The sequence below is a fragment of the Pezoporus wallicus genome, unplaced genomic scaffold (genome assembly GCF_028554395.1).
Source record: "Pezoporus wallicus isolate ANWC-B61680 ecotype Strahan unplaced genomic scaffold, APGP_CSIRO_Pwel_v1 contig_6966, whole genome shotgun sequence".
Lineage (NCBI taxonomy): Eukaryota > Metazoa > Chordata > Aves > Psittaciformes > Psittacidae > Pezoporus > Pezoporus wallicus.
Window position 1 is genome coordinate 514,786 of NW_026639746.1, and position 116,170 is coordinate 630,955.

Genomic DNA, 116,170 nt, shown 5'->3' on the forward strand with positions numbered 1-116,170 from the left:
AAGCAAAGAACAGGGTAGAATATTTCAGTCCTTTAAAACAAGACAGACAAGCAACAGTCCAGCTCCCTTCCACCAGACACTAAGGCATGGATTTGGTTAACAAAAGGAACTCCCATGCTGCATGTTTGTATCTCTGATGAATAAAAATCACAGAGCTCCATTCAGTTGTTATGGAGGCTGTAAACACAGAACAGACATGGCATAATCAGAGATTAGACAAAACCAACATCCATCTCTTTCTGCTGTTTGTAGTAAGCTTGTCAGTTTTATTACTTTAGCTTTTGTTCAAATTCTGCAACTTTGCAACTTTTCACTATTATCAAATCTCTCATTTGAAGTATGTGAGAAGAAACAGATATTTTGAGTCACAACAAATATATATCTCCTCATGTGATACATTTTGACACGTTCACATTACCACCCTTCTGTTAAATCACAGTTTTGAAGAAAACATCAGGTGGGACACCAGACATCATAAAAAGGAAAATATAATTGTACCTATGGAGAATAACTGAATATGGGTAGCTGGAGTCCATCTATTCTTTAATGTCCCTGAATATGCCAGGTGACAAAATCAAAAATGTTGAAAGTGACTTCTAACACTGAAGACAGAAGCATTTAATCTGTTCTAGTGTTAATTACTACTGTAATACAAAATGTTTCTTTCAATGTGAACCATCAAGATACTTAAAGAATTATTTAATGCAGCACTGCTGCACATAGACCAGTGTTTCCACTGAAAAGAACATAAAGAAATAAATACAGTGACCTCCTGAAATATGGCTACTAACTTGTACCTCGTATTTTATGTTGTGGCCCAGAGAGACACACAGGACACAGAAAATTCCACACTACATGAAAATGGTGGCCCTTCTGCCTGCTGCTGCAAAGAGAAATGCATATGGAATCCTGCTGAGGACCACACCTGACAATTCCTCAATGAAATTAATAGGAGAATTAGGGCAGAATTATTGTTTGTGCGCGTGAAAAGTAACCTGCAAATGTCAGGATTTTAAACTGTTACCAGAAAACAACTTAGGTGGGATTTACTCCTTTGGAAAAATTCAATCTTCAATAGAAGTTATTTAGACATGTGTATCTAGGGCAGCAACAGCATACACCTATTTTACCTTTCAAGCACGGGCTAAATTTCTCCAGACTGAAATCAATAAGGTTAATGCTAAGGCTGTGCACATCAACAGTTACAGCTTTCTGGGGCCAACAGACTTTATTCATGCAAACTGACTTTTATTTTTTTTATGATTTTACCACAGAATATAGCCTGATGCTTGCTGGGACTCGTTTTCATCTACCAGAGCAACAGGGATTCCTTGGGAATTCCTGTATGCACATATTAATCATCTGCTGGCCCATATGCTTGCTGCAGCCATGTGCTGAAATTCACTTAGAAATTTCTATTGATTAAAAAAAGTCACAGCTGTTTCTCAGGAATCTACTTTTCTGGGAAGTCAAACTTGGTCTGCTTCACTTGGTTTAACAGAGCCTCCGCATTTACAAGGACACTGAACCCTACCTGTGCAGAAGCCAACAGAGCAAAATCTCTTTAAAAAACAATCTTTTCTGTTTTAGTGGGTTTAGAATAGGCTTGGAAAGAGACATTTCTATACCAGAATACAAGACTTAAAGACACAAAGGGGTCTTATGTATCCACACCTGCTATGAAGGAAAGTATTTTCAGTCTGTCTCGTGTCACGTTGAAAATTCAGCATAGACGTTTTTGTACCTACATTCTCTACGTGTGCAAGCAGATAATCTCAGTGGAAATACAAAGATAATATTAAACAGATGCCACGAAATGGGCCTTGCCATTATAACACACAGGTCTACCACATTATGGGAACTCTGCTTGACAATATATAGCCATATATATTATATATATAGACATTTCTATAACTCATTTGCTGGGTTTTTTTGGGGGGAACAAGATTCTGGGCTGCTCTTGATTGCTGTAAGCCACAGAGGAAAGAAGTTAAAGCTGTTATTTTCCGTCATCCTTTTCAGGTCAATAATATGAGTAAGCTGAGCAGAGTCCTAAGGCAAGTGAATTCTGTCTTAGCAATGGTATCAGCTGCGTTCCACAGAATTAACCAGCACAGGAGGTATTGTTCTGCTCCCAGAGACCCTGTTTCTGATGAAGGGACCAGCTGAAGGATGCGGACCTGCTACAGCACCTGTGAAAGACTGCATGAAAGAGCAAGGTGTGATTACGGCAAGACGTGTGCTGCTGCCAGACAAACAGGGCTGAGATGGAGGGACTCACTCTCCCTGCATCGGTGCTGCTGCAGAAGAGAGGTTTTGTCTGTGCTCTGTGCATGATGGATGCAGGTGCATGTTGTACACTGTTCCCAAACAGCGGCAACTTTGCCTCCAGAAAGGAGGCAAAACCACAGCATAATGTGATATCATCAAAATCTGCTGCTTTTGCCACAAACAGCGCAAGTTCTGTCCTCAGCACTTTGCATTTGCTTCTCCACAAAAAGAAAATTAATTTCAAAGCCCAAGTAAAGCACCTTTGAAAGGTGGGTAGTGATTTAGTGCAGAAAGAACACAGTTCCATCTTATCTTCATGTTTTCAACAAACATTTTCAGAGGTCTCTGAGAAGAGCTGACCATCTGTCATGAATAAGGAGAAATCCCTCCAGATCTTGTTTTGGACACGAGGCTGAGTTAACCACCTGTCTGTACATATGTCTATAGGGACATCAGGGACCAGCTCAGTATAACCTCTGTGTTCTTTTAGATTTATTTTAACAGGCAATATGTTATGTTAAAACAAAACTGTCCCTGTGGCATCATCCATCAAAGAGAATATCTGCAGCATAAAGAGCAGGCCTTCCGAGGGGAAAACACACGATTCTGTTCAAAGTTGTCAATATTTGTGAGTTTTATGCAAATAATAGTTGGAATTTTCTCTTGTTAAAAGTTGGGTAGAGTTAGAATGTCCATTAAAGGGATTAAAATGAGATCTGGATGTGAAGTTAGATCAAGACTGACACAGGAAGAAAACCTCAAATGACTACATTGCTTTCATTCCTGGTACCAGAGGAACCTACTAGTTTTAAGATATGGATGTTAAGATATAAGAAACTCACTATGAAGAAAATGGTTTGATAAGGTTTTGGTGACATCCAAACTAGATATGTAGGACATTTTGGCTCTCCTTTCTGTAAGCCTCCAAGATGCTTCTGGGCATATTTTTTATCATATTGATAGTAAACATTACAGTATCAAGTTAGAATGACAAGATTTACACCTCAACCACATACAGCTTTCCTGTTCAGAGCACTTTTGTGAGAGTTCAGATGATAGAAAACCAATAATGAAATAATTTTCTATTAAAATGATAATAAAGTGCACTACACAATGTCATTGCAGAACAATGATGTTCTGAAACTTTCAACTACTCTATTAATTTCAATATTGTTAACTCTAACACTGATAATGTTATTTTAAATGTCAGTGCTGTTAAGTATTTCACAATTAAAAGACTAAAAATGAGACTCATTGTAAATCCTTATATTGATATTATAAATATGGATAGCATCAGGCACAGGCAATAATTGTTCAAATTAAAACACATTTGTGAAACGTCTCGAGCATGAATTAGTGCAGTTTCAACAGACTAATTTAGCTTTGCTGTTCTCATTTTTTTAATACACAAAAGAACCCTAGCAAAAATAAGAAAATTACTTGAGTAATTCTCCCCAGATTACTGAAATCATCCATAAAATTATTTGTCTTTTGGTTTACAACAAAAATATTTGTGAACCCCTATAGATTGAAATTTCAGCCAGAAAATGTAAAACCTTTTGAACCATTTTTAACCTGTGCCGTTTCAGTTTTCCACTTGAAAGCATTTTACTTCAGAAACTGACAATGTTTATTTTTAACTCCCTGAAAGTGGGGAAAAAGTAAAAATTGTTTGCATGGGGTGTAAAAGTTTGAATCGCAATGAAATTTGCAGGAAAAGGGACTGAAATATTACTATACAAAAAGAAAAAAATACAGATTCATTCTGAAATAGTTCCTCTGTTAAAGCAGCAAATTGCAAAGATTCCACAAAATCCATCAGCCACTAAACCTGAGCTGTGAAATTGTTACTATTAGGGAGCTTTTTCCCTAATGTCAAAACTAAAGCATCTTGACTGCAATTAAAGCCCATTATTTCTTTTTCTACACAAAAGTTTTTGCCAAAAAAGGGTTCCTTTTTTTAAGCTACTTTCTACATGTTGAAGGCTCACTTTTCCCTTCTCAGGATTAACCACCACCAGCAGTAAGTGCTACCAGACAGTTCTCTTTCTCTTTCTCTTGAAAAGGAAATCTTTTCCGTTGTCTGAAAATAGATCCAGCTTCACAGTGCATGAAACCTTCCAAACGATGAAGATAGTGGGGTTTATGCCGCTTTGTCTGTGCCTGTTGTTGCTGTTAGGAGAACTAAGAGCAGGAAAGAAACAGGAAAGAACGGACTAGATGAGTAATATCAGGAAAAGAAATTAGTCTTTGGAGCCTCATGGATCAAAACAGAAGCCATCCCTGGCAGCCCCCCACTGCCAAAACTCTGCTATGCAAACCCAATACAGTGGGTTCATTAAAAGGTCTGTCTTGGACCCCACAATATTAATTTACAAAATCGGTGTTAAAATGTCTCTATTTCAGGGAAGCCTGAGGTTCAGCAAACTGATTCTATTTTGGTAAAATATACCAGGATTTAAGTCTGTTACACCCTATGGCTTCCCACGATCTTCTAGTTAACTTTCATAATGTAGTCTTTGAACATTATCAGCTTTCTCTGCCAAAGGCCACTTGACATTGCTATTATCTATATGACCCTTCAACATCGTTAGCAGTAAGTCCCCTCTGTGATTTCAGTTAAAGTTGAAGGGCACCGCAGACTGCCTCTCATTTCTGGACTGCATGAATTAAACCATGGCAAATAGTAATATATTGAAAGATCACTGATTTTACATATTATATTTTCATACAAGTGTTCCATAATCCAGGGAGAGGCGTTAATTTAATTTACCAAAACAAACTGAACATGAATCTGTTCTACTTTGCAGAACGCAGGCATATTTACTGAATAACGTTTTAATTACCTTTACATTATTTGTGTATATTTGTTCTGCTTGAATTGCTAGTTGTATCATATTGTCTGGAAGTCAGCATCTTTCTAGACTTGTATTTGTCTGTAGTATGTATGTATGGGTTTTAAAAAGTTAATACAACAAACTCAATCATACAGCTACTGATGCAGTTCTAAATGCTTCGGCATTACTCTTAAAACTCAAGACCACTTCCTTCAGGTGGCATGCTGGGGTGTACAGAGCAGGAGCTAGCTAAACTGTTTTGCACCTTCTTAATCTCTCATTGTGCAATGCAAAAGTCCCGTGCTGAAGATTTGCTCAGTTTGTTCACCTCCTTCAGAGTTAGCATTCTAATTCCCTCTCTCAAACTGGAGGAGAAAGAAAATCAACCAAGGAGAAACCTGAAAATGCCTGTTAAGAATGAATCTGGAGAATGAAGATAAGAGAAAATGGAAGGCAGGGACAAGTCTTCTTCATCTCTGCCTCCAGGCAATTACTTTTCAGTTCCACCCTTGAGAAAATTTGTCAGAAATTATAAGGGATTTGTCTTTTGTTGTAAAAAATTTTGGCCCATGGCTGTAATTTTTCAGTAATAATATATGAATTTTAGCCTAAATTTATATTTGGTCTAAATTCAGCCTGTGAATGTATTTATGTCTTATCTCTGAGGGAGAACTACTTAACTAAGTTATATTCATTTAGGGAAAATTAATCATGTTTGTGAAAGATATATAAGCTCTTTATAATTTTACTGTGTTATCACAATAAGCTGGTCTTGATAAGAAAAGTTTTCCACAAGAAAAATTATGCCTTCCATAGTTCTCCTACATCTTTCTAGTACATTTGTACTAAACAAGCGGCTCATTCATCAGAATGAAGTACTCAAATCCCGTAGAGATCATTTTGCTAATTTAGTGCTATCATGTGATTAATATTCAATGCTTCTTTTCCTAAATAAAGGATTTCACCTCTTCACACACCTTTTTATTGCTTAAACATACATTTCAGGAATCACAGTTGACAATATCATTATTTTGCCTAGGGATCTAGCAGCATAAAATGAACTTGCATAGAAAGTTAAAATATTCATATTTCAATGAGCACATAAAGAAATGGAAATATGGTTTCTAAATGAAGAAGCAGAGAGTGGTAAAGCCCCTTAACTTTAAACACAGTACATATCAATTTAAACACTTTAACTACTTGCACTAATTGTTTTGGTAGTCAACAAATACACTCCCAGGAGACACAGAAGAACTTCTATTTATTTCAATCCTTTTGTGGCATACCTGAATAGACTCTATACTGGGAACAGCTTGTACCAGCAGTCAATATAGCAATACATATATTAGGATCAATAAGTATCTGTCTTGTAAAAAATGTTTATACTGTGCCTCACATCTGCAGCACAGGAGTAGAGATACTCAAGATTTATGCGTAGGTAAGAGGGCAAGATAAATAACTGTTCTGATGAGAAAGTTGTCAATAAAATGACTGGTTTTGTAACAATTTTTATTTCTCATTGAGCACATTCATTTCAAGAAGGCTTGCTTTAGAAGGCTTCCTATTTACAGGGTGAATGGTTGGGGTAACAGGAGCCCAAGTTCACTGGTCACAGGGTGTAAATGGGACACAGAGGATTCACAGGCAGGTACCCAAGTTCAGAGTAGGGCCTTAAATCTGAGTCTCCCATATGCCATGAGATGGCTCCGACTACAGCATTATTGACTATTCTGACAAGAAGTTAGAGGAATTCTGCCTTAAAAATAAGCAAGATGAAATAAAACTGAAAACCTCCAACTTTTTGTACTGGGTTTGGCTGGAGTTAACTTTCTTGACAACAACCCGTACAGTGCTGTGTTACGGATTTGTGATAACACACCAGTGTTTTGGCTACTGCTGAGCAGTGATTCACAGAATCAAGGTCTTCTCACGTTTTCACTCGGCCCCTTCAAGTGAGTAAGCTGGGGCTAGGCAAGAGGCTGGGAGGGGGCACAGCCAAGACAGTTGACCTGAAGTAGCCAAAGGCATATTCTGTATTTACTTATTAAACTGTCTTTAGCTTAACCCACAGGTTTGCCCACTTTGACTCTTCCTGTGCCCTCCCCTATCCCACAGGGAGCAGGCTGTGCTGGTGCTTCACTGCTGGCTGGGGTCAGCCCACTACACTTCTTTTCCTAACAGAATTCACTGAGTGTCTGAGTCAAGAGTGACTAAATTTCTAATTCATCAGGTGATTAAAAAAGCAGCCTTAATTTGGCAGTTGAGGCAGAAGTGTGTTCAGTTCAGTCCTTGGAGAAGTCACTGAGTTTCTGCTTCACTCCCTTATCTGTTAGCCAGAGATAACACCACTTCCTATTACGTTCTGCTCCATCTAAAGTAGAGCAAAGCTCCCACAAGGGTGTGGGGCACATGGCAGTACCAGACCAAAAGCAAGCAGGAGATCAGAAGCCCAGGCAGCAGGGTAAGCAATACCATACAAAACTGAACACAAGCAGAGGAAGTGCATTTCCCTTTAACAATCATCAAAAGTACCTTCATATATTGAACAGAGCCTTAGGTGACATGGTTTAGTGTGAGGTGTCCCTACCCATGCCAGGGGGGTTGGAACTAGATGATTTTAAGGTCCTTTCCAATCCTAACTATTCTATGATTCTATGTACCTCCCCCCTATAAGTACCTTCAGATTACCAGGCACACACACATCTGTCTAGGCACACATCAAGTACACATGATAATCTATTGATTAGTTCTCCATGCCTCACTCAAGTATGGGACCACCCCAGCTAATGGTTTTTGTTGGAGACTTATATACCTGATGTAAAGGAGATTTCACCTGTACTGTCAGGTATGGGCAGCATCCATAGGTTGTTGTGCAGTTCTGTATGTGGCCAACAAGTGGCCATCTGATCCCAATTAGGAGACTTTTTTCTCCAAGATTTTTTTCTTATTGCACTTTAAGATACATGGCTTTTCTCAGTTTTTTAAACTAAAAGGTTTTCCACCCATCCCAGTTTAAACCCTGCCAGCAACTAGGTACTGATAATTAACTCTATCCCAACCAAAATCAGGACACAACCAACAAGAGGTTTCTACTTTTACCCAAGCTAACTTACGTCAGCTGCAGCAGCACTAAGCCATGTATTTAATGCCTTGTCTTGCTCTATAGCTGTTTTCCCTCCAGTTCGCATTCAAATTAATCAAAAAGAAGCCATCTAAAGTTAGAGCTATAGTGTCTGGATTAATTTTGTAGCAGACCCCATAAAGATCAGAAAAGACAGTGGTAACTCAAGTGCACTTGAGTGGACTGCACAGATGTCACACCATCTCTTGCTGCAAACAAGACAGCTAAGCAGGCTCATCTTCAGCTTTGTAACTTTTTGACTTTCCAAGGCTGATAGTGCTTTAGCTGGTTAACATTAAAGAGACAGCTGAATACAAGTCAATATGAACTTCAGACTTTTAGAAAGACAGGTAATAAAACAGACCTGTGTAGTTAGTTAACTATACCTAACCCTAGGACTGAATACATAGCTGTCAACTCTAGTAACCTCAACAGAAGATAGTGTCACAATAAGATTACTGAAAATACTGAATGTTAAATGCAAAACAAGACTGGAGTTTTCAGAGCCAAAATCTTTTATTACTGAGGTGTTAAAATGCTAGTGGTTTATTTTATGCAAGTAGCTTATATGAAGCATGGAATATTTGATAGACACTTTGAGCAATTGCAGTAATGAGACAGCAGCATGAGCAAGACCTCTGGCATACAAGGCTCTGGAGGAGGTGTCATGAGACTGTTTGCGGCTATTGTATTTGACCTTATTTTTTCTTATTATTCTGACTCTTTGAGAACTCGGCCCTTGTTTTCCATGCAGCCTCCACTTCCTTGCCTAGAGATCAGGACCTTTTAAATAACAACGTTTTACATCTGCTTAAAGGCAGTTTTGTTTGACTTTCTTGTATATCCTGGTTGACAAACAGCATGTGATAAATCAAGTAATTCAGTAACATCTTTAACTGCTAACAGTTCTCTGTTACTGCTTATATTGATGAGAAGTGTTTTTCACTCCATGGCAGAAGACCTTCTGAAAAATAGAAAAAAATACAATATCGGTTCATATATTTTATCTGAAATATCATTAATTTTAAGAAATCAGAGCTTTTATATATACCTCTTAATGATATTCCTTGTATAAACACCACCACAACTACCCTTGGAAGAATGCAAAATATTATGAAGTAATAAACAGAATGTTAGAGTAAGTAAACAAAAAGGAGAGTAAAAACCCCAGCATGCTTACTTTCCTCATCTTGGGAACCACTATTTCTGATTACTTATTCTGGCTTTATTTTAACCCATGAACTAGGGGGGGAAGGAGGAAAATCATTCATAGTAAAATTAGACTTATGAAAATTAGTATAAAAGACAAAACTAAGTCATGTTTGCCTGTCATGGGGCAGCTTAACAATTAGGAAATAGCCTCTACCTTTACTGCTTCAATGAGAAGCCTATTCCGATCCAGATTAATTTGCCAGCTGAGTAAGATCTGAGAACACTTATGAAGAAAGAAGTAGTCTGGGATGGATTAACTTAAAGAGATGCCTTTATGCATTGTGGAAGTATGAAAGTATTTGGTGAAAGTATTACTCTTTTCGTCAAAACAACCACAAAGAATTTGGGTGAAACCTATTGTGTACAGGAAGCCATGCACAGGGCTGCTCCCCACTTAGTATCAAACACTATAAACATTACCTATTAAAGACCATCTAAAACTGTAATTTATTTACATATACCTTAATATTTTTACAGCAGTTGAAGTATTAAATAACTACTGATAAAATACATTCAAGATAAACATAGGAATTTTAAAAGATCTTATACCATAAAGTAGCCTGTTTAAAGTTCTTTGATTGAAAAGAGATCAGTGGAAACTCAGAGAAAAAAGTACCTGTTTGTGAGTTTCTAGAACACAGCGAAAACTGGATAAGCACTTTTCTTCTTCCAGTTAGACGCTACCAAAATCCTTTTTCTACACTGCAGAAATCCCCTTTTAGAGCAACATTCTTGTTACACGTTAGGACTGCTTTCTAATGTAATCAGCAACACAACCAAGCCCCATATTTGTCTCAGCTGGAAACACCTGCTGACAAAAATTGTAGGAGACATTTCTGAAAAAAATAAACATCTGTGGAAAGGAGCAGACAATTATGCAACAAATCAGAGGAGCTTGCTTCTAAATAGTTGATGAAGCTGATTTGGAAAACTGATCTTCATGCTTCATCACCATCTTATTGGCATCTTGTATACATTCTCCTCACAATCATCACCTGGCAGAAGAGCAGAGGAGTAACTTCAATTTCATTTTTCTTCTAAACTATATAAATTAAGGACTACTCTGTTTCACCATCATAAATATGGAAATTACAGAAAAGACATATAATTTAGATTGATAGTTAAGTTCATGTATAACCTGACTGTAGTTTTACTTGCTTTCTGCTTATCTTGTAGAAGTCACTTTTCCTTTTGCAGTGGCGATTATTTCCACTGAAAAAAAAAAAAAAAAAAAGACACTTTTAATACAGATATTCACTCTCTGAAGGAAATGCTGCCCAAAACCATAATCTTGTCCTGGTTTGAACAAATTACATCTCCTTATTTCCAAGTTCCCACTGTGCTGGAGAAAAAAACACACCTATTGGTATTCAAGAACCAGTTTTTATGGCTACTACAGGGAGGTCTACAGGTCAGCCTATAAAGAAACTAATTTTGGGATGCCCATATCATAGAAAAGTCACACCAAGTAGGAAGCCAGTATGAGCCAAAGAACTACTGAAGCAAAATGCAAGTTCATTCAAATCACAGATTAAAAAAAAAACAATAAAAAATTCTAGACCAGAAGTTTAGGAGTTTTGAAGTGCTATTTAGCATGAAAATATTCAATACTATTCAGTAATGTGCAGCCCCAAAAGGTGGAGTAATGAAATTGTTCCTCCAGTTTCACATCAAACCCACTGACAATCAATCCTGTGAACTGCAGCAGTTTTCTCAAAACAACTGTGAAGAACAAAGCAATCAAACAAAACAACTCTAATCCCTCATCATCGTTGTACTATCTATTAGCAACTGTTTTGTCATGAAAATGAGGCATACATTTTCCTTTGTCCTCCTTGTATTTTCCATGCATTTAGATAAACTTTTTCTGTTTTATGCTACAAGAATGTGAAAATTCACATGCTTATAGAGCAAAGTGTGGAGAAGTGAAGGACATGATAACTGAACACAGATGAGGAAGATTATGTGAGCTCTCTTAATCCACCATCTTAGACTAAAACAAATGTTTGTTACTGGGGGCTGTTGGCAGGGAAGTCAAACAGAGAATATGTTTCTCAAAGTGAAGCCCTTCATACTGGAAAATGGCTCCAGACAGCTTAGGAAAGACCAAAAATATGCTAAAAAGTAGATTAATGGAAGAAATGGGAAGTAGGATCAATATTTATGCTCACTGTATAAAGAGGAGCAAAGACCAGACAAGGAACCTATTCACATTACCCCAGACCTCTCGTATACTCAGATATTAAATCAGGAAGCTGAGACTCCCGTTGTCTGCTGGCAGTACTGACCTGTTGCAGCAAAGACATCAAAACACATGAAAAAAAAAACCCGAGCTGAGCTTGGAGGAATGGTGAAACCAACCAACAGAGGCAGGAAAGCAGCAGTTTGACCAGAGGACTCTTTCCTAAGACACACACAGTATCACCAGGTTTAATGTTAGAATTTTATGGTTTAACTTTAAATTAAAAAGAAAAAAAAAAAACCCACCCCAAAACACCTTATCCTGTCCCCTCTCTCTGCATAGTACCAGCATAAGATAGAACAGAGTGACTGCTGTGTTAGATTTTTAACACTATGGAAACAATGGAAAAGGATCTTAAATAACCTTGCAGTTAGAAGTACAGCTGCTGGCATCTCACATTTTCCTCCCTGACCGGCAGAGATTTGACAGCAGCTTCTGTGCACAGGTAATAAAAGCAAGCTGGATAACCAGGCAGATAAAAATGTATTTACAGCCCCTTCCCATCAAATACCCATTTCCAAAAAGATTTAAACCAAGCTTATTTATCAACTTCACTGTATTTTGAAAGAGTATTTCATTAGACTGAATTTACTCTTTTCTAACTTGTAAGAATTTTAGAAGAAATAAATCTTTCAAGGAAGAACTGGCAAATAGGTAAGTCATAACTGAATCATGTTACACAGAAATGTAAATAAGCTGACCAAAGGTGGTGAGTAGAATGCGGATGGTAAATGCTTCCTCCATTTGCACTTCTCTTCTGTATTTGTGTTACAATCACATGTAAGTTTATTCAGTTCACCAAGTTTATTCAATTTCCTTGTGCTTGCTCTCAAGACATCCTTCCTTCACCAGCCTGCAGGGTAAGAAGCTGTCACATCTTAAATCCTCACCTCCAGACCTGAGTATTTTTGGTGGTAATTGCTGTGTGCTTTGATGTGCACCATGTTTCTAGCAGCAAGCAGCTCGGAGTCATTTTCTAATACTACCAAATGCAGCCACAGAATACACAACCTGTGGAAAGAAAATGAACAGCTAAATAAAACAGTGTAAAAACTTACCTGTCAGTAGAAATTAGATACAAAGCTGGAAAATCCAGAGGTGTTGTTCCAAGCATTAACTCCAGAGCTAAAAATTAAGTATCCCCCAAAGGGCCCACTTACAGATACAACATCAGAGAACGCTACTTTTGATTGATTACAAATACTAGATAAGACTGTTTGCCAGCAAAAAGTTTTAATAGCAGCACTTTGAAAAGAAAGTATGAAGTATTTATTTTGCGAATGTTGATGGTCTGTGTGTATTGCTCCCTCTAGTGTAAAAATACAAAATCACAATCAGTAAACATTCAAAAATAATGAAGTTTGGTAACAGATACAAACTTTTGCAGGTTTTGCTTTTCATTCTCTACCAACATTTTTTTCCTAAATATTTATAACATGATTTCTCACATTTTAATACAAGAGATTAGAGATTTTAACTTAAGTTTCAGCTTCTGATCCATGTCTCTGACACTTCATTAGCAGGAAATGCTTATACCAGAGTGGAATAGTGCATATGCAAATCTACACCCTGTAGTTACTGCTGTAACACTCCCCAAGAAATCAGCAAGGTACGATGCGGTGTTGCCCCCCCTTTTTTTTTTCCCTTCACTAAAATAGTAATTTCCACTCCATGATTGTTTTACAGTTATTACTGGTGTCATAGAAGAGCTTGGTCTAAAAACTGCAGTGAAGCACATTCTGCTATACATGTACTCATTCTACTTGTACCTGGTTAGGACCTAGAATTTGGAAATAAAGCAGTTTTGGAACTTGGATTTCCTTTCCCAAATAGGGAAGAAATCCCTTAAAAACACACAGGTCACACTGAAAACTGACAACTGCAAGAAATCATTTTAGACTTTACCTAATCTGAAGAGATTTGGTTTGAGACAGCATGACAACAGCCACAGCCACTGCTGCAAGCTCCTCTCAGACAGCATCTGGGAGGACTTCCCAGGACAGGTAATACCACATACATGAAAGAAAAACAACAGCTTTTCATGCCAGTTTCATCAAAAGAACATGCAGTCTGGTTTGTCAGGATGCTTAACAGATTCTTTTAATCAGTAAAGTTTTCCAGCTCAGAATTCTCTGAAGTGCACCTGTAAGATCAAGGCAGCAAATTCACCTTCTCTAAGAACTGATGGAGCTATCCCTAAAGATAAAAGCCAGAAAATGAAACTTGCAAGTTGGAGCAAAATTCAAATGAAAGCTTATCCCGAGACTTGACTAAACAACCTGCTACAGAATAATATAATTAATGCTCTGCTCTTGTTTTCAAAAAAGGAGATAGTTTTTCCCTCTCCTGTTGCTACCATGAGAAGCAGCTGAGAACTTGGGAAGCCATCTAAAGGATCATTTTGCAGTTGTGTATACACTCAACTGTGATTTTATACTTGAGAGGTATCAAAATTCTCATCATACAAGTACCAAATCGTCCAACTCCTACTGTAATTGCAATTTAAGCTTTGTGAGGCTTGACAGATCCAAAAAAAACCCCATTTTCTCTGCCTGCCAGAATGAGACTGTGAATCATTATTGTTTCACACACACCAAATTTGAGTATATTTGGTGGAGTAAGACTGAAATAAAATCTGATGCAGGCTATTTTTTTGAACTCTTAACAGGCAGTCCTAACAGATGACAAATGGTTCTACTGTCTCAATATTGCACAAATTAAGCTTTATTCCCTTCAAAGATGAGCGTGGTTATCTGGCAGATACTTCAAGTCATTACATAGATATTCTACTTCAGACAAACCACAAAACTCGTTTTATTTTTCTACCTGAGGTGGCTGTTGCTTCCATCACAGAAGTGTGCCCCAATGACAGTCCTTACAGGATACCTGCCATCACTACTCCCCTAAAGCTGTGCTTACTGTCCAGACTATTTGCTTGATCATTTCTGAAATGTATCCAACTAATCTCTGATACAACATCCTCTAATTATGAGGAGTCCATTATAGGGAACTGGTCTCAGGTAGTGCAGCTAGCTACAATACCTACCATGCAGAGGGCTCATCAAGGATGATACTGCATGCCACAGCAAGAAAACAATCAGGTTCTTGAACTAGTGCCTCTGTACCAGCTCAGTCACGGAGTAAGAAAATGGGCACTACAGCAAAATCTCAGGGGCTAAATTCAGGACAAAATTAACAGTTGAGAAAGAAATTTTATTTCAAGCTTCTAAGGGGGTATTACAAACAATAGAGAATAAAAACATTAAAAACTATTTAAAAAGTAATTGTCCCTTTAAAATAAAGATTCAAGCAGGTTTAACAATGAAGTATGCTATTCAATGAAGTTTTAAAAAAAGATTTAAAAAGTATTGGTTTTGCTGTATTTGCTAATCCTTTATAAAAAAGCTGGGCATAAATACTTCGTGCATTCATATGCATTATATTTGGTGTTTCATATTATATAACTTGGTACAGTATTTAAGATATCACTGCAAAAGAGTTCAAACACAGTGCATTTATAAATAATGGAGTCATTATAAATCACATTGCAAACATACCTTGCCATTTTCATTGTTACAAATTCAGTATCTCAGTGAAGGTAGGAATAAAGTAGCTACAACAATCAATATCTTGACTTTTTTTCTTTTTAATATAAAAATGCAGTTCTGGAAACCCACCCTCCTTCTTCCCCCTGCCCAAACATAATGCTTTACTTCTTAAAAATAAAAATAAAGTACTAATTCTATATACATCACATGTACCATACAAAAATGTATCCAAAGTTTCTATTGCTACCAAAGTGTTCTAAATTAAAAGTTACATAAATCCCCTCATTGGAAACAGAAGATTACAAGTTACCAAAAAAACCGAATTACACACAAACCATCGAGTTTTTTATACAATTTCCAATACATTTTTCTCCCAAACCAAGTTGTCTTCTCATGTGCCTGTATAAAAATGCATATCAATATATTTGTCAATTTTATTTTTCATTATAAAGCAAATTAATACATTTTCTACAATAAATAAAACACAGGGAGGCACAAATATAAACAAAATTAAACCAATGGGAGATAAATGGGATACGGCTTTGAAAGAAATAATGTGCTTGCAGGCTTTAAGCCAGGTTTGTTTAAAACAAAAACAATCAAGTTATTTTGGGCAACAATGGAGTGTTTTTGGTGATTTGCAAGTGATGTACATAGTATATTTTTTTTGATGCCTTTCTCACAAAGTACCCTCCAAAATAATGCAACTTCCTTTCTTAAAATACATATTTGTAATTGTAAATTTACATCAATCTTAAATATGTGGTACTTTGTGCAAAGAGCAACGATTTACACAAACATTCAGAAGTCTTTTTCAGAAGCTACAGACCAAGGAAGAAATGATACAAAGCAGCACCATATTGTATATGATTTAGGCAAACATATATTTGATGCCATTTTGATATTAGGCTTGAAGATTCACTAAACACCTTCAGCTGGAAGATGGCGCTTAGGTAACTTAACCTCATAAAGAAAGAAAGAAAAGTAAAAAGCACAGAAACAAAAACCAACTCCCTCCCAGCAAAATTAAAAAAGGAATTAAAAGAGCTACTTCTAAAATCAGAATAAGTTAAGTGTTGAATATACATTTATGTACAATTATGAACACTATGAACAAGACATTTTAACAGGTTTAGTGGAAAATCCTCCAAACTACAACATGGTAAAATCATTAATCAATATGGCAATGGTGATTTAGGAGATTTACTCAACTATTTCAAGTTTGCAGAACTCAGCCACTGAGCCAACAATTAAGGGGTTGTATCTTCAATACATTCTTTTAGAAAAGGGGGTCATTAGTAGAGTTCAAGTCTGTGTGGTATGTTTCACGCCTTCATAGAATCTGTTAGTCAATATCACTGAAGTCACTGACTGGTTCTCCATGGACTCTACTCAGGTGATTCATAGCACGATCAAAAGCAATTCTTACTGCCTTTCGTATACTTGAGTTACGTCCTTCCATCATTTTTAACTTGTCTATGGTCTCATCTATTCCAAGGGGAACCATTTTGGATTTGGGAAGCCACTGCCTGTAAGAAAAGGTAAAATCAGTGTGTTAAATATGGAGTAAAAGAAAAAAGTTTGTCCAGAAATGTCAGGGCTGCTATATTGCATTTTTCATATAACAGATCAGCTTTTACCATCTTCAATAAAGTTATAAAATTCCTTTTAAGATAGTACTTACTCAAGTATTTTAAGAACACGAGATATTAAGCCTCTTCCATAAAACAACTAATACACTGCAATTCAGTGATAGTTAACAATTGCTATTAAGGGTGAACTGAAAAAAAAATAGCATGAAATACTGATGCAGTTTAAGTACAGGCAGAAGGATGTAACAATGAACAAAGCACAAGACTAATTTGACACAGTATTATGTTCTGTCACTTCCATTATTACCAGGAATTTGCAATGATTAATTTTTGTCTTTTTGCCTTAAGACATCTTGATTTGGATTTATGATGAAAGCTAAACTGTCAAGGAAGTTCTGCTTAGTATGCTTTTACCCTGCATCATGAAATCCTACTAACTTTTAATTTAATTAGGAGTACTTTCCTGGTTTAAGCTCTGTGAGTATCACTAATTACTGGGCATAGAGAAGTGATAATGAAAAAATCTCTGCACTCCTTCTAGTTAAAGCTTTCTAAATGTTTAATCAAAAAGTATGAAGTAAATTTACTTCCATTTCCATAAAAATGTTTATTTTAACTCTATTTTCTTAAGTTACAGGTAAGGTAACTCAAGAAAAAAAAAAAAAAGGTAAACTAGTAAGTATCTATTAGAAGTATGTTATTGTAGCCTGCAACTGCAACCTTGCAAATGGCGTAAACTGTGTTTCTGTTCAAAAACTGCAGTCTGGGAGTCCATTTGGAGCCAAACTAACCGCAAATCAGACAGTAAAGGCTGATATAAAACATTTTTTCAAAGGTTGCTTATTTTTTACCCAATAAAACTGTCTCTTGAAATACTATTTTTTAGTAAAGCACTCTAAACTACAACCCTATTGTACTGAGCACACACACTGAAACCAAAATAACAGAGTCAGTACAAGGATACAGACAGAACAGTAAATAACAGTAACATCAGCATGGTAAGCAGCAGTCTAATCATTGTTAAGTTTTGCTACAGATCAGAGGGAAGTTTCAAAGAAGGTATTTTTAACAGAAAGCTTGGCAAATCCTTCAGATGCACGTGTCAAAGAAACAAATATGACTATTTGAAAAGGTAATCCACAGGTGATAGAAGCTGGTATCGTGGACTGAAGATGACTCTGCAAGTGAATGAAAATCATACACGTGGGTTCAGGAGTAGGAGAGGTAGAACAAGAGTTAAGAGTGATGAGTGCCAAAATGGCCAAAATAATGAGAATAAAAGAACCATTACCAAAAAAAAGTAGTGGGAGGGGAGGAGGTGAAAGGGGCTGGAAGAGTATTTAGCCTTTCCTGTCCATCTATGCTGAGTATCCATTAGAGACAGATCTGCATAGTATTTGCAAGATTTAGAACCACCTACATATGGCAATGAATCAGACAGGTTTAAGGTGCAGAGGACTCACAAGCTCAAGTAGCAAACACAGGAATCATTAAGAAAGTGGCTAGGGGAGAGCATGCATTACACTTGTGATACCAGCAAGAGAATAATGAGAAACAGAATACTAAGTATGTCTAAACTTGGATGATCTCCATGAACAAAAGCAGAAGAATGAAGAATTTCATGGAATCCTGCACAACTGAACAAGAAAGATCATTAAAAAGTACTAATAAAAAAAAATGAAGAATAAGCCAAAGAATACTGATTATGCCAAAGGACCTATGGGGACAGAAAAGCAAACCTCAGGCAAGAAATTATTTAGGTGTTAGAGTACTGGGGACAGAGAGAGTCAGGGAAACAGCAGCATTACTAGACATTTCATCAGCTGAAGAGGAAGATGGCATCTGAAGTTGTAAACAAATTCAAGAATAAAACTGAGATATAAAAAGATTTAAAGCTAGCTTAATCTGTGTGGAAACAGACTGAAGAGAGATTAAGAACACAGGAATGAAATATATAATTTGATGAAGGGAAGAAAAGAGAGTTGATGAAAAGCTTCCGTATCTGGAGGGGGAAAAACCTAAACCAACAAACCCAGACAAACACACACTCAAAAACGGAAACAGCAGCAACAAAAAAGGTAGCACAAGTGAAAGAATATTTTATTGTCTAAATTATCCCTTCAGGCCTCACACAGCATATTCCTGATACTGAAAGAAACTGAAGAAGGAAAGGTTTCAAGAAAAAAATTAAAAAGGGTCAAGAACTTCAAATGAGAGTGTTAATAAAGAACTTCAGAAGTTAAGAATTTAAAGAAAATGCACTTGAGCAGACTGGGGGGGAAAACTGGTGTCATTTGGGAAGCAGTGATGAGGGCTGATACAGATAAAATACTTTCACCTTTAAAAAAACTGTTTAGCCAAAGAAGCAATTTTATTGGGTCAGTACGTGAAAACAGCTTGTGTATCAAACCAAAAGACTATTTAACAACTTATATTTTCTTCCGAACTGACCATAAAAAGGTATCTTTCATTAACGATATACCTTGGTCAAAGAATAGACTCAAATATGAATTTTTTCCTTTACAGTTGATACTTCTGTAGGAAATATATCCATGGAACTATAATGTCTCAATTCTTTCGGGATAAAATTTTAAGTCACTACATCAAACAATACATTTCAATAACATACCAACTTCTTTTATTGTCAAAAAATAGCACTAAGAATAGTTTCTCATCAGATTTGGTCTGCATTTGTTCTCCGATTTTCAGTACATCCAGAGGTGGCACTGGTATAGTAACACCGTTGTGATGGCCAGCAACACGAGGCATCTTAGGGTCAATAATCTATGAAAGAGAATAAATGACAGTTCCTGATTTTTTTTAACTACATCATTTATTTTAAGGAGATATTACAAATAGTTAAGGGGAAAATAATCATAAACTGAGCAGCTACTGCATATAAATTGGCTTTGTTTTACACACATACCTTTTTGACATACACTGAACAGGTATATTTAACTGAAAAACCTGTCTCTACAGAAAATTTGGGGGTCTGAATTTCAGATACCTTAAAGAAACAAGCTTATCTTAAGATATAAGTATCTGTTTCTGCAAAGTACAAACCCCACACTCAAAAATGGAGCAGAACACCTTAAAAAAGGGACAGACAACCCCCCCCCCCCAAAAAAAAAGGTATCTGAAGTCATTTCCAAATATATTGCATATCCAATTTAATTACTCCATTTTTAGCAAAACATGGAGTTATAGTCACAAATTCTTTCTAAACAAAGGTTAGAGGAGGGTGGAAGATGCCACTAACATTGAACTAATAATCACGCTAATGGAAAAACTCCTTTGTAGGCAGATCACAGCATAATTAAGTGCTCAGCTTTCACCAAAGAGGAGCTATGTTACTCCGTGTTTGTTCCATCCACTTCCTACTCTCTAAACTTCCATTTTTTTTCTGTCATCCAAACTGGCACCAACCTTAAACCATGGTAAACTGATTACGGGAATTAAATCAACAGAAAGCTAACACTGTGGAGAGTTTGTAGAAATCAGGAGAACTTTCTTCTCTTGACTGACGTTTAATTCCCTGATCAACTCATCACACACAAGAGAAACACCAGTGCTGACACAAAGGAGTAGGCAGAAAAGGAGACCTTTAGTCATGATCAACTAAAATCTAATACTAAAGTGCTAACACCATTCAAGTGACAGCCAAATCATTAAATTTTCAGCATGACCCAAGAGTGTTTGAGTCACCCACTGAGAGCACTTAAGTGCTCTAAATCTCACCTCCACAGGTTTTAACCTGACCCTGTACAATTACATTTCCTGATGTTCCCAGCACTTCCTGATGTTCCCATCACACATTAGAAGTCGTAACTGTCCAGCCTATTAGAAAAATCAAGCCAGTGTATGCACTGTTTCTGTAACTCCAAACACCTGAAGCCAAACACTTTAACAATACTTTTCTGCAAGCTTTAATGTAAGTAGAACTCTCTATTTCTCCTAAAATAACACAGGCACAATAGCTTTCAGTTTCCAGCATGACATTCACAACTGGATACAATCATTCAATTTATTCCGAAGATAGCAAGCTTTCTGTTTCTTTAATGAACTGCTAAATCAGAGTATTTCTATACTCATTTTCCAACAGAAAATATCTTATAGCAACACCACCAACAAGATGTCTGTCAAATGCTTATTCAGTATATACTTTAGAACAGTAATACATACTGCAGAAATAAAGACTACCAAGACACACGTGCTGGTTTTGGCTGGAGTTAATTTTCTTCATAGTGGCTGGTATGGGTCTCTTGTTTTGGATCTGTGCTGTAAACAGTGTTAATAACATAGGGATGTTTTCGTCGCTGCTGAGCAGTGCCTACACAAAGCCAAGGCCTCTTCTGCTCCTCACACCAGCCCCCCCGGCGAGCAGGCTGGGGGTGCACAAGGAACTGGGAAGACACGCAGCCAGGACAGCTGACCCCAACTGACCAAAAGGATATCCCACACCATATGATGTCATGCTCAGCATATAAAGCTGGGGGAGCAAGAAGAAAGGATAGGACATTGGGAGTGATGGTGTTTGTCTTCCCAAGTAACCATTATGTGTGATAGAGCCCTGCTGTCCTGGAGATGGCTGAATACCTGCCTGCCATGGGAATTGGTGAATGAACGCCTTGTTTTGCTTTGCTTGTGCACACGGCTTTCGCCTCACCTGTTAAATTGTCTTTGTCTCAACACAGGAGTTTCCTCACTTCTACCCTTCCAATTCTCTCCACCATCCCAACGGGAGGGAGTGAACAAGCACCTGTGTGGGGCTTAGTTGCTGACTGGGGTTAAATCACAACAGGCATTACGCATCTCAGATGATGGGTACGGAAGTAATTATTGACTCAACATCTCATATTGCAATAATTTTACAAATGATGCACAGTTAAGAGGGCAGAACAATCTACCTTTATTCAACCTGAATGGGAATTTATCAACTGGCTTAAGTTCACACATAAGTGTTTCCAGACCAGAAACAGTATCACTAGTGTACTGATGAGAAGCAGCTTACTTACCAGAGCTGGGTAAGAGGGATATCCACTGCATTTGGCCCATACTACTTTGAGAGGCTCAAGAACAGATGTTGCAGCATCAGTTGAAATCCACATACTGCTATGCCCAACTTCTAAGAATAAATAATAATTAAATATAATATTAAAATGTTAAAGAATGAAACCTCTGACCAATCTTCTGCACTTGTCATCAATATCTCATGATCATTAGAATCCAAGTATCAACACCACTTTCCATGCACATATAAAATAGCAATAAAAAGCAGATACATTCAAAATATCTCTTTAGATGATACTAATACTTTAATCCAAGCCTAAAGATAACTAAGTTTTCAGACACTTCTGGAAACAGGCTATCTTAAACCACCTTAATTTTCAGAAAGCCAGTGTTCATCAACTTCTAATAATCCTTTCCCTTTGAAAAAAGCTCAAAAGAAAACAAAGTTACGGTACTTCAAACAACCAGTGTTTTTTGAAACTACCACAATCCTGTCAAAGCCGCGATGGTACTGAAGATTCAAGTTGCATGGTGTGTTTCCAAAGTGCTGGATACCATAATAGAACTAGCACCTAGTAACATACAATCCCTGCCTGGTATACCTTTCTACTCTTACACAGAAGTTCCATTCTGCATTTTAATTTTTATTCATTTATTTATATTTAATTGGCCTGTCTCTTTGCCCAGCCCTTTCCTGCAGCAAAGTCAGAAAGACAAACAGGGTGGCAAGGAATCAGCTGCTGGTTTCTTCCTTCTCAGGAGGCAACAGAAAACTGCGTTTATATTACTTATTGCTTCTACCAGAATCCTCCATTTTCTTCTCTGTTGTCACCACTGGACTGAAGCATGAGAGAGGTTAAAGACTTTCAGTCATCCAGAACTGCAATTGGCCCCTACACACAAAGTGATATGGTCAAGAGATTTGGTGGAAGACAGTGAGTTATCCCATCAAGATGTAACTGGGGTGGAAAAAGTAGGAAGAAGGCACTGAAAGTTCACAGGCTGTAAAGATGAGATGGTACTTCTTGTATATGTGGTACCGAGATTCAGTTCAAAGGTGGCAGTCGCAGGGTTTTTTAGCAGTAAGGCAATACTTGATAGAAGTAACTCTCTACTTGCCAAAATATGATTTCTTCCTCAATTCTTCCCCATCTGCTCCCATTTAAAATGGGCAATGCTTATTTACGATGAAATGGGGCATGCAGGTATAAGTTCTACCTCAACATCACAAAAAAAAAGTACAGGAAAAAAAGGGGTTTGAGACCTTTTAAGAGCAGAAATAGCAAGGAAAAGGTGCTTTAGGTGATTACAAAAAAAAGGTCAGTCATTCTCCACAATATATTCTAGGGTAATTCTCAGCCATAGGCTAAATCAATTCAATTACAATTTATTTTTGATCTATAATCATGTGTTAGTTTTGTCTGGGATAACTTTCTTCACAGTAGCTAGTATGGGCCTGTGCTGTTAAGTATCATCTGCTCCTCCTTATAGGTGGCTATAGAATGTACCTGAGAACAGAATTAAAAGAGATCAAGAATTCTGAAAACAACAGGTATAGGAATTCTAAGTGGAAAGTGCTAAATGTAAGAATACTCAGGACAGAAAGTGGAAAAGGTAAACTCCTGTGTAAGAGATTACCACGCAGATAATAAAGATCCTAAACGTGAGAGTAATGAAGCAGCAGCTGAATACAGATTAGCTACAAGAAAGAAAAACAAAACTGATCATCTGGGGTCAAACGAACAGACTAAGGCAAACGAAGAGTCAGACAAGACCACCAGAAACACACAGAAGAGTCCTTGAACAAGGAACACCCAGCATGAGGGGTGAAGAGTTGTAAGGTCAGAAACTAAAGACAGGCCTGCTGCATGGCTAGACGCTACAAGGCCGACGCCTAACTTCAGCATGGGACTACTGCATTACACAAAGACAGTTCTACTTACGGAAGAGACTACCTACTTAAATCCTATCATGCAATTAAAATACTGAAACAGGTGGAAAACGTATCAACAGAATGTAGTTATTTCCTAAAACGTGGTAACTTACTATCCTCTACATCACTAGAAATTTACGCTTCTTTCCAATTTCAAATTTTTCCTGAATCAAAGCAGACTATGTCTTACCTGTCTGCCAACATGTTTATGCAGAACAGTATCTGAAGACTAAACTCTACACCAAACATTCCAATGAAGAAAATTATTGAGAGAACCACAAACAGTATTTTAGGTAAAATTTTGCTTGTATTACTAAAGGAGCTTGATCACTTTAAATGCCACTTCTTAATAATAATAAAAATAATAAAGGATCAGGTACTATTTTCTCTTCAAAATCTTTAAAGAGTCAAAAGCAGAAACCAGTAATTTCTGCAATGCTATCAACACCACTTTCAGAATGCTCAAGGTATTTCACCAGCAAAAATCAGAATGTTGGAATCTGTCAAATAAATGGACAGAATTATTATTATAAAATACTACAAAGAATACAGTTATTTATAGTTACCAGCTGCAATTCTTGCTGCTTTGGCATAGTTTCCATTTTCAATGCATGATATTAATTCACTTCGGTCTTCCAGTGTGTGCCTTCGTATAAGTGCAGGTTTACCTTTACCACACTTTGGTAGGCTGAAACTACAAAAGTATTATTAAAATCATTACTTGGTAATTAACATGGTTCACTATAACTCAAGACTTTGAAGAAGCATTTAAAATTCATCAGTACACAGTAAAATCAGAGCAGCAAGCTAACAAATTTTATGTAACAAAAAACAACATAAAAGCCACAATCCCAGATTATTTTCATGCACAGAACTGCCTGGTTAACAGCAAAAGACAGTATGAAAATGCACCTCAGCTGCTGTACAGGTTGTACATGCACAAGTAAGATAAGCTGTTTTCTCTCCAGTGTTAAGAGTGGATACTGGCCAAATGAAAACATGCTCCCTTTGCTCAGAGGAAACAGTTCCACTATATAGGAAACATGACTATTTTCTCTTTCATTTTTCACTACAAATTCATGTCTTTCAATTGTGCAGTGTCTATACATGAAACAGGAAATGTTATCTGCAGACTTGAGTTTTCTCTAAGGCACCACAGAATCTGAACAGAAATCAAATCTACTAGATCAAATCCTCAAAATACCACATTTATGAGAGATACAATATTAAACTGTCTTTGTTTCTGAAAGCCTGCTTAACGTGAGTGAGCTAACACCCTTAAACAATTCAATGCCAATCTTGAACACATGAATAAAACCTTCCTTTGCCCCCCTGCCTAACAGATTGACCCTGTACTCCTGTTACGTCCCATCCTCATAGTCTAGGACTAGAGATTGTTACTACCTTTCATGCACAGATCAGAGTGCTTTTGGAAGATACGGATATCACCATTGGTGTGGAGAAAAATTTCAATGGTGGCAGAGGTGACCATTTTGACAGTTCTGTCTTTACCAACAGACTTCACAGAGACAGTCAATAGCTGGTATACAGCTACTATCATCACTGCAGTAAACAGCCAGTATTCCAAACCAGAGACTGATAAACTGCAGTTTCACAGCTACTGAATTTACATTCCCTTTGTACAAGGCTCTGCTTTGCAAACTGCTTCTCCCCTCTCCTCACTGAAATAAACACATTATTTTCAGTGATTGGGATTAGGAAGGTAAAACAAGACACTATATGCACAAACGTGTATGTATCTATACAGAGCAAGAGAAGCACAGTCAAGTATAAAGTGTAGCTGCCTAAATCTGCAGTAAGGGCCCTGGGTTCAACAGAAGAATCCAGCAAACCTGAAAGGTGTCTCTGATTTGACACACAACTGAGAAAATGGACATGTACTCCTTTTTCTCAAATTTATGCAATCCTCCAATGTGGGTCCACAAGCAGTACAGAAAACTGGCATTTTCAGTCTCAAATTGTATTTCAGGTTTACAGCTTTACCTTGAGTTACACAAAAGACTGTTACTAGATGAAATACTAGATTCTGATGCACAGCGGCGACGAGGTTCAACTTTTCTTCCAGGAGTATCATCTAATGCTCTCTCTTTACTTCCATCTCCAAAACCATTTGACAGACCTACAGTGTAACACAAAAATAAACTACATCAAACTTGAAACCACACCATTTTCACTAAAACTTTTCTGTATTCACACATTGCATCATTACTGTTCTGTACTTCAAGAATTTTGATGTGAAGAAATAACATAAGCATTCACCAAACATTTCGTTTCAGAACACAGTATTATAAATAGGAGGTTCCTGTAATCCAGATTTTAAAGACAGGATGAAAATAGGTAACATTAAAAAAAAGTGAAGATCATATGTGAAATGCCAAATTGAATATCACATCAGTGTCTGTATGTCATGTTTCCAACTACTGAGACAGGCTGCAGAAGCTGAGTAGAAAAAACCCTCAAAACCAAAGGGAGAAAAAAAAAAAAGTTACAAACCAGTCAGATTTACCAAGTCAAGACAAGACTGCTTTGAATACAATGCTACAACCATAAGTCAAGAAATACTGAAAATCCATTTCAAACACTGGAAGAGTGGTACGGATTCCCTCCTGATGTTATCTACTTCTTCCGGGAAGTCCTTCCAGTTTTGCAAATTCAAACTGACATTATGTTTTTTTTCTGTGATTAACAGCCAATAATATGTACATTACTATTTTTTATTATCCTTCCCCTGGCACAAGCTTAAGTACATCCAAGGCTACTGTATTTTAGTTTCATAGTTGCAATGAAAATGTAAAAATAAGGCTTTTATGATTACAAGATACTGATTTCATGGGCTGCCACCAATCCTGCTCTGGGTTTGCTAATTCACAAACAGTACAGTTCTTAAGCCATTTCCGTATCTGGTTAAAGAGACATATTAAGAGGTTTAAGATCACATTCTGAAGACTTTCCCAAGGAGGAGGGGAAGAGGTGTGGACATCAGAACTGAAAAAAAAAAAGGAAGAATCCAACACAGACTTGAGAGTATTAAGAGAAATGAACTGGGATAAAGGCAATGGCAGTAGCCTGCAACCAGCTACTGCAAGCTGTAGACTGCAAAGAAAACAAAATTTTAAGATGAATTCTCAGCACATTTGTTTCCTTACAACAAATAAAAGTTTTTACTTAAGGCTATGACCAGCAGCATGCTTCTAATACTGGAAGAAAGAGCAACCCATCCCAGATATCCTATTATCAGAGTCTTAAAGGTCATCATGATCATTGTTCATTCAGACACAGTCAAGCAAGCATATGTAACTTCATGTGTCTTTCTGTAGGGCATTATACTATAATTATGGCAGAACTCCCTTTATTAAGTTCTAATTCTTCCAGTCTGTTTGCTGGGAAGACCTCTGCAAAGAACACTGACAACTAAGGAACTTGAGCTTAGCAAGTTACTTTGTATGATCTAGTCATATTTCAGGGCATTTACCATACAGTGATTCAAGGGATTTCCCACTAATGCCTAGGAGATCTTCCATTTGGATTATGAACACAGTATTAGATTTTTAAGAGAAAAGGGAGAAGCTATACAACAGTCTGAAAGATTTATAGAGAAGCATTCTCTTTTACTGTCAATTAGCTGACACTGAAAATATACATTTGTCTATTTTGTAACTCTTGTATATATTTGTAACTCCTGTATATATTTGTAACTCCTGTAACTCCTATGAAAGAAAGAAAATTATAAATCTAGCATTGTCTTGAGCATTCAAACCTCAAACTACATGGTATTGATTAATCTTGTTCTCATTCTCAGCAAGCCAGTACAAATAACCGTAAATTGAGGAGTTCAGTCCTAGACTATGCTGAAGGACCTGTCAGAACAGATTTTGCTTTATGAGAAAGCTTAAATTTGCCTACAAACTATCGCAGTACACTTCATAACGCATCTGAAATGAAAAGCTGAAAAAACATTCTGCTAATACAAAAAGAAACCTTCTGCGTCTCTGCAAAAAACTATTTCTTATTCTCAGATATCCTGTCAGACCTATTTTTCAAGTGAGGTGTAGAAACTGCTCTGTTTTCAGCCTGCCACAAGCCAGAGACATGTTACTCAAGTTTCCATTCAGGCCCTTAGATAATATAAATCAGCTATCAGCAGAAACAACTTAGATCAGAGATTAAGTTTTAAAGAGAGATCAAACAATTACTGCTACCAGAACAAGAACACAGTGCACATTCCCAAAGGACTGAGGAAGTAGAAATACCTGTTCATTCTTTTAAGATGATGTATAAAAAGCCATAGGTATGCCAAATATGACATAGCTACATGTCTCTATGTACACTGTTCGGTATGTATATTCAGAGGAAAATAAATAAGTAAATAAAATTAAGGACTAGCTTCACATTTTGATTGGTTCCATCAGTTTGACTGTGCTGCTGCTGAAATGGACATTCTGGCACTCTCAAACCCCTGCCAATGGTTTCTTCTCGTCCTCACCATGTCAGTACCAAGAAATATGTATTCATGGTAATGAACTAGTTTTCAGCAATGCACTGGGAAAAGCAACCATGTGGTTGCTTTGATTGCTGATGTTGAGGAACAAGCAATGCAACAGAAACATGCAACTAGAGCAATGGAGACACTACTCTCCAGTGGTAGTCCAATCTTATATTAGTTTAAACATAACTTATGAGTGTCATTATTTCACTAATGTAGGATTTTAACATTACAGTAGGCAAAGTTTTTTTCAGTCTGTAGAATGGTTACTAACAGTGGTGTCCTGGTTTAGGCTGGGATAGTTAATTTTCCTTCTAGTAGCTACTGCAGTGCCATGTTTTGGATTTAGTATAGAAATAATGTTGATTTCACACCGATGTTTTAGTTGTTACTAAGTAGTGCTTATCCTAAATTAAGACTTTTGAATCTCTCATGCTCTGCCAGTAAGGAGGAGCACAAGAAGCCAGGAGGGAGAGGAGACAGGCCACCTGACTCCAGGTAGTCAAAGGGGCTTCCCATACCACAGCACATCATGCTGAGTGTATAAACTGCTGAGAGTTAGCTGGGAGCCATGGATAGCTACCTGGGGTCAGGCTGGGCATCAGTCAATGGGTGGTAGACAATTGTACTGTGCATCACTTGTCTTTCTTGGGTTTTATTCCTCTCTGTTATCTCCCCTTTCACACAATTATTATTACATTTTACTTAATTTCAACTATTAAACTGTTCTTACCTCAACCCACAGGTTTTACCTTTTTCTGATTCTCCTTCATATCCCACAGGGGGAGAAAAGTGAGCCAGTGGCTGCATGGTACTTAAGTTGTCAGCTAGAGTTAAACCATGATAAATGGGGTTAAAAAAAACCCAACTTTTTTGACAAATAAGGAATATTAAAACAAAAAAGGATCTAGAGCTGCTCAGACACATCTCTCTCTTGCTTGTGGAAGCATGAAAAACAAAGAACATGCAGGCTTATTAGCAGGAGTAATTTTTGTCAACAGCAAGCCCTGAATAACATGAGCTTATGCAATCCACGTGACTCAAGTTTATACAGTCCACTTTTCATAAATTATAAGCAACAGGCATTATTTTAAGAAAGAAAGATCTCAATGCTTATTTTAAGCAAAACACACTCATATCTATTCACAGATGCAGCAGCTCCCAAGCAACCACACAATGAAAAATGTAAGTGCTTTATGTTATCACCAGTGTGCAAAAAAAGAAAACCCCCAATATACTACATTTATACGCTAGAACTGGAAATCTGTTTTTTGGTTTTTAGATCATTAAAAACCTCTTCCCATGAATCATGAAACACCAAATCTCCTGTAGCTACTAGAATAAATGAGGTTAAAGAAGATTCCCATTTGCTTTACGGAATTTGCGTTTTATTGTCTCAACAGTTATTACTATTAAGGTCAAACAAAAATCTGTACTAGAACTAACTCATCCTGTTTTTGCAGACAAGTAGCCTGGGTAAACTTGCAACAAACCTCTATGAGCAATATCCATTTTCCAAAAGCTCATGATTTTTAGATCTAATGAGCTTTCATTGCAATTGTGAGAGAAACTTTATTAGGCCAAGTACTGAATTTTTTACACATACCCAACACCCCTGATTGAGAACAACTTCCCTCGAAAAACAACCCCAAACATCAAACTTTTTCGTTATTTCAAACAGCAAAGTCTGCTATCTATCTTCAGTGCAGGGTTACTGCCATTTCCAATCTTCGGCTCTAGACTGCAATTTACAAAGCAAGTTTCCTGCCGTATCAATCATGGAACATAACACACATGCCCATTTTAAAAATAAAGAAACACTAACAAATCAATGTAAACTTACGAAAAAAAAGTACACCAAAGACGATCAGCTTGATGTCTTTTCACAGGTTTCTCACTGCCCTGAAAACGGTATTTACTGGGGAAAGTTTCAACTTTTTCTCAACAGAAACAGTTTGTTCTTAAACTGCAATCAGAACTTTCACCGACTACATACCAAGCCAGTTAGAATCTTGTAGCCTACAACGAATTAAAGGAAACGGGAAATGGAAGAAAGACAGCAGAAGTTTGGAAAAAAAAATGACTGAAGAACAAAACTCATGACAGTCCAAGAAGCAGAGTGCCCCATGAAAACATAAAATGCTGCCACAGAACACAGAACTGTGCGCTGCAGACTGTAACTGTATCTTGCAGTTCTGCTGAAACAAAAATAAAGCAGAACTGTGTAAAATTATTCTAAAACAATTCAAACTTTATTATGTGTGGCTTGATGTAAAACTAAGTATTTCCAAATGTCAGATGAAGTGCCATATTAAAACCACAGCTGAAGAGCTGAGAAGTAATGAAAACCCCTAAATAATTTCAACCACTAGAAAAGTGGGAGCATTCAAAAATAACTGCACACAGTGCACCAGCACTCACATAACACTGTTTAGGCTTATTTTCCCAAGCAAGGACTAATCAAGTCTGACTTCTGCACTTACCCAGCACCAGTGACATTAGTCTTCATTAAAATATATATATATGCATATATAAAAAAATAAAATTTATTAAAACTTCATAAATGCATAAAAATAGGTGAAACATTTTTGGTACGCTTTACTTCTCCAAGGAAGATTAAACTGCTTTTTGGGGAAAGGAAGAGGATGTAGATCAAACATTCTTGACTAATTTGCTCTCACAGAACAAGTTCTGGGAGTAAGAACACTGGGACTGGTAAAAATCTGCGACCAATTTGTCACATACACTACAATATGTATAACTTCATAACTTACGGAAATGGGGCAATATATTGAATGAAGAGCATAGTTTCATATATGTCAAAGACTTCCTCCAACAGTGTTCATATTTTTTTGTTTTGTTTTAAGGATGGCTGGTGTCTCCAACATGATCCAAAATAATTACTTCAAATGTAATTGTCTTTCTGCGCTCCAAAATGATCATTTAATTGAATTCCACTCCATGTTGAGGATAACAGAAAATAATTAGGATCCAAAGAGATAAATACCAGCATGATATTAGTTAATATGAGAACCTGGAAGACAGTGAAAAAGCCATTAAGTCTCTCTGAAAGGAAACAGAGATTTCAAATCAATAAGCCATCCTTACAGCATTGTCCAGAGACAGTAAGAACGACACAAGTGTTCCATGTATTCTAACAGTAGTACTCAGGAAAAGGTTTAAAAGGGGCAAAAGCCGATTAAAAGTTTCACTTTGATTCAGCCCTCTTTCTTGAATAGGAAAATAAATGCAAGTCACTGAAAGTACAGAACACAACCTCCATGGGCATGATATGCAACAAGAACATGGTTTTGAAATGTATCTGAAAATCCCTCCAGTAAGAGTAAGTAGGAGGATGACCCTAATTTAAGAGGATTTGTATATACAGGTACGTACAGACAGGATAAAGGAATACTTTAAGGTAATGAATAATCAGAAGTAAATGCATTCTTAAATATGCAAACGTTTGAATGGGCATACTGCAGCAACAGAAAGGCACCTGCAAAGCTTTTAGAAAGTCAACCTTGGCGTAGCCCTATAAATGTCTACTTCCAACAGTAAATTCTGAAGTGCAGTAAGAATATTAGACACAAACCTTTTCAGAATACACAGATGAATATCTGAGCACATCCAAGTTTACAATTCTTAAAACAGTCTTCAATACGCAGACAAAACAGGAGGAAGTTAGTCACAAAAACATAAAAGTTTGGTGTGAAGAGTTCCCTTGGAAATAAAGCTTTTAAAGTCTGCTCAAAATGTGGTCATGGAAAAAGATAGCAAAGAAAACAGTGTGAGCCCACGACGTGGCACCTACACACTAAACAGCATCAGCTTTCAAGATATGAAAAGCTTCATCTTTGTTGGTTGAAGTAACACATACTGAATACAGTCTGGTGGCTCACCAAATAGTCAGCTTGACATATTTCAACAGAATGCCTAAGAATTCACACTGTAACTGTTAATTGTCCGTAAAATCTGGGAATAAGAAGTGTCTCTGGCTAATGAGAAGAGTATTAAAACACCTGAATCTGAATTGTACAACAGAAAGGAAAACCAATCAACTTGAAATAGCTACAGCTTCCACAAGATAAGGATAGTCCATTGCTCTGTGCACTCCAAAAAGAGGATCACTGTATTGCAGGACAACTGTTTCAAGACATTTTAAAATATACAAGTGGGAGGCAACACCAGTGGAGGAGTTTGAAAATATTCCAGAAATATCTGAAGGGAAAAAAAGTGCATACAAGCAGAAATATTTCTCAAAAAATCCCCACAACTTCTTCCAGAGAGCACCAGCTGTTCCAGTGGTACAGAAAAAAAACTGATTACCACAGCAGAATAGAAGAAAATACCATTAAAAAGTGCAAGAACAAAACTCGAGGAATCCAAAAACTAGCTTTACAAACTGAATTCTTCAGTCAGCTCTAGTTTATATGATTTATGACATGTAAACCACACACAGGTGATTGTAAAATACAAGACTCACATGCCTGCATCGCACACAGATCAGTGGTGTCATTGAGGATCCAAGGAATATAATTACTATAGAATGTCAGTAATACTTAGGACCATTTATTTCTAATTCTCTTGTCAAAGACTACCGTTTTCCCAAAACATTTTTCCTAAACCATGCAGTGACACAAGCAGTGAAGATCCTTTAGAAAAATACTTTTACATTTTTCATTTGAAGATGTCTATTTTCTCACCCATCAAAACCTAATATAAATTAAAGAAAATGAGTTATTAAAAACTTAAATCAGTAAAGACTGTTTTTGCTCTCAACTTACATAATGAAAAAGCATGATAATTATCTATTATTGCATCAAAACCCTAGTGCCAAGCAGTCTTTCAGAGCAGCCCAGCAAGCCCTATAAAGGCAGGCTACTCCATTTCCTAAATAGAACTAACTTCTTTTTCTTAGTTCTCCTGTATTTGTGAGAACACACATACGGGGCATGGTATCTGAAAGAAAAGGAAACAGATGGAAAGGTAAACTTCATAGCTCTTTCATATAAACATATTCATCAATCCTACTCTCTGAAAAAGGAAACAATTTACCATTTGCCTTTTACAGCTATTTAGAAAAATTGTTTTCTTATTTGTACCTCATTCTAGGGCAGAGAACAGAAATGGAAACTGAAGTTGCCAGCTAGAAAGAAAGATTAAGGAGATCTGCCACTGTTGAGATGACATTCAGGACAACACAGTAAAGTGCAAGTCCTTGAATTAGCAAGGACTGTAAATACAACTGCATTTTTGACCGAATTTTCCAGACCCTTCATACCCTGAGAGGTGTTTCGTATGGGAGATGAAAACTTCAAATAATTCAGTATAAAAGATCCAGTTCTTACTACAGCCATGGAACAGCCTCCTTCTATGACATCTTGCACTGTACTTAAGGAAGTGCACGATCTGACTCCTTTTAGTGACTGTAACATCACACTAAATATTCATACCAGCCTAGCAAAAATTAACAGTGCTTACAGTCTTAAGACTGTCTTCCTGGATTCAATGAAAAGAATTGCAAAGACAAAACAAGATGTTTCACTGCTCATGCAGTCAACCTGCCAGTGCTTGAAGTGTTTCCAAATGAAGATAATCAAGTGCTATTAAACACCAGCCTGGCTTTGCTACTTTTAGACAGCACTGAACACAGTTAAAATAAGGCTGACTTTCACTTGGCTAATCAGATGAATCTGTAGAGAGGGTTTGGTTTGTTTTTTGTTTTTTTTTTTCCCCTTCAGAACTCAGATATTTATATCTTCAACAGAAAAAAAAATAAAAAATTAGTCCTTAGAATCTGCTTTTGTCTCCATTTTTTTCCAATTACATGCTGTTAGAAAATAATTTCTGAGTAAGAGCTGTATTATTATAGCTTGGAAGGCAGGGGAAAAGGGAAAAGAAAAGGAAGAAAAAAGAAACAAAAAGGAGGAAAGGAAAATGAAAGCAAGGTTAGGATAGCATGGCCTGATAGTCCATGTGGCAGCATGACCAACAAACATTGTTTAGGTGGCAACAAAATAAAAGCAACTTTTTTCAAGTATTTTACCTATTCTTGGGACATATGGGACACCTTCTTAATGTGCATATTTCCTCTATGCAAACTGAAGAAACTATGTCTGGGTACTATGAAGGAAAACACAGAAGAAAGCTATTAGATGTCCCAAAATACTGGACTACATGTATGATATAGTAAAAGAACACATACTACCATAGTTATTCTTTACGAAGGACCTCCCTTGAAGCATGTAACTACATAATCTATTCTCATCTTCTCGTAGCAGAATAAGCCCTACGTCACCTGTACTTTTGATTGTCAGGTTCAGTGCCTGAAGTTAGCATTGGAGTCACTGGATCATTTTTATGATCATTCATCTCTTAAATCAGATTCGTGGGTGATTATGTGGGGGTTGTACTAGATGACCCTTAAAAGTCCATTCCAACCAAAACTCTTCTATGATTCCATGATATTGCAAACAGGGCAAACATACGGGTGATCTGATCAACCCTGGTTCCTTACTTACTGCATACAAGGGTCTTCATGACAGCCAAGCCTGTGAACTCGAAGGTAGGTCATCTACACTCGGTCCCAACACCACAACAAGTGTGTTCTTAATTTATAAGCATAGTGTGGATCTCCTAATTCATTGCTTTTTTTAATACACTCAATAAATCCCACAATTCTGTTTACCATATGTACTACAAAGAAAAATTAGTGATAAATGTCACAGATGAAACAAACAGGGGACTCTGACATTTTATATTTTAGAAAGCCAAACCTGAGCCAGGAAATCAGCTAAGCATTCAAAAAAATGAAATGCCAATGAAATGCCAGTAAAAGACTCCACAATTCCTACAGATCAAGAAAAATAGAAGGGCATCTAGAAATATAATGTTACTATTACAGAAAATTGAGTTGTACTGATCTTAGAACAAACAGCAACTGTAAGTTGGGTGTTAATAATTAAATACCTTAAAACCAGCCCAAAAGATAGTACTTCCAATGGAAGGAACAGGTTTAATACCCAGCAAAACTTTGTACAATACTGACACATACTAAAACTTATGCATGCACATACTTCACAAGCCTTGAAAAAGGACAAACCCATTTATCTAGTGCTTCACCAAGCTCCACCATTTTCAACTATGTTGCTCAAAACTCCTTCTATACTAATAATATAAACCAAGAAACATGTGAAGGATTTTAATGGTGAGGAAATTAAGATTCTTTAGAATCTTTAGATAAATCTTTACAAGTTCTTTAGATAAATAAAACCAAAAGGAAACTTCATTCTCTCAGATGCCATTGCAACTGCTGACTGGTATAAAAAAGTTTCCTTCCCCCTCTTTCTGCCTTTCACACTGATTTCACACAACTGACAGAGGCAAAATTTTAGATGGTTGATATGATCTACCTTTTATCCATTAATAAGTTTTATTTTTCTCAGATGTAGTAATTGCGCTGACTACTTTCCTGACAAAAAGAATTAATTTCTGTAACAAAAGAGCAGGGGAAGTATACAATGGGTATTTTGAAAAGGTCATTGAACTTGTCACAGTTAAGATCTGGCATGCCTGAACTTAGCATCATAGAATAGTTAGGGTTGGATAGTACCTTAAGATCATCCAGTTTCAACCCCCCTGCCATGGGCAGGGACACCTCACACTAAGCCATGTCACCCAAGGCTCTGTCCAACCTGGCCCTGAACACCACCAGGGATGGAGCATTCACAGCTTCCTTGGGCAACCCATTCCAGTGCCTCACCATCCTTACAGAAACGAATTTCTTCCTTATATTCAATCTAAACTTCACTTATTTAAGTTTGAACCCGTTACCCCTTGCCCTATCACTACAGTCCCTAATGAAGAGCCCCTCCTCAGCATCCTTATAAGCCCCCCTTCAGATACTGGAAGGCTGCTAGGTTGTCTCCACGCAGCCTTCTCTTCTTCAGGCTGAACAGCCCCAACTTTCTCAGCCTGTCTTCACACAGGAGCCGCTCCAGTTCCCTGATCATCCGCATGGCCCTCCTCTGGACTTGTTCCATGCCCTTTTTATGCTGAGGACACCAGAACTGTACACAATACTCCAGGAGAGGTCTTACAAGAGCAGAGGAGAGGGGAAGGATCACCTCCTTGGACCTGCTGGTCATGCTCCTTTTGATGCAACCCAGGATACGGTTGGCTTTCTTGGCTGCGAGCACACACTGAAGCCAACTCATGTTCAGCTTCTCACTGATCAACACCCCTAAGTCCTTCTCCACAGGGCTGCTCTGAATCTCTTCTCTGCCCAACCTGTAGCTGTGCTGGGACTGCTCCGACCCAGGTGTAGGACCTTGCACTTGGCATGGTTAAACTTCATGAGGTTGGCATCAGCCCACCTCACAAGCGTGTCAAGGTCCCTCTGGATGGCATTCCTTCCCTCCAGCATTATTAACCGAACCACACAGCTTGGTGTCATCGGCAAACTTGCTGAGGGCGCACTCAATCCCACTGTCCATGTCAGCAACAAAGACGCTGAACAAGACCAGTCCTAACACCGATCCCTGAGGGACACCACTCATTACTGGCCTCCAGCTGGACACTGAGTCATTGACCACAACTCTCAGCGTGCACCCATGAGCCAGTTCTTCAAGAATCATACATCAATCTCTGATGTGACCAAAATTTCCTCAGTAAAAACAACCTGTCTTCTTTTTGTAATTCCTAGATACCATATGATGCAAAAGTAAAGATGTGTTATATATGTGATAATGTAGCAGAACACTATGAAATTATATTTCAAGGTTACATTACACTACTGCTTCATATGTTTTAAGCAAAGATTCATATATAAAGGGAGGTCAGAGTATTAAAGTGAACTGCTTTCTGTCCTCCAGAAGGTTAAAGTCATGTTTTGGCACAGTCCCCTCTTTGGAAAAAAAAAAAACACACCCCCACCCGCCACTCCAAAAAAAAAAAAAAAAACATACCCCCCTCAAAAAAAACCTCCAAAAATCAACCAACAAAACAGAAAAGCCGACCAACCAAAAAAAACCAAAAAAACAACCAACCCCCCATACTCCAAAACCAAACCCTAGTATTTTAATAACCAGTACCATATGGGATACCATACCTACTAAGTAGTATGCCAATGGATCACATATGTGTATTTCTCAAAGCTTAACTGGTGAGCACATGAACCTCAAATGTAATTCAAGAGAGTATAATAAAAGGCAGTCTATAAGAAAAATGAAGTATCGACAAACTAGGTATGGTTTTACTTCCATAGGTAAGCTTCAGTCTTTCTTTGAATTTCTTCAGATAATCTGTACGAGTGACATGAAAGGGGGAATCACTGAGAAGACTGAGTAAGGTGAGGGACAAATCAACCAGGCATCCTTGAGTAACGGCAAAACCCCCACACTGGTTATGAACAGGTAAGGAAATAAAAAAGATGTGAGAGAGCAGCTCTTAATCACTTTAAAATTTCAGTGCTTTGTCTGTTAAGCAAAGTTCTTATTATTTTTTCCTATTCCATTAGAATTGATAATACTTACTATTCATACAAGTCAAAGAAAACTGCAATAATTCATTGTCAACTTCAGTGATTGCTCATAAAGTTGCTAACTCTAAGAAGGCTGAAGCATGCCTCTTCCATCATGGAACTGTTTAGGAGGGAAAAGTGCATGTCTGCTGAATTATTCTGAATAAAACCATTTCTTTTACCAGCAGAATGAAAATTTTCTGAAAATAACCAAATGGGGAAAAAATGTATTACTGTATACATAATTTGATTTATTTTTCTCACAATACAGACGTCTGCATGAACTGACACCGGCTTGCATATGCAAAACCAAAACACTTCAACTGGTTTTAAATCTTGGAAAGCGCCTGACGTTTCTGCTGATTTCCTGCTGAATAGTAGCTCAAAATAGCTGCCAACTGCAAACTGCTTGAGCTCAAATTGCTTGAACAAGTCCGAAAATAACACGCAGAATAAAATCTCCAATGTGAAGCAAAATGTCTGGTAGCAAACGGAAAAAGAACCATGGGAATAAGCCTGATAAGGTGACAAATCTGTATAAATCATATATGCCTAAACCCCCACGTATTATCAAAGAATAACTAGAACACTTTCAGATGAATTTAATTTAGCCAAAATGTTTCAATTCACATACAGAGTCTCTTCTGAACAGACAAATACAACACCCCCTAAGTATTACTTCTATATAAAATTAATTCTGTGCTAATCCTAAACTGGCCTCAGGAAGAGGCGACAGAATTTTAATTAAAACAAATTCTTTCAACTTATTGGATTTTATTCCTACGTAACAGAAAAACACACACACACAAAAGGAAAGCCTAGAAATTCTAAAATGGGAAAATTCTAAAATTAGAAGAAACATGGATCCATAATAGTTTGGTTTTTCTGTTGTTTTTCTGAAGATAATAAAAAACATATTTGACCCACATACACCAATCCCAGAGACAGAAAAAGAACAAAATGATAGATTTTAAACGTATTCAGAAAACTGCTGGGTTTTCTGGGTTTTGGCAAAAGTCAATTTTCCTGTACAGTAAAATACTTTTTCCTCAAAGAAACAATTCACACTGCTTAAGATAAAAATTTCTAGCAATTAGTACCAATTCCTGGTGTGATCTAACACAAAATGGTTCACACTGTGTGTGATAAAATGCAACCTGTATAAAAGTACAGAATGAAATCATCTAGGTAAAGACTCACAAATTGGAATTCCAAAGCTTTTTATATCATTAATGAAGATTAACCCTTTTCTATCATCACACTACATTCACATGATTCCTACTTCAGACCTGAAGTACCAGACTGAATCCACGTGCTCCTTCCAAGCTGTTAGGAAAAGGAATGGAAACTGGGGCTTTCCAATGAGGCGAAAGAAACAAAACAAAGTAATCAGCAAACTTGCTGAGGGTGCACTCAATCCCACTGTTTATATCACTTACAAAGATGTTGAAAAGGATCAGTCCCAACATTGACCATGCCCATGGCAGGGAGTTTGGAACTAGATGAACTTAAAGGTCCTTTCCAACCTGAACCATTCTATGATAAACAAGAAGCTGCCCCCACCGCCCCAATCTTACTTATCTTTTCTTATGCTACGATACCAGCATTAGAATAATCTACCTTCTCACATGATCATTAAAAAAAACCAACCAAGCAAACAAAAAATAAACCTAACAAAAAACCCCAACCAAACAAAATAAGCCTAAACCAACCACCCCACCACCTTCTCACTCAAACCACAAAACCCAGCACAAACACCACAAACAGCTTTTGGAGCACATGTTCACAATTTAAATTTATCTTTCATTCAAAGACATAAAACCCCACACACTCTTTTCACACCTGCAGATGGGTTATCAACACGACAGTGAAACAGAGTATTTATTTCAAAGATAATATAAAAGTCATAGCAATGGCCATGGATAACATTAAGGAAATATACTTTAGTAATTTCCTTATGCTGCTGTTTCTCCTCAAAGAGGGTTTTATTCAAACTTCTCCAATAAACAGAACTATGGTTCACTAACAAAAGGTATAATTAATGTCTTCAGCTGGACTACAGCAATGTACCAAGATAACCTTTTTTTTGGTTTTTTTTTTTTTTAGAGAAGTCTCATTAAGAGCATAATCTCACACTTATATAATTCAACTTTATTTAAAATGCACAGACTAAAAAACAAAAGAAATGCAGGAAATGTTGTTATACTCTTGGAATTTAACACTTCCATAAAATACATGGGTATATAAAGCACCTTGTACACAGTCACCAATTTCGTAACAAGCAAATACGCTTGGAGTAACACTACAGCAAAATGAAGTCAGGCACGGAACAAGTTATTTTCCATGTTCCTCCTTACAAGAGTTCTAGTTTTGGCAACATATATGAAGTTTCCATGTAACTTCACCGGGCATTTCCAAAAAGCAGCTGATTCACCTTTCCTACTGGTTTCAACAAAAGGAAACAGAAAGCAGTTTAAGAAAAAAATCACCTACCCATATATATAAATGGAAGATTTCACAGTTTAAGTGTAAACTATGAAAAAGCACAACTTGGTTCACTAGATCTAATTGTACAGGGCCAACAAAAATGAATCAGTAATTTTCTGAACTGTAACTACTCAACTATGAGGAAAAGCTGTTCAGGTGCTAGAATCTGAAGATTTACAATGATGTCAAAATATTAACAGGTATCTTAAATTTTGAGAGGCATCCATTCAAGTAAGTTTTGTAACATTTACCTGTATCCAAGCGCTTTACAGGGGACTCATCATCAACCTCAGAATCTCCACATGCACTCCTTGATCTTTTCCTTGGGTGCAGAAGTGTCTCCAACCTTGGAAGGACTACAGACAAAAAGGTTTTGGTCCCTAGCTGTGGAGAAGTTGGCTGGGTTTCAGTGTTCTTTGCAGACTTTTGGGGGCTTATACTTTTCGATTTGCAGAAGAGAATGGATGTACGTCTGTTTACATCAGTTGATGACTCAGCTACAGCAGAAACAGTCGACTCATTGAGATTACTGTCAAGTAAGTGTTCTGGAGTGTGTCCATTTATTTCTTTCTGAATGGAAGTGCTATATAATTCATTATCAAATTTTACTCTTTTGTAAAGCTTACTCTGCTCTGGATTGAGTTCTACTGGTTTGAGGGTTGGTGGTTCTGAATTAGTCTCCAAGTTTGAAGGAAGAGGTAATGCATCTGATGGTTCAAGTTTAGGGGGAGATTTATCTCCTGAAAAAATTATAAATAGAGTGTGATTTTTGAAAACCTGTAGTTATAAAGTCTATTATAAAACTCACTACAAATGTGCAGCCCACCAAATAAATTGTTGTTTGGAAACAAAGCATAACATTTTAAAAACAAACCTTGTCTAGCAACAATCTGTCCTAGTTAGTAGTTTCTACTTTTATGCTGGGAATGTAACAGGGATAGAAAAGTAGGTGTTTATAGCTGATGTTAAAGAGTTTACACCTAGAAAAATACTTTTTTACTTCTCATGCAGTTATGTTAGTTTCATTAACTAAAAACTAAGAAATCTCTTCTTTTAACTAGAAAGCTGGGGTTGTGGATGGTTATCTGTTAAATGCAATTATACTGCCATTCAAGTACATTTTAATATACACCTTTATTTCACCTTAACAATATTCACTTTACCTGCCTAAGACACATTTTTATCAGATAAGCATAAACTCCACACCATATCTGTAACCTGATCTACGAGAATGAGCTAAAATGCATCATAAAATCTCCAGAAAGTCAAGACTTGAAAAGCTTTTCTACAGTTGTGGCTAGACGTTTTATCTATCAAAAAGAGGGAGAAAAAAGGGGAGGAAAAACCCCACCACCTCCAAAGTCCTGCAGCTTCACTAGCCACTAGCTGGCAACTTGACAATGCAGACTTGATAGAAGAAGTCAGAAAAACCACCCTCTACCATTATTTCTCCTTCCCTCTCCCCCTCTTTTTTTAACATGACCATTGCCTGGTCAATTCCAGGATTTCAGTGCTGGGAAAAGACAATGGAGATATAACTGAGTGTAAAAATCTCGTTTCAGTTTTCCATCAAAAGCGATGGGAGGACAAATACACATTCTACTGTTGTAGCAGTCCCAAATACAAGTTAAAGGGCTTCCTAACCCATAATTTCCAACTTAAAAAGATGTTACAACCTTCTTTCTAGCTTCCAAAAGAACCTTCTAAAATATAACTTAAGAAAGAAGATGCTTATTCTAAAGTAATTTTCTGAGACCAATGTAATATTTATGCCATCACATAAGATTTTAAAATTTAGCTAATTTTTCTATGCCACATGAAAGAAAAAGGTTTAAAAACCCCAAGGGCTTAAGCCCTGTATCTGTAGTGGATTAAATACTATCTCTGTACTGCTTTGGGTCTGGCTCAGCAACGCTTACTTGAAATCAATGACTAAGTGCAGAAAAGTCTCTGCCCCACTGCTTAAGGTCTAATCAAACAAGAGCACAGTTCCTATTAAAAAGGATATTGTTAAAATGAAGTATTAACCATGCTCACATCTTTTGAAGGAACGTAAGTATTAGAATTGGTAAATAATATTTCAGGAAGGCACTCAGAATGAAATTTACAGTCAGATAAACAAATTTAAATACCACAAATTAAAAAAGCATGTAGTTTAGAATGTCCTAGGTGACTCTTCATTGTGAAGAAATTCTAATTTTCTTTAAATTATTTAGGAAATAGTCACAAAAATATTTAGGCATTCAAGCACTAATTTGAGATTAAACCCTAAATTTCATAGAATCATAGAATAGTTAGGGTTGGAAAGGACCTTCAGATCATCCAGTTCCAACTCCCCTGCCATGGGCAGGGACACCTCACACTAAACCATGTCACCCAAGGCTTCATCCAGCCATTCATGGGGTTATTCGGGTACCAAATTTTTCACAGAATCACAACTGAAAACATAATCGCTAGAGGGAAATTCACGGCTCTTCTAAAGTCAGCTCCTGTAGAGATCTTGGGCACAGGAATCTACTTCTTTCCTCATCTTTCTTTTTGGCAAAGTGTTTTCTTTACTCCTTTAAGTACCTTCCACTTTCCAATCAGGATATGAACTAATGACTGTTACTCTTCACTAGATCAGAACTGTAACAGCAATGCCAATCAACTCTGGATCATGCTCTTCTGTTTTAAAAAGCATACTGTCAATATAAGAAAACAGCTACTGCTCAATTTTGGACTGTATCTTGTACAACAGCTGCAGTGAAAGCCTGTGTCACAGAAAAGCTAGAAGTAAAAACTTCAGTTATCTGCCTGAAACTACATTCCTAAAGAACTATATTCAGTAGCATCATCACTTGAAGATTAAAAATAAAATAAAATATAAATTTAAAAAATCATTAAATGTTTTAAGAATAGTTAGCGGCCTCAAGAACAAGGTAAATGTGTTGATTCACATACACTTCTACTGTTGTCATTCAAATCTCAAGCAACTTACACGTTTGAAAAGCATTCTCTTAGTTGCACTAAGAATTAAAATCCAAGTTGCTGTTCGAATGGCAGTTAAGGACTGTCATTTTATTGATTTGGCCTTTCAGAAATTTTGGGAACATCAAGCTCTACCAGAACAGACTGTTTTATTTATTACCATGCTTCCATTTTCCCTTGAGCTCTTTTGTCCTGCCATTCAAAGCACTTGAAATTCAATGCAAAATGAAACATATCTCTAACTCTCCTAAAGAAAAATCAATTAGCTTTTTAGAGGCGAGCTGATCATGCAACAGACTCAAAAGAACTTTTTTTTTTTTTGAGACTAGATTTTCTTGGCAACATTTAAAAATTAGCAATAAAGATCTCTGTAACTGATTTAAAACCTAAAAATACAAATATAATATTCAACTGAACTATAAAGTTAGGTCTTTCTAGTATACTGCTCTCATTGAAATAAATGGGAATTAGCCAAGAGTTGGTGCAGCTTCGAGACCAGTATTTTAAGGAGGAAGAAAAGCGTAAGGGGAAGGACTGGTTAGATATGGCTGACTTGGTTCTACAACATTAAGTCTGTTAAGTCCTAACAATAGCTAGATTAAAAAAAACAACAAACAACCCAACAAAAAACACCCCCACCAAAAAAAACCAAACCCAAACAAACTAAATTAACAACCCAAACCTACCCTCCACTGTCCCCAAAGTATGAAGCAGAGAGTAAGAACAGCTACAAAAGACAGTAAAATGGTCAGAGTTTTCAGCATCACTGACCTAGGTTCACATGATCCCCAAAACATATTTAGTTATTTAAGTGGATTTCTTAAAGTACAAAGATACTTTCCACTTGGGCATTTCCAATTTCTTCTTGTATGCGACTGTCTGTATTTTTGTTAACACCTAAATTTTTAAAAAGCCTTGCTACTTTGAAATATAATGTAGGGAGATTTTGATTAAAAAAATATCATTCTCATACTCTTCAAATATTTGTTGCGATTCAGTGGCTATTTGTCCATTGAAAAATTAAATATAATATTAATTTACTACACCTTAATAAACACTATTAAAGCACCTGACTGAAGAAGTTCAGAACAGTACTAGGTTAAACATGGTTTAAATTCTTACCTTCCTCTTCTCCATCTTGTTCTAATGCTGGACCTTCTTCTTCAAAACTTCCAATACCTGATTCTATTTGAGGAGCTTGGTTGTGTTGCTGACTAAGTTTGTTGCGAATAATGCTGATTTCTTTCTTTAACAGCTTTGCTCTTTTGCTCCTCGACCCACTGGATTTCATTGCACAGGTCAGATCAAGTTTTTCTAGCAACTCTCTCAACTGTTCTTCCAAGGACATATGCGCTCTGTTTGCAGGATTCAGTAACCTATCCACTAAAGTGAAAATACATATGATTGAAAATATGTTAGTGCTTTCCAGAATGTTTCCCAGAAAAGTAATCCTAAAAGGAGGAAAAAATAAAATTCACTTGCCAGAACTAAAAACATCATAAAAAGCTACTCAGATTACAGTCTTAGTAGCTTCACCATCACCAGTGATGTTGAAATGAATTCCTACTACATAATTACCATTCTTCTTGATCAGCATTTTGCTCAAGAAAGCTAAATAGCAGAGCAAAGAATCAAAAGGTCAGAAGGAAGACATAATTAATCCTTCTCACCCTAACAGATTATTTTCTAATTGTCAAAGAGAAGGGCAAGATTATGGTCATAAAAGAAACGTGTTAATTATTCTCCTTTATTGCCAAAACCTCAGAAAACTAATGTGCATGTCAAAAGAAGCTATTTTAATTCCTAGTATTACAAGCACATTTGATTTTTTAATTCAGTAGTTTATTTAAGAATGTGCTTAAATGTGTGTGTGTACTGGTAGTTGTTTTTCATGACTTACAAGCACATACAATCATGTGAAAGAAAGAACTCAATTTAAAAACCTTTTTCATGCATCTTGTTAAATTAGCCTCTTGCATTATCAAAATCAGAAACTGGACAATGCTTTTTAATAACAGATCTAGTAGAATAGAAACACTTGTATCTTTCAGGACATTTTTTAACTGGGAGGGAAGGGAGAAACCTACTCAGCAAACGGAACATTAACAATCTTAAATCATCTGTATGGAATGTACACACTGTGTGTAATGGAAAATGCAACTTTTAAAGATAATCCAAAAACATCTTACCATCTTCCCAAGAGAAAGGCTGGGGTGACTCAAGTTTAGGCCGTTCAGGTAAGTGCATTCCAGTTTCATTATTATAACCAATGCTTTCAGCATCTCGCCTAGCTTGCCTGAGAACTACACCTCCTTGATCTCGTAACCGCACTGCCGCTCTATAAAATATTGTATCTTTTGCATTGTATTTCATACAGTTATCTATGATAAGATTGAAGTCTTCTTCAAACTCACTGAGGTTTTTATAGCCTTGAGCCTCTAACCGTTTTCGCATGGTAGAGAAATCCATAGGATGTTTAATATGATCCAAATAGTCTGGAACCTTTAAATAAACATTTAAAACACAAATGGGTAAAATTATCTTACTACAGACAAAATAACATTAGCTATTAAAAGATCCACATTTTAAAACATATTTTGTAACACCTCTAATAAAGAGCTTTGAAGTGTAGCTTATAAATGCACATCTTGATACTGTAATCATTCACATACCAGCAAAAGTTTACATACTACAAGATTCTGCATCTTAGGTAACAAGTCAGAGCTCTAGTAACAGGTACTGAATTTACATGATTTTGTAATTCTATGGTTGTGTGTATACTATGCATGTATTTATGCATATACACATACTTACAAATGCATGCATACATATAATATACAGCTGTACATAGCATATGCACACATACATACACAAAATAAACAGACATGTATACATGTCTACATGTTATTTATGCACACGTATAGAAGTATTGTATATGTATGCATACACACACCTACATTCTATCTAGTTTCCCAGGGAATGAAATTTCACCTGAAAATAAGAACGCAGTATCTACATTTCTATTCTATCAACCTTATCACAAAAGATCAATATGAACCACATTATTCTATACATGTATGTCCTAGAAATTATTTTGGTATATGAGCATAAATATAACTTCCTGTTATGAAAGTCTAAGTCATAATGCAAATTAATCAGAATAGAGATTAAAAGGTATCCTGGGTTCAGCTTGTTTTTCTCCTTCCTAGTAGCTGGTGCAGTGCTGTGTTTTCAGCTTTAGTCTGAAAATGACACTGATAACACACCAACGTTTTCAGTCATTGCTAAGTAATGTTTACTCTGATCAAGGACTTTTTAGTCTCATGCTCTGCCAGGGAGGAAGGGCACAAGAAGCCGGGAGGAGGCAGAGACAGGACACCTGACCCAAACTAGCCAAAGGGGTATGCCATACAACAGCACATCATGCCCAGTATATAAACTGGGGGAGTTATCTGGAAGGCCCATATCGCTGCTCAAGTCAGGCTGGGTATTGGTCAGTGGGTGATGAGCAACTGTATCGTGCATCACTTGCGTTTATTGTTTTCTTTTCCTTTTCTCCTTTTAGTTTTATACTCTCTCCCCTTGTTATTTCCCTTAACATCATTATTACTGATGGTAGCAGTAGTGATTTGTGTTATGCCTTAGTTACTGGACTGTTCTTATCTCAACCCATGGGATTTAGATTCTTCTGATTCTCCTCCCCATCCCTAAGGGGAAGCAGGGGGAAGATGAGGGAGAGGAATGAGCGAGCAGCTGCGTGGTTCTGAGTTACGAGCTGGGCTTAAACCACAAAAGGCAATGCTGCTTCCACCTCTGTGTGCAGTGATTTGCTTCTTGTATTTAAGTGTCACCAAGTCCTACATAAACACAAGGAAATACATCTTAAAACATACCTCCTTAAGGTTCACTGGCTGAGCAAATATCCGAGCAGAATCCTTTTCCTGCAGCTGATCCAGAACTGATCGCAAAAGTACAGTAAACGGAGTAAGCTGAAGTTCCAGAGCAACCTGCTCAATCTTGACCTATAGAAGTAGTAATTATCCAATTAAGCATTATTCCTTAAGATACCATTTTAAAGTTGCTTTGCAGCAATACTACAGTACTTCAGATATGAAACACCACAGATATATTTAACTGAATGAGTTCAATGCTATTTTTAATATCATCAGTTCACATTTGTCTGACACGTATTTTCAGCTAATGACTTTGTAGGAAAACAAATATTCTCATCCCTTCATTGTAGACTCAACCAGCTTCTCAGAACTGAAATTTGTATTTCACCTATAAATCTATTTTGTTGCCGTTTTTAACAGTATTTCTTTTGTTTGAAAAGATGTTACACAAGAACAGCTTCCTATTTCATCAACAATGCCAAGAATAACAATTGTAATACAGCTGTAATAACAAGAATTTAAAGGTAACATTAAATTTCAGTTGCAGTGCCATGTTCAAAATGTAAAAAGAGAATTTGCTGAACATCTGTTAAGTTACACCAGACCAAAACAAAGAGTAATTTCAAAGATGACGTGTTATATAAATTCCAAGAAAAAAATTTAGATAAACAGAATCAACATCTTCAAATACTTGCTCATCCTTCAGAACATTTGTTATTTTTTACAATATTACAACTCCTCTCCAGTTTTATTTTCAGCCTATTTAAAGTTATCAACATTGAAACAGTTTTGTTATAGCAAAAGTAAACTCTTAATGACACATTAACAGTGTGTGTACACATAATAGAAACATTAAACAAAGTATACACATACAAACACATGCATAAAATACATGTTTATAAATAACAACACGTAATACATATGTATTGCAAGTGATATGTGAATGTTTAAGAATGATGCATGGAATTCCAGAAAGCACTCAAGAGTTACAAACTACATTAGCTTGCAATGAACGTGTACAGCTTGCAAACAGTAAAAATGGAATGGTGTTTTTATAAGGACAATTAAAGACTTGTAAGTGTTAACATCTTGCTTTCATAGTTTTCATATAAAATACTATCTTTCTGAACCACCACTTCCTCAAGTCTCTTCTCCCAGCAATGTTAACTCAAGAATGTTGCTGGACAGAGATGCACGTTTAGGGATTAATTTTTTTTTCCATTGTTTTAGTGACAGAAGAATAAAAGTGCTACTCAGTACAGGCACAAGTATTAGGAAAACATAAAGAGATGAAATTTCCTATACTTCTTCAGGAACCAATCATATTTGCAAGTCTAACAGAATGCCTGTTAAACAATTTCTCTGCACAAATGCACACAGCACAGGCAACAAGCAACAAGCTGGATGCCACTGTGATGCTAGAAAGCTATGACCTAGCTGTCACTACTGAAAAATGCTGGGATGAATCCCGCAGCTGGAGTGTGACTATCAATGGCTATAGGCTGTTCACAAGGGACACTGCCCTGTTGCGTAGTGACGGGGTCAACAATGCAAGGGTCGAATAATAAGAAGGGTTTCTACAGGTCTGTCAACCAGAAAAAGAAAAGTCAAAGAAAGCATACCCCCCAGGAATGTGACTGGCAAACTGGTAACAACGGATGAAGAGAAGGCTGAGGTAACCCACCAACTTTTTTGCCTCAGTCTTTACAGGCGCTCTCTCTTCCCACACCTCTCAAGTAGATGGACCTCGAGGAAAGGACTGGGAAAGTGAAGTCCCTCCCACTGTAAGAGATCTGGCTCATGACCATTTGAGGAACCTGAATATGTGTAAGCCTATAGGAGCTGATGAGATGCATCTGAGAGTCCTGAGGGAACTGGCTGATGTGGTTGCCAAGGCACTCTAAGATATGAGAGTCATGGTGGTCAGGTGCAATCCTCAGAGACTGGAAAAGGGAAACACTGAACACATTTTTAAAAAGGGGAGAAAGGAGGACCCTGGGAACTACTGACCTGTCAGCCTCTCCTCTGTACCTGGGCAAAAATAGGAACAGATCCTCCTAGAAGCCGTATTAAGGCCCTGCAGAGGATGAACTGGTGGATGAAAAACTGGACACAGGCTGGCAGTGTGTGCCCATTCCTGAAAGGCCAACTATAGACCCGGCTGCTTTCAAAGAAGCATAACCAGCAGGTCAAGCGAGGTGATTCTGCCTCTCTACTCTGCTCTCATGACACTCAACTTGAAGTACTGTGTACAGTTTTAGGGCCTCCAACACAGAAAAGACATGGACCTGTTGGAGAGGGTCCAGAGGAGGACCAGAAAAATGATCAGAGGGTTGGAACACCTCTTCTACAAAGAAAACTAGGGTTGCTCAGGCTGGAGAAGAGAAGGCTTCAAGGAAACCTTACTGCACCTTTCAATACTTAATGGGGGTTTACTAAAAAATATGGGGACAAACTTTTTAGTACAGCCTTTTGTAACAGGACAAAAGATAATGGTTGTAAACTAAACCAGGGTAGGTTTACGATACATGTAAGTGAGAAATTTTTTACGGTAATGGTGGTGAAACACTGGAGCAGGTTGGCCAGAGAAATGACAGATGCCGCATCCCTGGAAACATTCAAGGTCAGGTTGGACAGAACTCTGAACAACATGATCTAGTTGAAGATGTCCTTGTTGACTGCAGGGGCATTGGACCAGGAAGGTCCCTTCCAACCCAAACCATTCTGTGATTCTATGATAATTTTATGTATCTTAAACAGGTTGCATGAATGCGTGCATGCACTTTTCTTGATCCTATGTGAGGATTAGAAGAGAAACACTGCAATCTTTCTATTGCAAAAACTGTGTGTTAGAATACTTAAACTATCTTTTCTTCAGAAAAGTTTCACCAAATTAAAAATTCCCTTTACCTGTTCTCTTTTTAATTTTTCACGCTTACGTATAAGTTCAATCAACAAACGTGCTCTTTCAAGATCATGGCGCAGCCTTTGCCAGTACTTCAATTTTTCTTTTAAGGCTTGCATTTCTTCATCATCTTCTCTCTAAGAAAAGAACCAAAAGGTTTTCATGACATAAGGAAAACTAACCTGTTTTTATAAGCTATGCTTTATGTAATTACAGAATGTATTTCCAGAAAAAGAGAAACTACTGTCTAATAGCTATGGTACTTGATCATAAGCTTCATGCTGCAACAAAAGAAAACCTCCGATCAGAATATCTTCTAGAGTTTCTCAGCCATCTAGCTGAAAACAAAACCTGTGAAAACCAGGAAGCAATCCTATGGTAAAGGCTATTTACATCAGAAAAAACAATACAGCAAATAGCAACGCAGCAATATAACAAGCTACAAAATAAGATTTTGTATTTTTACATTAAAATCCAAACCACGTGAAGATCATCAGCTTCTTCAGAAGCTCAAGCCTGTTAGAAACAAATTCTTCTTGTGCTCAACACAGTCCACCTCCCCCACACCCAGAATTAGAGCACACTTGTAACAGAACAAAATCACTATAACTTCTGAGGACAGGAAATAAAAAGCAGTTTATAGTAACTTTATGTGGTACAGCAAATGGGTAATGCAGTAAACACAACCTTCCAGTGAACTGATGAAACAATTCATGTATTTTTAGGAAGAAGTATTTGAATACTTGCAATATTTAGTTTGATTTGTACATACAGAAAACAGAGCCTTTCTTTTTTTTAATATTCTTCGTAAGGAAAAGGAGGATATTGGAATACTACCTATAGTATTCAAACAGTATTGGTAATTCACGAGAAACAAGGCCATAACAAAGTAGGAGTCCTCATATTAGTACCACGTACACGAAAGAAATATCTGTTCCGGAAAACAGGTACGTTTAAAATTAATATTTTATAAAAGAATCTCAGAGAGAGATCTAAAAATTTGTATGCTTGCCTGTAACTAGCATAATGGAATATCCACTTGATAAGTAATCATCAGATATTTTTTAAAACTAAAGCAAACAAATAAAAGATTCTCCAAGTTATAAGAAATAGAAAAGAATAAAGATGTCTGAGCACATGAACAAAACCCAGCATTACAAATTGTTACACTCTAAGGAGAAACCTCCTTAACAGAAGGATAATTTAGAAATATTATAGGCACATTAAAGGAAACTTGTGCAATTTTTCAGATGAAAGTTTCCCAAAAATAGAATCGCAAAAATTGGCAGTTAAAAAAAGAATACCGAATAGCTTTGTAAGCGCTGTGAGTCTATGATCTGCATCATATTTTATTGCTTTATACACTTTGTAAAATAAAGGCAAGTATCCATGGAACCTATGTTAGTTTTACACAAATCTCTGACTTTAGTGAAGGTGAAAATCCTTAACTATCAACTATCTCTGTATTATAATACAGCAACCTGGAAACAGCAGTTTGTTCCTCTTTTAAAAAAGTTTGAAAAATTGTAGCTAGAAAATTCTAGTTCCCTTTTCTAATGACAATTACTACTGACAGTTATAATTTCTCTTAAGGGGTTAAGTTTTGACTTAGACACAAAATTTAACTGTTGATGCTCAGAACAGTTCAAAGTTCTGACAAAAAATAATACCCATATTTTCAATTCCTTAACATTCTCAGACTGACTGAATTAGAAAGTCTACAGTGCCACTAATTGCTGTTCTCCTACATCCCTTCGGTTCTGAGTACAACTCCCATGTGTGGAAAAGCAACCTGTTAACTGACATTGCTATACAATTTTTCCATAGCTTTATTTTTTTTTCAGGACCAGAATTAAGTTGTGGTTATTACTAAAAGTGGAAGACTTGCCCTTTGCTTGCAGCCAGTCAGAGTCCACTCTTTTGCCCTATGTAATTGCACAGTTCATGAAACTTGGGAATTGACCCTGCTCAAAGCTAAGTCAACAAAACCATGCTAGTTTTAGGGTGGGTCAAGAAACCTAAATAAGCAAGGAAAAAAAAAGAACAGTTACTTTGTTACAGCAAGCCTTGGCGTAGTTCACTTGAGACTTCAGGATTTGACTACATTTGAAGGTATAATTGTCTTAAAAAAAAAAAAAATCATTCCTTCAGTTGAACCGGTTGTTTAACCAATTTCATTCCATAAAATAGGCAGGCAGGTGCCAATCTGCAGATGTGACTACTAAGAGCACCTTGCTTGCTTTTTGTGTGCACATACACTCCCATCTTAAATGTCATTCCAGCTTGGAGGTTAATAGTAAGCCTCCAATTTTCTGATACTTTTATGCAAATTAGTGTTGGCAGACACAGTTACAATTGCTGAGGTAAACCCTCTTCACCCTAACTTATTTATTATATATAGTTTAGTTGGAGTAGAAGATCCAGGCAAACTGAAGAGAGCATGATGAACTGGTTTCCAATATCTAACTAGTAAAAACTTGGATAAAAATAGTTCCTTTTAAATTTTTTTTAGTTTTCATAAGCTTTTTGGCAAGGAAAGTTCCTATTAACTTTCCTGGTAAAGAAATCTGTCTATAACAAAGCCAGGAAGTTTCTTCTGGCAGACAACACAGAAAAATTTAGAAAGAAACTTTGTGGTGTTTTCTGATGGACTCAGTTCTTTCTGAACACCAAGTATTACCTAGGAAAAAAAGCTAAAACTGACACATTTATTAATACTGAGGGAAGAGGAAAATACTTCTATATCTACACAGAGAACATGGATCAACTGAGAACCGGTCTTCAGCTTCAGCTCCCCCGATGAGTATGCTACCAGCCTCTGCCTACTAGTAGGAATACTGTCAGTGCACCAACAGACCATCCCTTCCCCCTAGATGTGAGTACTTAGGGACAGTCTCACCCCCTACATGGACTGTAACTGGTATCAGCCAAACAAAACTATAATTGGAAACTCTATTTCCAACAGTGATGAAATTAGATCTTGATCAATACAATTAATTTTATGAAGACCCTCTGCTGGCACCTCTATGCCAGTCAAAACCATCTAGCAGCTGCAACTTGTGTTCTTACTGAAATCTTCAGTGCTGATATGACCCTAATCACCAGCACCTTCTACTCTGTTTCTCTCACAGCAGTTTATTATAAACTATAGTAACAGCAGCTTTAAAATCAATCTCACCACAGCAGTAACAAGCTACTATACTTAGATTGCATGTCTTACTTTTAGTCAACCATTCTTTAATTACAGAAAAAAAGGAATATAAATTTATTAGCGTATTTCCAATAGCCTTCCTGAATTTGTAGGTGGGGAGAGAAGTGACAATATAAACCATTCTTTCAGATGGTTCCTTTTTCCTGCAGATGGTGGGGTAGAATATAAGCCAAGATCTTCTTCCCTGGTTTAGAACTTTTAGTTGATAAAACATCACCTCGAAAAGCATATCACAATTAAGATCTGAAAGACGTTCATCAGGAAGCAACCATAAATCATGAACCCTTCTCCCCCTGCCAAATTCGTTCTAGTAAACGATATTTAGAGAGGGATCAAAGTCAACCTCCACTAAGCATCCTGAAACCATTTTCAGGGTTTTGGTTCCTCATAGTAATATTTCTTTTCAGTTTAAATAAATAAAATAAAAATAAAATTAATAGAAATCTTCTCTGAATCTGTATTACATCAGTGCTTATGTTCCCCTGACTGACTGAAAACCTATTCAGGTTTCTTGATGTTTTGACCTCTCACATAAAATGAGGTCAACAGAATTTCCCCATCTAGACTGAAATGAATTACCATCTATATTTCAAAAATTTTGACGCATTCTCAAAACAGCCATGGCACTGCTGTTTATTAAAGTCTTCATTCTGGTTTGGTTTATAGTTGGAATAATGAAGATGACTAATGCATCAAATGCTTTACAGTTATGACTACTTTAATAGGCATTCCAAATACTTACTGAAGATGGTATGGGCAATGTCATACAATCCTGCCATGACACAGCATACTCACTACTCACTGAAAAGCACTACCACCTACATGTTTTTCATCAATAGAATCATTTACTACTCAGCTCTGCTTGAAGATTGCGTTTTCTTTACAAAAGATAAAGTTAATGTAAGTTTTTACAAATAAAGTTTCAGAACTACCCGCATTTTTAATAAACCAGTATAAATAGTTTCCAATTAATTTAGAAAATATTTTCTAAGGAATAGTTCATAGCTCTGAAAAGAAATAAACAGTGTTTGTACAGGAGTGCAAAAAAGGCAAACAGATTCTGAACAGCTCCTAATAGAATCATAGAATCATAATCCAACTTCAATTTTTTATTTTGGTAGCTACTATTTAAATATTTAGAAATGTCAGTCTCATTAGGCCATCTCAATATGAAAAGTACTTCCCAGCTACCAACCTTAAGTGCATTTTTTTCAGACACTAACTATAGCCTAGGTCTATACTGCCACATAACCCTCAAACTTTGGTGCTTGATTTTATTATTTTTAAGGACTCAAGCTCATTTAAAAAAAAAACAACCCAGCAGTCTACTATATGAATAAAATAATTTCTGCTATTATTAGCTAACTGCCAGACACAACTCTTCAGAACAGAATCTTCTCATAAAGGATTATGAGAAAGTTGCAGCTGTTCAGCCTGGAGAAGAGAAGGCTGCGTGGAGACCTCCTAGCAGCCTTCCAGTATCTGAAGGGGGGCTATAGGGATGCTGAGGAGGGACAAGGGGTAACGAGTTAAAACTTAAACAGGGGAAGATTAGATTGGATATAAGGAGGAAATTCTTTCCTGTTAGGGTGGTGAGGCACTGGAATAGGTTGTCCAGGGAGACTGTGAATGCTCCATCCCTGGCAGTGTTCCAGACCAGGTTGGACGAGGCCTTGGGTGATATGATTTACAGTAAGGTGTCCCTGGCCATAGCAGGGGGGTTGAAACTAGATGATCTTAAGGTCTTTTCCCACCCTAACTATTCTATGATTCTATGATTAAAATATTAGAAATTTAAAGTAGAATACAAAATATTTTACAGAAGCTACAGCACCCCAAAATAGTATTAAAATGGAGTAATACAGAAGCAATGAAAGAAAGATGAACAAGTGGCCAATTTATATTCAAACTTAATGTCATCTAAAAGGAATCCACCTAAATTCCATGAAAAGGAAGTTGAGCATCTCAGCTCTGAGAAAATACTGAGAGAGATGGGACTGTTCAGCCTGGAAAAGAGGAAGCTCAGGGGGATCTCACCAATGTATATAAGGGAGGGTGCAAAGAGGATGGAGTCAGGCTCTTTTCTGCCTGTGACAGGACCAGAGGCAGCACAAAGTGAAAAACAACAGGATCTCTCCAAACATCAGAAAGCACCAAGTGCGACCAAACACTGGCACAGGTTGCTCAGGGAGGCTGTGGAGTCTGCACCCTTGAAGATACTCCAAAGCTGTCTGGATATAGTTCTGGGCAACCTAAGTAGCCCTGCTTGAAGGCCTCCAGAGGTCCCTTCCAACCTCAATTATTTTGGGAATTATTAATTAGGGTTTTTTTGTTGTTTTTTTTTTTTCCCCATGAAAAGCTAAGAAAAGAAACACACACAATGACAGATCAAATAATTAGCAGTACTGACCATGATGTTCTTATGACTACATCAATTAATGATTTAATCAGCAAATAGCAATGCAACTCAAGCAAAAATAATTTTTCAGCTTTAAAAGGGATGGGGTGGGGAGCTCAATTTAATACAAGTAAATGATTATAAAATGCATTAAGTTCTAGAGGCTATTTAACAGGAACAGTTCCACTGGAAGTTAAACACCTGGAGAATGAAAAGAACCAAAGCAATAAAAGATCAACCAAAATCTCTAATGTCACTGAAGAACTGCTCGTATTACAAAAACAGGAAGCAGAGGTGTATCACTTTCTGCAAGACACACATCTGGAGTGCCTGTTTCACTGTTTTTCAGCAATTCTGACTGATAAATCCATACAACTTTAACCAGCCTAGATGTATTTTAGCTAGGATGTTTTACCTGAACAAAATACCAGCATAAATTTACACTTGTCTATAATTCCACTTAACTACGTCAAAACTAAGAGTGGAAACTGGTCTTCGAACTTCGTCGACAACTGGCTCTTTATCCTGTTACTACTGAACAAGGTGGGTAATAAGGATCTGAATTTGAAGACTGTAAACTACAATGCCTAACCTCTACTCTGCAAAAATCCCTGGTTTTCTGAGCTATAACTGTCAAAGATGACATTCACTTTGCACTTTTTAACGTATTTAATGTATTTAATACTAGATTTTTATCTTAATAACTCACAGCACATTGATAAGTGAGTTACAAAAAACTACAATACTAATCAATGAACACTGATATCAGGATAGTTTCAGTGATCGTGTTTTTGTGAAACATTAAGCAAAACCCAACACACACACACACACACACACAAAAAAAACAACAAAAAAAAACCAAAACTCTGCAGAAATATTTTTCTTTTCACATCTCAAATTAAAAAGGATTAGATAATGCCCCATTTCCAATATGGGACATATTACTTAAAAATAATGTGAAGAATTTACTCAGTCCTGAATAAGAGAAAGTCTTCATTCTGCTATGTTTCCTGGTTAGTTCTTTTACTCTTTAGAATAAAGATTTTCTGATTTCTTCTTATTAGTAAAAAGTGTGTCACATACCTGTTGTGTGTTTCTTTGTGACTGTAAACTGGACTGCAGCCTTCTCAACAGAGGAACACCATTCCTAGACAGTCTTTTAAGCAACCAGTAACTGTGCACTCGTTCAACAAATTGCTTCTTCCGCTGAATGGCCACCTGATTCATAATCTTATTTAATCTAAAATATGGAAAAACTGATATTGTATTTTACACAGCAAAGCATAAAATGTATTTGTCTGTGGAAATTAAACATCAGATATAACATGAACGCATAACATCAGTGATCACCGTATTGTTCATTTCTTTCAACGACACCCCTTTCAGTACAACTGTTTCTGAGCAGTCAATTACAATCAAATGCATCTGCTCAACACTGCAATTTCTACTATGTACATTACTTTATAAAGCTGAAGTGTATTTTTTCATTATCATTATCCAAGAGCAGTCCCAGATTAGGGCTGAGAATAAAGCTTCATGTAAGTTTCACAATAGTTTTCCTATTAAAATCAGAAATAAAACTAAATCCCTACGAAAGTTTTCAGATCATTCCTTGCTATCTTCACACAGAATTAGTAGTTTATCTTAAAGACAATGTACCTTTAAACATTTTACAAAAAAGCATGCAACAAAAAGCTTGTATTATTCATTTACAAATATTAATTTTTTTGTAAAGTGAACAAAAAATGTAAACCAGAACACTTATTATTTTACTCCACATATACAAAGAAAATATCTACACAGAGAAGATGCAAGAGAGGATCATAGGAACAGTTAAGTACTGTGTACTGATTAAATAATCAGTATTTTCTCCAAAGTTATTTTTTAAAACATGCAACTATCGTTTACATATACTGTTTACAAATACTCTAGCGAAGTACTGTAAGAAATTCACAACAACCTTGACTCTTAAACAATGACACACTGAATGACTAAGTCACACACAACACTAACATCCCAAGACTTGCACTAAAAAATATGTTTATCTGAAACAGACCTTCAACCCCTGTGCCTGCAGTGTCTTGAAATGACATAAAATAATAATAATAAAAAAAAGTTAATGGCTGTAGAATGAAAAGGTTTTGTCTTTGTATGATATTGCAGGATTTGTCACTGTTGGCAGCCCTTGCAAAATTAACACAAGATGTCCTAAGGCACCTACCCCCTCTTATTGTCAGGGGAATTGTTCATTCATTTTGGGGCAGGGGCGAGCTGGAGAGAGAAAAGGATTTCTCTGAGCTGGACTCAGTAACAGTTACAGAAAGGATAATATCAACGAACAGAATCTGTTAGTTCTTCACTCAGTGTATTACTGCCCACAGCAAAACTCTACAATGGAAGGTATACTTATCAGAGATTCTCCAATAAGATTTAACACCGAAATAGGAAAACTTAAATTCAAGAAGTGTCTCATTTGCAGAGCACTACCACAAGGCATTTAAATAAAAATTACAAATATATACGCATATTAGTACTGTTGTGCTTTTTCCCTTTTAATATTAGGAATAATGTAGTTTCACATGTAAATGGTAGAAGCAAGTCAAACACCTTAATAGAATATAATGCTAGAAGTAAATCTTAGCTATAACATGTTGTACAAATACCTGAAAAACCTGAATAACATTTTTTTCAGACAGACACAAAAGCGAGTTCATCCCAAGTTCAAAGTTCACCTAGCCCTGGTTGGCTTTTTGGGGCTGCACGGAAGGTACAGTGCAATAGGTCTTCTCAGTGCTATGCTAACTAGCCACAGTGCTTTCAGCCATCACAGGGTAAAGGCAGAGCAAACACAGGTTTTCTTCGAAATACAGTGCCATTGTGTTCCTTGGTTCTTTAGTGGCATTATTTTTCAACTAGCAACTAAGCCAGTTAGGCATTTTACCTTAACTTAAAGCTTAGAAAGTCTGCAGATGAATTTAGGACTGTCTTGTAAGTCTTTCATTGAAGAGCACAGGCAGGCTCCGCAAAGACTTACTCAATGCAAAACAGACCTCGATGTGACCATATTAAACTTCAAACATGACAGAATTACAATTAATTAGAGAATGCAATCAAACTCAAATAATTAATTTCACATCTCTCTCTTGGAAACAGCAAAACCTACTGAACCGAGCCAAAAAAGCACAGCCAATATACACCTATTTGGAAAGACCAGAGAAACATAACTTGACATGAAGAAAGGTGCTTTGGCTTCATGCCCATCAGATGTGGCAAGACTAAACAAATATCTTTAATTACAGCTTTAAGTACATTTAAGTATATTTGCCCATTCACATTACAAACCATTCTATTCATAGATAATTATAATAGTAAAGTGCAAGAATAAGCTTAGCAAAGATATCCACAGCAGATATTTTCAGATTCTCAAAATACAAAGAAGGTAATTTGGAGTGCAGAAATGACCTTACAAGGGGTAGGAATCTACTGCTCCCTCTAAATAAAACCAAATATTGGCTGTTAATATTTCATTTGGAAATCAGACTTTGGTAGTGGCAATATAGCACTAATCACCCCTTAATTTCTCAAAATAGAGAGGTCAGAGGCTCTTCACAAGGCAAGCTATGTACAGAACCTCCAACACTACGATCTTAGTGATATAATAAGGATGTTGTATCTGTTGCTAGCCCCTGAGAATCCACTAACTACAGTGCAGTTCTTTGATCACCTTTTTACTTAGATACTCCCATGTCGACTTTTACTGTTTGAAAAGCTTGAAATTTTGACAGACAATACAACCATTTTGGAGAAATACAACATGATTAACCTGCTGCTGTAGGACCCTTGAGGCAGCACAGACAGGGTATTGATCTGAAGCTCCCACTTTTGATAGTGCTACTGCATTGGGAAAGTGGTTCTCACAAAGATTCACTCAGATGCAGGGAAGGCTGAACACAAGCATGAAATAAGGCACAAATGTATGCACCAGGCTCGAACAAACTCCCTTCTGCTTCCTTAGCTTGAACTAGATTTGTAAATGATGAAACTGAATTCCCTGAGGTCTTAGAAGAGTTTGCTGCACATTCCACTTCTTTTTTTCAAGAGATGTAATTAAAAAAAATATTGAACTGTAAAAAAAAAAGTGTATATTTATGTATTTGAGGCAGGTAATGCAGAGCTGTTCAAAAACTTTATAGTTTTGCAATCCAGGATCTGACTTGCACAAGACACAATTAACCACTACACTACACCACCAAATCCCCCACGCAGAGGCAAGGTTTACACAACCTTGATCACTTCCCAAACTACACAAAACACCTCAGCAAAGGTATTGTTTTGCTAAACTTTGTCCACCTTTCAACATTTGTTAAGACAAAATTCCCAAGAAGCATCCTCAAACAGACCATGTTAAGTGCTAAATGCTTTTCTCTCAAAGCATTTAAGCAATTAACACAATTAAGCTAAACCTGTAGCAGAACAGTTCTTATACTGTCAGGTACTGCAGCCTGAACCATTATTCTGAGGCCTTAAGATAGAGTTCAGCCTGTCTCACAGAATGCTGTTTTTCCCCCAACTTACCAGTTACCTAAAATAAACTGAAAGAAGAACTAAAAAATTCTTAAAAAGGTGGCCATGTTCCCACGAAATTCAGTAGCTGCTGTATGTATCTGGTCTCATGAAAGAAGCATTAGGCTTCGGGCTCATGATCACTGCACCCTTTTGATGTTTTGGCACCACCAGTCATGCTTCCTCTTGTTTTTCGGCTTTTTGGGGGCTACATTCCAAGACTACACAGATGTCAAAACATTTTTCATAACCATTTTATTTGTGCCACAGGCAAGCCTGTACTACCTCCCTTCCTCAGCTCTGCTGGTATCCAACTGTAAACCACTGTGACCCCCACTAAAAACACCATATGGAGGTACCATACAATTCCATGCTTGTATTTAAACAGGCAGAGATCCCTCTTCAGCTGAACCTTTCAAATAGCACCTGCAGCACCCAGCCTCAAACCTTAGCTCAGGCAAAAGTGTAGATTACAGCATTAAAACACTGCATTTACAAAAGCAACAGAAGGATGAGGAGAGGAAACTGGCTCTTTTTGAAAGGGTAAGATTCAAATAATTAAAATTAAAGTTAACATGCAACAGCTTTGGTAAGGAACTGTCAGCTGCTCTAAGCTAACCCTCTCAGAGACTTTTGATGGATAATCTACCCTACAAAGAGTAATACTCCCAATGCACTGGTTAAAGCATTGAGAAAAAGCCGAGTGTTATTCCCTCATCTTCAGAGAAATACATAAAATAATTTTCACCAACATGAAGAGATGTGTTCTTGTCATATTAGCAATCTGACAGCTTGTTGTTCCTCCTCACAACCCCCTTCCTCTCCCAATTTCAGTTACAAGTCACTGTGGCAACTACAGCAACTGGTTGCAAGAGAAGTGAAAGCACTATTTCTAGTGACTAAGCTATGCGGCAGTTTAACATCGGAAAGCCAGCAATATATAATCAGCCATTTTTCTATTAATCATCACTAACCACTCCACAAACCCCACGCGCTTTCTAACCCCACAGATACCATTTCAGTATTACACTGTATCAAGACTTCTACAGGACTTCTCCATTCACAGGTTCTTGAAATATAAACTGGAAAGAAAACTTCCTTAAGCAATTACATGATTCTGCCAGTATTACAGTAATTTAGGCAGAAGGAACTGAACATGAGCATTTTATAGTTTAAGCAAGACCAAACACCCACTAAATCAAATCAGTTTTTAAACATGAACCAAACATAGTTTAATTACTATACTTGTCCTGAGCTTCCACTTTCATCAATTTCTTATTTTGCATCTTCCTTTACCAATACAGCTGTATTAAAAGCACATGTAAAAGACTAGAAAAACTAAATTATACTCTGTAACATGGTATTTAGTATCACTGAAGTACCAGTTTCTCTTGACCTACAATAATACCCATGAACAACCAAATGATGTTCCACTTCACTGGGCAAATAAAATATCCTTATTTTCCCCACACAAAGACTGCAGGTTAAGTTTTTAAAACCTGTCAGAACAAAACAAAAAAAATCCAAATTGAACAAATTGTAACAAAGTACACTAAATTTAAGAACACTGTAATGTTCAAGCCTTGTTCAACAAAGTTCCACAGAACATAATGAGGTTCATAGGAAGCAAGAAAGACAGAAAGTACCTACAAACAATTATAGTAATTCCAATGAGACTAACTGGAAGAGAATAATTAGACAAAAACCAACCAACCAAACAAAAACCAACCAAAAACAACCAAAACCCCAAACCCTAAACAAACCAACCCAGAATAAAAAGCTATGGAAGTATCTATTTTGGGAAATGGAATTAATTTGGGGCCTTGCCAACTATTCCTCCTAGCTCCGTATTCAAAAACGTTAGCTTTCAAACATGAGAAAGCCTGCTCGGACAGATGAAACCCTACTCGTCCCACAGAGATCCTTTGGCAGCAGCTGCTTATCAAACAGTATGTGTAAAACTCACCTTTCAACACCGTTTGGTTTTTTTTTAAGCAGTGGACAGTTTTGTTGCTGTGCATGTTTTTGTTACTCCCTCCCTCAATAAAAATACTGTTTATGATTTGTTAACTAAAAAAAAAAAAAAAAAAAAAAAATCAAAAAAGCCCCAAACAAATCCTTTCCATCAGCTTTAAAGGCAACACCAGCAGATGAATAACTATATAAAACTGGAGTCCATTTGCATATCTTTAGTTCCTCTTCACAAAGGGTAATGGTAAGGTTTCTTTTATAACTAGCCAAAGTCAGTGGTGTACACAGCAGGGTACATATCAAGTACTGAAAAGGCTGACAGTGATTTCATTTAAACTCCTAAGCAACAGTCTGCAGAATCCTCATGTGACAAATACACACTTTCCTAATTGTAACTGCTTTCCAGATTTTGAAGATCTGAAAAAATAGGAATGTCCCATTATTGAATCCTTTCCCTCACTAGTCAAATGCAATGTTTAAACATCTTGCAGCTCCTCTTTTAAGTGGTATGTTTTAAAGTTCTAGCTGTTGAATTTGCTTTTCTCTGCTATGCTGAGAATCCAACAGTATATATTTTATCTACTGACACATCTTCTGAAGCCTAAAAGTCTCTCTAGGTCCCTGCTTTTTCTTCTGTATTTACTAGTATTGATAATTTGATTTTGACTGAACGTGTAGGACGTACTTTTTCTTGCTTCACGTGATTGTGACACCAGGCATGTATTTTTCACTGGATCAAGCAGCTTGTAAGATTTTTTTTGGATAGGAAAGTAGAACATTGAACTTCAGAGTTAAGAAAACGCTGTTATTTCAGTCAATTCTCCATTAGATATAATAAGTGACTTTGTTCCTATTTTAGCAACTGAGTTTGTGGTCTTCCAAAACTTTGGATAAGGAAAAAAATAAATCAAAATAAATGAATAAAAAAAGCAGAACAAAACCATTTTGTCACACTAGAAAACCTGCTTAGTCTTCTAAGAAAAGTCGCATGCATAGATTTACTTCTGCCACCTTCTACATATAATACTGAGTCATAACTTTTCTTTAAAATTACCTAAAAGATATCTCTGTGCTTTTTTTGTAGCAGTCATAGCCATACTGCATGCAATTTTGAAATGTCAGCTCAAAAGGCTAAATGCTCATCAGCAGAAGATAAAAGAAAGATTGCCTTTCTAATTTTTGTTCACTAATTTTTCTGCACTCTTAACTTGAATAAGAAACTACCAGGGACAGTTCTTCAGGCAAAGCATTCTGAAATGTTTTTTTTGGTATGACACAAGATGCAATACCCTCTAACTGACAAATCTAATGAAAGTTCACATAACTAGTGAAACTCAAAAGTACTGAGAATTAGAAACGTGAATTTTTATCTTCGTAACTGCATAATTTCATATAAAATCATTGTGGAATGAAACCCTAGAGTGCGCACAAAAATACTCATGATGTACCTTACAGAAGTAAGTACTAATTTCTGTTTTAAGCTTCTTTAACCTGTATATGCAAAATAAACAGCACACAGGGAGGAAAAAGAAAAACCACAAAAATGTACAGCATATTCCTATATCCATTTTGTAAAAAGGGCTTATTTAAATAAAAGACAGCACTTCCATCCTCTCTTTTTTCAGGGGTGGGGGGGCAGAGAGGGGATGAATCATCATCGGACATCCATCAACATGTGGCTTTTAATACCAGATATACAAACATCTTCCCCGTTATTTTTACTCAGAATCAAAATCTACTTTTACAACTTATAATCACACTTTCTCAAACACATTCTTATTAAATAAGCCAGCGTCAAGGCACACTAGCTTGAAAATAAAGCTCTGAAGCTACCCTTATTTTGAAAAAAAAATACCACTGAGGCAATGTTAGTTAACACTGTAGTGGCTCTTGTCTTGATTTAGGCAAAACTGCTTTTTTATTTAAGCAAATAGGGCAGGATGACAGTAGTAATTTCCACATGTAGCAGAAAGGTCTCAAAGTCAATCAATCTTACAAGAAACATCAGCAGACATTGACTGCTAGCATCCCCTTCCACTTTACCTAGATGATTCCACCATCTAATTATTAGGTACAGACATTAGGCATACCTACATTATGCTCTCCTGTAATTAAATGTATTTCCACATGATTTTGTAAAAGTATCCATACATTTATATTCAAGGATAAACAGCTAACAGACATGAGTCTGGATTTATTTAGCTTTCAATTTTCTTTGCAATACTGGCTCTTGTAGTATTTTTCAATGTTTTTTTAATGCTGAATTTTAAGCAGCATTTCTTAGTCTCTTCCCTGACTTAAAAATTTTCTGAAGGCATTAGGCATTCAAAAAAACTCAGTACCCTAAAAACCATTAAAATAAATTCCCAAAAGAAACACACGAACCACATACATAATTAAGAAGCATCATCCGTGAATGCATTCTGTAAGAGTCTCAAAGGCTTTATAAATACTCCTTTCCACTCATATTATGTTTCATCACTTTTCTGTTTATTTTTCTGATCCATACTTCATTTTAAATGCAATCAAGGTCCCTGTGTTGAGATAACAAGACTATATTTAATTATTTGGCAAGAAAGTTCAGGACAATTCAATTGGATAAGTGATGAAAAAAAAGGGAATACTGGTTCTGCCTTAAGGACATACAGTAACAGAAATCCAGTTTACTGCCAGGAGCAGTACACTTTCTAATAAAAAGATCAACACAGAAAAAACAGTTAATGTGCAACACATTTGATTTCTAAAGCAGCTGGAAATATTCCAAGAATCTCAGCAGTTTTTGCTCTCAGTTACCTACTCACTACTTACCTACTTTCATAAGAATCTTTAAATTCTCTTTCAATAATATGATGCAACACAATTGATGCATACAGCATGGTAAACAAGTGTAACACCACATTACTTATTTTGAAAGTGAAGCTTTACGTATTTTTTTTTGCTCTCTGTACAAGTATTGCATTTTAAATGCTTTTTTCATTTCAGACACTACAAATATACCATGCAGAAACCGAAAGTAAAGGTGAAAGCAAGTATTATATATTTGAGAGTATTATATATTGAGAATATTTGCTTCCACTTAACAGAGCTATACTTCCATGGATGGTATTTCAATAAAGCAGATTACACTATCTCAGTATAAATTTTGAAAATACTGAAAATTAAGTATTTTACACCACATTCAATTTACCCCAAGTATATAGCCACAGTAGCCTAGTTTCACACAATCTTTAAAGAACATGAATATTGACACTGGCTTTCTTGTCATCAAGCAAACACATTTTAAATGCCTCTTTTGACACAGAAGATGAAGAGATTACAGCAAAACCATACTATTTGTACTAAAGAATCAAATACAAGAAAACAGTTTCCACAGTTAACACTGCAATTCTTCTCCCGTGTGTATCCATCCTACTCAATGGATAAGGTAGCTGTTATAGAGGACAAGGATGAGCAGCAGCAGAGGGGAAAAAATAAATCCACAAGGAACAGATCACAGAGCCAGTATACGATACCTAACAGAGAAACTAGATTTAGCTTGTCAAGTCAGTCCTAAGAGCTGGAATTTCGTAACTTGGAAATTCTGGGCCTGCAATCTAAATAACACAGTTCTAGTTATTTTATTGGGGCAAAAAAAAAAAAAATTATATACTAGGCAAAATTCAACCATCACACACCAGCGGAGTATGAACACTGCAAGACCTAATGTACCACTGTCTTCAGAAAAACTAACTGGTGGCAGCAGGTCACTTTTTAGATGATCATTTGCCAAGATGTGCAAGTGCCATCTGTCCCTCCCACACAAAGGTACAGTTTGAGAGTGTCCTGTCCCAGTCACCCCCCCCAGCCTAACACTGGGGCTCTGGCACTTCCCAGAGACACAGAACTTTCAGTCTAAAACTCATTTATGCTTTAAAAAAAAAAGAGGGCAAGCTGATGGCTGATGAATGCAAGCAGTACTAATGTAAACTATCTTCAACAATTTTATATTTCAAGAAATATTAAGTCGAATTTCTTAGTAAAGAGGTAATGCACTATCTGATGCAAATCATACATACCTAAGCAGCTCCCCAGTGGTCCCCCATATTATCCTAAGTGCAAAGCGAGTTATTAAGAAGTCAGCACTGACAACACTGGAAACTGAAGTCACCCTAAGGCTGTAACATCACCTACTGCACCTCTGGAAGTGGATACTTAGGTACAGACTTTCTAAAAGATAGACAGGTGCCTGTCAAGGAAGGAAGGAAGGAAGGGAGGGAGGGAGGGAGGGAGGGAGGGAGGGAGGAAGGAAAAGAGACAGGAAGCAATCACCCATCTCCTATCATCGGTGGTTAACAACTTCTGATCCTACACTCTTGAATCAGTAATTCACAGATGACAGCCTGAGAAGCCATATAATTAGTTTACACATGACCTACAGAATGACAGTATCTATGTAGTTTAAGAGCAAAAAGCTTGGAGTGTAACATCTGTGTAAGAAACTCTGATAAGAGCTCTCAAAATCAGTGGTGTAGTGACCTGACCTACAGATACAGAAATCAAGGAGCTACAGAAGCTGCAATTAAGAAAGTAAACCAAATAACTCCACATATGCCTGTTTCCAGAGATGTTGAAACCACATTATTTTCAAATTCTCTAGGAAAACAGCACTAGTGTTTAAACACTGAGCATATATGTTTCTTCTCTGATAACTTAAATAGCTTAATTGCTCTTCTTTGAGATGTCCGGAAAGGCAAATCATGTTTCAACTCCAAGGGAAAAAACGCACTGAAAAACATTAAAGGGGTCATTTAAATGAAGACTGCTATGAAATGGTCCACATCACTCATTGTTAGTTTATGGGTATATGCATATTTAACTCACACATATGTGACTTCTGCTTATGCTAAAAAGAACACCCAAAGAAAATCAGACAACTGAGATTTGGGTCTGCAGCACAATCCCTTCTGTTCTGCTTTTAATTCAGGTATCAGTTTTCCAAGACTAAGCACATTCACATTACAAAGAGTAGTCCTTCTCAGCTAAAGACCACCAATTTATAATAAAGCCCAAGTTCAGAACAGTTTTAAACTGTGCCTATTTTTTTTTTTTTTTACACTTCTGACATAGAATACAGGAACTATACTTGTGTCCAACAAACAGGAAACTGAGCATAAACAGAAGCTGAATCTCTCTGTAGCCTTGAAAAGAAATCTAATCATTACTTAAAAAAAAAAAAAAAAAAAAGGAAAAAAGGTCTTTATATTTCTGTTCCTGGCATCTAATGACACTTTAAAAAAAAATAAAACCAATTACATTACCCTTTTAGGATTTGGGGTTTTTTATGAAAGTTACCAATGGAAAGAACATACATTCCAATCCTCAACTCTCACGTAGGTCATATTCTTTCTTATGTGGTCTTAAAAAAGCAAAAACAGAACAAAAACACACTACACCCACCAATCACGACTGTCTTAATTAAGACAACGCCAAATTCTTAAATGTCAATCCCCCCCTCCCAAAGACAACAGTACCTATTTAGAAAACACTATTAGTTGCTTACTATCAATGTCAGCTTTTATGCAGTGCACCACTAAACAAGAATACTATTTTACCAAGTAAATCATAACAGACAACAGTCAATCAATCTGGTGTTTGTAAACACCACGGAGAACTAAAGGCTGTTTGTCAACGTCAGTCAGTAAGTAGCTACTTACATTAACAAAACTTACTATGGGAAAGGACTGCAGTCTCAAGATACGCATTTATTTAGATTAATTTAACCAGCCTTAACTGTCCACAACCTGAGACTTAGAAGTCAGCTTTCAAAAAAGCATCGTTTGTGTTAAGAGCCCTCACTGTCTTAGCCTTCAGAGTCCTGTCAATCCAAACCATGAACCTGCAGATGGAAGCAGTTCCTGTTTTGAGAAACTTTCTAAACTACTGTTCTTAAATCAGTAGTTGAATTCAAGGGGTACACAAACATACTGATGTTTTAAATGCTACCAACTAAAAAAATACTCCATAAGGACAAACTTGGCTTTAATCCCAATAATCCAATTCTGCACATCTTAGCCCAGTATATTATGTCCCAAATGCTCAGCAAAGCCAAAACTGTATCTTTCTACCACAGAGCTTTCCATCGTTGCTAAAATCCCAGAAACACTGTTGAAATGCATCTCAGATTAACTGAAAGAAATCTGAAGAGATGCTACTGTTCCTTTAAATTAAGATACAGTTAAGATAATTGAAGTTCATGCTGAGCTTTTAAACTCCTGCAATAACGATATTAAGAATCTTCATTTTGCTCCAATTCTGTTATTACTTAGGAAAACATCACCTGAAACAGCACTGCTTTCTGATGTGCCACTTCACTAGCCTCACCAGATCTACAGCCATCTACCAGTCCCCCAATCACCACTGTTAAAATACAGTAATATGGCATGTTACATGTAAAGAGCAATTTCAGTTCTGGTGCCCATGCTTTAAAATTGCACTCATGTAACAAAAGCTCCTGCAAGAACTGTGAAAGACACACTAATATAAAAATCATATTAAACAGAACTTCTTATAAAGTGTAACTCTTTGTAAGCAAATACAGATTAGGATTAAAACTCTTTGTCACATGCATTCATTTTGTTCTAATAACATTTGGTTATTGGGCAGATATTTGATAGCCCTGTAACTCTATTTCATTTGATTTATTTCAGGCTCTAACGTGACACTAAGCAACTAATTTACAATCACTTACTTGCTAACTTTAAAAAAAAAAAAATCTGCAAGGTACCAAATTCACCCAAGCCTTGGTCAGCACTACCGCATTTACAAAAGGGAAAATGCAGATTCAGAAAAAAACCTTCTAAGAAGTTTCTGTGCCTGACAAGAGCAATAGTTGCTGTAGCGATTTTTTATGCTACTTAAAGTTTATACCTAACTTAGGGGAGATTAACATGATTCGTATCTTACATATGCAAACTTAATTTCCAATTGGGGGCTCCTTTAAAAAAAAGGAGAAGTTCAGATGCCCGAATTCCGAATACAGATAACCTTGAGCTTGGCTGTTTTTTTGTTTTTTATCTGAAGTTCAACTCCACATGCCCTTATGAATTCACTGGTTAATTCTCAACATACAGTGATGACAACAACTGAACACACAACATGATTTGGTCTGACAAAAAATAAAATGGTTTCCAAGGAAATGACAGACCACTTGACCACTTACTGATTTCTCTGGGGATTATACTGCATTTTTAATGCAATTTCACAAAAGTAAAATGTATGCAACAAACATTAATCCTCTGAGTATGGCCTTTAAGCAAAGCATGTAAGTAACGCACAGAAACTTCAAATTGTTTTGTGAAAGCACTGGTTTAAAATTAAACAGGTAAATAAGTAAGGGTTTCTCTCAGATGGTTTGCTTACCTCTGGGGGGGGATATAAGGAGCAGATACCGTTGGCATAACTGTACAGGGTTCAACCACGGTTTTCTTGGCTTTTTTTGTCTTTTTTCTGACTTTTGATGTAGACCTAGCAGTTCTGACAGATCCCTCCTTTCTACAAACACCATTTTTTATTTCAGCTTCTCCATAAATATTTAGAGGTCTCCGTGTGCAACCTGGTGGAGTATGTACATCGCAATAGGCAGTCTTTTTTACAGAGAATGTTGTCCCACTGCCAGTTAGTTCTTTCACAGGTTCCATTTTCATATATAGACCGGCCTTTTGAGCACACGTCACATGGAATGCAGTATAGCAGTTTGCTTTGTGGCACTGGATGCAGGCACCAACACCTTTCTGTTTACAGAGGTAGCATGTTAACTTCCATCTGGCTGGGGGAATGTTCCTGACACCATCAATTGGTTCAATAAAAACTGTATTGGCAAATCCAACCTCTGGAATCCACAAAGCACACACCACGTGTCCCCAACGATCATCATCTGTCTTTTTAAAGGCACCTCCCTTGTTTGGGCACAGCACACAGTCTACAGGCCGAGAACGGGACTGCAGACAGTGTCTGCAGAGCCACTGGCCCTCAGGTATATATGGCACCCCATAGCATTCCTGATGTACTGCTAAATTACACATATCACAAAACAGGATTACATTGCTGTTCTGACATTCACCATCCATGCATATACAACACACCGCATCTTCATCAATTAAAGATTGATGATCACCCTGTTTTTGGTTCTCACAATAAGACTCTTTTTCAAACCTATCCATAAGGAATTCAAACATATTTTGTGAAACAACTGACACTCCATCACTTTTCCGCTTCTCATTTATTATTTCTAACCATGCATAATCTTCTTCATCCATGTCATACTCAACTTCATTATCAAGTTCTTCTGCTGACTTCTCAATGAATTTGTAATAAACTGGAGGTCTCCGTGGAGCTGAAGGGGGACTGTACTCAACAATCCGTACTTTTGGTTCTGGAAGAGGAGTTGCTGTAGCAGGTATACCGTGTGAGCTCGGGAGAGCTTCATTTTTCTTTTTCACTTTGTTATTTTTATGCCGTTTGCTTCTTAGACATACTGGTGGTCTTTCACTATTTTCTTTATTGCTGTTGCATTCACTCATCTCCTGGGCTGTAAGATCATCTTCTAATATAATCTCTAAAGGATCAAAGATACTGATCCTATGCAGGCGACCTTCAATTTCTATTTCAACCATTCTTTGAGCTTGAGCGTACGTCAAGGTTTCTCGCGTGGGGGAGTGCTTAATACTGCATGGGGAAGAAGAATGCCTTGCTGCTGATACCCGATGACATCTTCCTTTTCTCCTCATTTGGTAATGTTTACCTAAAATTAGAGCAGCAGTTAATATTATGAACTCTAAACAATCATATTAAAATACTATTTTTTTTATAGCAACGAAAAAAAACTTTGGTTCTATAGCCCTCAGCCTATTTACTCATTAAAAATAAAAATGCTGTTACCCTTACTTAATAGGGCTGCTCACACTGGTTTGTTCAAATTTAACCTAATGATAAACAGTTCTCCCTAATAACATCTTCTGTAAGTAAACACAACTATACAAAACCCTTCATACCGATAGGTCTCCTGTAGGAGTCTTGTAAGGCCTCTGCACAAGAAAAAACATTTCAGAAGTGCCACACAAAAAAGTCCACATTAGGTACACTGTAAGAAAAACTTAAATATAATCATTCCTAATACCTTAAGTGCGTCTGCAGTCTGATTTTTTTTCCCCAACAGCAATAGATTACTTTCTCCAGATGCCCCCCCAAAACAAGTAACATAATTGTGAAAAGAAAAACAAGTCTTCCCCTAATTTTTTTTCTAGCACAATCTGAAACAGTCACATTAACAACTCAATTCCTACAGTGACACTTAAAGCTAAAAAAAATGGGCATACTTCCAAATTTGGCAAGTACGCAGTTTGACAGCTCTTTACTTTTTCACTTTTCTCCATTCTTAGCCAGCCTATCATTCATTACAAAATGACAAGAACACAATTAACATGCAGTGCACCGTAACTGCAACAAGGAAATATCCCACCTCTAAAACAGACTGGACTTACAGCAAAAACACACTCCTACACGTCAGTGTGTGTGAACATGCACCTTTCTCCTTTTAAGAAATTCTTCAAGAGTTCTGCTTCTCAGAGGAACTGGGGCAGATAAAAACTTCCCTGTCTTTAAATCCAACCCCAAGCTCTTTAATGTAATTTTAAAGTTTATCACCTACTGGAAAAAGATCATTCCACTACCATGCAAAAAGACAGCTCCCACCCCCAAAGTAACATGACTAGGACAAGTATGCATTTGGATCACAAAATCTTCCATACTTATGTCTTTTGGCATTTTAAAGTTGTTTGTTGGTTTGTTTCTTCCTATGAAGGCTGAAGATATTGTAAAACCAATACCAACTGATAAGGTCAAGTTTACAAGTTCTATTCCTTTCCTTCTTTCTTCCTAATAAATCATTAATAAACAGCAAAATTCAGTGTCAGCCACAGAACAAACTCTTGATATTTAATCACGGGTCTAAAGTATTATTAGGGCTTCACCGTTTCAATCCTACACTTCCAAGTCAGTGTCATGCATTATTAGAATAATGCAACTAGTGTTAGCATGTACTACCAAAATAGCAGAGAACTAGAGATCAAAACACAACTACTGTTGAAGACTAGGGTATCTGTTTCAAGAAGAAATAGCAAGGACTGGAACAATTATACATAAACTACTCCATGTAGCCTGCCTTTTGTTTAGTCTGTGATGCCAGTTTCTAAAGGTGCACCTTCAAAGCGCTGAAGGAACTCCTTTTACAGGAAGACTAAATAATTTAGGCAGCTAGTGTAAAGACTAATTCTCGAGAGGGTCCTATCTACTTGCTCCCACAAACTGATCTTGTTTTCCCAATCTAAAATGTTTTTATTATTCATGTGAGAACTGTGTTGCTCACAGATCTGACTTTTACACCCTTAACTCTTATTACTTGTTTTTATGGCACAAGCACAGACAACAGTCGGTGTTTAATCATGACAGACCTCTGATCTGTTCCATATAAACAACAGATGAATAAAAAAGGCTCCACTTCTTCAAACAAGTTTGACAGAAATATTTAATAATTTAATCCTGTAAAACAACATACTCATTTCTTAACTGCAGAGAAACTTTAAAGCACTAACACTGCTACAGAAGGTCCAATAACTAGAAAAAAGGCATACTAATCGTTTAACTGAAATTAAAAGTTAGTTCTCAGTTTCACAACACATTTTATAATTCAGAGACCAAAGATCACACAATGGCCCCGATTTCTGTTTATTGTTGTGAACAAATAATGAGGGCACAGATGAGAGATAACCTTCAGAAATCAAAAAAACACGTGCAACTTGTCTCCACTTCGCTATTGAACTTAACCCAGTACCACAAAAACACACACTAATGCTAGGTTTCCAACCCCTTCATCCCTCCTCTGCTCAAGAGATTCTCAAGCATGGCTGCAAGCAGGCAATGAAAAGAGGAAGAAAATATTCAAAAACACAAGTGTTCTTGCTTAAGGACTTAGGGCTACTATTGTAAAAGTCAAACTGTTCGATCAAGAATGATAAAAAATGATGAACTAACATCTAAGCATCTCCCCTATAACACTTACCCGTTAATAAAGCTAAATTAGGAAGCAATTTACAGTCACAGTTAAGCGCAGAACGGATACCCTACAAATATGATGCAATGCACAGAGTTATGACTGGTAGCACTCTGACCAAATTTCTTAGAAACTGAGTGCAAATACCTTAAATGCCTGGAAAGCTAAAGTACTGTTTTGTTTTCTTTCTGCAAAATTCTTCTGTTTGCAAACGTCCTATAAATATTCTGGGTGAAGACAGGATTTCCGCATAACAAATTCATGACTGGCAATTGGTTTGCTTTTCCCAGTTAATGACCAAGAATCTTTCTTCCCTTCCCCCTGCAGTACCTTGCAGATCGACAGGAATGAAGACCACGGATCCACATTCGGAAAAGAGTAAACTGAGATAATTTCCATTCAGCATGAAAAAAGATACCACACTGACACAAAACGAAATTACTTTAATGTATTTTTCTGCCTCTTACAACAACTCAAAAGGCTGCAGGAGATAAACTGGGAAAGTTATCCACAGCTTTCCTCTAGGAATTACATCAGCTGCTCGGGAAAAGTCACCAGCACATGCTTCCCCTCACAACAGAAATACACCAAAACTGCTGCTTGTCAGGAATACACGGCATGAGGCAAAAAATACTTTGTACCAAGGAGTAGGGAAGCTAAAACGAACAGGAAAAGTGACACAACGTGTACTTTTGATTACAAACTCCTTTCACAAACTGTCCTAGTTACCTTCCTCCTCCTCAAATAAACTGCCTTTGGTCCCTGGATCCCCTGCTCAATGGAAAAGGAAATTCCATTCTCAATGGACACTTTCATGCAAACCATTAAAAAGATAAAGACACTGGAATGCTCTTTAGCCCCAAACAATGACGGGGGTGAGCAAACAGGGCTTACAAGCATACAGGGCAGACACCACCCACAACTTCAGCCGCGGGTCAGCATAAATCCCCTCAGGGCAACACCAGGAGCTGGGGCGCACGCAGCATCACCTGAGCCGAGTCGGGCCGAGCCCCTCCCGCTACCGGCACGGCCCCCGCCCAGCGCGGAGCCCGCCCGCGGCCTCGGGCCCGCCCTCTCCGGTCCTGCGCGAGCACTTCCTGCCCACGCCCAGGGAGCCTCCAGCGCGCTCACACCCCTCCGCGCCAATGGTTCCTGCCCGGCCCCGGCGTTCCCCCCTGCCGGCCCCCCGGAAGATGGTTCCTGCCCGGGCCCATCATCTCCAGCCCTTCCCAGCAGCCACCTCCCTCCCCTCCGCGAAAATACTCGGCCCACAATATGGCGGCTGACAAAACACCTCGAGCGGCGCCCTGCCCCCGACTGCCGCGCTCCGCTCCCCCCCGCGCAGCCTCCGCGCCCGCCTGCCTCGCCCCTCGGCCGCCTCTCCCCCACCGCCGCCGTGCCCAGTTCTCCCTCCCCTTCCCTCCGCCGGTCTCCCGTCTCCTCGCGACGGGACCTACCGGCTCCCAGCCCCGCAGCCCCCACCCGCCCGCCGGCCCCCGCCGCCCGCCTGGCTTCACTCACGCTGTGGGAGCCGCCGAAGCGCGGCTGACAGACCTCCCTCTCCGCCGCTGCGGCCGACGCTGCGGCCGGTTTAATGGCGGAGGTCCCGCCGGCACTGCCGCCTGCTCCCGCGTCCGGCAGCCGCGGGCGGCCGAGCGGGCGCTGAGGGAACCGCGCTGCCGGCGGCTACCCGGCGCTGGGTGCAGGGCTGCTGCTGCAGCCGGGCGCGGCGCATTCGTGAGGCGCGGCGCAGGTCGCGGTCCGGCTGCGGGCTCGGCGCTCAGCTCCCGGGGCTGAGAAGCTCCCCTCCCCCCTCGGCACAAACAATGCGGCTTCACCACAGCGCTGCGCCGACGGGGGGGAGGGAGGGTAGAGAGAGAGAGGGAGGGAGGGAGGGAGGAGAGAAGGGAGCGAAGGGACGTGAGGGCGCCAGGCACCGCCCAGCCCCGCCGCCACCGCGGGGCGGGACCTGCGCACAGCCGCTCCTCCGGCCCCGAATGGCGGATCGCCGCACGGGCGCTGCGGCGGTGCGAGCCGGGCCTTACCTCGGGGGACAAGGCGAGAACGCGGCGGGCAGAGAGGCGCGTTCCCGCCCAGCGAGAACGCTGAAACGGCCGAGCGCGGGAAGCGGCGCGGGGAGGGGCGGCAGGGCGGGACGCGGCTGGTTACAAAACCACGGCTCAGAACTACAAGCGAGTGGTATTTATTATTTCTTTGGGGGAAGTCCAAGCTCGAGGTTCGCACACAGAAAATCTGATTGAAAGTTAGCTCTTGCGCGCCCTCGGGGTCAGGCGGCTGCTAGTAAACTCACCGGTAATAGCCGTACGTTTTGCCAAAAGCAAGACAAGTTATTTCTGTCTCTCCCTGAAAAGGACACCCTTTGTTATGTATTATTTTTAGACAGCCATTACGGCCGTACTCGAGATGTAGAGGATTTTGCTGCAATATATTGCGAGGCAGCTGCACCCACATGCTTAAAAGCAACTCTCAGCCAGCCCAGCCCAAGACAAACACTTGCCTTTGCCAATTATGCAGAACAAGTCCTGGGTGCAGTAAGCAGCAAAGTGTCAGGAGCAGGTATGATTCTCTTTGCCCATCTGTAATAGCTGTAGACTAAGTGAAGCCTTCTTCAGAACAGCTTACCAATTAATTTTTACATTTTCTCTAGTACTACTGTGCTGCTTGCCTCAAACAGCAGTTGGTCCTACAAAAAAATGTAGGACTAGGAAATAAGAAATAGATACACCTGTCATTACTTGTGAAGAGTGAGTGAAGGTCCATAAAACTTCAGTAACTTTGCTAATGAAATCCTGTAGAATGGGCACTTCCCAACTCCTTTTTCCCCGTCAGGGACTATCCAGCACACTGACCTCTTAACAAACCAGAAGCTATTAAAACCTGAGTGCAGTGCACTCAGTGTAGAAACAGACCTTTAGGATCAGATAGGCCCAGTAACTTCAAATTCCAATATAAAAAAAGACTATATGAACTGCAGAGGCCATCTGGTTATTTGTGTAGTTGCCTGTGAGGAATTGCTCTCCGACAGTATCACTTAAGTGATCCTACCACCAGTCTCAGAAGTCCGATTTAAGTTACCAGTGTTGCTCTGGAATTCAGCTCTATGGCAGAAAGTATTAAAGATAGAGCAGCATGCTAAATCATATACCTTTAGTTCACAAAGTATAAAAATGACTAAAAATTACGAATGTTGTCAAGAAGCTAATAGTATCTATGATAGCAAACATGTTATCTTTTAAGTGATAATCCATGTGTGTATCTGCCCTGCAGCTGTACAAATGCTTTAGAACTAGAGACAGGTTTTCCACAGGGCACTTGACGGTGTCCATACTCTCACATATCTGATGCGCAACTAAGTCTGGTGCCTTTCCAGTTCCTTTTTTCTGTCAGGTGGACTACAGGACTCTCTTCTGAGCTGGACATCCCTCTGATAATACAGTGTTCCTTATTGGTATTTGCATTATTTAATCATCTTTATGTAGTTTAAATTCATTTTTTATTCTCTCTAGTAAGCTCTACTTACATGACTTTTTCTTGAGATTCACCTTCCAGCTCTGCCTGCCGTGAACACAGGGCACATCTGGCAAAAGCACTCCATCCATAAGGTATAAGGTCTTGACCTTCATGCCGATAAAACCAGGAAGCGGCAGTTCCAAAATTATTTCATTAAAAAGACAGTGGCTGCATCAGATTCCCACAACCTGTTGACCAAGGACTCATAGCACAGCCTTAGCAATCACAGCAGCATGGTACAGTGCCAGAACTTGACCTCCTAACAGATTTGAGATAAAAAGTTTCTGATCCACATAGGCCTCCCTGCTCCTCAGATTTCTACAGAGCTTCGAAGAACTGCTGAGCTTCATTTCCTGGTTCCCATACTGAAGATGATGTCTCCACCTCAGATTATTAACATGCACGCACGGTTCATCAGTGTTCTAGATCCTCTCAATTATTCTCAGTAAGAAGGAGAGGAGTTTTTGCTACAGATGGTTCAGGCTCTGGCACAGAATAGGTGTTAGGCCTTGATACGGAACTTCAGACCAATGGCACAAAGATCAGGGCAGGCTCAACACATAGTTCTGTATCAGGAGCCTTACGCTTTCAAATCATTTCTCATTGACCTTATGACAGGCTACCAGATTAGGATCCTCAACCTCTCCTCATTAAATATTAGTATGTTAGTCTGAATTATTTCAAAATTTCAGAACATAGCAGCATCTGGGGCATTTTACCAGTCCTCAGCACACGCTTCTATAATCTGAAGGATACTTTTCCTTTGCCTTCTCCATCTCACAGGTAAGACATGGTGCCTCGAAATAGAGTTCTTTCTACTTTTGGTTAAGGAAGAAATAATTCTATTGGGATACCATACAATTTCAAGAAAAAAAAAAATAACTGTCCCTCTGAACCACAGTTTGCTGGCAGCAGGACCCTCACTACCTTTTGTGGCACTAGCTCAACATGAGCATGTGGCTTCAGGCCCTGTCCATAAGAATCTTCTCACCCCTACTTGGCAGAGTCAAGTTTTCATTCAAACTGCCACTGCTGATTCACCCTGCATGGAAGACTTCTACAGAAGGAGAATCTTCTGCCTACCAGCTTTCACTTGCACTAGTTACCAAATTCTCAAAAGAAATGCTTCAAGAAGTACAGATCATTTAAAAAAAACCAAACACTATTTAACTGCTTCAGCATCCTCCTCTTTCCTTGCAGTATTAAACTTCACACACATTTCTAAAGTGTATCACCTACGTATTATCACCTTTGTTTTACAGATTAGTAAAGATCAACTGAGTCTTGTTGCAGCACTTAAACATGGGCAGTGGTGTTTATCTTCCTTGAATGGAACTCTGTATCCCTCTCCTGGTCAGAACAGCTGGCTGGTGAAGGAACAAGCAAGTGGCAGAGCCCACTCCACATATGCTTTAGAACCTGCAAGAAACTTTCCATTTCAAGACAGGTTCTAGACTGCCACAACATACGTGTGTGGGTCTTCTTCCTATCGCAATGACAGATCTGCCTAACCTTGCTAAGTCATATGATGCCTCAAGCCAATCTATTTTCAAGTCACTGAACATTTTACACCTTGAAACTCCTCTATGCATGATTTATATTCCCCTCCAAAATACTGTCTCATGATATAGAACATTACCATGGTCCTTTCATCCTGCAAGGGGATGCTTTTCGATCTCACCTCATCAATTGTGATATATGGCACTGGTGAAATACTCACAGGTATGACTCTGCAAGGCTGGTTGTTCTCAAAGGAAGGGCTGTTCCCAAACCTCACAGAAGCCAGGACAGCATGCACTGTGGAAAAGATGCTGCAACCCTGTCAAAAGACACATAAGAGCAGTATGTTGACAAAAAAAATCACAGCTGTTTATCTGCACTCTGTCAGGTGGTGTAGTGTCTCTCCACCTCTTCTGGCTCATCTTTGTGAACTGCTGTATATAAAGACAAATCCATGTATCACTGATCAATCTCCTAGTCATCGTGGGTGCTTTGGCAGAAAGGCTGACTTCTTTTTTTGTACTAGACTGAGTGGGATATATGGTCCAAATTCCTAGATGACAATTCCAGAACAGGGATCAACATTTTGGCTTCTAATATGGAAGAAAAGTGTTAGCGCTTTTTACCCTTACACATTTACTAAATATTTCCCTTGTTCTCTGGTTAGAAAGAATAGTCTGCATTTTCCTGTTCATTCCTCTGATCCTGGACCTTTAGCCGTATTATGACAAAAGGGTGATTATCAGTGTTCATCCATGTTCACCAGCTGGTAATGAATCAAAGATCCTTGCCTCATAGCCTCACTCTTACTTCCTACACGTGCCATCTTTCTCATCCTCAGAATCAAAGTGTTTCTATAAGATGACCTTTTAGATCTCCAAAACCAGCTTGTGTTAATTCAAACAAAGGGTCTTCACTGAAAGAGGAGTTTTAAAATAGACTGCAGGCTGTGTCAATGCCTTTTATGGTACTGATAAAGACAGGGCCTTTTTATCATCAGAGCTCCACAAGAACTCAAGCAACATCAGTGTGCTTGCTAAGAAATACCTCTGTGAGTTGCATCTGCTAAGCAGTCCTATGGAATGTTATCTGTAGATAATACTTAAAGATCATTTGACAGAGTGGTCTTCAAGTTGTACAGCTGCTACTCAAAGCCCTCACCCCATTTCCATATAAGCATTTGTGGCAATTACTTCCTAGAGTCACCTACTGCAAGAAGAGGTATGCAGATTGTCACTTGCAGACAGAAAGGTACATTAAGCACATCACTGAGATACACAGTTGACAGGAAACTTACTTCCTGCCTTATTTACCCTTCCACTATCTAGCTTGAATCCTTTTAGCATCATGTACCTTTGGGATTTTGCAGTTACAAGATGCTCTCAACCAGATATGCTCCTAAATGTTGCAGAATGCAAGGCTTGAGCTGCTTGGACACTGCAAAGATTTAAAAAAAATAAATAAACAATGAAAACCTTCAGTATTAGGATATACATGAAAGCATATGTAAACTACAGTTCAACACAACAATGCCCAAATTACAAAATGCTGCAACAAAAGCACAAAACTTGCCCATGTACTCACCTGCAGATCTTCCAAATAGCAAAACTGCTATCTACTGGAGATTATTTTATCACACACAAACCCTTGGAGCAGAGTTATTTGCACTCTTATGTGTAATAACGCTGTTTACAGAAGAGCAGAAAGCCATAAACAAGGGAACAGTATTCCCCTTTTCTCCTGTCATTGCCTCTTTGGCATTAATGATTCAATTCCTAGTGTTTACAGTTTGGCACCTTTATTGTGTTCTGCGTAGTAACTCCACCTGCAAAGGTCTTTATGGGAGGCTATTCCTGCCAAATGGTATCTGCCATCAGCATAACCCTTCATTAACAAGTCACCAAGCTTCTGTTTAGCTCCCAGAACTGCCTCCCTGTACAATCAGATGGAAACGACTGCCAGCACCAGGGAGGCATCAGGAAAATAAATCCAGGGTTTGAGAGTGCCCTTTCAGCATCCCTAGTTATTCACCATCATTAGTTTAGCTGACAGAAGAAGCTGCATGTTCAGAACTGGTATGTCTGTCAATTTACATAGCATAACTAACTGAGACAAGTTATGGGCAAAGACAAAATGTCAGGGGTAATGGGTAGGAATCAAGAAGCAGAACAGTAATTGTTATGTGAAAAGCTCTAAAAATATCATACTTGCCTACCAAAGAATTACAAAACACTGCGTCTAAACAATTTACATTGGATTTTGACAAAACCTTAGCAGCAGATAAAGACTGAATTTATAAAAAGTTTATGCAACATATAAAAGCAGCTATGTGAATTGAAAATTTTTGCCAAAGGCAGCCACAGCGAGCGGAAACCAAAGTGCTCTCTATACAAATATCACAATATATTTCTCAAATCAAACATCCATTTCAGTATTTGTACTTCCAGTTTCTCCCTTTGGTTATCCTCATCAGGTATGGACTCATTTAGTACAAACACAGGTAACTTCTTAAACCAGCATAACCCATGAAAACAACATTACTGCAAATGCATTATTACTCTTTCAGATAATCCTTTTCTATTCCCTGATCCTTTCCTCTTCACTGGAAAAGATCCCCTACACAGCCTTCATCCAATCCAAGAAAAGTTACCACCTTCATGAAGTTGAACAATAGATAAGCCTTATTTTACTTATTAAATCTCTTTGAGAGATTTCTCTATTCTCAATTCCTTGCTGTCGATATCAAAACTTGCAAGTGTAATATGATGAAGTATAAACTGAGAGTGAAGTTGTTTTTCTAGTTAGGTCACTCAAAAGTATGTATCTCCAAGAAACGATCTCCAGTGTTTACCATGAGTTAATACTTCAGCCTTAGTATAATTAAGTTAAAATTCAATCAGCAATGAGACACAAATCCAGTCTTAATTACTTTACTACCTCATCCTCATTCATTCTAGAGGACAAACCTGGTCTGCAGATGATTAAGGCGGTATGCAACAGAGGAAGCTTTGCTGTTAGAATCCCTAGTCATTTACTGCAAAAGAAATCCCAAAATAGATGGGCCCATTCAGAACTAAAACCTCATTTACATGGGGAAGGACTACATAGCAAGGTGACATCAAAATCAGGGGGGGAAGAACAGAGTGAAAAAGTAAGTCAGAAGCAAGACACAATACACGACATCCACAAAAAAACCCGAAACAAGAGAACTGGACACAGCTTGTAGCTTCCTCTGTTCAGAGGCCCAACTCATATGTATCATTTAACAAACAGTAATGAGCTCAACATGTTTTCTTTGCTTTGTCTCAGACATGTCTACCACCTCAGTCAGTGCCTGATGCTGGCTTAAAAAAAAAAAAGAGATCTTCCAAGCTCACACATAAGTAGATCAGTTCCGATATATAATCTGGCTTCATAATGCAGACAGAATCTCAACAGGCTCAAAAAATGCTAGAATAGGAACTTCAAACTGAGCATTCCTGAAAGACATATTCCTGCACCATACTTGCTCCACATGAAGGGTGAGTAAGTCCTGTGAACATGCTATCATATGCTCAATTCCAAGTCAAAAACCAACAATGTACACCTCTGATGGGCTATAAATCCAGGACTATAAAGAGATTAGACACAATTGTGTTTGTAACAAATGAAATAATTATGTAAAAGTACAAAGGCATCATGGCTTTGGCAGTGAATGCTGCTTAAAGTTGCTCATAACTACTGTGTAATTGCTTGTTCTTTATTCGAGCACCCAACTTGACACCTTGGATCTGATAAGCAGAGCCAAGTGCCTGCTGAAGTTCATAGGGTATGTATGCTAAATATGTAACCACTCGCCTTTGTTAAGTGTTCTTAGAAATCATACCACTCTGATACTGAATTCAACATCCAAATTTAGTACTTCTGATCTCTATTTTAAGGTTTTGATCATTAAGTTGGCTGTGTCTAGATAGGGTCCTGGAAAAGGCTGGAGTCTATACAAGGAGGAAAAGAGATCATTTTAACTATATTACCTCAGCTTATATAAAAGGCAGCAACTCTTTGTGCTTAAGAACTATTACTTCTTGATATAGTTTTTGTCTTCATGATTTCATATAGAAAATGCACCACTGATGCTGAAGTCGCTAGAGGTGAAGCCAAAGGTTTGAGTGATTCAGTAAGGAAAATAAGCTTATCAGAGCAGGTCTGAAGATAAAGAGCAGCAAAATGGTTAGTACTGGTAGTATCAATATGCCATTGTAACATTTAATGTTTCCAAAGGTATATAAATTCAGAAAGACAGAACTACATTGATTTATTAATGCAATATCTGTGTTACCTTTACTATCAAGAAAGAAATGGATGGAAGGAAGCAAAAAAATCAGATTAAAATGTGACTCAGTGGCTGAAGAGACTCTGGGACCTCAGAACACAAAGCTGTGTCTGCATCAGCTAAACATCTACAATAATCACATAATATTGACAGAGAAATAGGTATATTTAAGGCACATTTTAAGTTCTGTCACACTAGGAAGGGATACAAGAATTTAACCTAGTTTCCAACTGGTTTTAAGCTCTCGTTATACCCTCCCTGGGAGCCTTCCGAGTTTAGTGCACACACCAATACTGAGAATGACAGAAAGTTGGATACTTACGGTTATTGCAGTGACGTTTCCTTCTTCTCTGAGCCTGTAACACCTATTCTTCAGAGAACTGTTTCTTTAGGAGCATGCTCTCTTAGCTTTACAATAATCTACAAAACATAACGGGCTGTAGGGTGAGGTATCCCTGCCCATGGCATGGGACTGGAACTGGATGATCTTAAGGTTCCTTTCCAATGCTAACTATTCTATGATTCTATGACCCATGTACTGGAAGTTTGCTCCAGAGACTGGAGTGAGAAGTCACTTTGTTATATTCATTTAATGTCATATCACTTCTAATTCATACCAGTTTCAGTTAAACGTGCAAATAAAGATCTTATCCGTTTCAGATATTGTGAATAAACAAGTTTATAAAGGCGTAAATGGGAAAAAACACAGAAAAAAAATTACTCTTCTGAAGTTAAATAAAAACCATTTTTCTTTCTTTCTGTCAAGATACCTTGCACAAACTTTACTAGTATTTATCTTGCCAAATGACCATGTACTTTCACATGTGTACACTTCAGACTGCATGCTTTATGGAGAATCTGTATCTTTAGACCATTCCTACACCAGAGTTGCTACATTCACCACAAGCCGGCAGTCTGGAGCCTTCTCTAGGAATTGCTGTTACTGTTTTCATTGCCTGTCACCAGATCAACATCAGCTCTAAGTTTATTCTTCATATTACTTGGTTGTGAGAAGACTTTCTGGTCCCAGATTTACTCAGATTTTTAAGACCTAGTTTCTACGTTTCCAGTGTATTTTTGCAAAATAAAAAAGTTCCACCTATTTCATTAAACTGTGATATAAAGCTACAGATTATACACCGAATCACTGATTGTTTTTCAACCCACTTAGAAGATCACTTAAAGAAACATTCAACTTTCATTAATCTCAAATATCAGTAACCATTAGGGAAATTTTCAGAATAAGATGTATGAAAAAATGAAGAGGTACAGACAGGTGCATACAGAGTGAACAACATGCAGTGGGAAAGCACAAAGTGAATTTCCAGGCTTTTTTAATTTCCTGTAAAATTTTCAACTGCAAATTGGGCAACTCTACCAAGGCACAGCTGTTAAAAAAGGGCAGTTAATAGAGCTATGTATTCTAATATTATCAGGTTTCTGTGGTGTGGTAAGTGTAACCATGCCGTTCCAGGTAAAAGTCAACATAATTGCTACAATTTTATAGTTCTCTAAAACATGCTTTATGAGATTATATATTTCTATTTATTATTATATTATTGGACGTTAAATAAGCACCATAATTTCCTGTCGTCAGACTGGTGATAGAGGTTTCTTAAGTAAGCTATCACAGCTCTATTAGAGTCCAAACTTCGTTTTGAGGTAGTTGTAATCATATAAATGCACTTTCTAACAGTGGAAACTGATCAAGTCATAGAATCATGGAATGATTTGGGTTGGAAGGGACCTTAAAGATCATCCAGTTCCAAACCCCCTGCCATGGGCAGAGACACCTCACACTGGACAAAGTTGCTCAAACATCCAGCCTGGCCTTCAACACTGCCAGGGACGGGGCAGTCACAGCTTCTCTGGGCAACCTGCGCCAGTGCCTCAGTAGTATGCTCAGGGAAAAAAAAAAACAACCAAAACTCAACCACTTGACATGAGATTTTCAAAGGAAGCATTAACTATAATAGATCACTTACTTTATGGTAACTGGCACCACCCATGTGGAAGACCACACCAGTACTACAGAAGTACAAACATACAAATACTGTAGAAGAATGTTCAAGAGCTCCATTAATCAAAACCAATCAACTGACTTCTTCATGTACTGCCATATATCAATTAAATTTGTTCAGTTAAAAAAAATCAATTAACTGATGAAAACAATTCAGATCAAAACCCAAGTATACTTACTTCAGCTCTATTTCTCTCTTTAAACACTGTCCTAGTCTAAAGCTTAGCATTGCTTCCAAACCAGTGCTGTTGTAAAATGCAAGTTAGTATGACCAGCAGCTGCCACTGGGAATTATACGTGTCAGTCTCACCAGATCACATCTTTACACAGCTTTCTGTAGAAATTACACATATTAAAAAAAAAAAAAATCCTCCCCCCCCCCCCCCCCAAAATCCACCCTACTTCACCCCCAACACCCAAAAAGCCTGACAACCATGACTAATCTTTCTCAAGGGAAATTACCAACCCATCACTGAGCACCAAAACTGGAGGAGCCTTATCCAGAAATATTACAAGATCTCAAGCATACAGTGAGTCACTGTTTTTCTGAACTGACACAGCGCACATCCTTCACCCCCAAACGACCTTCCCTGCAATGGCTATTCAGATCAGATCGAAGAGTCCCACGAAGCACCCGTTCCAAAGCAGATGGTGGCTGCAAATACAGCAAAATAGCGCCCAGAACCAAACCTAGCGTGCAGCAGACCGCAAATACATAGCAAGGTGGATGCTTCAAAACCAAATACGCATAATGGAGGCTAAATTTCTGAGACGGTGAGGGCTCTGCTCGGAGCAGGGGAATGCCCACGCCCCAGAACCTATGAAGGCCTCTCCTGTGGGACTCGGCCGGGGGAGGCTGCGGCACCTCCTGAAGCGAAGGCCCCGCCACCCGCCATCCCCCAGCTCCCGGCACTGCCCGCCCGCTCCCGCTGCGAAGACGGGCACGGCCGCTCCTCTCGCAGCCTCCCTATGAAGGCAGTGCCGCCCATATAGATGGCCCGGGAGGCCCTCGGGGCCTGGGGTGTCGCAGGAACCCTCAGGACGACGGCGTCGCCGCCTCTCTCAGCCGCCCCAGGAACGAAGCGGGCGGAGCAAGCAACCACCATGTCGCGCCTCTGCAGAGAAAGCTCGCGTCTCACCCCGGCCCCGCCAGCGGGCGGCGCAGCAGGGCAGCAGGACACCCGGCCACCCCCGGCCACCTGCGGCCATCCGCGACCGCCCCGGTCCGGGCACGGAACCGCCCCGCCACCACCTGCGCTTCGCGATCCGGAGGCAGCCATTTTGCGGGCTGCTATCGGATGACATGTTGTGCGTCGTGCGTGCGGCCGCTCATTAGCGCCTCCCCCCGCGCCTGGCGCTTGCGCAGGACGCCGCGCGTTGGACCGAGCCGGGGCAGCCCGCTCAGCGCCGCGGCGACGGAGGCGGCTGCAGACAAAGCGCCCGGCTAATGAATGGGACGGTCTTGCTCGGCCTTTCCTTTTAACTCCTTCGGGCCCGGCCGGGCGGTGGCGATCTCTGGCTTCCCTTGCAGCGGCTGCCTGGGGAGGTGAGTGGTATCGTTCCGGCACCGGGAAGGGGCCGGGCAGGGCGGTCTGGCTCTCTCTCCTCCGATCCCCGCCGACCCCTTCTTACCTGCCGCCGCTGGGTTCTACCTCAGTGGTGCCGGTTGCTTGCGCGGTCGTGGCCCTGGGCCCGGTGGTGTCCTGTCCCGCCCGGGAGCGCCCGCGGGACAGCGCCGCCAGGCCGGGGAGGGGGCGTGTGGCGGTGGGGCGGTGCAGGAAGCCGGGGACTAGGCCCATGGTGCTGGCTCTATTGTCTGCGAGGCCCCGGGAGGGGACCCGGCTGGCCCGACGGGCGGGGGTCGCCGGTCCCTGGGGCCTCGGCGCTGATTCGGACCGCCCGGCAGGGGTGGCCGCCAAGCCACCGGCCGCGCCCCGAGCCCGCCCGGCATTGTGCGCGGCGCGGGCCCGGGCCGGCGGGACCCGCCGGGCTCCGTGCCCGCGTCCACCTGGCGGGAGCAGTAACCATGTGGCCACTGCCATCCCGAGCAGAGGTGGCCCGGACAGCCCCGGGTTCGGGGAGGGCCCGCCGCCCCACGCAGCGGGCTGCCAAGGCTCCGCGGAGGGGACACGGTGCGGGCCGAGGTGCGTGGGGACCGGCGGGCGGGAGGGTTCCCTGGGCACAGGCTGGCTAGTCGAGCACCGGTGCTGAAAAGCCAAGGGAAGTCTAAAAAGCGTTTCCTCCCGAAAACGCGGGACACGAGAGGAGCAGGCGGCTAACACTGCATCCGTTATTGCGTGGGGTGAAGTGCTTAGCCCCGTCCCTCTTGAGCTGAGGCGCTCAGAAAAGTTGCTTATGGAAAAACTGCGGAGTTTAACATTTGTGGATTGTTTTTCTTGGTTCCTGCTTGGAATTCGGTATTTTGCTTAAAAACGTCTTCTGCAATTTCTAGATCCCTACTGAGACAGCTGCTGATGATAGAGGCTGGCTGCGTTAAAATGTTGGATTTTAGAGTGTCCACTACGGTTAAAGTTGTCTGCTGCACATACGGTCTGCTATGTATAAAAACATGTATTAATGCATTGAAAGGTAAAAGGCCTCTTGCATTAGTGGTGACTCCACTTACACTACTAAGTCTAGAAACGTTTGTCTTTGAAGTGTATAAAGAAGTCCTCTTTCCCTAATCTTTCTCCCTAGTGCTCATGTGTTAGAAGCAGCCACGTCTTGTTTCTGGGAGGTATCTTTGAGAGATTTCACTAACTCAGCGTAAGTTGTCACACTATGCCTGTAAATACCAAGTAGAGAAAGTTTTTCAAGCCCGCATAACATAAGCATACCTCTCAGTGTTGTCTCTATGGCCCACTACATATGTGCATGCCCTCTGCTTTTCAAGAGGGTGAGCGCAGTTATTTTCTTCCAAAGGTTATCTTCAGTAATGCAGCGTTTCGCTTTAAGTCATGAATGTGCACCCCTGGGATGATGTTCTTGGAGTACACACTGGGGGTAGTGAAGTGTGGAAGACCTATCAAGTATCCCCAGGATATGCTGCAGCTGGAAAGCCTGTATTTGTGCAAGTGCTGGGTAGGGGCATCCTGGTTATTACTTAGTGTAGAGATGGGTAGAGGAAAAAAATCCTGCATTTTTTCACTGTATATTAAAAGCAGCAGAAATTCTTTTGTGCGCACTAGTAATTTGCTGTCTGCTGTCTTTAAGACCAACAGGCAATGTGCAGAAAGCTTTTATTTGGTTGGATGTCTCTACTTTCGTACTTGTGTTGCTAGTATGAACTTGAACAGCTGTTTTGAAATATATTCTGTAGAAATCCTCCAGAGTGGGCAAATGTAAGAATATTGACTGAGGGTAAGTAAAATGAAAGAGCCAAACTGAGCATCTTGGAGAAGTTTTCCAAACATTGGTACTTTTGAATAACCATAACTCTTATAGTGTTACTCTATATACAGTAAAACTGTGACAGTACAGCATCCTTAATGATAATGTAAAAGGCAAAGTATATAATAGTGGAAGGCTAGGCAGGTGATGCTTTTACAGTAATGCTTATTTTCTTCTTGTTACCTTGTCTCCTCTGGTTGGTGTTTCCACCTGTCCTGGCCATTTTAAACCTAGACTGCAAACATCCCGAGCAAGAAGTGTTTTTGCAAAACAGTTTGTCTCGCAGGGTCTTGGATGGTCATTGCAGAGGGCATCTGCTTCTGTACACATAAGACATCACTAAGGCTTATAACAGATCCTTTGGAAACACAGGAGGGCAACTGAGTTTCACATGTTTGTTTAAAATTGTCTATACACATGAAGCAGAGTATCTTCTGTCAGTGATATGTAAGAACTAGCTATTACAGATGGAAGTCCTGGAAAACTTTAAGTCATAGGAGATAGCTACCTGTTTGTGTGGCTTTTGAGCTTATTGTATCTTCTACTTCTCCCCTTTTTCTTGGAATTTATTCTCTTCTGATTTTTAGAACCCTAAATACAATAATTTCTTAAAGATTTCTTTTATGGCTCAGAAAGTTTGAGCTAAAGAATGCAGATTTATCTCCCAACACCTTGCTGTATTTTACCGCCATTAGCGGTGAAGACTGTATGAGAGAATTTTGTAAATTCTGTCTTTTGAATGCTCATTTTCAATTTGTAGGAGTTCTCATCTTCAAAATGAGCATATTATGCTGTGGGGTTGCTGCTGTAATGTACAGTTAAAATAATTGTCTCTCTGTTGTTAGGTGTGATGATAAATGTATATTAGCTTACATGGAGATAGAAAGCAGTATTACAGAAAGTTTAGTTGGAGGTTTTGCACAATGTAGATCGTCACTCATTAGCATGACTGGTGCCTTTTTTTTATTAAGTAGGGGAAATTATGTATTTTAGTAGTATAGACATAAATTAATGTCATTTACTGTCATCTGTTCAAGTGTACACTTTCAGAACAGGTTGCACAGAAAGCTGTTCTCTTGCATGTGGCAGATGTGCATTGTTTTCTGTACAATTTCAGCTGTTTGTTTTGCACTTGCTACTGGCATCATCAATACCTGTCCATTCACAACTACACGATTGTTTGATTTCAACCAAATATGAAAAAAATGAGTAGTTTCTGTGGCCTAAAGATAGTTTTCATGTGAAATTTAGGGTTTAAAAGCACATGCTAAAAGTAAGAACAACTAAAGCTTTTACTGTTTACCCCCCACAGCGGAGGAACTTTTATCCTATGTTAGTGTGATACATAGTTTAACCATGTAGGATTGTTGAGGGGTTTCTCTGGAGGGGGGGGGGGGGGGCGGGGTAGTTTTTTTGGTGAGACAAAGCATAATGTGATGGTCTGTGAAAGCAACAGGGAAATATTTTAAAGCTCTTATTTTCATTCAGGTGTGACAGAACAAATTGTTAATTTTCTTACATTGAACAACATACTGGAAGGTGAAGTATCCGTCTTTCCCTGTGTAAGACTGGTTTTCCATGGATATTGGCGTAAGAAATATTACGATACTACCATAATCTTTATTTAAACTTGCAACCTGTGTGCTCTGTTTAGTTATTACTGCACACTTGCCTCCCTTCCCTTTCTCACCTCTTTCCCTTCCTCTTTGCTTTGTAATGACATGTAAGTTTGGACAATCCCTAGGGTTTGTTAGGGTTATAGGGTTACTAGTGCATTGTTATAGCTGCCCGAGAGCTTGTTGGGTTTTATTTTTCTCTTTCCTTTTGAGTGTGCTGGTTTACATTCATGAGGGTCATACAGATTTATTTCCCCTTGGTGTGTTAGAGTAATTTTTTTTCACTGAGTGCTCAGATTCTCTCTATGTTTAATAGAGAAGGTGATTCTGGAGTTCAGAAGTCAATAGCTTGAAAATTATGCCTGAAAATAGGCTTGGTTTAACAGCTGTGACATATTTTAGCACTACTCTCTTGCAATTCTTCACAAAATGTATGGAAAAAGGAATTTAAGATTAATAATGTATTTGTCTCATATGACAGTGATCAAAGAATTCGTTTGTTTTGCCCCAGATACATTCAAGTAGCATTTCAGTAATTATACTGTTTACCTGTTGCTGTAATTTTGTATGCTGTTTTTTGAATCAAGATTTCCCTCTAAAGAAAATTAGCTCAGATCCAGCTAAAATGACTTCTTCTTTGTTACTCTTCTCACTAAAACAGTCAAGAAAATACAAACATTAATTTGAATTGAATGAAATGTTTGGCCCAGCTTGAAGCTATTTTACAGTCAACTTTAACAAATGACAGAATGGTAAAATGGGAATGGCAGGGTTCTGGGGTTTTGAGGCTGTTTTTTTTAAAAGGCTTTGGGGAGGATAAATGCATTGTTTGTACTCTATTTTGACTGTAGTCTGGTGGCTCTGGCGCTTGTAAGGAATGTGGGAGAGCCAGGTTCACTTCCCTGCTTTGCCCGAGGAGCTGAATCCAGATCTCGGGAGAGTTCCTTAACTGCTCCTGCTGACAACCCTGTATCGGGTGGGTCTCCGTCTCCTTTGCTGATACCTTCCTTTTTGTATACATTATTTAAATGTTCGGTGCAGAAGGGATGGCTGAAATGTCTCATCTTAACAGTCAAAGCAGCCAGCTGCACAGCTCTGGAGATGTTTTCACTTGCTTAAGAGAGAGTATGGAAGTATTTTTAAATGAAATGTCAGTAAAAGAAGCATATAATTCATTCCATAATGCACAGTAAGCTAGTAGTCAGGACTTTCCACCCTCTGAGAGGTGCTTTCTTTCTCAAGGAAAAAAAGCGTGTATATGTATGTCTGCATCTTTTATCAGTCACCATCTTGCAATCCAAGAGCAATAAGCACTGACTTGGTGGGGAGAATGCTTTGCTGATTTAATCTCTGTTGATGTTTGAGCTATATGAAGTTTAGAAAAGAGGCCAAAGCAGCATCCTGACCACAAAGCACTGCAGTCCAGTGTTTTCTGCATTTAGATTTGGAGTTAAAGTTCACTTTCCAGATATTCTAAGATGGCAAAAAGATTTTCTGGTTGCTTGGGGTTGTTTTTAGTATACTGGCGCAGTGAGACAGCTGGTGCCTCTGCACAATGACACTCGTGTCTGTGTAATGGTCAGTGGGACTGAAAATGTGAAACTCCAGAAGTATGTCCTGTGATAGACTGTTTTGGTCTGTTTTGTTGCTAAGTCAATTTATCTAACCTAATATGCTCCACTTGCAATCGTTATGTTCTCATATGTGGAGAATGATAATCTTGTGTTGCTCCAATGCTGTTGCATGTTGATTAATACACGTGCTAGGTGCAGTGTGTAAGCAGTACGCTGAGCTAATAAAGAGGTGTAACAAGCTGCCAGATGAATCCTGTGGTGCATTGAAAGGTGTTGGCAAGCGCCTTTGAGATCTCGTATGTAGTATAGGCTTGGTTTAATTCATCATGAGAGGTGGTCATCCCTAAGCATAAAAAAATGAAGCAGCATCAAGACTTTGACTTTTACTTTGAAATCCTCACAGTACTCACTGGGGGGATGAGGGGGCCTGTGTTTAGAATTTTTTTTCTCTGGAGTGCTAGGATTTTACATGTCCGTTTTTTCTTGAATATGTCAGTTATGAGGGCTAGGGTGTTTGAAGAAGGTGAGAGCTAGTCATGCAAGTGCAACTGCTGGAGCTGTCATCTAAAGAGAAACTTGAGACATCCCATGACTTGCCACTGTGACAATTAACAAGACTAAAAAATATATTAAAAGGAATTACTTTCTTCTTTTCCTTAGATACAATCATCATCACTAAGTTTGAGTAGCAAGTATTTAACCTCAAATGAAGCCGCCTGCATGCAGTGGATCAGATGTGTAAGTTTTTTTTGTTTGGGGTTTTATTTTGTTTTGTTTTTCTCAATAAACTAGTGGGCAGCTTGTTTGTTTTGGATCTTGGATTGTTGTTATTAATTTAGAATAAGACAATAGATAAAGGTAATGAATAGTTGTATGCCTGTGTGTTGAGTTGAAGGGAGCTTAATAATTTAGGAGGAGGTTATTGTGAGTACCTGAGACTTAAAAATTAAGTTTGGAAGCTTGGGTATCTTTACAGTGTTATGGTAATGATAACCAGTTTATGATTTATGGGGCACTTCTTACTCTCTGCTAACAGCTGACATATATCTCTCCTTACCCTGCAGTTTACCCCTTAAAAAGGGGGAAGTAGTTTACATGCTACTTTCATCCTATACTCAGATTACACTCATCTTACTCAGATTTTAATGTCACTGATGAAGCAAATTTTAATATTTTCTTCTAGGGTTTTGTCTAAAACTTTTTTTTTTTTATTTTATGTATTCAGTATGAGCTGTTGAGTGTAGGTATTTTGGAAGCCTGAGATTTCCAACTAAGGTGCAATAGAAAAAAATTGTTCATATGCAGATCAGCATTTACATGTAGATTTACAATAAATGTTGTGTGTGTATAGTGTTTCAGAAGTTTCTGTTTATTTTTTCTTCCCTCCCTGAAACGGTTTATTTTTGAGATGCCTGGGTTATTGCTTAACATGCATGTTGGCAACAGATGGACAAAATGTTTAGGATAAATAAAATGTTGAGCTAGGAAGTCTTAGTTGAGTGATAGAATCATAGAATAGTTTGGGTTGTAAGGAACCTTCAATGCTCATCTAGTCCAGCCCCGCCCTGAAATGAGCAGGGACATCTTCAACTAGACCAGGTTGCTCAGAACCACATCCAGCCTGGCCTTGAATGTCTCCAGGGATGACACATCCACCACTCTCTGGGCAACTTGTTCCCGTGTTTCATCACCGTCATTGTAAAGAATTTTCTCCTCACATCCGTCTTGTGTCTCCCCTCTTCTAGTTCAAAACCATTACCCCATGTCTTATCACAATAGGCCATACTAAAAAGTTTTCCTCCCATCTTTCTTATAAGCCCCTTTTAAGTACTGAAAGGACCCAATAAGGTCTGCCTGTAGCCTTCTCTTCTTCAGGCTGAACAGCCCCAGCTCTCTTAAGCCTTTCCTTATAAGACTGGCCTCCATAGGAAAATAAGAATAAAAATACAATTCAGATTCATTTCTTGAAGTTAAGTTTTCCTAGGTGACACATACAGAAGGTGTGGGGGATTTTATTACATACCAAATCTGCTTGTGGATTGTTCTTCATCAGAGTCTAAGCAAAAATAAACTGCTCATTCTTTCCAAGTATGTAGCATAGCCAAAGAGCAGGAAAGAGTAATTGTCATTTGCAGCAGTCTTTTGAGTCACTTCTAGACCACTGTAAAGAAATCTGATAAAAGGGAAAATGTTGCTTTTGCTTCAAGATCCAAAAGCTCATTTTCATGTGTTTAATGCTGAATGCACTCTGGAATAGAACTTAGATTATTTTAGCCAGCCTAGAAAATGCATTCATAGAACATATTTCTAATTCCTTGTGCCTTGGTTGTTTTTTTTTTTTTTGTTAACTTTTGTTAAGATTTCATAGAACACCGTCACTTTTACGTGTTTCTTTTGGGAAATATGAAATGTGAGGAATATATAAAATACATAATCTTTTAAGTGATCTCATACTGTTTCTTGGTGCCTTTTTCCTTCATGGCATGGTAGTTAAAGGCTGACTTTGTTTTTCCCCTGTGTTACAGTGTATCAATATATACGTGATGCATTTACATACAGGTTGAATCATGCAGTGTAGAAGTTACAGAATCATAGAATAGTTTGGATTAGAAGGGACCTTCAGAGCTCATCTAGTCCAGCCCCCTGCAATGAGCAGGGACATACTCACCTATATCAGGTTGCTCAGAACCATGTCCAGCCTGTCTTTGAATGTCTCCATTATTGCATACTAACTCCTGGAGTCCAAGTACTGCAGTCCAGAGAGCTGGCATTTTGCAAATGTTCCTTCTGTCCATAGTGCTTTCTTCATTTGTGATTAAGAAGGCACTCTTTTGAGAATGGGTACCCTAAGAATGGGTACCTGTATGAGGCTGAGAACAACGATGGGAATATACTGCTGTCCAGATTCTGTTATCTTCTCTTTTAAAATTTTAAGTTTTGGTAGGTAAGAAATATACAGACCTACATCCTTTAGCATCCACTGTAAGAATTAATGTGCATATGGTGTGCAGTAGCTTTTATGTGCAGTTTAGATGGTTGAAGAAAATCTAGTTCCTGATTAAAGGAATCTGATAGTGTTAGATATGCCATGAGGAGGTGGAAGAGGAAAGAGTAGTGTGGAAACTGCTTTCTGTTTATAACTCCCACCCAACTACTGGCTCCCAACTCATGTGAGCTTTCCTTATTTAGGATTTGGGACCACAAATCCTTGCTAAAATGGCATAGAAAATATGATATGGCTGCCATTATCTATTTTTACTCTGTGGTTCCCCTTCTTTCTTTTGCATTAAAGGTGGGAATGTGATATGCTTATAACTGTGGGAGCGTATCTACAGATAGGAGGGAGGGGGGAACCGCCAGAAGACAGCAGGTAGTACCCATTAGATGAGAGGTTTTCACTTGTAACTTGGATTGGTAGCTGCTGAAGCAGTAGGAAGAGTGGGTCACCTTCCAGAGAGCCAGGGTGCAGATCATGCTGGTGGCAGCATCTTTGCTTTTGACACTGGGAAACAGGAGGAATGGAGTTCTGTTCTTTTAATTTCCTGGTGATGTTGATTTGTCTTCTGTGGCATACTGTGCTGTGGGGAGATGATAATCTGTTTGTGAGAGGAAATTCAGTGATGCTTGTAAAGAACAGGGAGATTCCTGATCCTTCTTTTTTCTCTAAATATTTTTATTTATTTCCCTTTTTTTATACCTGTCAAAGTATTGGGTTAATTAAAATAAATATTTTGGCTTATGTAAAATAATAGAAATCAAGCAAATGGAAACAGCAAGGGCTATCCTTTTCTTTACCTTGTACTAAAAATATTGTGGATTCTGCTCTGAATAAAATGCCTGTGTAACCTTATTCTGTAAAATGTATTTAAGTTACGCGTTATGTTACATGAATTAAATCTCATGAACTGCACTGGTTAGAATAGGTACTACAAAAAGCTTTATTCTTAATTAAAATTCTTGATGTATTTTTAGTTAGCTCCTTGAGCAAAACCTTATTTGCTCAAATTAAAATCTGTGTCTATGGCAGCAGGATGCTTCTCTTTTAAACCATTTCTTTTGTGGGAAGGTGACCTAGCTATTTGTTTGTTAGGGACAGGAGTATATCTTTGTACCTCCTGCTAATGTTTAGTGGGGTGCTAGTGGAAACAATGTCATCTTTCCTGTGTCAGGTGGGTCTTTGCTTCCGAGTCTCGCCTTGCCTTGAAGGCAAAGAGAATGTGTCTCTAAAAGAGGTTGAGAGGGAGAAGACCCCTTGTCATGGAGGCTGGGGACAGGCTTCTTGACAAGTGAATGGGGAGATCCATACACTCGCTTATACCTCTTCTGAGTAGGAATGCTTGTTTTGAGAGGGACAGAGTTGAGGTCATTGTTTTGTAGACTGAGATATTGGGTGAAAATGTCAGATGAACATACAATTAACTTTGAAAATACCAAGTGTCAAAAAAAATGCTAGAAGGGGGCACAAGAACTTCACTTCTACCATGGGCATGATTGATTATTCCTCTGTGCATGATATGGAAACTTGGCTTTAAAGTTACCAAGCTACCTGGTTGTTTTTGTTGTAGTTCTTGTGCTTGTTGTCAAGATAAACCGGAGTATTTCTGAAGTCCGTAAAAAGAATTTTGGATGGTATTGTTAATATTACTTTCTGTTATATTTAATATACTTAGTAAAAAGATGGTCTTTTCCTTGCTTCAAGTAAAATCTAGCCCTACTTCTTCAAATGAGGAAGAAAGAATACCTGGTACAGAGAAGAAACTGACTTACTTGGAGAATCATTTGCAGTTGAGTGTATCTTCTGTCTTCAGTATTTGTGACAAAAGAACAATTAAGCTTCACTGTAAAAAGTCACTTTGAAGCAGATAAACTACTGTTTATCCTCTTATATGTTTTTTGGTCTTTTCAGGGGCTACGAACTCCATTTTCTTTCTAACCTACCTTTTTGTGCACAAGCATTACAGTATACATAAGCATAGTACTATGTCATTTCACATGTATATGACTATGATATATGCAAATCATAGGAAACCTCTCCATAGCACAAGTGAAACTGAGAACGTGTAACTAACTGGCATCAATGTGAACACAGATTCGGATTAATGGGTATCTATAAAGGGCTTTTAAAATAGACCTCTTCAGACTTGATGTTATTAGTGACAAAATAGATATCGGTATATGATAGTCTTGGCAGCTCAACAGGTATCATTCAATTTTTCTTTTTTTCTTTATTTTAGAAAAATTATAGCTGAAACAGGTCAGCATAATACTTCATTCTATAAAGGACCCTATTTATATTTTGTGAGATTTTTGTTCTCTTCATGCTTACGTTGGTGTTTTCATTAAGAGTTCCAGCACAACTTACTGTACACAAGACATGATGTGCCTCCCCAACTGCATTTTCATTCTTTGTCATCCTACCTATTCAGCTTTGTAACCCTCAGCTTTCTCCTTTATAGGTGTCTAATTTTTAACTGTTTAAAATCATCCTGAAAGTCCTTAAGTTTCCACTCCTACTGAGTTTAAAGACAGACATTTAAAATAAAAACCAAACAAAGCCAAACCCACAAAAGCATATGTTGTCTAATATTTCACAAGCTAAGAAGGTGGACTCATCAAGGGAAGAATAAGAATCTTCATGTCTTTAATCCTGTCCCCATTTACATTACTCAGCTGTAAACTGGAAGAGTAGTGGGCTAGGGAGAGCTGGGACAGAAATGATGAGTGGCATTGTTTGGGCTGAGGTGTTCTTTCTGTTGTTGTTTTAGCTTTGCATTTTTATTCTACTACTAGGATAAATGCTGTTTGTGTGGAATGGAGATTTCTTTGCTATGGATTTTATAATGTATAACAGTGCTGCTTAAGCCTAGGTGGTGGAGGATGATGTTTCAAATAGATACGTGCTTAATAAATTGTCAAATAAATTGTGAAGACTGATTTCTCCAGAAATAAGCTTGAATTTTGACTCCTACTCTGTATCAGACACCTGCTTTACTCTATATCAGATACCTGGTTTATTCTTAAACATGCTGAGCCATCAGCCTGTATCATTGGGGTCTGATGAAATGTTTGTGCACTGGGCATGTTCAGCAAATCTGGTTGGACACTAAATAGGGATGGCAGAACTAAATGTCAGCCAGATGTGAATAATCCACATGCTAGCAAAATGTCTTTATTTATAGCAGATTTCAACAATAATAAATGTATGTATTTTAAAAGTATTATCTCAATCTTTTAAGGAAGTTTTATGGTTGAGTTTTACTGGTGTAAAAGCTGAATTAAGAAGCAGATCCTCTTTAAAAAAAAAAAAAAAAGCAAAACCTCTCCCAAAACCCCAAACCATGAGTTTTTAAAATGAAATCTTACTTTATTTCTACTTTGTGTGTATTTTAAAGTATTTTTAATGATGCTAATCCATAAATCTTGCTGTTTCTCAGCAGTTTTGTCATTTTTACAAATTATTTTCACTCCTTTTACACATCAGTTTAAGAGCCAGTGTAGTTTTGTGGGGGGGACCTGGTGCACATGCTTTCTTCCATGCACTGTGATGCAGATGATTTAGTGTTTGAGACAGAGGTATTTGCACAAAGCCAAGGCTTCCAGTTCTTGAATCTTTCCTGAGGTTTCAGGCATTATCTGAAAATGGTCAATAAACAGAGACTTTTTAATGTTTACAGTAGCAAGAGGAGAAAATAGATGTACAAAATAGCCCAGCTTTTAAGAGGCCAAGTTTAAGTTTGAGGAGTTTGAGTTTCTGCGGTGCTAGGTGTTTTCTGTGTGCTGGTTAGATTTTAACTGGACACTGTCCCTTTAACAGTAGTCTAAACCTGCCTCTTCCGAGCTGTGCTGTTGATTGTTATCTTCCTGCATCATTGTTAAATTAGTGGTGGTGGTGAACCTAGAAGACACAAAAATCCAGAGACCCCTAAATCAAGGAAATATAATTTGGCACTAGCAGGTCTGTTTTACTGCCTGGTATGAAATAGCCCGTGTTCACAGTAAAATTATTTGATGTTTTGAGGAACAGGAGGCAAGAAAGGGGGAGATATTTACATTTAGCTGGTAGTGTTTTTAACTTTTCAGGCTCTACTGTAGCTAAATTCCTGCATTTGCAATTAGGGTTGAGTAGCCAGAGTAATGATAGTTATGGCTATAATACTTATCTCTCCACACCTTGATTTTTTTTCTGTCTGGAATGACTGATTTAGGCCCCAGCTCACACCACACACAGGTTTTCAGCAACATGAAGAGGCATGAATGATCTTTGTACTTGGATAAATCGGAGGTGTCTGTGTCATGTCCTGGCAGGTCGTGTGAGCTCACTGGGGAGCTCACAATACCTTTCTTGGGGGGCTCTCATTATTCCTGCTTTGTCTCCCAAGCCTCTGAGCATGTACCTTTGTCCCATCACTTTCCAAAGCACGTTTTCCTTCCTTCCTTATGTGTTGCTCTGGATATGTTATGTTCTCTTTGGAATTTTTCCTGGCTTCTCTGCAGGGATGAGGGAGTTCAGGGCATCGCCTAAGCCCTGCCAGGATGCTGCTACATTTCTTAAGCAGCTGAAGCCAAGCAGTTGTGGTACCCTTGAGAGCTGTCTGGTTCCTGCCTCCAGCTTGTCACAGGTCCCGCATGTGGCATCCTGCTTGTCTGGCCACACATCTGTGAAATGCTCCAGCCTTGGAGAAAATAATCTCCCCCATTTTTCTTTCCTTCCCACCACCAGCCCTAGTCCGAGAGCTTTTTGTTTATTTTTTTCATGTTTACATGAACATAAAATGTGTTCATAGATGTTTCCTGTTTGTAAACCAGGATTTTTCTAAATGTTTGTCTTACTCCAAAATGAAATTTAAAAAGTAATTACAGAAGCATTTTTTTCATTCTGCAAGTGTTTCAGAAGCCCTTAGGAGCCTTAGTGAGGGCAAGACCTTGGATAAGCTACATAGTGAAATGACCCTGCAGAACTAATGGCAGAATAGATAGAACAAAACCAAAAGATGAAAGATAAAATATTGCAACTCTCCTAATTGGGAGTGGGTCATGGAGGGTGAAATCTAGACTTCTGCAAGACCAGTAGCTTGTGACAGAAGAGCTAACATAGATACTGTTTCTCAGCCAGCATTAAAAAAGGTTGTATTTCTGTTACTTCTGTATGTTGCTTTTTTGAAGCTAGAAGTAGGGGAAAAAGCATACTAAATAATTGAAATTTTAAATAAAAATACTTTGTTTCTAACATCAGGACTTTTTTCTGCAGTAAAAGAGAGTACTTATAAAAATAATAGTCTTTTTTTTTTCTCCTGTCTATATGTGCTTTTACATATTTTCTGTGAAGTACACAAATCTCTATAAACTTCAACTCTTTCATATAAAATTAATAAAAATGTCTAATATTACTTGTCCTAATTGTTACATCATTCTCTTCCAGTATTCAGTTAGGGTGAAGACTATTCCCGTCATCGAGGAGCAGTGTACAGTATTGTTGGTGCTGCTTCCACACTTTACTTTTTGGGGATTTTGGTTTTATTTTTTCTTTTTTTGTCCAGATAGATCATTTGTGTGTGTACATGAGAGGGTATTTTTCAAGTTGGAGAGAGCACCTTTGTAAAACTACAGCAGTTAGTGGTTAATGTAAGATCTGCCTTCTAGGTGACTGGAAAAGTAATGGAATAGTAAAGGTGGCTTTACCTTCCTCCTCTCTCCTGTTGGTCCTCTGCATGCACTGGGTCATGCTTACACATCTGTGCAGAGTCCTGTGAGCTTCAGTGAAACTCAAGCGTAGGACCCACCTCATGTCAGAGTGTGACTAACATTATAAATGTGCAGACTCTTCTAATACCATGTTTTAATGCTCAGTATCTTGCAAATATATGTTGTTTTTATGGGTGAACTGATACTTTGTTATAGGAAATTTCTATAGAGAGAAATATGTGACTGTTCTTAGTTTGCCTTCTTAGAAGGATTTATAACTCTGAAGAGGTGAAGTTTATCTAGGCTGTTGGGTTGGGTTTTTTTTTAAGCAAATATTCCTCAGTTAGCACAGTACCTGCCATTGAAATAGAAGCTAATAATAATTTCTCAGAATGTCTCCTCCTTATTCCTTGTACTTCTTATTTTTAGGGATTTTTCTTTTTCCTTTATGTTTTTAATGACGCCTGTACATTTCAAAAAATAAAAAAACATAGCACTAGTTATCCTATAACTGACATCTGCTTGTGCAAATTGCTTTTAATGTGCTTTCACGTACCTCCTGCATTCAGATTCTATCACTACTCTTATTTTTTTTTTCTTTTTCAAGGTAGGCAATAGTTTTGCTTTCACTTTGTCTCCGCATTTTGCATCCTACTTAAAACAAGTACTCTTGCATTTTGCAGATGTATTTGTATTTACACTGTATGCACTTGTATAATAAAGTTCTCGCTGTTTTGTTTTTTCTTTTCTTTCTTTTTTGTGGTTTAAACTACTTTTTCTAGACCATTACTGGCCCTAAGATTCTGTAGTATAATCAAGTTCAATATTGTTATTACCTGGCTATTCAACCTAAAATTGTTTAAAGCTTACCAGCCACTATCTTCTTTACAAACAAATAATCTCTTTGTGGCTCAGTGTTCTTGCATACTTTTAGAATCATAGAATAGAATCATAGAATAGTTAGGGTTGCAAAGGATCTTAAGATCATCTAGTTCCAACCCCCCTGCCATGGGCAGGGACACTTTACGCTAAATCGCATCACCCAAGGCTTTGTCCAACCTGGCCTTGAACACTGTCAGGGATGGAGCACTCACAACCTCCCTGGGCAACCCATTCCAGTGCCTCACCACCCTAACAGGAAAGAATTTTTTCCTTATATCCAATCTAAACATCCCCCGTTTGTTTGAGCCCGTTACCCCTTGTCCTATCACTACAGTCCCTAATGAAGAGTCCCTCCCCAGCATCCCTATAGGCCCCCTTCAGATACTGGAAGGCTGCTATGAGGTCTCCACACAGCCTTCTCTTCTCCAGGCTGAACAGCCCCAATTTTCTCAGGCTGTCTTCATACAGGAGGTGCTCCAGTCCCCTGTTCATCCTTGTGGCCCTCCTCTGGACTGGTTCCAACAGTTCCGTGTCCTTTTTTATGTTGAGGACACTAGAACTGCACACAATACTCCAAGTGAGGTCTCACGAGAGCAGAGTAGAGGGGCAGGATCACCTCCTTCGACCATCCTTTTGATGCAGCCCAGGATACAGTTGGCTTTCTGGGCTGCAAGTGCACACTGAAGCCGGCTCATGTTCGGTTTCTCATCAGCCAACAGCCCCAAGTCCTTCTCCGCAGGGCTGCTCTGAATCTCTTCTCTGCCCAGCCTGTAGCTGTGCCTGGGATTGCTCCGACCCAGGTGTAGGACCTTGCACTTGTCATGGTTAAACTTCATGAGGTTGGCATCAGCCCACTTCACAAGCGTGTCAAGGTCCCTCTGGATGGCATTCCTTCCCTCCAGGGTATCAACCGAACCACACAGCTTGGTGTCATTGGCAAACTTGCTGAGGGTGCACTCAATCCCACTGTCCATGTCAGCGATGAAGATGTTGAACAAGACCGGTCCCAACACCGATCCCTGAGGGACACTACTCATTACTGGTCTCCAGCCAGACATTGAGCCATTGACCACAACTCTTTGTGTGCGGCCATCCAGCCAGTTCTTTATCCACCGAGTGGTCCATCTACCAAATTGATGTCTCTTAAATTTAGCATCAAGGGTGTTGTGTGGGACAGTGTTGAACGCTTTGCGCAAGTCCAGGTAGATGACATCAACTGCTCTACCCCTGTCCATCAGTTCTGTAGCCCCATCATAGAAGGCCAGCAGATTGGTCAGGCAGGATTTCCCCTTAGTGAAGCCATGCTGGCTGTCACCAAGCACCTTGTTGATTTTCATGTGCCTTAGCATGCCTTCCAGGAGAATCTGCTCCAAGATTTTGCCAGGCACAGAGGTCTGTAATTCCCCGGGTCATCCGTTTTCCCCTTCTTGAAAATGGGGGTTATATTTCCCTTTTTCCAGTCGTCAGGAACTTCACCTGACTGCCATGATTTTTCAGATATGATGGACAGTGACTTAGCAACTTCATTTGCCAGCTCCTTCAGGACCCATGGATGGATTTCATCAGGTCCCATGCACTTGTGCACGTTCAGGTTTTTAAGATGGTCTCAAACCAGATCCTCTCCTACAGTGGGCCCAAGGTCTTCATTCTCACAACATTTCATACTTCTCTGTTTTTATATCTGTCTCTGCACAAGACACCAGTGTTTTCTCTATTTTACCCCCTTCCTTCAGCAGTGATTTCTCCTGGTCATGGCAGTCAGCTGTGCCACTCTTTGCATCAGTAACATTCTCCTGACATCTCTTGTCAACCACCATACACTTTCAGTAATCCCGTTTTGAATGGAAAATCCTAAAAAATGTTTCTGCAGGTTTATTTACCAGAGCAAATCACTGGCTGTCTGCAGCCCCTCAGAAGCTAATATAGTAGTATGTTTAGGTAGATAATTGTTCTGTAGTTCCATTTATTTTCTTTGAATATTTTTATTGCAAGGTGACTCTTCATTCTCTTTGTTTCACTGCTTGTCTGTTCCTGGGGAGATTCCAAAGGCATAAATTTGGTTTTGAGCTGACTGCCTGTAGCCTTTTGTACTTTTGAAGACACTTCCCATCTCATTGAATAGCATGTTCGTGTAGCATTAGTCTTTATCTTTGAGTAGCTTGTGTCCCAGGGTAAGTAAGTTATGTAAAGGTGGTCATAACCAAATTCATGCTTTGTTCTAGATTACTGTAAAAGTTTAAAATAGGATGGGCTGTTCTGGTTTTCTGTTGTGTTTGTCTGTTTTAAACAGATTGACTTACATAGAGTTGGTGTGGGAGAAGGTGATGAAAAACCTATCTGTTTTTCAAGCCCTGAGCGCTTCAGGGACTGTATTCTAAAAAAAAAAAAAAAAATCTGTTTTGAACCCCCAGAGGTGTTTGAAGGGAGGGAGTTTGCCTTAATTTTACAGTATAATGTAGTAACAACACTCAAAGCAGGAGAGATCATGCTTAGAAGTTTGGAGGGGGGATGACAGGACAGAGCACATAGGAAAACCATCTGCAAAACCTTGTAAGAGGCATCCAACTTTGGGGATTTCCCAGGAAGTGATCTGTCAGCCCTCACAAGTCTTCTCTGAGAATCTCAGTTATTCTGCATTACTAGAAGGCAGCAACAATGCCCAGAAAAATAGGTACTGTGTAGCCAGTGACCTGTTACAGCCATAAAGTGGACAAGATATAGTTAACGTTTTCTTGTCTTAAACTCAGTTGTGAGTTACACATGAAGTAGTGTAACTGGCCACAGGATATATTCTTAATGATCAGAGGGGTGGAATGCCTCTCCTATGAGGGAAGGCTAAGAGAGCTGGGGTTGTTCAGCCTGGAGAGAAGACTCTGGGGAGACCTCATTACAGCCTTTCTGAACTTAAAAGGGGCCTGTAAGCAAGATGGTGAGGGACTTTTAACAAGGCCTGTTGCAATTGGATGAGGGGTAATGGTTTTGAACTAAAAGAGGGGAGATTGGGGCTGGATGTGACAAAAAATTCTTTACAATGAAGGTGATGAAATACTGGAACAGACTGCCCAGGGAAGTGGTGAATGTGCCATCCCTGGAGGCATTCAAGGCCAGGCTGGGTCTGGTTCTGAGCAACCTGATCCACTTGATGTCCCTGCACATTGCAGGGGTTTGAACTTGATGAGCTTTGAAGGTCCCTTCTACTCCAAAGTATTTATGATCAATTTCTATGATGCCATAAGCACTTTGTAACACTGCTAATAGCTTAACCCTCCTAACAGCACAGAAGAATTTTATGTCACAGCTAAGAGCAGGTATAGAAAATAAGACATAGCTGCAAATCTAGACTATATTTAATTGCACAAATAGGGGACAGAGAAATATATGAATCAATTAAAGTATTAAAATCTGCAAGCAAAACAAAGGATGCAGAAAAGCAGGAAAGATTTCTGGTGGAACAAGAACAGTTAATGGTCTTAAAAAAAAAAAGTAGATAATGTCAGGAGCAGATGAGGTTGCTTCCCACACCCTTTTTCAGTGGAGGAGATAATGAGCATTGAAACCGCACAACAGCATCAAGGACAAGCAGGGAAGAAAGAAGTCTACCTCCGAGTTTCCTGCTTCGGAGCCCAAACAGCTGCCTCACCTTTTCACCTCAGCTTCAGCAACTAAGACCATCAAGGACCATAGCCATCAGTATTTAAACTAGTGGCATCAGCTCAGTGTTATTGTGTGCTCAATGCTAATCTAGGAAAAGATGATTAGGGCATAACTGTTTGAATATGTACTGATAATGGCTGATAATGATTAGGAACTTAACCATTATCAATGTGTACTGTTAATGAATGTCAATCTACTTAAGTGTTGTTAAGAACTTTGCAACTGGTCTCATTTATCAGGTTTCCAAATCTTCCCATCGCAGCTACCTTATGCTTAGCTGTGTTAAGCAGTAACTGCTTATCAGGACAGGGACAAGTGAAGCATCTCCATGGATTTTTGTTAAGAGCCTAGAACTGTTTCTGCATAGAAGAAATTACAGGAATTGCAGGCTAGAGATGTGATTACCCGTTTTGAGGAAAAGAAATAGTGCACAACTTTATCCAAACCTAATGGGAGTGGGTGCATGCATGTATTTTGTGTGAATCTAGCTAGGAATCCGTAATGTGCTTACTGTAACTAGGCACGTGCAGAATTTATGTACTGTAAACTCTGAATGGAGTCACTTGCTTGTGAGTCTTTCTGTTCTGTGATCCTAAATCACAACAGCTTATTATATGTTCTTGTTTTTCCTGTTTGCAGTACAAGCTCCAAAATCACAGAGTAGATCAAAATAAAGATGAAAAAAAAAAATCTATTGAAAATGTTAATTAACTTACACTTTCTTGCTTGTCCCAGAGGCACACACTTCCATTTCAGTACGTGTGTGATCACTAAGTTGTGATCACTCTGCTGCCAGAGGTCTTAGGTGTGATTTCACAAACCCGTGGAAAGTACAGCCTAGTGGTTAAATTTCTTTTCCTTTTCTTCAAGCCTCTCCCTTCATTACAACTGATGTTCTTATGCTCAAACCTCTTGTCCTTTTGTGTCTGAAAATGCCTTTTTTTTTTTTTTTTCCTAAGAGGGAGAAAGGCAGAGCACAAATACTAAAACTTCCACAGAAAGAGATCCAGAGTTACTGCCCTCCTCTTAGCGAGTTCTGACTTAAAATAGTTGCAATAAGCTGGTTGCATCTCCTTCCCCTGCACTGGAAAAGGAAGTTATTGCCATGATAGGCTTTCCAGAAACCTGAAATCCACAGGAAATAAGTGTTTCTGGTCACCTTTGCAAACAGATCCCAGAGAAATATCAAATAAAATAGGTTTTAGTGGTAATATGGCATTGATCCTGAAACAGGGGAAAAGGCTGTGTGCGTACAATTTAGACTTTTGTGTGTGTGTCGTCTAGCTAATTTCACCTTTTGCCTGCTGAAATTCTTCTTTTCGAGTAGCAGGAAAATTGTGTGAAAAGTTATTAAAAAAATTGTTTCAAGTTTGTGTTTTATCTTCAGCTAGAGAGAAAGCCATAAAAGCCAGTGTGCACAAATTGGAGTGCACAGTCTAGCATCACCTGTGTGATCAAAACATGTTTGTTGTCTTGAATGAAAGTACCAATAACTACATGAATGACACAAGAGAATAAGTCAGAAGGGGGTTGGCAAAATTTAGAATTCTGATAGAACTGTGGTAAAAAAAGTGGCTGACAAATGCAGACAGCTTCTTCTGGGGGAGGAGGTGTCTGATTTTGAGCCTGTTGTTGCCTGTGATGTATATGCAACCATAATTAAAAAACTCTTTGTATTGAAATTGTTTATGGGAGAAATCTTTACCCATGAGGGAAATGAGCTATCTCAGTGTAAATGGACTTCCTACCATAACCCTTGGGTAGGTGAGAAGCTTGAGCTGGCAGTGCTGCACTATGCACCAGCATACGCAGCTGTATGTATATTTACTTCAAGTGATGTTGTTGTGCTTTTGGGAGACCTCAGTGCATATATGGCTATATACATAGCCCAGTTAGCCTAGATTAAGCATTTCAGGGCTTAATCTTCAAACTCCAAAAGTAGCTTTTTTTTCTATAGCATGCTGTTGCCTGGGAAGAATATGGCATGAATATAACCATGGTCAGAGGAAGAGAGGTTAGTGTGACAACACTGGACACCCTTACAGTGGTTTCTTGTAAAATGCTGTAGTTTTAAGTGTACAGGAGTATAATTTAACATTTTTATGTATTTCTACGTATTTTTGCGTATAATTTAACTATTTCATGTATTTCTGTGGTAACATGATTAAATACCTGCTTGTCTTCATATACATCTGTAGATAGATACCTATGTAGTACACATTTGTGTATGAGTATATACATATGTAGGATTATCCAGTTGTTGAATTGAGTTGTAGGATGAGGCATAGGTATGTCCAAGCAAATACAAAAGTGATTCTCAGACTCTAGATTTTGTCAAATCTGAACCAGAGCTGTGTGTGTAGAAATGTATTTACCCACAATAAATCTATTGAGTAGAAGTGGGGATCTTCATCTTTTCAGTAGTACATTGGATTATTTATATATATAAAAAAAACCACCCTACAGAATATTTAGTGCATGGTTTTAGTTCACCTTTACTGTAGTTATTTAAAGTGTATTAATCAACTTTTTTTTATTTCTAGATGGTGCAAAAGAATTGCACTTGCTCAGTCAAGATGAACAGAATGGCTTCCTTCAACAAGAAAATAGAACATTCATTTTTTAGGATTATGTCTACAACATGAAGCATCTAACAGTAGCTGTCTTTGAGAACATTCATCTATGACCTGAAATGCCCTGATCCTGGGAAAAAAAAAAAAAAAAAAGAAAAGATATTCCATTAATTAAGTCTATAATTTTAAAATGCAATTTTATGTCTAATCATATTTGCTTACGCACGGCACAGATACAGAATTCACAAACCAGAGATTTTAAAGCATACACACATTTGTGTTTTGCGTTCAGTATACAAGATACATCGTTTAAATCAAATTTTAAATAATCTTTTAAGTTATACATATTTATTGCTAAATGAAGACTTGGCAAGAAGAATTTGTCATTCACAGACAAGAGTAAAGCAGGTTTCCCTAGAATGGATGGTAATTTTGTATTGGGTAAAATCAATACTTTAAAAGTAGAGCAAGAAGAAGATGGCATTAACTGTACTTTAGAAAGAATGGATATAAAGGCAGAACAAGATGATTTCAAACATGTGGACAGCAGTGATGAACAGGAGGACAAAGAAAAGAACTTCATAACCAACAACCCTGGCAAATATTTATCTACAGAAAATGAAGATGACTACGGATCTCTTTTTTCTCAGTATAGTAGTACGCTGTATGATGTAGCAATGGAAGCTGTGACACAAAGCCTCCTTTCTAGCAGAAACATAAACTCCAGGAAAAAATCACCTGCTTGGAACCATTTTTTCATATCTCCTAGAGATAGCACTAAAGCAATATGTATGTACTGTATGAAAGAATTTAGCAGGGGTAAGAATGAAAAGGACCTGAGTACAAGCTGTCTTATGAGGCATGTGAGGAGAGCCCATCCCACTGTCCTAATTCAGGAGAATGGAAGTATGCCAGGTATCTCCTCCTTTTCTTCATCTACGTTATTACTGGCACCTCAGCCTGCAGATGTTGGAGATCTGAGTTCTATATTATCCCCCATAAAACTGGTCAAGAAAATGGCTTCTAAAATACCATCTCCAGATCGAATAATTGAGGAATCTGTTTCTATTGTTTCCACTGAGGAAATACCAGACCTTTCTGTTTCTGAGAAGTGCAGCAAAGAAGAAGTCATGGTTGGGTCATCTCCACAACTGCCCAACAACCAGTATGATGACACTGTAGAGAATGTAGCAGAAAAAGCTGTTGTAATTCCAAAGAGCACATCAGGTTCCAGGAGGAGATCTGCTGTCTGGAAACACTTCTATTTGTCACCTCTAGATAATTCTAAAGCTGTTTGCATCCACTGCATGAATGAGTTCAGTAGAGGAAAAAATGGAAAAGACCTAGGAACGAGTTGTTTAATAAGACATATGTGGAGAGCGCATCGTTCCATTGTCCTGCAAGAGAACGGAGGTGGTACCAGCATACCACCTCTCTACACCGCACCTCCAACTCTGTTGCCTTCTTTACTGCCCTCGGATAGTGATCTGAATTCTATGTCATCTTCTCCTGGGAAGCTAATGAAAGAATCAACTTCTGTTTCCTCTTCTCCAGACAGAATCTCTGAGGAGATCCATACTACTCTCTCTTCTGGAGATGCCCTAGTGGAAGACTCAGTACTGTCATCATCTGATGATATAGGTGAAGTCTCCTTTGTTTCCTCTCCTGAGAAACAGTGTGAGGGACTAGGTCCATTAATATTTGAACCTACTGCTGTATTTCAGCAAAATAAAAGGATAATGAAAAGACTTAAATCAGAAGTTTGGCACCACTTTTCACTATCGCCTGCAGACAGTCTGAAAGCAGTATGTAGATACTGCAGTTGTATGATAAGTCGTGGTAAGAAGGGAGATGTGGGCACAAGCTGCTTGATGAGACATCTATATAGACGCCATCCCGATGTAATTAGAAACCAAAAGAGCTTTCTCGATGTGAGCTTGGCAAATTCTCCTTATGCCACTTTGGCTTCTGCAGAATGTTCATCCTCAAAGTTGGCTGACTTGCCTACAATGGTTACACACGATAATCAAATTATATTTCCTGTTAACAGTAAGAAGACCTCAAAACTGTGGAATCACTTTTCAATTTGTTCTGCAGATTCAACAAAAGTAGTATGCATGCACTGTGGACGTACAATAAGTAGGGGGAAAAAGCCAACAAATCTAGGCACGAGTTGCCTTCTAAGACATTTGCAGCGGTTTCATAACAATGTTTTGAAAACTGATGTCTCAGAGACAGTATTGTCCTCATCGACGGATAATCACATGCCACTGAGCACTGAATTATTAGGGTCTTCAAATTTTGATGAAACCAATGACAAGTTTTGTGACTCTCACCCAGTTGCCAAAAAAATCACAAGTCTTGTAGCTGAAATGATTGCACTTGACCTTCAGCCATATTCTTTTGTAGACAACATTGGCTTTAACAGGCTGCTTGAATATTTGCAACCTCAGTATTCTTTACCTTCTCCATCTTACTTTTCTAGGACAGCAATTCCAGATATGTATGATAATGTAAAACAAATAATTATTTCTCATCTTAAAGAAGCTGAAAGTGGAGTGATCCATTTTACATCTGGAATATGGATGAGCAACCAAACACGAGAATATCTGACTTTGACAGCTCACTGGGTAACATTTGAGTCTTCATTTCGACCACAGTGTGAGGATTACCATTGTTCAGCCCTATTAAATGTATCACAGATCGATTGTGATTACAATGGAATCAGTATTCAAAAGCAGTTAGAGTACTGGTGGGAAACATGGATTACTTCCATTGGCCTGCAGATTGGGATTACTGTCACTGATAATCAGAGCATAGAGAAAACTTTAAATGAAGGTGATCATTCAAGTGTACAATGTTTTAGTCACACTGTTAATGTCATTGTAAATGAGGCTATTAAAAGCCAGAGAATGGTTCAGAATTTGCTTAGTATTGCAAGAAAGATCTGTGAACGTGTCCATCGGTCAGCAAAAGCAAAGGAGAAGTTAGCTGAGTTGCAAAAAGAGTATGAGTTGCCTCAGCATCAGCTAATACAAGATGTCCCATCTAAGTGGAATACATCATTTCATATGCTTGAACGTCTTATTGAACAGAAAAGAGCAATTGATGAAATGTCAATAGAGTGCAGCTTTCGGGAGCTGATAAGTTGTGATCAGTGGGAAGTCATGCAGTCGGTGTGTCATGCTCTCAAACCTTTTGAAGCCGCAAGCAGGGAGATGAGTACACACATGTCTACTCTAAGCCAAGTGATTCCAATGATTCATATACTTAACAGGAAAATAGAAATGCTATTTGAGGAAACAATGGGCATAGATACTATGTTAAAATCCTTGAAAGAAGCTATGGTGAGTAGGTTGTCCTCCACACTTCACGATCCAAGGTACATTTTTGCTACACTTCTGGATCCCCGGTATAAAACATCCTTATTCACAGAGGAGGAGGCTGAACAATATAAACAAGACTTAATCAGGGAGCTGGAAATAATGAGTTCTACCTCAGATGATGATAAACCTGTTTCCAATGGATGCGATTCAGGTTCACCATCTACAAATGCATATGGGGAAGATAATCTTTGGTCACTCATGGGTGACATGAAGAAAACAAAAGACCCGAAAGGAAGAACGAAGTTACCAGAGGAAATGGTGCTTTCTTACTTGGAGGAAGAAGTGCTTGAGCATAACTGTGATCCTCTAACTTACTGGAACTTTAAGAAGTCATCTTGGCCAGTACTGTCAAAATTGGCTGTCAGGTTCTTGGGTTGTCCACCAAGCATTGTTCCTTCAGAGAGATTGTTCAGTACATCCAATGAAAGCAACAACTTTAGTCAGTCAAGGTTAATGATTGAACACTTTGAAAAGCTTATCTTTTTGAAAGTGAATCTTCCTTTAATATACTTTCAGTATTGAAACTAATGAACAAACTGCTAGACTAAATCTTGTTGCTCACTGGATATTAACTATCTATAACTCAGATTTCTAAATTGCTCCAGTGGGGCCATGTATGACATCTAATCAGTGACTGTAATTCCAAATTTTAGTTTCATTTTTTTCAGCTTTCAATATGTCTACATGTGCCTTATTCATAGTACTTCAGGCCAGGTATTGTATATATGTTTTTTTAAAAATTCACACTAGAGATAGCCTGTCTTGTCAAATTATACAAAATTATGTAGGTTTTAATCCATAATTGTAAATGAACTTTAAAAAAACTCAGTCATTTGTTTTAATAGAATGGCAAAAAAAAAAAACAGAAAAGGAAAAAAAAAAGATGTACACAGTTCTATTCTGTAGTTTTTTATTCAATTATTATGTAAAAAACATAAACCAGGTACTGTATTTTAGTTGAACATTGCTTTAATTGCAAAGAAACAGCTTTTGTAGTTGTCAGAAGAAAGCTGTACACGAAAGATGGGGTTCAAGCTGTCTTTTTATCATGTGGTGTTTCTAACTGCAAGCCCTAAAGTACTTAAGGGATTAAGAAGATCTGTTGAGGAAGATGTGTTTACAGGAGACTTTTGACTTAATATCTGAAAATAAATCTTAAATTTGAGCTTATATGGAATGCCAGTTTTACAGGAATCGGTAGTAAAACTTCCCGTTCTGGGTTCTCCTGTTCAGGTTTTACATTTTAACTGAACTACAGAAATACTCTGCATATTTATAAAAGTCCTTTGGAAGTCTTATCAGAGTTTGTGAATTATGCTTGTTATTTAATGCCATGTACAAAGAAAAAAAGGCAGGAAACTTACCATGAAGACTCTAGTGTCATTCTAAAGCCTTTTCTAATCTTTAGTGCGTCGAAATTATAAGGTTCCCTATTGTAAAAATTGAGCCCTTACTCCTAATGTAATTTCAGTTGTGTAGAACAGCCTGTCCTAAAGCTCCTAGTACAGAAATAAAGGATCTTCTGGTTTTCAGTAATAGCCTTATGGATATGGTGCACTGCTTAGAATTTTATGTAGTAGGGTTGATTCTTAACTGTTGGTGTCCATCAGGCAAATGGGATACAGAGTTCAAGATGGGAAAAAAAAAAAAAAAAATAGCCAGCATTTTAATTTGAAAGGACCGTTCTCCATGATTTAACTCTAGAAAGATTAATCTTCTCATTTCAGTTTTCATTCAGTATGTTTTGGGAAACAAGTCATCATTTGCCTATGACCTTTTAGAAAAGTTGTAGCTTTGTTAAAATACTGTACCTATGCCTAATCTAATTTTGCATTTACTATGTTTTAGTGTATTTATAAATGGTGAACTCGGTTTCTGAAATTAAACAATTTATTTGCAATTTTCTAGTGGTAGTCAACACTGCCTTTTATTTCCAGATGGATATAAGACAACACTTGAATAAAAGTTAATTGATACGATTGTAATTGTCATAAATGTACCACATAACTTGCTGTGTGACAAGACTGGTTTTCCTCTTTGGACTTAAGCCTGGATTCTGGTGCTTTCCTTTTCACTCAAGCTGTTCAACCTCAGGGAGATGTGTTGAATTCTGTCCCACATGGCTTTAGTTTCCACATGCCATTTCTATAAACATGTTACGGCTTCAGGTATTTCAGTTGTTCCATGAGTTATGTTTACACCTGTACTATTTAAGTAAATTATTATTCAGTGTACTTGGGAAAAACTAATACAGCATTTTGTCTCCAGTATTTTAAAAGGTAACTTTCAATTCTATCAACAGTCAACATTTCTGTGTTCTTATGGGGTTAAATGAGAACAGCATGTGTGGGGTTTTTTTCTGCAGTAATAAAACAATTTGTTCTAGTTTATGTATAGTTGGAAGTAGGTGAGTTTGAAGCAGCTTATTGGGAAACATGTTTAAGTGGTTACTGGTTAATTATTATCTCAATTTTTTCCCTACATTTTAACTGTGAATATATAACCTTGACCTCTGTAAAGGAGATGTTTGATCCCCCCAAACCGGTAGGGGGGAGATGATGAAGAATGTTTTTCTTTTTGAACAAGTGATACAATTTTTCCTCAAGGCTGGAATGTAAATATGGCCTTTGGCTTAAAGCATTGCAGAGCCACAGCATCCCAGCAGGAATGCTGGCAGCCAACCAGCTTACCTGAGAATCCCAGTTCTCCAGAAACAAGCCTCTTGGCTCTTCTGAAGGCTGCCTTTGCTGTAGCTCCTGTGAAAAGCTGAAGAGATGGCACTTTGTAGCCCCCAGTTTGCATCTTATTCATATGGGTACATAATTGCATGGTCATGCTTTTCATCAAAACTTTTCCTGAGAGCACAAGAACTAGTCACGAGTTCTAGAAGTAAAATTTTATCAGTTTGTCTGCTTTTATTTGTACCTGCAGTTTGATTTTGGTTTTGAAAGGCTCAGTTCTTAAGGCCACACTGTTTCAGTGTCAGCTTGGGTAAGAACTAGTAATAGGCTTGCATTAGAATATTTTAAAGATGAAGCCCAAAAAGGCTTTAAAGTAGAAACACACAATTCTGAAATAAAAATAGGAGAGGAGAGACTAAAAGCATGAAGTTGATGGTTTCAGTTGTAAGCCTTGATCCTTCTATAGGAGTTACAGAAGCATCTCCACCTCCAGGTCAGGCACTGCTGCCTTTGAGGAAACAGTGACTTCCAAAGGAGGACTGAAAGCTTTCAGTGAAGTATTGACATAAGTCATTGAGTGGCTGGGGTTTGTGTTGGGTTTACTTTATTGTTTTTAATATAAATCTTAGGGATTGCTAAAAGTCTTGGTTCTTCCAACCCTCCTCATATCTGTAATGCCAAGGAAACTCCTGTGTTCTCGCATTACTCTCTCTGACTGCAATAAAGCACAAGCTATTAACAGTGGGGGTTTTCATCATGTTGTTTGTGCTGCACCAGCCCCTGCAGCAGCAGACGGCTCCCTAATGCATAGTGATGTGGTCCTGCAACAGTGATACTTACTCCATTTAAACCGTTCATTTCAGCACATTACAACCTTAGGAATAAATTTAGTAAGCAGACATTCTCCCTCTTAGCATAGATGACACTAAAGATGGTACTTGGTGTCCCCATAAGGATTTGCAGATTTTGTTTCTAAGAGTAAGCAGGTGTAACTAATTACACACTGTAAAGAAGAGAGATACTGTAGTTCTAAAGGTAGGAAGGGGAAGAAGTAGAGATCTGCAACAGCCTCTTCAACAAGCTTAAGTCTTGTGAAGAGAGTATTAGGGAAGGTATCCTCTGGGAGTTGTGTTAGACTCTGGTAACCTGTGATAATGCTCCTCTGGCATTGCCCCTTTCCATTTGGCCTCCTTCCCTACTCACGAAGTAAAGGAAACCTGCTGGACTACATTAACTAGGAATGCTCCAGGCTTCTCCTTGCTCCCCAGGTGTTGCTTTTGAATTTGCAAAACCTGAAAACAAACATGTAGAGCATCTTATATTCCAGCACAAGGATGTGATTGATTAAATGTCTACCATCTAGATGACAAGCTCAAAGTAATTGCTTATAGTTGGTGAGATCTGTGCCATAAAGTAACATATTTCTTTTGCCACTATACAGAGATGACTGTAACAAACTTGCATTTAGTTATCTCCAAACACCCATATAATTAGCAAATAACAATAAATTATTACAGATTAATAATTACAGATTATTTAGCTTTTATAAACTAAGCATTTTAGTCTTCCACAAATATATTCATCCTTTGCTTTAGTCTTGGTGACAAGAAAGTTTTAAAGAAAAAGATGGGTTCTATTTCAGAAGCATTTTTACCTTACACTTGACATATCTGAACACAGATCAAGCCTTGGTACAGTACCAAGGGCAGCTGCAGCTGCAATAAAGTAGAACTGGTGAAAGACTGCCCCTGACAGTAAGATGTAGAATTTCAGAAGGAACACGGGCCTTGCTGTCACAAAGGTCTGAAACAGCCAACCAAAAGTGGTTGTAGTTGCTCATGTTTAAAGAACTGATCTAAAATAAGCAGTTGCATATAAAATGGATTAATTATGTTTAAGAATCACACCTATTTAAACAAAAACTGAAGAAAACCTTCCCGGAGGTGTTGTCATTTAACTTCAGGAATTTCTACTGCCACCACCCTTTTGATCACCTGTGTGGAGTGTTAAGCAGAAAGATCCATTTCATTGAGATGCTAAATAGCTGAGAAGGCTGTGGATGAACAGTCCTGCTTGTATCAGTGACTAACTCAGCTTGTGGTGGTGGTCTTTCCTCACAAAGTGAAGTCATTTATACAAGGCAGACTCAATGCTAAGTTACAAGGAAAGCCCTGAGGGGAGAAGGGACTCTAAGCATGAGCACAGGTAGCAAAATGAAGAAAGCAAGAGCAGCACTAGACTTGTGTATAATTGTTATTTATAGGAAAAAGGCTCTGGGGTGCAAGGGAACACACAATCCTGCATTGAAATCGAGATACAGTGAACAAGTGCTTCAATCTTGTATTAATTACCTTGCAAGCTCCTGAGTGTTATGGAGAGAATGAGGAGTAGTCGGGTAGATGGGAATGGTCCTAGAACAGTTGTAACCAAGCTGGGAGAGGCAGCATAATCACAACCTTGTTTGCCTGAATGTGTAACCTGTCTCACTAAGGGGATGTGTGCAAGGGGAAGGAACAGAGAAGAAGGGGTGTATCGGTGTTTCAGTGTTTATAACCTTCTTACATTGCATTGAGGCTGTGTTCAGATGGCTAAAGTGAAAGGGAGGGCAAAGAGAAGACCCTCAGACAAGTTCTGGCTTTTCCCAGTGTTAAAGATTTTTTATGTTGGATATTTTATGTTTGTTTATAATTAGTCAAAAGAATTTTCTTTTAATAACTTCAGTAGTCATCAGAAATGTAGTACTTTAACCTCACTTCAGAAATTCCAAGTTTTCAGTGTCTCTCTTACCTGCACCCATCAGCTATGTGTCTGACATGCAGGAAGATTAAACTCCTCAAATGCCTAATGGTCACATACTTCATGCCACTCCACGCATTAGCTCTAGCTGACAGTGTTACAAGCATAATAGCCCTAAGTTCCCTCTGTGTTTGGAGAGGGTTTCTGACAACTCAGGATTTGGAAAGCTGGAGTAACTATACACCTAACTGCAGCAGTGCAGGTATCTGTCTACGCTTGGGCAGGCTAAATTTTAGTGTAGGTTCTTGAGTTACGGATTACAGTGTGGGAAAGTCACATAAAGATAATGATTAAAT

General features: G+C 38.5%; 2 protein-coding genes across 13 annotated transcripts; one reads left to right on the forward strand and one right to left on the reverse strand.

Moving 5' to 3' along the window:
• Window positions 1–14,875: 14,875 nt before the first annotated feature.
• Window positions 14,876–79,729, reverse strand: BRD1 (bromodomain containing 1). Of its 10 annotated transcripts, XM_057415778.1 has the most exons (14): window positions 79,622–79,729; window positions 78,490–78,627; window positions 69,590–70,970; window positions 56,741–56,897; window positions 50,054–50,185; window positions 47,144–47,272; window positions 45,440–45,752; window positions 44,373–44,633; window positions 40,532–41,020; window positions 25,771–25,906; window positions 24,333–24,460; window positions 21,839–21,948; window positions 19,453–19,607; window positions 14,876–16,760 (listed from the first exon to the last, which is right to left on the reverse strand). In XM_057415778.1, exons 3-14 carry the CDS (start codon window positions 70,954–70,956, stop codon window positions 16,577–16,579), a joined length of 3,561 nt encoding a protein of 1,186 aa, XP_057271761.1. In that variant the 5' UTR covers window positions 70,957–70,970; window positions 78,490–78,627; window positions 79,622–79,729; the 3' UTR covers window positions 14,876–16,576. The 10 variants fall into 10 exon arrangements, 9 of the variants coding, with proteins under 9 accessions (XP_057271761.1, XP_057271764.1, XP_057271760.1 ...); XM_057415781.1 differs by lacking the exons at window positions 78,490–78,627; window positions 79,622–79,729 and adding an exon at window positions 74,799–75,139 and having other exon boundaries at window positions 40,532–40,636; XM_057415777.1 differs by lacking the exons at window positions 78,490–78,627; window positions 79,622–79,729 and adding an exon at window positions 74,799–75,139.
• Window positions 79,730–85,963: 6,234 nt separating this feature from the next.
• On the forward strand, window positions 85,964–112,374 carry ZBED4 (zinc finger BED-type containing 4). Of its 3 annotated transcripts, none has more exons than XM_057415786.1 (3): window positions 85,964–86,186; window positions 91,881–91,958; window positions 106,982–112,374. In XM_057415786.1, the coding sequence occupies exon 3, from the start codon at window positions 107,431–107,433 to the stop codon at window positions 110,917–110,919; it is 3,489 nt and encodes a 1,162-aa protein (XP_057271769.1). In that variant the 5' UTR covers window positions 85,964–86,186; window positions 91,881–91,958; window positions 106,982–107,430; the 3' UTR covers window positions 110,920–112,374. The 3 variants fall into 3 exon arrangements, with proteins under 3 accessions (XP_057271769.1, XP_057271770.1, XP_057271771.1); XM_057415788.1 differs by lacking the exon at window positions 85,964–86,186 and adding an exon at window positions 86,630–86,772; XM_057415787.1 differs by lacking the exon at window positions 91,881–91,958.
• Window positions 112,375–116,170: the final 3,796 nt, after the last annotated feature.

What these genes read in the sequence shown, in the direction of transcription:
- BRD1 (XM_057415778.1), bottom strand. Translation starts at nt 70,956, where the DNA reads ATGAGGAGAAAAGGAAGATGTCATCGGGTATCAGCAGCAAGGCATTCT. An exon ending in ACAAGATGGAGAAGAGGAAG is followed by an intron (nt 41,021 to 44,372) that starts GTAAGAATTTAA and finishes TAATTTTTTCAG; the next exon opens with GAGATAAATCTCCCCCTAAA. An exon ending in AGTCTTTTGTGTAACTCAAG is followed by an intron (nt 24,461 to 25,770) that starts GTAAAGCTGTAA and finishes ATACTTTTGTAG; the next exon opens with TTTCAGCCTACCAAAGTGTG.
- ZBED4 (XM_057415786.1), top strand. Translation starts at nt 107,431, where the DNA reads ATGGATGGTAATTTTGTATTGGGTAAAATCAATACTTTAAAAGTAGAG.